Genomic DNA, 131,400 nt, shown 5'->3' on the forward strand with positions numbered 1-131,400 from the left:
CTGTCATTGCTTACTATTGTTTGTGAGTTGGAAAGTGTTTTTCCACATTGGAATACCCAAGTAACATTTATTTTCCCAGATTTCTGGGGAGGGTTGGGGTCTTAAGCCAACATGGGAAATCTGTGTAAATCACTAAATTTGAACTTGGTCCTTGAACTGTCACCTAGGGGCGGTCAGAAGGGTTGTGTACATAGGATACCTGTGCACTTGACAATAGTGATTAGCATGATTCAAATTATAGCATTCAATTTGTTGTAGTGACAGCTTGTTTCTTCTCAGTATGATATTTTTACTAAATTCAACAAAATGGCTACTGTCTGAAGAGGCCTAGTTTTTGTAAACATAATTCCTCATACTTCTGTCATACGGTCAGAGCAGAGAACTTGCTGGTCTGCCAGAACACAGTAGTTGCCTGTCAGATGGGTACCAACTTGTCATACACTAGATCCTGACGTAGTTATATCTCATGAGATTCTAGCCTACCACCAATAGGTTGAAAACCACTAATTAACTATTCCTTATTCCAGATCTACAGGTAATGGGGTAAAAAGTCTGGTCCACACCTCACCAAAATGGGCTCCAAATATCCTCAGTGAAATGGACACAGTGGGCTGTAAAACTGGAGGAGTGCTGAGCTCTATTGCTCATATTGGCTTACCCAGGAGCAAGGATGCTCTGAGATCAGGCACTATGGCCAACATTTTTAGAATCCAGGTACCCAGAACTTTATGGTCTGATACAGCTCTCATTGAAATCCATATAGAGACATCTATTGTGGCTGTTGTCTCAAGCTTTTTGGGGCTTCTCTGTACTGATGGTAGTAGGTCTCTGAAAGGACAAGACTGACCACTCTCCCCCCTCAAGAGGCTGCTGCTCCAGACCTTGACATTTACCAGTGTGGCTCCACTGCACTCAGCACCTTTGGCCACTCTCCAACCTGCAGGAGTCCAAGGGCTTGAGAGCAGGTGCTGGGGGCAAATCCCAGTGGAGTATCTAAGGGTAGGTGACTGGGATATCAGTTCCAGGTACAAACTTAGAAGGGGTACAAGAATCTTGCTGCCAGTATAACTGCTGCCCAGGGTGAAGACCCTTCTTTGTATGCCACTGACATGCCCAGAGCAGCCTCACTGATGGGGACTGGAGCAGCCAGAGCATGCTTGGACCCATCCTTGAAAGGACATGCTGCTGCTGCAGTGTGGACAAGCCCTAAAAGGCCTAATTTTCAGATTTTCCACAAAATTAAGGTGGCTTTGCTCAGCACTTCTGGAAGCAGGCCAGTTTTATGACTGCCCCTCACTGTTGTATCCATGTTTGAAAACATGAGCCTGCAAGTACAATGCACTGGTCAGAGTAAAGCAACCACATTGCCCCTTTTTTATTCATTCATTGATTAAAGCAGGGGTGGGCAAAATGCAGCCCACGGGCCAGATGTGACCCACCAGGTCATTCCATCTGGCCCACAGGACCTCTTAAAAATTTAGAAAATTAATATTTATTTGCCCCTGGTAGCCTATCATGCAGCCCTCAAAGGCTTGCCGAAACTCAGTAAGCAGCCCTCTGCCTGAAATAATTGCCTGCCCCTGGATTAAAGGATGCTGCTTTTCCATGAATGACAAACACTGCATTACCTCCAGGATGCCTTAAACGTATTATTCCTTGTCCTTTCTCTAGCCTTTGTGCTTATGCAGAAAGCCATATCCAAGTTTCTTTAACTTACAGGGCTTATGTAACAGAGTTATAAAGGCAGCACTGCTGATAAGCAGAAGATGAAAGGGAAACACAATTATTCTCCTGGTCTGAGGAAGAGCAGGGGCCAGAGAGGACAATACAAATAAACTGTGCAAAAATACAGCTCAAGGCTTCAACCTGAAGAGGCACCTGTGTTGTCCAGGTTTCAGCACTATAATAACACCTACATCATAACCAGATATGCCCATCTTGCCAAGGTGTCTCTGGGAGATTTAGGTTAAGCAAAATTGCAGTTACACATTTACTGGAACTGGGAGGCTGGATAACCAGTTCATTCCACGGTGCTGCCACAGACCTATGCTTACGATCCTGATTCTGCAAGCAACTGTGGCAGAAAGCTGCTACACTATGGACCATCATGGAAACAGGAGTTTCATATAGAATACCAGATGAGTTTGAAAGAGAATCAAAAGAACATATGATACTTTCCTTAGCACATAATTATTGAGCTCTAGCAGTTTATTATTTTTCAAGAAAATTAAAGGCTTTCCCCAGTATTTGTATGAATGCAAAACAGCAGGTTAGGAGGGTAACAGCACAAGCTTTTGGGTTTTATTCCTTACACAGAAATAGCAGATCTAAAACATTGTACCAGTGTTTGGAATTCAAGTGATGCAACTGTTGAAGAAGAAGAAAAGAAAAATTCAAAATACAGCAGAGGGGCAGTATTCATTATCCTGGTAGTCATTTTCCAGAGGAGTGTTCAAATCCTCTAGTATTTCCCCTTCTGCTGACCCGGGTGCTTCTTTCTGCTCTGTAAAATACAAAAAAAAAAAAAAAAAATTAATTCATGATCTGTGATCCTGTGGTGATGGAGCCTGATTCATAATCTTGTTCGAGTCGGACCCACTATTTTAAAAGGGGTGTGGTATGCCTCGCACAGGTAGGCCAGGAGCTGGTCTCTGGCAGCAAGGCCAGTCCCTTGGTTTGCAGGGTGCTCTCCACACACTATTCAGTGTGGTGAGTGCCACATGGCAGAGCCCAGAAGTCAAACACATCCCAAGAAAGTCAGCTGGGCCTGAGTGGGTACCAAGGTCCCTGATGCAGGATGGGGTTCACAGGGCCTGGGTTTTAAAACACTGCGTCCCTCACCTTTCTACTAAATTCAGTGCTAGCAAAAGGGGAGCGACACCTCTGAAACACAGGCCCCAAGTATTTGCCATGCCTCAAGGCCACGTGAATTCCCTGTTTGTATTCGTTCCATGGGCCAGTGAGTCTCCAAACCCTACAGAGCTTTAGGAGAGCTACCTGTAGGATCTTGGAAGAGACTAGCCTGGCCCTGAGAGTGCATAAGTCCCAGAGATCTTAGGTCAGATTCTGACTAGATATGGGGTCCAAGCCAGTGTAACTCCACTGATGGGGATGAGGATGGCATAAGAGCAGAATGTAACCACTTGCATCAGGCAGAGATGCACAGATCTCAGCCCTGCTCAGGATGTGAGCGGTCTCTGTGCTCTTCCAGGAGATGGTGAACGGATGGTCTGTAAGAGGAGCCAGTTGTTCAGAAGGAACAAGCTCCTCTCTGCAGCTTGGAGGGAAGCAACGGCCCAAAGCCTTAGGCCGATTCACCAAGACTGTCCACTGCCTGGGCAGTGCCTCTCCTCTTGAGCAACATAACTAGGGGAGGGTGCTCATGCTGAAGCCTGTTAGCCTACAGGCTCCCCAGAAACTTACCTGCTGCAAACAAATCACCCTCAGCTGAGATCCCCTCCACTGCCTCCTGCGGGGTGCCACTGGGCAGCTCTTGGACTGTGATCACAGGGTGCTCTTGTGGGGTCTGGGCTTGCTCTGACAGCTCATTTTCTGACTCTTTAGGCTGAGGCTCCGGCTGTGTAACCAGTGGTCGGCCCCTTCCTCTTCCAGCTCCTCGGCCCCTCTTTTGCCGTTTGTTCTTCTCCTCCCTGTCAGAACATGAGGGCATTTCACACACACGTGCTGTGATCTTACGGTGAGCTTATAAGCATGGAAGGAAATGAGGGTGTTGCCAGGCACCCTCAGTGTGAGGCAGGCATCAGACTCTCCTTACTCCAGCAGCACTATCCTGGGATGGCCCTACCAATATGGTGATACCAGCAAATCAGGCATAGTTCACTTCTACCCCCACAAGCTCTATCAACAACAGTAGCTTCTCATGGGGTTGTTGCTAACATGATTACAGCAACCAGAAATGATGCCCAACCCCAGTGGACAGACAGAGACCAGCCAGACATGTTATATAGGCCCAGGTCCAGGCCTGCATGTCTGAGCCATTGGTCATAGTCAGTGGTCTCTGTATGGTATGTGTGACAAAGCTGCTGTTGCTTGAGGGCAGGTACCACCTGGGAAAATAATGGCCTGTGGATGACACCTAGCCTATGGAAGCAGATAGCAGGTGGGTTATGGAGTTCCCTAGAGCCATGATGACTACAATTGAATAGCAAATATTATGCCAGGAATCCTTACACTCACCACTGCGTGCTGGATAATGGCTGTTCAGGGCTTGGAAGGATAGTGAGATCCCTTGAATGAGGATTAGATTAACCTGCTAGCAGAGATGTGGGGTGGAAAATTTTCCAAAACAGAAAAATATCCAGTGATTTATTTTTCCGTGGGAAATTTTCCATTTCTAAAAATTCATTGTTTCATAACATTCATTAGTAACAATGAATGGATGCCAAAACCATATTAGGCAAACTTGGCAGTTTCAAAGTTATAATGTTTTTCTGGTGATTATTCCTAGGAAATGTGTGAGAGGGTACATATATGTTTTATTGATTTGTAAACAGGAGGGTAAATGCACTCAGATAATCATCCAAACCAAAAATCAAGTTATGAATTCATCTAATTGGCTGTGCAGGTCAAATCAAAACCAAAGCACAGCACATCGTGCACAGTTCTTTGGATATGTTAAAATTAGTGTGTCAACAGTTTTCAGTGCCTTTATTTTTCTTCTTAAATTTAAACAAATAATGTAAAGGGAGTACATGCTATTGTGTATTGTCTTTACATTTTTACAAGTATTCCAATAAAAATAATTTTTTCCACATAAAGCTTTGAATTTGTTTGACTATAACATTTAAACCACATTAAGCGTGCTGTATTTAATTTTTGTCCTAATCAAATATTTCAGTTCAAATACTTGTAGCTATTCGGACATAAAATTAACATGGGGGTACTTGTTTAGTTTTATTTACTAAATATAAGTCAAATAAACATGCCAAATAAAATCACACTCTATTTAGGGCACTGAACAATTTTCTGGGAAATTTTCCAATTCAAAAATTTCCTGAAAACCCACATCTCTGCCTTCTAGGAAGAGCCATGGGGCAATTGGCATGGAAGCAGTCCTGGGACACAGTGTGAGCCCCCTCTATCTCCTGCTCCTCACTACTCTTTCTTCACTCCTTGTGGGCTTCCATAGCTGTCAAGCCCTATGCAACTCCATGCATGACACAATATGCAAAATATGTAATGAGTTTACATATGTATAAATATTTGCAAGTCACACAGCTATGGCTTATGGGCAATGCCCCATACCCTAGACGCTGGTGAAGGGAAAAAACAGGGCTACACTGAGTTTGAAGCCAGAGTCCAGTAGGGTATGTGGGCTGAATGAAGAGGGATATCAAGAGAGACACAGAGGTAGTACTGGAAGTTGTTTGTAATGATGACACAGTGAGTGCTGGCATGTAGGTGGGCCTGGATGCTAGTTAGACTTCTCTGGAGGTAACTGGGAGGAGGGTGCTAGATGTTGGCATATTTGGAAGATTCTGGCTTAGGGGATGGGTGCATTTTGGGAAGAGATCTAAGGTCTCTGCACAGAGCAGAGATCTGGCTGGGGGGCAGGAACTGTCCTTGTAGGTTGGTCTAGAATAGGGCGCTCTCTGTGGGCTGGCAGGGAGCAAGGTTATCTAGATAGCAGAGATCTAGAAAGAAGGGCTTCCTTGTGGCAGTTGTCTCTAACCCATGCCTCACAGGGTGCACATTGCCTGCATGACTCTCTAAAATTACAAAGACCAACGGGAAGTGAAAAAAATTAAAACTGAGAGTGAAGCATGTTGTTGCCTACAGTGTGGTACTTGCTCAGTGTGGTTGCCCAGGATCTGATGGATGTTAGGACATGCTTCTCTAGGGCCCACCTGGGCTGTAGGATCTCTCTCTGGAGGGCTGGGATCTCTCAGGAGCCAGATCTGGCAAGGTGCAGGGATTGGGCTGAGGCCTAGGGGCTTGTACAAGGGCTGAAGAGGTGCTGTCTTGTGGCGCAGAATCTGTCTAAGGACACCCAGGCCCATGTGGAGTCCCTTTGACTGCTGTCCTCTCCCACCAGGCTACCCAATGCAAAACAACCACCTTCCCAAGCCATACGAGCCTGCTGGCACAAATCTATGGGTGCCCGTAGACATGATGGACATCTGCTCTGATGCTGTAATTACAGTGTGTTGGACCAGACTTGATTAATCGAGTCTGCTGGAGTGTGCTAATTAGCATGCTCCAGCAACCTTGGCATTTCGTGTATTCAGTGTCCCCGCATGAGCAAGCTTTAGTTAAAGCACCCCCACTGTCATTTTGAAGCATGGGATGCTGAATACACTTGGCGCTGTGGGCGCTTTAATTAGAGCAACTTCCAAGAGCCACTTTAATTAAAGCACCCCTCCACATCCCCGGATCACGTGTAAAGATGCCTATGTGATGCCACAAAGCCTGATAAGACACAGTTCCCCAGGGCAGAAAGACAAGCACAAGGGGTAATGCGGGCTTGCACTGGCCCTGGACTATAGGATTAGGTTTAGCCTCTAGGGCCAGCAGTGTATCAACTACACAATCCCAAGAGCTGCCCTGAACAGGCTCAGCCATCCCTCTGAAGAATACATTGACTCTCTGGTGCACTGCTGGGATGGAGAGGATAGCTGCTGCCCAAACAAGCAGCACATTCTCTCTCTGCTGCCGTCTTGCCAAGCTCAGCTCTGCAGACAAGCACATTAAGAGCAAAAGCAGTAACCTTTCTTCCTGCCCTGCTTCCGGGGAAGCCTGGGTACATGACGCAACATGCATACATGGTTTATACCAACCCCTTATGCCCCTGCAGGGTATATATCATCCCAATCACCCTCTAACCCACAGCAATCCTCAGCATCCAGGGGTAATTTTCTGCTCATCCATGGCACCCGCATCTCTAAAATAAAATCTCTCTGCTGTGTAAGAACAATTTACCCCAGGACCCACTGAATAGTGTCTTTCTCCTGGGCTTCTGTTTTCCTTTTCCTGAGCAGCTCTCGGTCTCTCAAACGCCTTGTGATGATGACATCTGTGAGAACAAACCAATCATCAGTACAGCACCCCAGGTAATGAGCCACCGGCAGAAACCTTCCCACCCAGGGGTGAGAGGACCCTGCTGTGGGTGGCTCTAACAAGAAAACCAAGGCTCTCAAGGTGAGCCCAGGCCCCTCTTAGCCAGAGACTGAGTTAGCATGTCTGGAAGACCCTTGGGAAAGGGGTGCTTCAGGCTGAAGACAAGTTACCAGGCTTTCATATTTAAATGAATGTTAATATGCTTTGTATGAGCATTTTGGGCATTGCTTTGGACAGGAACTTGGAGAGAGCCAGCTGGAGATACCAAGCTTGAATGAAGAACTCATTCAAGCCCTTCTCAATCATGGCATAGCAGAACCTAGAGAGATAGTAGCCATGTCAGTCTGAAGTCAGTCAGGAGGCAGGGTAGATATGTTCCTTTATCAGCAAACTAAGATATAGAGAGAGAGAGAGCACAAGCTTTCATGTTTGTGAAAACTTGTGCTTTCTCTATATATTAATCTCATTTGGTTGGTCTGTAGAGGTGAAGAGTTGGTCTACCCTGCCCTATAGCAGAACCTGTTAAACTGGTCCAGGTCTAAAGCATTCTGGATAGCCAGAGTTTTGAGTATCAGCCTCTTCCCATTCATTAGCCGCCCATTCATATCCAGCCCTTGGCTGCACCTCCCAGCACTACTGCCCCTCTTTGTCTCTCTCACTTTTACAAAGTCTAATGTGCCCTTTACCACAGAGACCTGCAGACTGCTTCAAGGCCTAGGAAAGCCAATAGAAGGCCCTGCTTTATTTCCTCTGGGCCTTATATCAAGCCTTGGTTTCCATATCCACACGCAGATTCACCCCCATATGCCACTGTAGCGAGATCTAAACTCATAGTGTTCCTTTATCTGAAAGTGTCTATGCATCTTTGGCTGGGTATTTTTAATACATCAAAGGCACACTGCCTGTGGGCAAAATCTAGCTAGGCAGAAGGTCAGTGCAAGGCACAGACCCCACTACAGTCCTGCTTAGGACATGTCTATACAAGCACCATTGGTAAAAAAAATACACAGCCCACTTATCCCCACTGGGGCCCACCAGCAACCAGCAGAGAGGCAGAGTACATGACTCAAGACTGGTACTGAGTTGCTGGGAGCAGACCTGAGTTATCCCTCCCATTTCTCCACACACAAGTGGATACACTGCTTCTGGTTCAGGAGATAACATGTAGAGAGTAGTATATCATGTTTGAGCTCACTGCTACCTGGCATGGTGATTTTGCCAGGTCAGCAATCCCACAGTGGCTCCTAAGCAGCTCTGGGTCTGAAGGGTGTTCGCTTCAGTAAGGGGGCAAGACCAACCAGGCAGAGCTAGACAGGATGCCATTTCAGTCCTACTTAAATCCTTGTCTGAGAACACAGCTGAGCAGAGGCATCAAGGAGTCCCCTTTCACAGAGGCAGAGGGAGAGGTAGGATATCACCCACTCATTATTCATGCCTTGCAACCCCTGTGTTTTATTATTACCCTGGACTTTGAAAGGGAAGGTCCATGGCAGAGGCAGACACATAACATCCTGAATCCAGTGACAGACAATACTCCCATTGACTGTACTGGGGAAAGAATTTCTTCAGACCCTATCCCAAGAGACATGGTCCCTGACGTAGCGCTGTGAGTCTCCAGTTTATCAATCCTAGCCTGTCTAGCCCAGCCCAGCCCAACCTGCCAACTGTGACAGTGCTGCCTTGTGACATGGTTGCCTGCCAATAAAGGCCTCAGCAAAGTATCTCCAAACAAATTCCATCCAAAATCATGGCACCAAGGACTGGATGATTTCTAGGCCTGTGTGAATAGGCAGCTATTCAATTCAGCTTCAGATCCAGCCATTTCAGGTGCCAGGATTGGTTTCCCACTTCGATTCGGCCAAAGCGGCTCCAAAGCTTCGGAGCCACTTTGGAGATCTGACCATAGGGTATAATGGGAATCAATGAAATACCTATAACATTAGTGTTTTTTTGTCTGATTTGGATGAAACTTGCAGGAGGGGTAGCCTCTGGTGAGAGCATGAGGCCTGCCAGGTTTCAAGAAGATCGGTGCAGGGGCTCGGGGGGAACTGCACCCCAAATTCTTTAAAGCAGAACTCATGTCACGTGTATGTGTTACACCACGGGGGGGGGGGGGGGGAACTGCAGGGATGGTGGCCCCTGCTGAGGCCACAAAGCCTGCCAAGTTTCAAGGAGATAGGTGCAGGGGTTTCAGGGGAACTGCACCTCAAGCTGCTGACAGGGAAAACTTGTGACAGATGACCCTGTGTGTGTTAAGGAGCAACGGGCTGAAAACTGCAGGGGTGGTGGCCTCTGCTGAGGCCATGAAGCCTGCCAAATTGCACCCTATGGCCGGATCTCTGAAGCAGCTCCGAAGCTTTTCCGAAGCAGTTTGGAAGTTCTGAACTGCTTCAGCAAGCCTAAAGAAGCCAGCGCTTCAATCCAGACATGCTGCTTTGACGTCCAAAGCATCCGAATCTTCTCCGGATCTGAAGCATGGTCCAAAGCCTCGCACAGCCCTAATGATTTCCCTCCCTGAGCCTGTGCCCCACCTTCTCCAACCATAGCATTATGTGAACAAGACTTGGAGCCCTGAGCACAAGCTCCCGGGTTGCAATGAGCTGAAATACAGGTTAAGCCATGACATGTTTGGGAGAGCAGGCAAGGTGTGAGGAATGGGGACCTCTTTGAGGGCATGTAAGAGGTCACAGAAAGAATTACAAGATGATGGGCTTTCATCATTTCACGTGGATCAATACTCCTCAGTGCACAGTATACACAACATAAACTAGGCCTCATATCTTCCAAACAAGAGCCTCTGTGCACATAATGAAGGTGAGCAAACCCTGTGAGACCAAGGTAGGACTGGGATCCCCTCTGTGCAGATGGGGAACAGTCACATAGCAGTAACAAGCCTCCCCGCATTCACATGGGAATCCTGGCTGAGCTAAGAGTACAATGTCTTATTCCTCATCATATGTATTAGCTACAGGAATCTCCATTCCTGGGTGTGTAACTCAGAACAAGAGGAAAAAATGTGTTATGAACTCTGGAAATGTTTCTTTAAAGAGTGTGACCCCATGCAATGCAAGCACAGGCTTCTTGCTTCTGTGCCAGAGGCATAAGTTCATCTCTTGTTGTGGACTCATGCCTAAGGCTGTGCTAGCTGTACTTGGGTGCCTGGTCTTTCAAGCTGAGGAGTTGAAGGCAGACAGACATGGTGCTGACCTCATCACTCTCTGGTGTACAGAAACTGGCTTGCCTTAACCCCTTAATTCTCAGTGAATAAAAATTGTGGTGTATTCAGAGAGAAATGCCATGTTCTAGTTTTACAGAAAACAGCATCTTAACAACAGTCCCCTTGAGCATAATGATACCAGTGATATGCAAGGCACTGTGTTTAGTAGATAACCTTAGGTCTGCCAACAGAATACTTCTAAGGAGGACTGGAACTAGGGTGCCATGGGACTGTCAGGCTTAATTCAGTAACAATTACTAAAACCCTGAGCCACTGTAGTACATAACATCATCCCCCTGTCAAACATCAACTCATTTCTTTTCAGGAGCTGAGGCAAACAAATAAATATATACATAAATAAAATCATTTGAGCTAAAGAAAATAATCTGAGGAAAGCACTCTGAATTAAAGGTGAAAAAAGCCTGTGTTTCCCTGACCTATCATCCTTAGCAAATTCTTTTTGACTGATCAGTGAAACCTCTAACCTGCTTACCTTTATTAGTATAGCATGCAACAGTTGTGAAGTCTGAAGTGTGGGATTAATCCCTTGCTCATGTAAAATCAGGTTAAACCGGTATGCAAACTTGCTGTTGTTTAAAATATTTTGGAAGCTCTGTCTCCAGCTTTGTGTCTGTTAAAGCAGTCATCAACACAGGATTCACCTTACTGGACAGTGCTCTGAATTGAGTATTGCATTAAAATGACAGAAACGTTATGAAAAATGTCGTATTATTTAACTCAGAGCATTGATGCAAATTGGTATTGATGCAAAAAGATGCACAGTTAATACTTTGACACAATAAAACTGAGAACACAGAACTATTACATTATACACCTAAAGTATAAACCTACCATATATTTATAATGAACAGTTATAATATTTAGGATGGGTTCTATCTGAGCTGTGAATTATTTTCAAGTGCTTTTATCTTTCATGGCTTCAATGTAAAATGTGAGAAAAATAATACAACTCTTAATTTTTCAGAGTAAAAACCAGTTTCCTCCAAACCAGACATTCCTATAAATGACATAGATTTGATCACTTAAGCTCTTTTTATGTATTAAGGAATTATAATTGTCTCTTTCTTCTGCTAAGAATTCTAGTTAACCACGAGACTACAATAAGTTCCCTTTCCCTCAGGCTACATCATTACTAGTACCTGGTACAGCATACTCCTCTTGGTGCAGCAAAGCATTACCTGGTACAACATACTCCTCACTGGCTGGCGGAGGCTGGTGGTCAGGTTCTGAATAAGCATGGTCCTTTCCTATTCCCTCCATTTTATTTTGCAATGAGGGCATCAGGAGTTATGAGTGCTACATACTGCAAAAGAAGTGTTAAAAAAAAACCCCTACAGGCTGCCCGCCCAAAATAGCTTATCTGGTCAGACCATGGGTAGAGTAATAATATTCTTCTTATCATGTTGCAAAGGTGTGTAAGTCTGGGCCCATGTCTTGGCATGTGGCTGTACAACATAATGTGCTTCGTCACCACAATGCTCTTAAAATAGAAAACTAAAAGTTGTTGAGGCTGATGTATGCTGGGTCTATTGTGTTTAATAAAGTTGTTGTAGGGGAAGAGCAGAATGCCCCAGACTCTTTGCTGGTGCTTGACGGGAGAGGCAGGTAGGGAAAATCCAACCCAAAAGGTGCATTCTACTCTGTGCAGGGGGCTCTCATTTTGGGTCTTAAGTGTGACATAAATGGTTTATTGGCATTCAGCGAAGGAGAAACAACTTTTCAGGGCCCTTGTGGTACTCATGGAGTGAAGAGGTTGTGGGGAGTAATGGAACATGCACTGGACTGGGGCTCAGGAGAGCTAGGTTTTGTTCTTAGCTCTAAACTGGGACGCTGGATGTCTCTAGGTGAGTCGAATCACCTCTCTGGATCTGTTTCCCCATTGACAAAATAGAGTCAACAATACTGACTTCTTTGTGAAGTGCTTGAGGCTCTACTCATACGACATGCTATGTGACAGCTGGGTATTATCATCCTGTGCTTATGGTTACACACAGGCTTGAGTGCTTTGCTGGACCACAGACCAATTTATAATGCTCCTGGACTCGTACCTAGGGCATAAGAGAGTAAAGGCAAGGATACCGTACTTGACAGACACTTCTATTGTACAACAGTGGGTTGCAGAAGCTGTTCAGGGAGTCATATCGGGGCTGGTGAGTGCTCATCCCCCATACATACAGATCCCTGCACAACATATGCAGTCATCCTATGCTACAGCATCAGGACCACGTAGGCCTGAGGCTTGCATCAGGAGACACAGGAGCATTATCTCAGTGTGGGGGGGAAGAAACAGGAAAGTAAAGCAACTCCCTGCAGTCAGTTGTGGGGCCAGTGATGAGATACAGGTACTTAGCTACAGTGTACCAAGTGAAAACTTGCAGCCCCCTGCTGCTATATGTTCTTGAAGGAAGCCCCCTGGTGTGCCCTAAACATCAGGGCTAGGGACAGAAATGACACATAAACCAGTATAAGTCATTGGAAACTGGTTCAAATCTGTAACACAACAGATGTTCAGTGCACATAAAGCACTTCCAAAATGGCCAAAACTAGTTTAAGATAAACCTGGAAGATAAACCTAGTATCAGACTCAATAGATTTAGGTTAAATCAGTTTATTGAACTTCTGTCCCCATGTTAACAGTGACTCCTGGCCTTGTCCACCCATGCGTAGGATGGTTAGAGGTTAGAAGTCTCTGGAGTCTTTAAATTTCCCTTTATGATGCTATGACCTACTGACCAGCAAGGGGCACAAGCAGTTACTACTACTTATACAACCAGGTTCTGGCACGAAATGTTACCACTGAAGAAGAGCTCACCTGAGGTAACTGGACACCTGAATGGTCAAAGGAATGATTGAAAACTGATGGACATATGGTTCTGTTTGGTGATTGGTCAACTGGGTGACTGACAGGTGGTGTGAAGTGGTTTGAATAAAACCAGCGTGAGTGGGTGCTTTGGTGTGCATGTGGTGCATTTGGTGTGTAAGTGTGTGTAATTGAGTGGTGAGTGTGAGTGTGTGCATAACTGTGGTCGTGTCTATTGGAGTTATGGTGCATGAGTAAGTTGTGACTAGTAGTGTAAAGCGTGAGTGTAGAGGAAGAGAGAGAGAGAGAGAGTCAGGGCCATGGGAGATCATTCTTGGAAAGACGAGTTGTGACTCCTGGTTTATTCGATTTCGGCTTAAAGACTTCTCCAATCTTCTCCCCACTACAATCAGCTGGTAGTGTGTAGTCAGTCCCTCCCTGGGGTTGTGTAGGCCTGAGTACCTCCACAGGGGAAGGAACATAAGCCTTCGCTGGTGGGACAGCTGTAAGGTGCTTGTGACAGGTTGCCACCTTGGGGCGAGAGTGTGAGAGAAGCTTACTGCTCTCTATTTTTTGTAAATCCTACTCTGTACATATTCATATACCAATACTGTATCCAATACCAATTCGTATACCAATACTGTTATTTCCCGTTATCTGTTTTTCTTAAATATAGTCTTGCTGTTTGTTTCTTAATCTTGTTTAGTGTGTTCTTAACTAATGTACCATAGGTGGGACTGGGCTGCAGGCCTATACCTACTGGTGTTCACCCTTTAACATCCACAATCTGACCTTGGGAGCAGCAGCCGAGGCCTAACACCCCTCCATTCTTAATTAATTATTATTAGGAGTCCCTCCTGCAGGTCAGCACCAGATCCCCTCCAGATTCAAGCTAACTCATAGTCCCCTGGCATCCCAGGATGCCTTACACCTTCCCTGCACTCCCCACTCACAGGGTGCGTGGGCTAGCCTTGGCTCAAGCTGTCTGCTCCAGCCTAGCAGGGAGGCACACCCTAGCACCCCCTGTCTTCTGGCCTGGGTCACTGCAGGCAAGTGGCTGCATCTCCAGAATAAAAAATGAATGTCTAGTCACTTGTTTATCAGTTCAATTTACGCAGCTTAAACTAACCTGCAAAGATTGAATCAATTCAGCCTCGAGCTTTTTGACTGTCTGCACTTAGCCCAGGAGACCAGGCAACCTAAGACACGGAGAAGCACAAATTGTTCTTTCCCTTTGCTCTCCTCAGACCTAGCTAAGGACCTGGGCCACTGAGCCCAGAACCCTGAGCGCCAAATCTACAGTATAGAAATACATCTACAATATGAGCTTGAGATGCTGCATATCAGTGTGAGGCCATTCCCACTCTCCTCTTCTCCCAGATGCACAGTCAGGGCCCAGCAGCACTGTAGGGTATAACAGGCCTGTGCTTTTCCCTCTGCAGGGAGTTTGCTCCCTTTAACTTTCTGCTGCCTTCTCCTTTGTCTCAGCACTGCCCCAACCCCCCACAGATAGAAGTACCCCTGATTGCAGGAGGGATCTGTGTGCATGCTTCCAGCTCTGGCAGGTCTTGAGGCATATACACATGGCATGCCTAAAATAAAGTCATTTTCTTCCAAGGGTCAGAGACAGGCTACTGCACTCCTTTTCTCACTCACTTCTGCTTATCCCTGCAGCGGTGGCCCCATGGGACACCTCCCCTGTGTGTGAGGAAGATTATCCTTTCCCTCTGGAGAGGTGGGGCAGGCTCTAACAGTTGGGCAGTGACAGCAGGAGTGATACTGAAGCTCAGCACCTCTTCTGTCTGCTCTGATAGGGGGGAGAGTAGCCCAGCTAGGAGGAGCTTACCAAACTGCTAGCAGCCAACCTGCAACCCCTAGTCAGCCATTCCCATTAAGGATGCTTAAACTGAAGTTGTGGACCAGATCTTCAACTAGTCTAAATTGACTGACCTTCACAGCTCCTGAGATCAGCTAAAGACCTGGCCCATTTGCAGATACTTAGGGTGATCTACAAGAAAAAGAAAAAAAAATGAAGCAGCACACAGAATGGGGATCTGATATTGCCACTCCCTAGGCATACCTGAATGCTGACAGGTGTCACATGCAAGTCAAAAGACAGCCATTATCTGGGGTGAGGCTAGACTTCAAGGAAATGAGAGAAAAGTATCTTAACCATGTACTGGAGTTCCCAGCTCCCCAGTGTGGTTTCCCCAGAGGCTAGAGAACTAGCAGGACACCGGAAGTCCTGCCAGGGTGACAGCTTCATACTTCTTCTATTAGGAACAGAGTGCTGGAAGGGGCTCCTGGGCCATCAAGACCTGTCCCCTGTTTTCACAGCAATTGTTGACTCACAGAAACCCCAAAATCACCACTTCAAACCTGCATGCACAGCTACAAAGAACAATACCTGAAATGCCAAATACTCCCTATAACGTCATAGGTAAAAGCAGGGGAGACAAGGGCACAACCAATGCCCTGGCATGGCAATGGCAAAGAAGTACCTGGTTAATAGATGCCCAGATGATTCTAGGAAGAGAGACATACACCAAGCTGTGAAGGAAACAAAAATACCAGAGTCTGTGCCAATCTGACCCAGGGGGAAAAATATCCTTCCTGAGCCCATATGTGGTGATTGGCTTGAGTTTTCTAGTACCAGCAGGAGCATCAGTGCCCCGCAGTGAAATACCCCAGCCGTAGCTGTGGCCAGTGTCTCAAGGGCTCAAAGGGAAGTGTACCATCCCATTCACAGGACCACCTCCAGAAGCCAGTACCATTCATTATGTGGGGGGAAAAAATCCTTCCTGGCACCAATTTGTAACTAGCAAAGTCTCTGAAGCATACCACACTTCAATAGTTACTACTGTACTCTAACCTCAGAATGGCAAAGAGATGACTCCACCCACACGTAGTGATCATTGAGCCAAGAACTATCTGACCACCTACCATGCCTTGTAAGTGGGCTGTGCTTGGCTTTGGCTCTGAGGATGTTGTGGAGAAGGGCTTCTGTTTAATAGGGTTGTATATGTGATTTCAACCTATGAACAACCCGAAATATCAGGCAGGATTCCCTAAGGGGTTTTGCAAGTAACTTTGCACTCTGAGCGAGGTGGAAAGCCTGGAGGAGAAGGGCACCCTGTCATTGAAAGATGAGGACTAAACCTTAACAAACACCTCCAGTGAGAGCAAGCCAGGAGAAACTGGGAAGTAGCTGGCCCCGGCAAGCCACTAGAGAAAGCATGTGCATTATGTCTCAGTGAGCCCCACCCCAGATGACAATGGCAGGGGCAGAAATTGCAGAAGACCTACCAGGCTGGCTGGGACATTGGCCTTGGGTAACAGACATGGAGAGCACAAGGAAAGCATGATGGGCTTCTCTATTCTGCCTTAAACATGTCCTTGTGCCACTAATCTCAGCAAGAACATGGTTCTTCTGCCTCTGGAGGCCTGATTCAAAGCTTTTGAAAATCCAGTGACATCAAGGGATGTGGGATCAAGTCTTTCCCGATCAATAGAACCTTGGCACAGTGTGAGGGCTGAATACTGTTGTGATTAGCATTATGATATAATGCAGGCTCTCCTAACACTTGGATTAAAAAAGGAGATGTTAGTGTTCTCAGTGCAATACCCTACAATTTGAAAAGGGAATCATTATCTATGGTTTTCTGTCATTCTTAAATGTTTTATAGACTTTTGGGGGGCTCAGAGTATTGGTTAACATTTTGGTTGACAAACAGGGTCTGAAATAGCACATAAACTGCAAAACTTCGGCTGTCTAACTTCAAGGCTCAGATTAAGGCCAGACAGCACTTCCTCTCTGTGCTGTGAGAGGGAGAAAGACTTCATTCTCCTGTAGCCTGTTGAGACTTGATAAATGAACCATGACTCTTCAAAATATTACCAGATGACACTGCAAACCTGGCAGATAAAACCTCTTTTCCCTGTGCCCTGTGAATATCTGCAAGGTTCTACGCAGCCCCAGGAGCAACTACTACAAGGACAGAAAACAGCCACAGCATAAAATGTTCTAACACAGAGGAGTCACGATTTTTTCACCCTGAGGAGAGCTGTATTTCAGGGTCTGTCTGATGGTTCCCTATGATTTTAGCCTTGATCACGAAACATTTACTCATCTGTGATTGTATGACAACACTGCAAGAGAAGGATCAGACAGAAAGAGCTCTTTAGGTGCAGAATTCTTAAAGGTATTTAGGCTCCTAAAGAGGAACAGAGGCTGGAAAATCCCACTGGGTGCCTATCTGTATCTTTAAACACTTAGCACCATTAAAACTTTGTCCTTACTGCTTGAATTGTTCTGAGTTGTGAGTGCTGAATAGAGAAGGATTATGCCAGGATAAACTTGGGCACAAGTCTGGGAGTCAAGAGACCTGCAATGTAGCTTTGGGTTGGACTTTGTCTACAGTTAGACAATTAGTCCCCTTCACTCACTACTGTATCTCTACCAGGGGTAATGTGGTGGAAGTTGCAGCATAGGTGAGGCTGAATGTCATCTGATGCATACAACCCTTCTGCCAGGCTCTGAATGGCAGTTAACAAGGACCAGATTCAAATTTAATCGTTGAACACCACCTTTTCAAATCTGGCTTAAGCCCCCACTCAGAACCCTGGAAAAGTACATTTTAACAGTGGTTTCTTATGCGAACAAACTTCCCCACTCACAGGCAATGTTCAACAAAGAGGGAAAAAGGGCAAATACACAACCTGAAAGGTGACCTTAGCTATTAAACATTAACTGAAACCCAGAACAGTTAACAGTCTCAGTCACTGGCAAACCAACCCAAGGGGCCTACCACGTACCCAGCTGAAGTAGCAGGTGCTGGGTAGGGTGGCCCACACTGGAGGACCCTGCAGCATCTCACTGCCAGGGGCTGCCACCCTGCCCCAGCAGCTCTACCAGCCAATGTTGCAGGTGCTGGGCAGGCCTAGACTGCAGTTGCTGCCATTTGAATGCTGGGGAAGTACTGCTAAGGATCATTGCTCTGCCCACTACCTCCAGGGGTTGCCGCTGCTTCTCTTTGCTACCAGGGATCACCACTGGTGCTTAATTGGTACAGTGTCTACCTAAACCCAATGCAGAGACTTAAGGCTTGCAAGCAGTTTTTTTGAAGAGCTGATAAAGTATAATACCATCCACCAAAAAACTCCTGTCCACAGTAAACCCAGGTTTGTATATACTAAGCTTATCTATGCTAACCTAGATCTGAGGGCCACTCCATTGCAGATCTGTACACAACTCAGTGAGTGATGATCTTTTAGTGACCTTTGTGTAATTCTGTTAGCAGTATTTGGGTGCCTACAAACTTCATTCAGCCTTTTGGAAGGAGGCCCAGGGAACACAAAATCTGATCCAGCTGCCATTTACAATTGCACACTTTAACCCCAAACAGAAAACCCAAGCCCACAAACAGTGAAAGCAGAGGTGAGTAGTTTCACACCTCTGAACGGGCATACTGTGAGGGCATGCAGAGAAAGAACACACAAAGTTACCATTACAGAACATAACCATAGCAGAACTTGCAAAACATAAGTAGGGGTACATCTGTCTCTTCTGCCAGAACTAAACAGCAGGGTGCAAAAAAGCCAGAGCTGTCTCTGCTCCACTACCTGCACCATTTTTACCATCAATAGACAATGAGGGCACAGCTCCTACCTATAGCTTAACCTCTGGGGTAGACCATCCTCTTGCATAAATCATCTTAGTTTATGGCAGTTGATAGGACTAAAACTCTTGACACCATCTGAGAGCTGATCTTCAGTGCCTTTGCATCTCCTACCTTTAAATAAAGTTAATGAGACTGCCATGATGTTGATGGATGTGTATGTTGCCCTGAAATCCCTGGATAAAAGGCACTATACATTTAGCAGAGGAATGCAAAGTATTACTTGCCAAAGCTCCTAAAGGAAACCATGCAGCCACTGCCCTCTAGTGGTAGAAGAGGGTATCAGATCTGCCCAACTCAAGTTCACTGAAGTCTGCTGCAGATGGCAACTCTGAGCAAAATCTTCGCAGCCATTTATTCTGTTTAGCAGCTGGATGTCTCAGGACCTTTCCAACACTTCATCCCAGCAGTACTATGAGAAGTAGGAAAAGAGGAAACCAGACATGGACACAGGCTCCATTCCTTATCAAACAAAACTAATAGGGTTCATAGAATTATAGAAAACTAGAGCTAGAAGGGACCTTCAGGCCATGCCCAGATGAGTGCAGACGTGTGGTATGTGGCACTGCACATGTAGGCGTGCCCTGCACTGCTACCTTGCAGTGTTGGGGTGGGGGGTGTCAAAAAAACCCACACCAAAAAAAAGGGGAGCAGCACATGTGGCGGCAATGTATACTGCTCAAAATCAGAGCCTGGCCAGCCAGAACCCAGCTGCAGAAGAACTGTGGCTGCAGCTTCCCAAGACCCCCAGGACTCCAGGTAAGGCTGCTGGGTCCAGCACAGTTGCTTCCCTACCCTAGCTGGGGTAACTCACCACGTGCCAGAGTGCGCGTGGCACGGGCATTCCCTGGGGACAAGTATCAGCGGCACAAGGAGAAACAAATGGTTGCGCTCACCTGGACACAGCCTCGGAGTCCAGCCCCATGCCTGAGGCAGGATTATTCCTATCCAAATCATCCCAAGCAAATCTTTATCTAACCTATTACCAAAACTACACAGGTGGCATTGGTACACAACCACAAAGCACAGCACCCTAACCTGTTACAGGTAAAGCAGAGGGACAGCAGTGGCCAATGTCATGCTGCTGCAAGGGTTGTTAAAATAAGCTCAAGAGAGCCAAGAAAGAAGCTATGCTCCCTACTACTTTTCTGTAACTTCAAGCCATCACCTGCTCTCTACAGCTAGAGATAAAAGGTGCTTGACGTTGCAGTAAAGTAGGTTTAAACTGGATATCAGGAAAAAATTATTTGGAATCAGGAAAGAATTTTACCCCATGGTCACATTGGTATGAACTATAAGGATTTTTGCTGTCTGTAGCAGGGGGAGCATGGCCCTCCTCCTTGGATCTCAAGTTTATTTAGCAACTCTTGCAGCAGCATGACATTGGCCACACTGCCCCCCTGCTTTACCTGTGACAGGTGAGAGTGGTATGCCTTGTGGTTGTATAGCAGGAATTTCAAATATCCCTTTACATATTTGACAACTGCTATCATAACCCCTCTTAAGCACCTTTTCTGTAAGTTGAATGTGGCTATTTCCTCCAACCTCTCCTCGTATGACCTGCCTTCCAAGCCTTTTATCGTTTTTGTTGCCTGCCTCTGGACCCTCTCTAGCTTCTTTTTTTTTTGGTGGAGCCTGTCTGCTGGGGGGGCGGGGGGGGGGGAGGGGGAGAGGGAGGGAGGGAAGGTGAGCTGACTAATAGCTGCAATGCATCATTGCAAACTAAACTATATCAGGATGCCATTAAGCCACACAGTGACATTTTCATCACATTCATGGTAATAGTGTCACGTGTACAAGCATACTTGACATTTGTTTTTCCTTACCACAAATGATCTAGCTATTGATTTCACTGTGTTAGATGCCAGTAGTGGTTTTAACAAGTATGACATAAGTTATAGGCTTCATACATTCAATACACTATTTGACAGGCATGCATGTACCTGACTTCCTTTCGACATCTGCTCAGGTCCTGAAGTATATCAGAGTGATACAAGAGACATTTCAAAGTATGGAAGACGTTGACTGCAATACAGATGATACAATAGGAAGAAAAAACAGATAAGACTGTGATGAGAATTAAAGGGCGTGTCTACACATCACCCTATATTGCCATAGCAATGTGCTACATCAACATGGCACATCACTATGGCGACATAGGGTGACATGGGTCTACATGTGCTAGCACCTACTTTGACATAGTGGTGGTGATTAGTGGAGGCGATTAGAGTTAAATATCCTTTATTGCTGATATGAGTGATACATTTTAACATTAGATTTGATTTTAGTGTCTCAATTGTGGATCTATGTACAACAATATTATAGATTCATGTCTTGATTTACTATTATATTTATATTAATAATGTTTTATGTTGGTGGGCTCTATTTTTAGTATAATATTTGTAGTTCAGTTACTTTGTTCAAACTTCTTTATATTATGGTCGTATGTGTGTTATGTCGCTTTCAAGAGCATGGCATTTAGGCAAAATCCTTAATAAATTGAATTAAATTGAATTGCCATGGTGGTGCGCTCCCCTGTTTTAATGCACTGCTATGACGAAGTAGCAGCAAAAACTAACCATGTGCTGTGCACATAGTGCAGTATGGGCAGTTACTGTGCCATGCTTTAGTACTTCTTTTTGGAACAACTTTGCCATAGACGTGCCCTAAGGGGAGTTTTGGATAGGTGTTGTAAAAGGAAAATGTGACTGAATGAGAACCAATGCAAAGTGGCTCTGACAGTCAAAATATTTAGGATGTTACTTGACAAAAAGAAAGGCCAGAAAACTTTAAAATTACTGCAGTTACTAAAATAGCCACACCAACCTGACAGGCTGAACTGCAAAAGTCCCTGAGAACAGCTACTTACCTTGGTAAATTTATTCTGCATGTCAACAATTATGTCTCCTTTATAACACTTGTAGGGGATGAAGGAGAAGGAGTGAGTCTGTGTGAACACCAAAGCATAAAATGACATACAAACAACTTAAATAATTGCTTACAATTCTCTGCTGAGGGATGGGGAAGTATGCGACAGAGAAGGAAAAGGCTGTGTCCGGCTGATTCTAGCCATATAGGATGTTGTCTTGCCATGTCACGAGGCCAAAGAGGCCATGTCTTGTTTGACTGATGAGAAGGATTGATTTAGAGTTGTTTTTCAAGTAGTTTCTTCAGCTTTCTATCCTCCCTCAAGTCATATTTTTGTTTTTAAAGGGAACATTCCCAGTCTGGAAAAATTATTGTGGTCCACCCCAAAACAGAGCAAAAACCATAATACCAAGGAGGGGCTGTGATGGCTACGACTTCTACTTGAAGCCTAGGCAAGAAGGCCTTGCACAAAGGTGGGTCACAATGGCTCTGGTCAGGTGCCCTGGGACTGAGGTGAAGAGGAGAGCTGGCCATGTACCAGTGACAGGTCTTACTGGTCATGACTTAAGGTCCCCACTCATCCAGGAAGATGCATTCTGAATGGAAGGGTAAATTCAGGGGTGGGGGGTCTGCTACTGCACTTGAGAAGAGAAGGGGACCCTGGGGGCTCTGGCCTAGTGCTGTTGAGCCTCTGTCTCTTCCCATAACCAGCCAAGGGAGGGAAGATGATGCAAGAGTAGGGACATGGGGCTTTAGGACTGGAGCCACAGGGTTCCTTTGTTGTGGGTCCCAGCTTGCCTTAATGCATTCCTATTTTGCAAACTCAAGAAGGACCCACAGCACTGCTGGGCTGCTTCTGGGATGACCATCCTATAAGAGCAGGAGTCAACATCTCCCAGAAGTATGCTCAGCCCATGGGCAAGAAATAGACCAGCCTTTTTTGGGATTTTATTCCGCAACTCCTGGCCCTGGGAACCTCCCTGCCAAAAGGACTGTATTCTCCAGGTTTTGAGCAGAAAACTGGGTATCTGAATTCCAGGCCTTGGCCTCTCATTTGTAGTGCCACCTTGGACTTGCCAGCCCACCTATTCACTAGCTCTGCAATAATGACACATGCCTCGTTGTGGGATCTCTGGGGTGATTCACATGTGTAGAGCAACCCTTAGATGAAAAGGCATGCAATTCAGTGCACAGAAAATATTCCCATCCCACTTTATGAATTGCACCACTTCTGGAAAATACAATTCCTGTTGTGTATCCCCAGCTATAGGAAAGCCAACCTCCGGGGGAGGGGAGGGATCCACAGGATACAGTGGTGCAGTTGCACCCCCCTATTATTTCTGCTGTCAATGTAGGGGTCCCTTACTAGAGGAGGCTGGCTCCTCATCGTGTGCCAGGAGCGGGGCTGGCTGTGAGGGAGCTAGTTTGGCTTCCCCAAGCTCTCTCCAGTTCAGTGCTAGCCAGGCAGAGATGGAGAGAGCTATGTCTTTTCTCATGGGCAGAGTGGAGTGGGGCTGGCAATATTGTGCTGACAGCTGGACAGCCACAGCAGCAGTATCACCTGATACAGCTTGTGTTCCCTTCACTCCAGCTCCTGATGCTGTGGAGCAGGTGTGGGCAAGGGCTCCTACTAAGGGATGCTAATGTATGGGTTGGCAAGCAGAGTACAATACCTGGAAGCTGATTTAAATGGGCACCAAACTGGGGGCTCCCAGGAGCCTGGGGAACACCTAGAGCCCCAAATCACAGGAGCCAGGGCCTGTACCTGCACTTGTTCCACAACAGCAGCAGCAGGAGTCTGGAGAGCTCAAGCCATGTCAGATAACACTGGTACCACTGAAATCAGACCTTTGAGGTGCTGCTGAAGCCCCCAGGCTGGTGGGGGACACCTGGGAGGGACAGGCAGGGAGCAGGTACAGGAAGGGAGAACCTCCCTTTCACTCCCACTGTCCTTGCCTGACTTGGGGGCAGGGGCAGGGGGAAGTCCTAGGACTCACTTCTGCACAGTCTGCATGAGAAGAGCAGCAGTAGCAGTAGTGGGTCCCTCTTTCCTGTCCCCGCCCAGTCCACTGTTCCCCTTCCACCCTCCACTTTTGGGCTTTTCACTCGCCACTCTCTAATTGTACTTCGTGGCAAACAACTTGGTTCCACCATTGCACACAATTACACGGTTGCTCCTGTGAGTGTTTTAACTGCCATTTTATTATTCATCATCAGAGGGTGAAACAGTCATTGCTGGTATCTTGGAATCAATATAGAGAGAAAGGGTCAATTAAGGAGAGTTGTCCTTGGGTTTTCAAGGCTTTCAGGAGGGTGTTCACATGTTAACATGGTCCATCCTTCAAAATCTGGATATTTTGCTTGTTTTTCCTAGAATTATGCAAGATGAGAAAATAATTGGAATCTTAGAGAACAGTCTCTGAATGAATTTAGAGTTCCTGCTTTATCTACAATACATGTACTCAACTTTCCCCTAAAAAAAGGTTCATATTAGCCGACCTTAATTGCCCCATCGAATCATCATAACTGTGTTTAAGAATCCAGGTAGGTGCAAAATTCGTTTTTTGTAAGTCCCACCATTCTATGAGTAGACTTAATCAAAACTTAATCATGGGAAATAGATGTGCAAACTGTGCCCTCCGTTTTTCTAACTGCATGTGCACATTTCAGAAATACAGGCCCGCTTTTCCTGAATGGGGTATTCTGTAATGGGGTAATATGCATAATCCTATTCAAAACCGTTGACTCTAAATCTGTTCGCTGTTGGCTGCCATGCACCTGTGCAGGATATAAGGTGAGGCAGAATTTGGCATGGTGAGTCCTGATAAAAAAATACCAGTGTTGAAAGGAGGAAGCTGCCACTGTAGTGAGTCACTGGAATCTATGCAAATGTTCTGGCAAGCTGAGCATTGTAGGAAAAAACTTCCTCCTTAAAAGAAACAGCTCTTATTGATCGGTCAGGTATGGAGTGATATTTGCATAAGTTGTGCTTGCTTGATGAAACATTGCACACCTACTTTACAGGTTCTTAGAACAGAATCACAGAACTAGGAAGGGTCTCAAGGGTTATGCTCCTCCAATGAGTGGAGCTCCCACAATCTCCTTGAGTGCCCTGTTCCGTTGTCCTCCTAATCAGGCAGCTGGGAAGTTTGTCCTGAAGTTTAATCTAAATCTACCTACCTGCAATTTAAATCCAATCAATATATTTGCGTGCAAATACCCAAATGATGGGAAATGGATGGCATAGTTACCTGACCAGGGAAGCCAATTATGGAAAGCAGCAAGTATTCTGCACATCTATGGTGCAGAAGATTATGCTTATTTGTTCAAAAAATCAGGCCCTCAGTTCAATGAGCAAACTGCCAATGCCAGCTTGGGAAAAACAAGAGGTCTCACAGTCCCTGCTTATCTCACAGTCCCCACTCATTAAGCTGAGCAAGGAAGATACTTCCAGGATCCTGGATAAATTCAAGGCATCAAAAGATGATGTTGTGATGTTGGGAATCCCAGAAGGCCTTGTCAGATAGTGGCATGTTATTGCAATGGACTAGTGCAGTGGTTGTCAACCAGGGGTATGCATACCCTTAAGGGTACTTAAAAGGGTCATAGGGAGTACACATAACTAATGTGGCTGATAACTGCCGCATGCATGTGCGCAGCCACAGCATAGCATGCAGGTGGCCAGGAGCACAGCCCGGCCATATGGAGAGCAGCCAGGTCTGGCTGGTAAGTCTGTTGTAGGGGAAGGGACATGGGGGAGGGAGTGGGGCTGGGGCAGGGGCTGCCTAGTAGGGGCAGGACGTGGACCTGAGCTGTGCAGGGCATGGGGCAGCTCCTGCCACTATGCTCACCTCAGAAAAGCATGGGAGGCATGTGCCCCCAGATATGCATGAGAAGCAGGGTGGGTCAAGCTGTCGCTGTAGGCTGGGGCCAGGGGCTGCGCTGGGCTTTTCCTGGCAAGGATGTTGGGCCAGGCTGCGCTCTGGGCAGGCAGTGGTGGTACTGGGAAAGTTGGGGGGGGGGGGGCTACGGCGAATTCTGGAGTGACTGCATCCCCCTCCCCATAGCCCTGTTCCCATAGGCCCCCACATTGAGGGAGGGGCTGGGGCTGGGGCTGGAGCAGGGGCAGGCACTGCAGAGCTAGGGTCAAGCGCAGGATGGAGCTGCAAGTGGCTCATCCAGGGAGCATGGCAGGTGGCGGCTCCCACCACTGCACACACCCTGGGAGGGCATGGAGGGTGTGTCCCCGGCTGTCCACTCAGGGTGGGTGGGCTGCGGGCCACTGCATAATTGAGCCGGGGCAGCTCTGGGCTGTTCTCAATGTGGGTTTTGGGCTGGGCTGGGCTGGGCTGGGCTGTACTGGGAACTGGGGGTTGGGGGGGCTATGGCAAATTCTGGAATGGCTGCAGCCCCTCCCATAGCCCCCTCCCAGCACTGCTGCCACTGCTTGCCCCGAGCGTAGCCTGGCTCAGCCCCTTTTGGGAAAAGCTCAGCGCAGCCCTGGTCCCAGCCCGCCCTGCCCCATGTACAGATCTGAGGGCACGCACCCCCATGCCCTCCCAGGGTGAATGCAGTGGCAGAAGCCACACCCTCCCCCCCACCCCTGCACCCCCTGGAGAAGCCGCAGCTCTGTCCCACGCTCTGCCTCAGCTGGGCAGTATCTACCCCTGCTCCAGCCCCAATCCCTCCCTCATCATGGGGGCCTACAGGAGTGGGGCTATGGAGGTGGGGGCTGCAGCCATTGCAGAATTCACCATAGCCCCCAACCCCCCTCCCAGTGCTGCTGCCGCCTGCCCCAGGCACAGCCTGGCCCAGCCCTCTTCCAGGACCAGCCCAGCGCAGCCCCCAGCCCCAACCCACAGTGACAGCCCACCCCACGCCCTGCCCCAGCTGTGCAGCCTGTGCACCAGCCCCACTCCCTCCCTCACCATGGAGGCATTGATCTGCGCCCCTCCCCATTTAAAACAAGAAAAAAATATAAAGGGGTACATGAGCTGAAACTTTGAGACAGAAGGGGTACACTTGTTAAAAAAGGTTGAAAACCCCTGGACTAGTGGACAAGGGGCTGGATCATGACTGCCCTGAGAATGGAGCAGTATGTATGGAGTACCCTTTGCAATTGCTGGGACTCAGACTCCTCTCAGAAGTTTCCTTTCCTAATAGAAAGTTATAGCCCCTTCACTGCTGCTCTGGCTCAGCTCTTCTGTTCAGAGTATATGGATGTGGATGTGTGGTGGGAAGGAGAGTGGATCCAAGGAGCTGCCCTAGTCCCCATTCAGCTTAACCTCCTCATCACTATCAGAGCCTAGAACTCTCTCAGCCTCTGAAGGAAATTCACACCCTGCAGCAAAGGAAAAGCAGCCAGGATGTGAGCTTACGTTCGAGTAATGCAGAGCAAACATTCATTGTCGTAAGTGTTCCCATCGGTTCCACAGAGGGGCCTGTACACCAACGGGCAGGCAGGGAAGTCGATGGTGTGCTCACACACAGGCTGCAGAAACAGAAACCAGTGACTGCTTCAGCACATACAGCCAATGAACCTGGTGTTCAGAAGAGCTGGGCTGCGATTATATTTGGTAAGCATCAAGGCAGTGGATCAAAAGACTAACATTGGTAGGTCCATTTGGTAGCTGGTAAATGAAATGATGAGAGGGCAGACTGTTCCACCATTGTCTCTTAGGGGCTCTGTTAGAATTGCATTTCACTGAGCAAAGTGGGAGTGCAGCCCTCTACACAACAGTGATAGGCTAGGTAAAGGGACTGGGTGGAGGGAGGAGGTTAGCGCTGAAAAGATGTCCCATATACAAGGGATATGTGGACAAACCATAGTGTGGTGATCTGTGCACAGGGGCTGACAGGGGCAGGGGAAATTAAGGGGGAGAGCGGCAGTCTCTATGCAGACCTGTTCCCAGCACAGAGGCAGCACCAGGGGTAGCCTGCAGCACACAGTCCACCCTGGGGCTCTCCCCCAACCTGCCACTTTGAATTGCCCTTTGGTTGAGCAGCTCTGCAGCCCCGTAACAGAAGCAGGCCCATATTCCTGCCACCATAGCTCTGCAGTTTCTCTGCCAGAGGCTCTCGGCGTACAGGCGTACGTGAGTGCTGAGACTGCTCCAACGCACTGGAATACCAATGTGCTGGAGCACAGCAATTACCACGATCCAGTAGCCTCCTGCGTCTTGTGTATCAGTGTCCCCACACCTGAAAATGGCAATGGGAGTGCTTGAACTAACGCTCATCAAACAAGCTTTAGTTCAAGCGTTCCCACACCATTTTCAAGCAGGGGGACGTTGATACGGGAGAAACTGCAGTGCTTTAATTAGAGCAGCTCTAATTAAAGCACTGCCCTGCCACACCCAGAGAAAGTGTAGAAGTGCCCTAGGATCTCACTGGGCTCTGTTTCAGTTCAGGGACAAGGGCAATTGAAGGAGACTTTCTGAGAATGGTAAGATCCACCCACTGGGCCCTGGGGCCCCTGTGTGGGAGAACACTTATACCCCTGCCCAAGCCCTTATTCCAGGAGGCAGCCCAGTGCCCAGCAAGACTTCTTGCCTCTTCTGCACCTGGCATGGGGCTCCTGCATTAACTATGTACATGTTGGTGTAGTGGCACCCAAACTTCTGTCCTACAGGCTAGATGAGTGGTACAGGGTTGGTTTGCAGGCCAGATCCTGTGTGAGGTCAGTGTGTGAGGTCAGTCTGAAGGTGCAATCCAGCACCCCAAAGCAACCCCAAATGCCAGGCTGATTTAGCACACCAGGCCATGTTATCTGCAGCAGGGGAACAGCAATTAACACTGCTACTGCTCCCTCCGCAAATTTATGGACTCTTGGGGGGCCCCGTAGGCTGGGTGACATATCTCTGTGGACTGGATCTTGCCCGAAGGCCGGAGGTTGAACAAGTCTGTGTTGGAGGAAGGTCCCAGGAGGAAAACGCCAACCTCAGTCAGGACAGCTGGAAACAATAGCAAGGGTGGGATGGGCAGCATGACTTGTGGGAAAAGTGAGTTGTCAGGGGGAGTACTGTATGAACTGACTTTAGATGGAAGCCAAAATAGTATCCCTCTTCCTCCTAGGCCCTCAGCATGTGTTGCACAGTGATAGGAAAAAGTATGACCACCCTCCCACCCCCCCGAGTTGGCAGTGCGAACAGCCCTTCTTTTGCTCTTGGCAAAGCTGCCCAAGTTATCAGTGCCCCCTGGGCACACCCTTTTCCCTCAACCCTCCCCAGTCTGTGTCACTGGCACAGGAGTGGCCATTATGTCCACATGCAACAGAGAAAGCAATGCTGGGCGGATCTTACCGTTCTCAGAAAGTCTTCTTCAATTGTCTCTGCCCCTGAAACAGAACACAGGCCAGTCAGATCAAAGAATCATAAAATCATAGAAAATTAGGTTTGGAAGGGACCTCAGGAGGCCATTTAGTCCAACCCCCTGCTCAAAGCAGGATCATTCCAACTAGATCATTCCAACCAGGGCTTTGCCTAGCCCAGCCCTAAAAATCTCCAAAAATGGAGATTCTACCACTTATCTAGGTAACCTGTTCCAGTGCTTCACCACCCTCCTAGTGAGAAAGTTTTTCCTAATATCCAACCTAAACCTCCCTTGCTGCAACTTGAGACCATAGTTCCTTGCTCTATCATCTGTCACCACTAAGAACAGTCTAGCTTCATCCTCTTTGTAACCACCCTTCAGGTAGTTAAAGGCTGCTATCAAATCTCCTCTCAGCCTTCTCTTCTTCAGACTAAATAAATCCAATTCCCTCATCCTCTCCTCAGAAGTTATGTGTCTTGTCCAGCCCCCTAATCATTTTTGTTGCCTTCCATAAGACTCTCTCCAACTTGTCCACATCCTTTCTATAGTGGAGGACCCAAAACTGGATACAGTACTCCAGATGTAGCCTCACCAGTCCAGAATAGAGTGGAATAATCACTTCCCACGATCTGCTGGCAACGCTTCTACTAGTGCAGCCCAGTTAGCCTTCTTGGCAACAAGGGCATACTGTTGGCTCATATTCAGCTTACCATCTACTGTAACCTGCAGGTCCTTTTCTGCAAAGCTGCTGGTTAACCATGTGGTCCCAAGCCTGTAGCAGTACATAGGTTTATCCCATCCTATGTGCAGGAGTTTGCACTTGTCCTTGTTGAATCTCATCATGAGATTTCTTTTGCCCCAATACTCCAGTTTGTCTAGGTCACTCTGAATCCTAGCCCTACCCTCCAGCATATGTACTACACCTCCCAGCTTGGTGTCAGCTGCAAACTTGCTGAGGACCCACTCCATGCCATCTTCCAGATCATTAATGAAGATATTGAACAAAGGCTCCTAGAACCTCTGGCAGAGAAACTGCAGAGCTATGGTGGCAGGAATATGGGCCTGCTTCTGTTATGGGGCTGCAGAACTGCTCAACCAAAGGGCAATTCAAAGTGGCAGGTTGGGGGAGAGCCCCAGGGTGGACTGTGTGCTGCAGGCTACCCCTGGTGCTACCTCCAAACTGGGAGCAGGCCTGCATAGAGACCGCCACCCTCTCTCCCTTAAATTCCCTGCCCCTGTCAGCCCCTGTGCACAGATCACCACACCATGGCTTGTCCACATATCCCTTGTATATGAGACATCTTTTCAGTACTAACCCCCTCCCTCCACCCAGTCCCTTTACCTAGCCTATCACTATTGTGTAGAGGGCTGCACTCTCACTTTGCCCAGTGCAATGCAATTCTAACACAGCCTGTTATATAAATTGTAGAAGAGCCAGAAAAAAGATCTAGTATTGAATTTAGTCTAAACAAAAAAATGGCTGATACTACCCAAGGACAGAGCTGTGATTATGTCTGATACACATGAGGGCAATGGATCAAGGTGCTAACATTGGTAGGCCCACTTGGTGAATAAGGTAATGAGAGGGCAGGCTGTTCCACCATTGTCCCTTTTGGGGGCTTTATTAGACACTGGCAACAGGAAAACCAGGTAGATTAAAAGATATCCCTTACCATGGCTTCCCCCACATTCGGCCCTTAGATCCCAGAATCCATCATAACACCAGCTAGTTTCCATTGTCAGAGGCACATCTTGACCAGACAAGACTCAGATGACATCACTTCCTTAGCTAGCTCCAAGTCCTGCACACCACCTGGAACATGATACTTAGATTTCTGCTGCTCTTCCTTCCCTCATGTGTCCTTTTCCTTCCCTATTTTATTTCTTCTCTTTCCTCTTTTGCTTTGGACCTCTGCTTCAACCAAGTGTAGCTTAGCCAGCTCAGAGTGTAGTTGTTGCAGCCCTGCTGTGAGCTGAGGCCAATGTCTTAGTGGCTTTAACAATCTAGAGCTAGTGAAAGTTTGCCAGATCTCAATGTGGTTAAGGAGCGCTTGCACAAGCCCAGACTTTTTCCAGCAGTGAGGTCAGAAATAAATTCTGAGCCTTCTTTAAACTTCTGCTCAGCTTTGCACGGACCTTTTTTCATCAGACCTTCCTTTATCAAAATAAACACAGCATATTTGGCCGGTTCACAAGGAGTCTTAGATTTAATCTACATTGTCTGTACTAATGTTCCTGGCAGACCAACATTTGTTTTTAAATTGTTTGCGCCGCAATTGTTTGTTTTAAAAATCCATGTGTACAGTGGTGTTTGTGCAGTTAAGCCCGCAAAACAAATCATTAATGCTTTTGCTTTTCTTTTAAGTATTTTTAAAGGGAAAACGTGACAAATTTGTTTTAGTGTTTAGGATTTTTTTTCTTTAAGTTATTTGGAAATGTTTTGTTTCTGTTTTTTCCTTTGTGGACATCTGTTATTTCTATGATTAGCAATAATTCCCTAAGGCTTAATGAAAAAGCATTTAAAGAAAAAACAAAAGTGGGCACAATGGAATATCTTCAACCAACTGCTATAGCCAACTCTTACTAACATACCATCCTGGATTACCCCTCTGTTAACAGCTGGCTTCGGGACAGCTGCTACATTGCCTGGGAGTAAACTGTCAACTACCAGAGAAGGCAGGACAACAGCATGGTTTTTCTTTTTCTTTTTTTCCAGTGTGTTGTTTGTTGCTGCTGTTTTGTGCAGGTAGAATCAGGGTGTGGGCACATCTACACAAGATGACTAACTAGCTCCACAGTAGAAGTCTCACATCTATCTACACGTGCAGTGCTACTGAGCAGGAGTAAACTAATTAACTCTGCAGCAAGCTCATACTTGAAAATACAAGTACCAGCCTGCAGCAGAGTTTTTTACCATGCAGCAACACACTTGTAGATGCTAGAGGGGCTGGCTGGGGCACACGGTGCTTCAGTGCAGGAGCTGCCTGCCAGCTAGCCCCACACTGAAGCACCCTCATGCCCCAGTCAGCCCCTCTGCAGCACATTGAGCTGGATCAGAGCAACCCCAGGCTGACAGGCTGACCCCTGGGTTCCACTGCCAGCCAAGGCTGCTCTGACCTGGCTCAATGTGCTGTGCTTTCAGGTTCGTGTGTAATTGTGGCACCCAGGAAGCAGTGACTCGGGCTCAATAAGTGCTGCAGGTTATTGCTTCAACTTGCACATGTAGATTAACCCACTAAGGACATGGTTTAGGATCCTATAGCAGCAAAAGGGAGATTTGTTCATTTTTAGACATTCTGGGAATAGAGCCATAAAGCTGATAAGAGCTGGCATGTTTATAAACCTCTTAGAAACATATAGGAGTAGTTTGTCCTTTGTTTTACTTACAAATGAACTAAGTTGTAAATTCTCTGCTTTGTTAAATGTAAAGAAGTTATGACTGTACTTCTTATGCCATCTAACCCAGTAGAATCGTAGATTCATAGAAAAATAGTGTTGGAAGGGACCTCAGGAGGTCATTTAGACCAACCCCTGCTCAAAGCAGGACCATCTCCAACTATATTATCACAGACAGGGCTCTGTCTAGCAAGATCTTCAAAACCTCCAAGGATGAAGATTCTACAATGTCTCTGGGTACCTTGTTTCAGTGATTTGCTACCCTCCTAAAGAGAAAGTTTTTCCTAATATCTAATCTAGATTTCCCTTGCTGCAACTTGAGACCATTATTCTTCGTTCTGTCATCTGCCACCACTGAGAACAGTCTAGCTCCCTCCTCTTTTGAACCACCCTTCAGGTAGTTTGAAGGCTGCTGTTAAATCCCCCCTCAGTCTTCTCTTCTCCAGACTAAATAAGCCCAGTTCCCTCAGCCTCTCCTCACAAGTCATGTGTCCCAGCCCCCTCACCATTTTTGTTGCCTTCTGCTGGACTTTCTCCAATTTCTCCACATCCTTTCTGTGAGTTGGGGGGGGCACAAAACTGCACACAATACTCCAGATGTGGCCTGACCAGTGCTGAATAGAGGGGAACAATCACTTCCCTTAAATCTACTGGTAACACTGCTACAAATGCAGCCCAATATGCTGTTAGCCTTCTTACAACAAGGGCACACTGCTGACTCATATCCATTTTATTATCCACTGTAACCCCAAGGTCCTTTTCTGCAAAGCTGCTGCTTAACCAGTTAGTCCCCAGCCTGTACTTGTGCACAGGACTGTTCTATTGTAAGTGCAGGACTTTGCACTTGTCATTATTGAACCTCGTGCAATTTCTTTTGGTCCAATCCTCCAATTTGTCTAGGTCTTTCTGAATCCTAGCCCTACCCTCCAGCATATCTACTACTCCCCCCCTCCCCACACTCCAGCTTGGTGTCACCTGCCAACTTGGTGAGGGTGCACTCCATCCCATTCCATCCCATTGATGAAGAAGTTCAACAAATCTAGCCCCTGGACTAACTGCTGGGGCGCTCCACTTGATACCGGCTGCCAACTAGTCATCAAGTCATTGATTCCTATGCTTTGAGCCTGCTGATCCAGCTAGTTTTCTATCCACTGTATAGTCCATTCATCCAACCTGTACTTCCATAACTTGTTTGCAAGAATGTTGTAGGAGACCATATCAAAAGCCTTGCTAAATTCAATGGAATGGAATTGAAATGAAATGGAAACTTCACAACACGATGAAGAAAGAAGGTAAACTCAACAGCAACATATATTTTCTAAGCGTATGCAAGAAACACATTATTCCTAGAGGATGAACATCTACAATCCTCTGACTACTACACAAAACTACAAATATTCCTCACAACTCTCCAAGAGAACTTCAGAAAAACTTAGACATCATCTCCTTTACTTAACTTACTCCAGAAAGAATCAACTCAAGAAGGAAATGAATACATGCCATGACAACTTAAAAGAGATAAATCCAGATATCTTCCCAAACATTATACAACATATATAAAAAGACTACCAAAGATTTTTTACAACATCCATCCAACATAAACAGAAGATATTGAACCAATTACTACAGGATCAGCTTTCTCAGCCACAAAAGAACCATCAGAGAAACAACAACAGCACCGTACATCATTTCAACCTCAGACCTGATGAAACTGAAGGAACTAGTCAACCCTTAAATGTTATCGATATCTCCACACACACACTTACCAAAGTTGAAAAATCTGTCCTCGCTAAAGGCCTTAATTTCTGTCCAGAAAAATACCCTAATATGATATTACAATGGGAAGAACTAGAAGAATTTTTCCAATGCCTCTGTCTCCAGGAATATTTCCACAACCAAAACAAACCCACTTTCAACAACACTTCATCCTGTGACAACATCAAGAAAAGGTTTAACACCAAAAAAATACAAAAAACCAACAGATCGGACACCTCACAATGGACAAAATTCAAACCTCGACTGCTATATTGACTGCTTTAGGGAAAGAATGAGCAATAACATAATCAACAACAAACACCACCGTAACAACCTCTCCTTCTCAGGAAGAAGGGCCATAGACTCTCTAAGATCCAACCACCAAATAAGAATAAAACCAACAGATAAAGGAGGAGGTATAGTTATCCTTAACCTTGAAGACTAAATAAAAGAAGCCAACAGACAACTCTCTGACACCACCAGCTATGAAAAACCAGAGGAAGATCCAACTCCCCTTTTCACCTTAAAAATTCAAAATCGCCATCACATCATTTCCATCTGAACTACAGGAGAAACTAAAAAACTTGATCCCACCACTACCTAATCCAAGGACTTTTTACATGCTCCCTAAAATCCAACAAACAGGGGAACCCAGGAAGACCTATAATATCCAAACCTCACTAAGGAAATATCAGGTTTCCAGCATTGCCAACCCCACCATGTCAAAAATTATGAGATGAACGCTTAAAAAAAATCAAGAGATTTGGCATGCAAATCATGAGATGCTATTTTTTGAAGTGTGTATGTGGTGGGGGGAGGTTATTTGTGAAGGTGTGGGGGGCTGTGGGTGTTTGTGTGGGGTTTGAGCCTGGGAAGGGAGGGTTCCTGCACACCCAACAGGATGTGGGGTACTGTGGGTCAGGAGTGTGAGGCAGCAGCAGGGCTGGGGGGGCTGGGGCTTGGGAGTTAGGGACAGACACACAGAAACAGAGACACATAGACACACAGACAGCACCCAGCTGGTAAGTGGAGGGGAAGGGGCAGGGGCGAAGAGGGATGGGGTGGGGTGCAGATCGAGGCCTCCACAGTGAGGGGGCAGGATCAGGGGCTAGTATGAATGGGGCCCTGGGGCCTGGGTGTCATCTAGAGGTGGTGGGGAGGGGGGGCAGGGTGCAAGGGCTGCCCACTTCAGGTTCAGGGCTCTGTGCTTTGCTGCCTTTGCCGCGGGAGCTCAGCTGTGCAATGCTAGTGTTCTTCCCACATCCTGCCTCTACCCCATGGGGGGCACATGCCCCCCCAGGGGCGCGCATAGCAGTGGTGAGTCACACCCCACCCCCCACCCCATGCCTCTGGATGACCTGATTCAGCCCTGGGGCCCCATTCGCCCCAGTCCTAGTTACTTCCCCGCTCCCTTCCTTAATGTGGAGGGCCTCGATCTGCCCCCACCCTACCCTTCCCTCTTCCCCCTTCCCCCTGCCCCTTCCCCTCCACAGACTTACCAGCTAGGAAAATCTGGAGATCTAAGTGTTAGATCAGGAGATCATGAGTCAGAGTTATTCTGACTTAGAAATCACAAGTCTTGTGATGTTTTCATGACAGTTGGCATCACTGGGTTTCATCAAATCCATCCTAAAACCTCATGTCACCCAAAGACTGAGTTTTGTCCAAGACATAACAGACTTTCTAGGAAAACTTAAAAACATAGACCACCTTCCCAGCAATACTGTTCTAGCCACCATGGATGTTACCAGCTTATATACCAACATCCCCCACTAGGACAGCATCCAAGTCTGCCTTACATATCTACAAGAACAAGATTACAACTCAGAGTACAGACCTAAAGATATCACTGAACTTATATACTTAATCCTCACACCCAAGAACTTCTGTTTTAACAACCAACACTTCCTCCAGACCAGGGGCACAGCTATGGGCACCAAAATGGCCCCACAATATGCCAAACGTTTCATGGCCCACGTGGAAGAAGAATTCCTCAAGAGCTGCACCATAAAACCCACGCTATACCTAAAATATATGGATGACATCTTCATCATTTGGACTGAAAACCTGCAGTCTCTGATTGATTTCCATCACACATTCAATAACCATCACCCCTCCACCAGACTCTCTCTTGTATACTCCAGCACCAACATTTCCTTTTGAGGCACTATGATCAATATCCAGAATGGTAAAATATAAACCACCATACACAAGAAACCCACAGACCAACATAAATATCTGTGCAGAACCAGCAATCGCTCTAAACACACCAAGAAAGATGTAAAATACAGCCAAGCCCTCTGATACCACCGAATTTGCACTGAGGAGAATACTTGCATTCATCACCTCACAAATTGCAAACAGGCTTTCACTCAACAAGGACACTCCTCCAGAGAGATAGATTGTACTTTTGAAAGAGCTACCCAGATGCCATGTGAAAAATTGCCATACAAAAAGAAAATCCCCACAAATCGCACACCATTAATTGTAACATACCATCCTTCCCTGGAACCTATATGGAAAATCCTCAAACAGTTGCAACCCGTACTAGAAGAAGACCCAATTCCTAGAGATCTTTCCAGAACCACCCATCCTAGCCTTCAAACAAGCATCAAACCTCTCCAGCCTTATCACCAGAAGCAAACTTCCTATGGCCCAAAGCACACCGAATGCATCCAGACCAGGCTGGGACAAAAAATGTAAAACCTGCCAACGCATCTCTACTACCCCAACAATAACTGCACCCCACAACAGAACCATAATCATCCCTGGATCTTCCACCTGCACCTCCAGAAATGTAATATATCTCATCCAGTGCACTAAATGACCAGATGGAAAATATGTAGAAGAAACCAAACAACAGCTGCACACCAGAATGAACGTACAGGGAAAATCTATCAAAGACAAAATTACTCGACTACCTGTGTGCTATTACACATTCTACCCAGGAGAGAACACAAAGAAACAGCAATCTCTCCCTGTACCTGAAGAAGGGTGTTTGTACCCAAAAGTTTGCAAAGAACAATTTTTCCAACTCTGTAGTTGGTCTAATAAAAGATAGCACATCTACCCAAACACAGGCAACGCATGCCTCCTGAGGCTGAGGAGGGCATGAAGACCACCCACAGGTGGCCATGGCAGTGTTTGCAGCGGGGCGGTTCCCCCCGCAGCCAATCACCAACGGGGGGGGGGGTCCCCCATAGCCAGACACCGAGCCCCGAAGTGCCGGTGGTACACTCAGAAGTGCCAGCGGCACTTCTTGGGGGTTGAGGGCACCAGCACTCCACCTGCCCCCCCCCCTGCTCACTCTCAGGGGGTGCTCATGCACCCCCATGCACCCCGTATGCATTGCCTATGTACCCAAAGAACCATGTCTTACTAAAGTCAAGGTATATCTCATATATTTTTCTCCCCACATCCAGAGAGATAGTCATCATCATAGAAGACAACCAGGTTGGTCAGGCATGAAGTAGGATATGTATATCTCAACTTTAGGGGGAGAAATTTTTAAACCTTGAGAAAAATATTTACATATACTTTCCTAAGTGCAATAATGTTTTGTCATGTTTGAACTAGCATCTGATATGAAGCAGATTTAGTTTGGGCAGGGAAGGAATGGTGTGCAGAGGCCTAGGGTTTCTGCTATCCAATTAACAAAAGGCTAATTTATCATGGTACATTAGATTGTTTATAAAAGTCAGTAAAATTTAGATAAAGGACTGAAATAAGATAAAAGAGTACCGTAAGTCTGAGCAAGAGGCCTCCTGATTCTAGCCAAGAACCCAGGGCCCTCCCCCCCCAGCTTCAAAGCTTTTTTGCCCAAGGTGTGTTCCTTTCTCCGTACCTATTCTCACTGCCCTGAAACCAGCCTCCAGCCCCTGTGAATGATATCTCTCTTACTCTAGTACTAAGCCTGTTCTCACTGTACCCCCATAAAACAATGGCTCTCACCCTCTTTGGACTTGAAGCACCCTGTATAACTTTTGTGAAATTAGTGTCACCCAATTGCAAAAAGTAAGTTACACATTATAGTGCTTACGTCCTTGCAGAGGGGACAGGCAGTGGGGAAGGGAGATGAGCCAGGCAGGGACAAGCCTGAGTCTGTGTTTTTCTGCTTAGCTTATCTCCTCACACCTTGGGACACCCTTCATAGGATTTGGCTGCATGGAAGGATTCCACAGCACCCTGGTTGAGAATCGTAGCCATCTCCTGGCTCCTGTGCATGATATGTTCTCCATCCCTGAATCTGTTCACCCAACCCCTGGGCATGGAACATCTCCACAAACTCCAATTCATGATTATGCATCCCATGTGCATGTTATTTTGTCTTCTGGATGCCAACACTGGGCCCCAGGGCATGGTAAGTCCCCCAGAAACCCATCTTCCTGATATCTCTGTGTGGTAAATCCTCGTCTCCCCCAAGCCAATCTCCTCGCTCACACTGTGATACACTGTCCCCCAAACAAATGCACTTATCCCCTGTGCAATGCACATTCCTACTTGTGCCCTCAGCACCTATGTTCAGGGCCTGGGGCACAGGTTTGTTCAGTCCCATTGTCCCCTGAGCCCTATGCATGGACTGTCCTTCTCCACATCCATCCACCTGCCCTCCATTCATGATACACCCCCCACGCCTTTCTTCTTGGGAGCTGTGCATACCTGTCATCAGAACCCATGCAGAAGCCCTTCCACTGACCACATGCAAATCTTTCTGAAAGCTGCTCCCTGCCAATCCACTTTAATGAAGAGCACCAATATATATAAAAGTCCCTACTGGTGCCCCACCTCATACATGCTCTCTCCCTGTCTGCCTGCCCATTCTTTGCTCACCTGGGTGATACCATCCTTTCCTAAATATCTACATAGCTCCAGGCATATAAATGTCATGTTGACTGGTGCTTTGCTATACCTAATGTCTCAGGGCAGCTGCTTGTGGTAGATAGGGTGGTGGTGGATAGGGTGTGGGCCAGCATGCCCATCCATGCATGGGCAAGGATATCTCTTGAGAGAAGCAAGGTTAGGGAGGAGGTATAATCTCTTTTATTGACTTGCTTAGTCTGTTCCTTTGCCTCACAAATTTTGGTTCTCTTACAACCCTGAATCATAGCTGCAGTAACAACCCTGCTATAATATGGCTACGGTATCAAAATGCACTCTCTAGGCAAGGCTATGCCATCCCAGGCAGCCTGATGTGGGGAAGTCAGCCTCTCTCTGCTTTATCTCCCCCTTACAGCCTTCCACTTGACCTTTTATTATACAAACCCATTGGTTCTTAGACATACAGACATAATGTTAAACACAGGAGAATTGTACCCCAGCTCAAGAAACAGACTTACCCCCCTGAGCAATGAAGAAGAACAGAGCCATGACTGGTACCAGGGTTCTGACAGCCATGTTGACTTCAGCACAGGGACTGCGCTGGCAGACTGTGGGTTACATGTCCATGTACTTTGAACCATGGGCACCTCCTTTCATAAAGGAGGGCTTGAGCTTATCTCAAAGTCTTGGGAAATGCAACACATTGAGGATTTGTTTAATCTTAGGGCTCGTGCTTTACCTGTGACTCTTAACAGCTGGTCATGATGGGGCTTGGCAGATAAGATGTGCTATTCATGGCCCACTGATGCAGCTCCATCTACCATCTTGTACCTGTCTCTAGAGACTCGTGATTATTGGAGTACAATGTGTTTCAGCACAGCTCTGGCAGCCCACATGCTAGGGGCTGAGAGAGATGGCATGGCCTGGGTATAGCTGGCTCTAGCCCCGCTCTGCCCCAAAGATTCTGCCACACTATAGAAATCCCCAGATGTTCTTCTAGACTGGGAAAATGTGGTTTTGGACAGGCATTTGTGCATTACTGAGTGTTTTCCACTTTATTCACCCCACCAATTTACTTCCATCTCTCCTTTTCCTCTGTTTAGTTGTGAGTTGTGCATATTTGTTCTTTATGCACCAAATGCAAAAAGAGGACTGGGCCACTATATGGGAAATGGGCCACTATAGTGCCCCTCTTAAAGGAGGACCTAGGGAACTACAGACCAGTTAGCTTCATCTCAGTACCCAGGAAGTTACTGGAACATGCCCTAAGGAAATCCATTTGCAAGCATCTGGAGGAGGAAAGGCTGATCACAAGCAGCCAGCATAGATTTACTAAGAACAAATCATGTCAAACAAATCTGATTTATTTCTTTGCAAAGTAACTACTTGGATGGATGGAGAAAATGCTGTGGAAATAGTGTATCTGGATTTCAGCAAGGTTTTTGGTAAGGTTCCACATGACCCTCTCATAAACAAATTGGAGAAATGTGGGCTAGACAAAACTACTAAGTGAACAGACAACTGGTTCGATAGCCAGAAGCAAAGGGTAATTATAAATGGATCCATATCAGAATGGCAAGAGGTTTACGGGGATCTACCCAAGGCCCAGTGCTGTTCAACATGTTTGTTAATGATTTGGATTCTGGCATAGAAAGCTTCTTGAGCAAGTTTGAAGATGACATGAAAATGGGACAGATGGTGAACATGTTAGAGACAGCAACACAATTCAGAAGGATCTTAACAATTGGGATAGCTGGAGCTAACATCAATGCTGACAAATGCAAGGTGCTACACACTGGGAAGAATAATCAAAAATACAAATAAAAAATGGGTGACACCTAGCTGGATGGCTGCACCACAGAGAAGGATCTGGGAATCTTGGTAGATCACTGACTCAACATGAATCTGCAGTGTGACACAACCACACAAAAGGCAAACTGAGTTTTGGGATGCATCAATAGAAGCGTTAAGTGCAAGACAAGGAAGGTGATAATGTCTTTCTACTCAGCACTGGCTAGGCTTCTCCTACAGTACTGTACGCAGGTTTGGGATCCACATTTCTAAAAGGATGTGGAGAAGTGATATGGGGTCCAGGAAGGAAGACAAAACTGATAAAGGTCTTGGAAGGAAAGTTATACTGTACCAAGAAAGGTTGAAGTAAGTAGGCATGGTCAGCTTGCAGAAAAGGTGATTCAAAGGGGACATGATAGCAGTTTTCATATACCTGAAGGCTGGCATAAAGAAGAGGAAAAACACCTTTTCTCTCTCACTGCAGAGAGCAGGACATGGACTAATAACTTGAAGTTGCAACAAAGTAAATTTAGATATCAGGAAAAACGTCTTCGCTGTTAAAACAATGAAGCCATGTCTAGGGAAATTGTGGAATCCCCATCACTGGAGATGTTCAAGAAAAGGGTGGACAGGCAGTGGTCTGAGATGATTTAGAAGTATCTGTGCCTATACAGTGTTTTACTATGGATATTTCCCATGATTCTGGGCTTTTCTGGTTGCCATGGGTTGGTGGGAGGGAATTTTTTCCTTTCCTCCTGCTGCATGCATCACAGTTTTTGTTTTGTTTTATTTTGCTTGCTGAGCCTTTCTCAGAACCACTGGGTGTTAGATACAGCCAAGGCCAGGAATTGTGACTGGGATGTGCAAATGCTCCTGCTGGGACTTAAACCTGGAGGTTCTTGGCTCGAGGGTCTTGCCCCTCTGCTCCGGGTCAGACCGATCACCGTTTGGGGTCAGGAAGGACTTTTACCCCATGGTTAGATTGGTATGGGCTGTGGGGTGTTTTGCCTTTCTTTGTAGTGGATAGCATAACTCTTTTCTTTGGATGTCTTGAACATATTTTAACAACCTTGCAGCAGCAGGTCTTTGGCCACCATGGTCCCCCTCCTTTACCTGTGGCAGGTTAGCACTGGAGTTTTTCTGGTCAGGACAGCAATGGGTCTTTGTAGGGGTCCTTAGCCTCCCCTTGCTGGGGGGGAAGCAGAGGGGGCAAGGTCTGGTTTGCCTTGGCAGCCAGGTACTGACCTTCCAGCTTCAGGCCCTGCAGAGACTCATGTATGGTTCCAGGTAGCCATGTGACGTGGAACCAGTTGAGGTGTGCCTTCCACCACCGCCTCCGAGGGCTCTGATATGACCAGCAGCTCTTCTACCTGTGCAGGCTCAGTCTCGCGTAGGACTCAGGGGAGCTGCCGGTCTTTTACCAAGACCTCCTCAGGGCCTGGGGGCTGATCTCTGCCTCTAGGTCCCCATTGTGGGTGGCCTGGGGCACCAACCTACTTGCCGAGCCATGGATGTGGAACCCCCAGCTGGCAGTCTCAGCAACAGCGACACCCTAGGCATGCCAGAGGATGGCCCAGGTGGGTCTCACCAGGATCTGAGACCTCCTGGACTACACTAAGTGAGAGTCTGCCCACAGAGCGTGAGGCCTGCCTGTGCCTAGTCCAAGAGGTGAAAGTTGCCTTGGCCACTGATGCCCTTGCCTTTCTAGAGCAGGTCCTGTGTAAGGTCTCCCTCACCCCACTGGGTCCCCCAGCCTGGTGGAGTTGCTGGTGGGGCCCACACCTCGGCGGGCACTGCAGCACTCCCTGCCGCATCATCTTACCAGGCCGGAGGACATGCACCCAGTCTGCTTCTCCTCAGCCCACCATCACCAGCTCTATATGCTCATCCACCATATGCTCCACCATACTGCCCTCACATCCTGCCCAGACACCAAGTGGTGGGATATCCTAGGCGAGAGCAAGGCCAATGGACCCCAGTGGCCTAGCCTGTATTTGACCTTGATCCCACGCACCACCTAGGCTGGTGGCTCCTTCACAGGGCCATGCCTTGGACATGTATCTGCCACGGTTTATGCCCCTGACACATGTCTGTTCTGTGTGCAGAGGGAGACCCTGAAGCACAGGTTCCTTGAGCGTGCCAAGTTGCTGCCCCTGCACCTCTTCCTCCAGAACCTCTTATTGAGGTTCTAGCTGCACGTTTCCCTGCGCTTCTTTATTTTTTCACACCCTTCCCATGGCCAAAGCCAGGGACCTCCTGGTTAACCTCCTCCTGGCCCTGGCCAAACTGGCCATCTATGTTACCAGGAAGGAGGTTCTGGCTGGGAGGGTTCCCAGAGACTGTGGGACCATCTTCCTGGGTTTTCTCCAGTCCCACCTCTGGGCAAAGTACCACTGGATAGTAGCCACTGACTCTCTGGCTGCCTTTGAGAATCAGTGGGTGCTGTCTGGGGTGCTCTGCTCAGTGTCCCCCAAGGGTGCACTTGTTTTGGCTCTCTGACTCACCTGCACATTCCTTTTTGTCATTTTTTGTCCCCTGTAATCAGTTGTGGTCCTTTTTTTTTTTCCTCTTTTTTTTTACCCGTAAGTGGCAGATTTTAGTAAATTAGTGAGCTTACCCAAGTGAAAAAGGTCCCAAATAGGCTTGTGGCAGGTTAGAGTGTTATGTGTTGTGGTTTTGTCCAGATTGACTGTGTAGTTTTGCTAATAGGTTAGAAAATGTATTTATACAGGATAGTTTGAATAGGGATGATCCTGCCTCCATCAGGGGGTTGGACAGATAACCACTGGAGGTCTCTTCCAGTCATACTTCTCTATGATTCAAACAACTGCTCCCTTAATAATAAACAGAATTAGTTAGTATCTAATAGCTCCAAAGTGCCTTGTGTCCAGACCAGCGCTTCATGATCTGTTGTCCACATCACAGAAATAAATTACCACCTCAGCTGGCATTGGCTAGTGTCCTTTGTTGGGTTTCTCAGTGCAAGGCAGATAAAAAGAAACCCTCCAGCAGTTTCTGATCCTAGGCATCACAGTCTTTTCTCTCTCTCTTCCTTTAGGAAATGCCACCAAAGGGTATTTTCACAGCAGTATCCCTGCAGCCTGGATTCATTCCCTCCCCTAGCATGGCAGCCTTCCCGAGCTGGTTCTCAAAGGTAGCCAGGAAGACAGTTCTGCAGAGAATTTGTTGTAGAAGAAGCAGGAAGAAGAGATCAAGCAGACCACAGGAGTTTAATGAACATCTGCATAGCCATTTAGCCAAGTAACAAGATAACACATTGTTGTCAGCCATATATCAAATCCATGAAAGCTCTGCACAACCATGCACAAGCCTGACATGCTTCCTTCTGTGCATTCTCTCACCCATCTTCACCTCTGTGGGTTTTTATACAACTTGCTTTGAACCAACTTTAGGTGAGAAGGCTTATAATCTCCCTCCAATAAACCATGTAGTTTTTTGCAGAGCTTGAGTTTGGAAACCACTGCAAAGACTGCTTATTCCTTACCCCTGGCATTAAGTACATATTTGCCTTTGGCAATTATCTGTGCTGCACTTGGAAATTCCTCAACTAAATATTTCAGTACACAAACAGTTGTTTCCTGTCATAAACATATGCTGTATGGTGGCAGGGGTGAGGTGCTGACCTGAGCCAGACTCATTAAGCTGCTGCGGTGAGCCACAAAAAACTTCTGGAGAGCCCAAAGTGGCCACGTTTCCAGAGTTGTCCTTCTCTAGCCCATACATCCCCTCTCTACACTAAACCTGTAAATGCTCCCATTTGAGATCAAGCACGTAGGTATACAAGCTAGGCAATTCCTCACAGCCTAGCAACCTGTTGTCAGGAACTGGTCATGCTTATGAACACAAATGCCAGTTTAGGCTTATAAATAGGGCTCAGTTTTCAGCCTAGAGTGCAGTGGACACACTGAGTAACCCCATTTATGTGGCAATGCTGGCATCTGTGTACCTAAGCAGTGTTCAGCAAGGTATCACATTTGGAGAGCTGTGAGGAATGATAGGTACGTGGTTTAGGTGTTTCAGGTGGTTGATTCATTCTGGGCAAGTCACTTGGATCCAGTCCCTCAAGATATATGTTAGGAGTAGCCCCACTAAGGACTGCAGAAGCGAGGAGGGACACAAGGATACTTTCCGGGCTAAGTGTCAGTTCACTCTGTATGAAAAGCAAGTACAGACAGGTTTCCTCTTGGCACAACTTTTCTCATATTTCCCTCATGTGCTTTATCAGTAAAATACATTCCCTAAAATTGGAGCCAACTCCAAACATACAGTCACAGGCCACGTCCAGATGAGCATGGCTGTGCAATGTGCGGTGCCGCAGACGTGTGTGTGCAGCATCACATACAGCACATTCAGCTGTTCTCCACGCTGCAAGGGAGCTGCATTTGGGGGGGGGGGGGTGGAATTTGACCCCTGGATATCCGAGGATAAAAAAAACCCACACAAAAAAGGTGGAGCAGCACACACCACTCAAAACTGGAGCCTGGCTGGTCGGAGTCACACTCTGGCTACCAGCCAGGTTCTGAGTGGCAGGATTGCTGCTGCAGCAGCCGCAGGAGACCCGCAGGACAAGCAGGCCTCACAGAACAGTTTCCCCACAGGCCTTGCAGATGTTATACAGTACGCAGGTTGCAATGGTGACATGGGGGATATTGGCCTTGGCAATCTCAAGGTGGGCTGTGAGGGTGTGTCAATGTCCCTTGAGCTGGCCAAAAGCACCCCAGCTTTCTCTGGCCATCGTGATCATTGCAAGCATACAAAGAGGCTTTGCCCAGCAGCCAACAATTTCTTCTGGTCTTCAAATTAGGGGCTCCGCTGGCCACCCCAACATTCCCCGAAGTGATGGGAGGGGAAAAAGTGGATACCGTGTAGATTTGTCAGGGAGAGCACCAGGAGAGAGCACCCCAAAATGAATAGCTAGGTGAATGGAAGAAATTTTGGGGGGTGGGGAGGAGTGTAACTGAAAGCCACCCGAAAAAATAATCCAATCTCTAAATACATTCCTAAACTGCCCCTGCTGTAATTTAGTACTAGGAGGTCAAGAGGGTAAAATTGTTATGAGGTGCCCCCTCACTTTTTTTACTAGTAATAGCATATTAACCCATTTTGAGTCTTAAACACGTTATATAACATAAATGTAACATCATTTGTTGTGGTACATTGCAAGAGTGAAATAAACCTAGGGAATATCTTTAGCTAGAGAAACCTGATAACATGTACAAGCGCCCTAATTAGAATGCATCGGAGCAGGCATCCCCCACATGTACAAGCACCCATAATGCCCAGCAGAGGGTACTAGTTTACTAGCTGTGCCTGGCCTTGACAGATATGTCAATGCTGTAGCTCAGCAAGAAGATACCCAGACCAGCTTGGATAATCCCAGCAACAGCAGAGAAATCTATATTGCCTAAGGAATCAGAACTCTGGGTAGAGGTGATATGTTTTATTAAACCAACTAAATATTTGCAAAAAAAAAATTCTTTATTTGCAAGCTTTCAGGCGCACACACCCTTCTCCAGGCATAGGAGAATGCCAAGATGGTAAAATGTCTCCTGGGTGGAAATGAAAATTCACCCAGAGAGCTGAAGGTGTTGCAAAATCTCCTGGTTTCATAGTTTCATAGATGTAGGGTCGGAAGGGACCTGAGCAGATGATCAAGTCCAACCCCCTGCCATGGCAGGAAAGAGTACTGGGGTCAAACAACCCTGGCAAGGTGTTCATCCAGCCTCCTCTTAAAGACCCCCAGGGTAGGAGCCAGCACCACTTTTCTTGGAAGTTGGTTTCAAATCCTAGCCGCCCTGACAGTGAAGTAGCGCCTCCTGATGTCTAGTCTGAATCTACCCTCTGCCAGCTTGTGACCATTATTTCTAGTCACTCCTGGTAGCACTCAGGGGAACAGGGACTCCCCCAATGCCTGCTGGTCCCCTCTGACTAGTTTGTAAACGGCCACTAGATCCCCCCCCCCCCCCCCCCCAGGCTTCTCTTGTGGTTGGAGAAGTTCATTTTGTACAAATTAAGCTGAGATAAAAGTTAAAGCAGTCTATTGCCTAATGTACTCTTACAAGCAAGATAAGTTAGTATGCCCAGAGCTTTATTCTTCAAGGCCTGGACTGCTTCTGGTACCTGAGCTAGTTCATTTAGAGCAAGCATGAGGATCTCTCCGCTGCAAGGCAGGACATAAGCAGAAGACAGGTCACTGCCAGAGGAGCCTGTTGTACTAGGGATGGCCTGCGATGGACCTCCCCACTCTTGTTGTAATATGTCTTGGGTGGCAGAAGCCTGACTCCCATTCCCTGATAGCCTCAGCCACTCCCTCTGTGAGGGTATCACCTTCTGCAGTAGGCACCCAAATGCCTTTTCTGTGCTAAAACCTACTCAGACTTCCCTCTCTATGAGTGAAGCAATACCTAAGGAGTCATAATCTGTTGGCTCAGGGCAGGGGAGCCATGAGGCTGCTTCCTAATGTCATCCAGGGTGCCGTGCAGATACCCTTAAACCAAGTGACTTCATTTTCCTCCTCTCACCCCATCCCTGAAGCTATAAGCCTAATTAGGTGATCCTTTTGATGCAGTAAGCTTAGATGTCTGGCTGGAGACCCAAGTAATGTACTCCATGCTGCAGCACTGGTCCCACTCCACTCTCTACCCAGTGCATGGCAGAGGCAGTATAGGGATGTGTGTCTGACTGTGTGGTCTGTCCCTTTGAAGGCAGACATCCCTGGGTAGGAGCACAGGCTTGGGTGATTAGCAGACAGTTAAAGGCCTATGGGGAGGAGGAGGAAACAGCTTGAGCTGGGAAGGAGCAGTTAGCTGGCAAAAAGCAGACTAAAACCCAAATAAGCTTGCATCTAGGAAGGGACAGTGTTGAAGGGCCCTCTCCTGCCACCTGGGAAAAGGGTAAAGGTTTGCTTTATTCATTTGCTTGTTTGAACCAAGGATTGTTTTATGTCATGAGGACTGGCTGAGGGGCTTCCAAGGAAGCAAAGCACAGCAGGGCTGCAGGCACCCAAGTTGCACATGGACTGTTTGGACTTTCGAAAGGATTCTTAACAGGGCAAAGCCCACCTCCACAGCAGCATGTTCACTGATCCATTTGTACTGTGGCAACCAAGGTCTGATCAACCAGGAGATAAGCCCACAAAGATAAAGCAAGCCCTGGGCAGGTTGTCAACAGCTTTGTGCATAGGTAGTTGCATATACATTTATATATTTGTGTAGACTAGCTCCCCAGTGGCTGTAGCCATAACTGGACCAAAAGGGTGGAGGCAGCCCCAGGGAGGTTAAGAGAAGAATTAAGTTGACTGGAAAATTTAATTTGAGTGGCTGGAGCCCAGCGGGCTGAGAAAGTCTGATTTCCTTTCTCAAAATCCCTTGTACCTTGTAACAAGTGGGGAGAGCTTACAGGCTAGGGACAGACATTCAAAAAGCTGGAGCCTGAATTGGTTCAGCCTTTGCAGGTTAGTCTAACCTGCATAGGCTGAACCAGTTTGTAACAGCACAGATATGTGGGCACATGCCTGCAGTTGCTCAGGCCAGGAACTGGGGGGCACTGGAGTGCATCCTCAGCTGTAGAGAAGCTATGCTGGAGACAGATCTGGCCAGTCTGGACTGAACTGGCCAGAGAGGGGTTTCATTCCCCTGTCTGTGTCCCATCGGCAGTGACCTGAGCCGGGTCTGCTGGGCACTCCCCTCTTCCTGCTGCAGTGGTGGGCAACCATGACCCCTAAGGCAGAGGGGTGTTATTCTCCCTTCTACCCCCACTGTTCTCAAGGGATCACAGCCAGGTCTGCCCTCCTTGACCACTGCTGAACGGCAGAATAAGCCTCCTTCTGTCCCCTCTGCCAGATGCTGGAGGGAGGGGGAATAGCCCCGGTCCTTGCCCCTCCCAAGGGACCCTGCTGGCCAGCATCTGGCCCCCAGGTGGGGGCTGGCTGGGGAGCAGGCTTCCTGGGCCAGCTCGGAAGTGGCGGTGGGGCCCAAGCCCTGCCGCCACCACTGCCCTGTGCAGCATCCAAGCAGCTGCAGGCTGGCCAGGGTGGGGGGCTGTTCTGCCCCACTTGCCTGTAGCTGCCACTACCACCACTGTGCCACACTGCTGGGGTGGGAAACTTCTGCCCCATGCATAGAGCTCTGGCAGCAGCCCCTGGACAGCCTTGGAAGGCAGAAGGCATCTGAGCAAAAGGCTTCAGTCCAGGGGCTGCTGCTGGAGCTCCATGCACAGGGCACAAGCTGAGGGGCTGAAGCCCCCGCCTCCTGGAGTGGCTCAGGAGCAGCAGGAATGGGAGGGGGACTCCCCGCAGTAGGCAAGGGGAGGCCGGCTTGGCCCCGCAGGGCTTTCTCCCCTCACCTTCAGCTGTGGCTCCTGCCACACTGCACAGTACTGCTGGGGGAGCTCCCTTCACATGGAAGTGGTCAGAAAGACTCCTGATCACATCAGTAGGTCCTGAGCCAGGGGTGTGAGAAGGCACTGTCATACAATGCATAGAAGAGGGCACTAGGAAACACAAGATTTGGGGCACTTTGGCAGTTTTGTCAGGCACTCTACCTTTCAACATTCCTGCCTGAAATATACAGATAATAACACCTACCCTTATAGGTTGTTTCTATGTGTAACAGTAGAAAGTACCATGTAGGCACCCACAGACTGACATCTAGAAATTGTCTCTCCCTTCTCTTGGTCACAGCACCTAAATGGAGCTTCTTTTTCTCTCACTATCAAGTAGATATTTCCAGGCTTCAAATCCCTCTGGTAACTCTTTTGAACACTTCCCTGCACTCAATATCCTTTTCAACCTGCAGACAGCATAGAGAACCCAATATTCTAGCATTTCCCTAATGCTGCAGGTAAAGGACATGTTTTCTCCCTTGGCAGAGCATCACACCCTGAGCTCATGTTCAGCTGTTTTTTTATCACAACCCTTAAGTCCCTTTCTCAGAAGTTGTTTCTCAGCCTCCTCTCCTTTAAACATGACTTGCACTCTTATGCCCTAGATGTATGAGTTCTTCACACTTGGCAACATTAAAATAGATGATGTTTAGGTGAGAGCAGCTTGCTGTAGTGGTGTCTTCATACCACAGGTGGCAGCTGCTGCTTTACTCACAGAGGCTTCTAGGGTATCCACCATCCTAGTATCTAGATGTGAATTACAGAGAACAGTTGAGTTTCTCCATAAAGACAAGCTGAGGACTGAGAAAGAGAAGAGCTCTGCAAACTCTGCTGAGCCCTCTCCAAGCTCTAACCAGGCCCCAAGTGTTTGAAGGTGAGTATCACTTCCTACTTTGAGACAAAACAGAAAGGAGTGCCTGAACTAAATAGTGAGTAGGAGCAGATGGGCCTCATTACCCTTGCAGCCAATTAAGAGGTAATGACAAAAATCTCACCCTTCTCAGGAGGCTTTACCTGACTGGGAGCTGGGAAGGAGAAGCGTTACTAACTCTGAGTAGTAAAGGCATTTAAGCTGGAGGAAAGGAGCCAAGGTCAGCAAATCGGTCATCCTTTTCTCTTTTAGTTGCAACTATAAGTAGGGTTACCATACATCCAGGTTTTCCCAGACATGTCCTTTTTGAGCCCTCTGATCTCCGTCCAAGCGGGTTTTTTTTTAAATCTGACCAAATGTACAGGATTTTGCTTTGCTCCGCTGGTGGAAGCAGGGGGAGGGCGATCAGAGGCAGCAGGGAGCACAGACGTACCTGTCTGTAGCTGATGAGGTGGCACAGACCCCTGTGATGCTCTTTGCTGCTTCTGATTGTCCTCCCCCTGCTCCCACCAGCAAAGCAAAGCAAAATTACAGACACTTGGTTAGGACAGGGGGGGCAAGGGCTGGGGCTGCGACAGAGCAGGGGGAGTGGAGGTTGCCAGCCCCCCCAGAGCAGGAAAGGGGCACGGGGGGGGGAGCCTCTGAGGGCAGCAGGGAACTCTGTGGCTGGCCCATAGCACAGGGGTGTCCTACCCGTATGGGTATCACAAGGGGTCAGTGCCTGTTGCTTGCAGGGGCACACTGGCCAAGAAATGCTGCTGGGAGGGAAAGAGAGGAGCCATGGCCAGGCTACCTGGTGCGACGTGGCAGCCCCATCCCAGGGCCTGGGTGCCAAAAGCCTCCCCTCCTCTTCCCTCGAGCCCATGTGGGGCCAGACACAGTCTGGTGCCACTTGTGTGAATCAGAGCCACCATGCTTCGGCTCAGTCAGGACGGGGACAGCTGGGGTCCCTCTGGCAGGGCTGGGGGGAGCAGGGGGCTGAGGGTCAGGAGTGAGGGGAAAGGGGGGGATGGACTGTGGGTTGGGAATGTGGGGCACTGGCAGGGACAGGGGTGGGGGGAGTTGTGGATCAGGAGTGAAGGGCACCATCGTGGCCCAGGGCAGCAGGGTACTGCAGTTTGGGAATGATCGGCACTGGCAGAGTTGGGGTCAGGGGGTTGGGAGTGAAGGGCAGCAGCAGGGTTGAGTGGACTATGGCTTGGCAAGGAGGGGCAACAGCAGGGCCAGGGCACCACCAGCATGTCACTGATCCCCCACCATCATATACCTTCCTCCCCAATAATCCACCAGTTCCCCAGACAGTTTCATGGAGTGGCTTTATTTAGCTGTGACTGGCATGGATGGGTTGGGTTCCACTATAAGTTAGCACAACTCCACTCAAGACAGCGGGGTTAGGGCTACTTATACAAAGACTCAGTTTGTACTTGGCCTCCTCAAGGAATATTTATCTGAGGCCTCCCTGGCAAAGCACATATGTGGGTTGTTCATTGTGTAGTTCTCTGATATTACATGGCAACCATTTTACATGGTCACCTCTGGCAATCTCCCCTGCTCCCTCCAGCTTGCCTTTTTCCTGGAGATTCTTCCTTCTAGCTTATCCAGGAGTTACTATGTAGAAAGGTGTCCAGTCTCCACTTGAAGACTCACAATGACAGAGAACCTACCACATCCCTTGTTCCCCATGAAATTTGGACTTCATCTGTCTCACAACAAGGATCAGCATGGGCTCACTTATACATGCCTTAAGCTATTTCTTCAGGTTGGGGATTCTCCTTCACTGACAACCTCTAGTCAACACCAGAGCAGCGTGGGCTCAGGTTGAGCCCTAGACTGATGGGAGAGATGATAAGGAACATTTCCCATTTGTTCAGTTTTACCCAATAAAAACCACATTTCTTATCCCTTTTTAAATCTACATCTTGTTCCACTGTAATTAACTCTTTTCATTGATGAGCAGGGAGGTTCTGGTGAACCGATGTATAAAAAGCTGTTCCCTTTCACACTAGTTTACATGCTGGGCCCACTTCACATAAAAAACAAGGTTAGGTATGCCCAGCAGCAACAGGATAGCTCAGGGGTGACGTGTAGGGGGTGCATGCAGGTGCACATGCACCCCCTGAGCATGGCAGTGCACCCCCTACAAAAAGGTGCCACCGACACTACCGGCAGCACCTGCAGGTGGTCGCCACTCGCCATCCCGCCACAGATGCCGCTGGCAGTGCCTGCAAGAGGTCCGCGATCCCTGCTGGCCACTGCCGACACTGTTGGCGGTGTCTGTGGGTGGTCACCAACCCCTGGTTGGCACTCGCCACCCCACCTCCACTGCCAACAGCGCCGGCAGCATCTGCAGGAACTCCCCCACTTACCGTCGCCATGCTCCTGCCACCGCATTACCCCACTCCCCCCAGCTGCTGGGGGCATCCGTCATTCATGGGATAGCTTCATCTCTTAACTCCTTCTCTTCGCTTGCCATGTCAGAATCATGATAGAGCTTAACATCTCAAATGCCACATCACTGGCTTTGGACACCTTAGGCCAAGGCAGGCAAAATATGGCCCATGGGCTACATGCAGCTGACCAGGCAGTGTCATCTGGTCCGCAGGTACCCGCCAATTAATTGTACCCCACCCAGGCTGCATGCCTCATTCCCACCCTCCTGTATGGGAGGCCCTGGACTCAGCCCTAGCTAGCATGCACAGCTTTGGGGTGGGGCCGCTGCTGCCACTGCTGCAGCCACCAGGGGACTTGCTCGGCTCCCCTGGCCTTCAGCAGCTCCTCCTACATCCCTGCTGCAGTGATCGCTCTGGGCAGCAGGTAGGAAAGTTGCAGCTGGCTAGGAACGTGGTGCTGGGAGTAGGGAGTGTGGGGACTACCCACATGTCCCTCCCCCAGGACACACAGCCCCCTCCACACACACCCCCCCCATCATATACACACCCTCACCCCCCAACTACATCCCACAAAGTCCCCTATACACAATATACAGGAGAGAGACTATTTTGACCTATTATGCAATCACATCTATATAGACTATGCAAACAAACATAAATCAGGGGAAAAACAGTTTGAAATAAAATTCCAGTACATTATAACAAACGTTTGACTTTTAGTATATGACGTGGGGGTGTTCTGGTTCCAAGTTTCCACTCCCCCAAGGAATACTTCTGGGGGCAAGGGGAGGAACTTCCATTGATAAAAGTCAGGGGTTAGGGGGCAGGACTTCCAGTCCCAAGGTGGCAGCCAGGGGGCAGGTCACCTGTCAAGGGGCAGGGCCACCATTGCAGCCCTTAACAGCTCACCAAAACTCAGTCCTCCAGCCAACATAATTTCCCATCCCTGCCTTTAATAGTTGGCAATTCTCCTACAGAGTCCAAGAAGTTGGCAGCCTTCAGTTGCAAACACCTGTAACAAGTCCTTTTGGCATCTGACTACATGCACAATTCATAGCCAAACCACAAGGCTCTGCTAGATTTACTGTGTCTGAAGCCCCAAGTAAACTGTCTGGCTATTGTTTCTACAGAACATTCTTTAATCAGTTTCACCTCCTCTAAAAAGCATGGACAATGAGGCTCCAGGTACTGAATTCCACTCAGGGCACCCCCTTTTGGACTAGTTACTACTTCTCTGTAACAGCTGCAAAGCTCACCTGGCTGCAAGCTGAGTGGGTAAGCTGTGCTTAAGAGCTCTGCAAGAAAAGGATGGCAACTTTGCAGAGAATGCATAAACTTTACCAGACAGGAGATTATGCAGTGCACGGTGCATGGTTTTTATTGGAGTGTCTGAATTGTGACTAGAGCCCATATTGGAAACTGGGGGCTCCGACTGGCTGCTACTGAGCCATAAAAAAGCTGAGGGCAGGTAAAGAAGAGAAGGTGGGGAGAAGCCAACTCCTGCCTTGGAGAGAGGGGGTGCAGACCCAGCCCCCAGCCAGGGGAGGCTGAGCTGAGACCTGCCCAGGAAGCAGGCGTCAGGATAGGGGATAGTCTGTGTCATCCCATGAGATGTTGATTCCCCACCGGGTTTGGAGCGGTGCAACCAGGGACACAGGTGCTATGTAAAGAGTAGGGAGGGGTTGGTAAGCATGCTGGAAGAAGCAGCAGAGCACTTAAAGGGTTAATGGCCAGGCTATGAGTTATGCCTGAGAGCTGGGAAGGCTCTAGCTGCAGTCTGAGACCTAAAGAGGGAAACCCCGGTCTGCAGGTGGATGTGAGGGGAGAGGGACATGGTCCTGAGAGGGAGGGCTGAGAGAAAACAAACCAGCATGGATGTGTGAGGGAACACCTAATCGTCAGTTTTTGCAGTAAATGTATTTCCAGAAGGAAACTGCTTAAGACAGGGGTTTTTAACCTTTTTTAGTAAGTGTACCTCTGGTGGCCAGACGCAGAGTGGCGGCGGCACAGGGTGCTGTATGGTGGTGGCAGCTCAGAGGGGCGCCGCTGCCCTTGCCCTGCCCCTGGGAGGTGATGGTATGGGGTGGTAGGTGGCGATGCTCCATCCCCACCTGGCCACACATACCCACTAGGGCCTTCCCAAGTATCCCTGGGGGTATGCATCCCCCTGGTTGACAACCCCTTGCTTAAGAGATCAGTCTGCCAATAAAGGAAACAGGGGGCCTATTGCCTGCAGCTGCTTTTCAGAGTCTGTTTCTCTGTGTTACCAAAAAAGAATAAAGGATTTATTATTATGGGAAGGGGATTGTGACCAGAAGGAAACCAATTGGGTTATGGGGGAAACTATTTTAAAGGGTTATAAGGAAGTGAATTTAGTTATTTAGGTAGTTTAATACAAATGGGACAACCCAGTGTGCTGGAATTATTCACCTAATGTTGTATTTGTAAATTTATCCTGAAGTGTTAGTTTTGTTATTAACTATTCTTATTATATTTGTCTGTTTTTTCATGTATATACATTAGTTGTGTATAATAAAGAATAATGTGTTCATTGGATTCAGAGCTAATTCCTGGGCAGTGAGGGTGAGGGACACACCTTTCCATGGGACCCCTCAGTCAGTAGTCTGCCTGAGGGGCTACCGAAGCTACTGGTACCCTCAGGACCCAAAATCCGGTGCATCACCTGGCCTTAGCATGCTGGCATGGGTTACATCTCTATAAAGTCAGTGTTGGTTCTGAAAATCAAAACAGCCATGCCTCCAAAATAATCCATCATAACTGCAGCGCAAAAGTCAAGCTTGACCAAGGCCAGGACAACACTACAAAGTTTTGCTGATAAAACTATATTGAGTAGGAGGGTTAAAAAAAAAATTAAATCACAGCCCAGAGCTGAGGCAGCTCTGCTGGCAAAAAAACTTGGTGTAGATGCAGCAATGCTAACAGAAGAGGAATTTGTCAGCTAGGATTATATTATTTGGTGATTTGGTACAACTACATGGATACAAAAAACCTTCTGTCAATATATGCTGTGGACTTATCTATACTGGCAAAGCATTTCTGCTAGCAAAGCAACTTTGGCCAGGACTGTGGAGACTGCATTCCATAGCTGATGTAGCTCTGTCAGCTCGATTTCTGCCCTCCTGTGCCCCAGCCCTATGCAGCTGTGCCCACAGAAGCCCTGCCCTTACAGCTTCTGTTGTTTGCAGGAACTCTGGCGGTACAAGCAACTCCTTCTGCTGGCAGAGTATGATCTATACTAGGGCCCTGGTTGTACTGCTACAGTAGTGGTAGCAGATCCCATGATGTAGATGTAATTTGAGTCCCCCGAGGAGGTTTTGCTAGCACAGCTATCTCAAATCAAACTGCAGCAGCAGCTCTTCCAGTGTACATAAGCCCTCGGGAAACCAAGGCCTGATTTGTGGCATGCTGATTACCAGTACCTACAACTAGTTGTTTTTACAGCTAGCCTGTTGGAATGATTCCCCCTTAGCTGTGCAGCAAGTCCAACAACGCTGAAACAGCAACATAGCGGGACAATGAGCAAGTATTCACCACAAACCCTTTCAGGCCTCATTTTAATCTCACACCAGTCTTGAACAAGCTAAGTCCATTGGCTTCAGTGTAATTGTTCATGATTTGCATCAACATGAGATAAAATGGGGCCCATGGTCTCAAGCCTCTGTGTGTCACGGGTGTACATGCTGAGCAGACTCTCTGCTCTTAACCCCTTTCCCTCAGAGAGCATTCTTTGGAACTGTTTCATCATTTCCTATGATCCGATTATACCACTAACTTGGATATGCTACAGTGCATTATGTTGTGGTTGCGAAATCATATTCCTGGGAATGAGTAACAAAGTTCATTGCTCCACAGGACTAGCTAAATATTGCCACACACTAATTTCACAAAATCAGCTCTATTGCTTTCATGTCCAGACAGTGAAATGCATAAGCAGCCTCATATATTAGTGGAGTACTGACACTGAATGCGCACAGGGGTAAGCCATAAACATGCTGCTGTAACTTTCTTTTTGAGGGAGATTATGCCAGGAATCTTGACTTCCCAAAGCAGAGTTGGCAGGAGTAAGCATCCTCTTGACACACAAAATACAGCAGCTGTCAGACCCAACCGTACCATAGTTCCCTTGCCAAAGACTTTCCCCAATGCAAATATGGGATGTTTAGACAAGCCAGGAACCAAACCAAGAGGTTCTGAAAACTTGTAGAGAGGGACTCCATTAAATAGAGTATGCTACAAAATAACTTCATTTAAAAGTGTTGTATTTCAGTTATAGTGGGTCTCTTCCTCTTGAAATACTGAAAAGCATTAATTAGCCTGAGGATTCTGTGAAGGGAAAGCAACTCATTTGTGTAACTTGTAAAAAAAATCTACCAGATGCATTCCACAAAATACACTCACATTACTCAGATAAATATTGGAGTAACACCTGTCAATTGCATTCATGCTTTCTAATCCTGCTTAAAAAATGGGAAGGTATAATATGCAATGTTCCAAGTACTATCCTTTAAATCCTGAAACCTACGTCTCCTTTTTGCAGACATTTGCTGTCCCTTGTATACAGGCAGTCCTCAGACTTACAACACAACTGGTTCCTGAAAACCGTGTCTTAAGTCGAAATGTTGCAAGTCGAAACCAATTTTCCCATTGGAAACAACGTTATAAATAGATTTCATAGACATTAGGGCTGGAAGGGACCTCAGAAGATCATCAAGTCCAGCTCCCTGCCCCAGAGCAGGAAGTCAGCTGGGGGGCCCAAGGCAGGGCCTGCTGAGCAGAGCCAGCGGCAGCCCCACGGGGCTCTGAGCAAGCACCACTCCCCTCCCTCGGTTCCTGAACCTAAGCCCGATACCCTATTTTCACTAAAAATACCCCAGAATTTTGTGCTCGATCAATTATAGATGAGTAATATAGCTACATTAATGTATTTATATTGTAAATAGCAATCCTATTGATTTGGAAGGACTTCTTTAAGGAGACTTTGCTGGACGTTCTGAAGAGCTCTTGGTTGGAGTCTTCTCAGGAGTCTTGGCTGCTTTCTTAAAGAAAGTATCCCAGGAAGTTTGGACAGATGTTCTCCAGGGAGATGGGTGATGCAGTGAACTTGTTCGCTGGCGTGGCTTGGCATCCGACCAAGTGTTGTAAAGCTGAAAGTGTTGTGACATCAGAAAGTTGAAACAGGGTGTCAATTTATAAGTGTTGTAAGTCAAGGACTGCCTGTACTCAGATTGGTTTGCTACAGTGGGCTGGAAGGCTGCTGGCATTCATTTTCAGCATTAAAAAACAAAAACAAAACTGGATCAACCTGTGATCTAAAAGGTAGTGCAAAAAGAACTATGCCAGCTGAGTTCAGCTTGGCCTTTTGCTATTTGCTGGCAGAAACAATATGCTTAATATAGCAATTTGAAATTTTCCACACACTTTTTTTCATTTACCACCCCACCACCACTCACACACCTTTTCTTTTTCAAGAATAGAAATTTTCAGGCTAAAGAATTCATTTCCCCCCAAAGTTTCTATCCCCTTAACAAGCATTCACTTTTGCTGCTTTGCTTTTCTCTCCCCACCCCACATTTTCTCCCTTTTCTGTTGAAAATAATATATAAAAGGGAGTATGGAGAAGGAGGAGTGGCGGGGACACAAACCACTGAAGTTTACTTTCGTATTCTTCCAAGTGTTTACAAAAAGAAAAATAATGTGAAATGTGTTACTTGTAAAGTGAGATTTAGGTGAGTCTTCCAGACAGCTATGAAGCTGGGGCCCAGGCTAATGCCCTGGCTGCAGATGTATTTCTGAGTGAGGAGGAAGAATTTGGCTGGTCACAGAGGGGGAGGTATCTACTCTTCTCAGCTGCAAAGGAGTCCTTTGAACCCAAGGATGCTAAGAGCAATCCGGTCCTGTGGGGAAACCCCAGGAAAATTAAATATCCTGAAATGACTGCATGAGAAAAGTCATCTACTAACTGCAGAGCTAGAACAAATCTAAACTATTCCTAAAGAGATGTGATCCCCTACCCCAGCAGGCTGTTTCCAAAACTAGATACCTCCTCCCAGCTCCCTGACATCACTCCTGCTTTCAGGAAGCCAGCTCCTCCCTGTTGCTGCAGGCTGCAGCATACCACCCCCCCTAACCCCAGCTCCATTATTCTTTTGCATCTTCCCACATTTTGCATATACGGTTGTCACTACCCAATACAAATAAGCCCCACCAACAAAACAAAACAGGGCCAATGACGCTGTCCTCCCCTTCTTGGCTGAGATCTCATGCTAGATGAGAACCTGGAAACCTGCTGTTACTAGAGGCAGTCTTCAACTTACAAAGTTTCGAGTTACATTTCACACTTGCAAGGTTTATAAATCGACACCTTATTTCAACTTTCTGATGTCAGTTTCAACTTTACAACACTTGATCCAACGGGATGCCAAGCCAACAAACAAGTTCGCTGTATCAGCCATCTCCCTGAAGAACATCTGTCCAAGCTTACTTGGACACTTTCTTTAAGAAAGCAGACAAGACTCCAGAAAAACCTGCAGGCAGGACTCCTGAGAAGAATCCAGCCAAGACCCCTTCAAAATGTCCAACCAAGAGCCCTTCAAAAAGTCCAGCAAAGTCACCTCGAAGAAGTCCTTCCAAATCAATATGATTGCTATTTACAATACAAATACATTGATGTAGCTACATTACTCATCTGTAATTGATCGAGTACCAAGTTCTGGGTTATTTTGGGTGAAAATAGGGTATCAGGCCTTGGTTCAAGAACCAATCCCCCGTTTATAACATTGTTTCCTATGGGAAAATCAGGTCCGAGTTACAACGTTTGGACTTGAGATGCTGTTTTCAGGAACCAGTTGTGTCCCAAGTCCGAGGACTGCCTGTACTGCCCATGTCCAGCTTCCTCCTCTTCTGCAAGAGGCCTGGGGGAGCAGCTTCCTTGAACCGGACGTTCCCTGCGGGCCTCCCAAGCCCTCTCCTCCCTGTCCAGGAAAGGGCCCTTCTGCCTGCAGTTACGGGCCGGCTGCCCCCCACCCCCGGCATCCCAGGCTGGTGGCACTTTCTCTTGCCGCTACTTTAGGGAGGGCTCCTCAGCACCAGCCCCACTCAGCGGCAAGCCACCCTCGCCTGCCCAGGCGTCCCTTTTGCTGGCAATGCCACGGCTGCCTTCCCCAGGCAAGGGGCCCCCCACCCCGTCACTCGCGTAGCCCCACGTCTTCATAGACACCAGGGCTGGAAGGGACCTCGGAAGATCCTCGAGTCCAGCCCCCTGCCCCAGGGACAGGAAATCAGCTGCGGGGCCCGAGGCAGGGGCTGCCGAGCAAAACCCGAGGCAGCCCCGCGGGGACCCGCTCCCCTCAGGCCTAGGGGGCGCCTTGACGCCGGGCCCCGCTCCCGTCCGCAGCCTCTCGGGCCCGGGCCGCCCCGCACCGCCGCACATGGCGCGCCCCGCTGGAGCGGAGGGGCGGGGCGGAGCGGAGCGGCTGGGCCCTGACATCACCACAGCCCGCCGCGGCAGGCACCGCCAGCCCGCGGCAGCGACCTCGGGGCGGGCGGGCCGCCGCCGCGGGGCGAGCAGGCATGAGGGAGCCGCTGCTGGGCGGCGGGGCGCTGCCCGGCACGTCGCTGCAGAAGGCGTGCCGCCTGCTCGTCGCCTTCTGCGCCCTGCACCTCACCCTCACGCTGCTCTACTACCTGGCGGGCGGCGCCCTGCGCCCCGAGCCGCCGCCGCGCAGCCGCCCCCCGCGCCCCGGCGCGCCCGCCAACCTCTCGCAGCCCGAGCCCCCGCGCCCGGACTCGGCCCAGCCGCTGCGCGACTGCCCCGCCACCTCCCCGCTGCTGGGTAAGTGCCGGCTCGGCCTCCTCGGCCTCCCCTCCCCGCGGCCGAGGGGCTCCGCTACGAGAAATGTCGGGGTTCTTGCGCTTTCCGGCTTTGTTTCCACCTCGGCGAGCAGGCGGAGAAACCCGCTATGCAGTTCCCCTTCTCGCCTGGGCGGCTCGGTTTCCTGCTCCGAGCGGCCCGCCCGTCGCCTCCTCCTCCTCCTCCTCCACACGGCCACTTGTCTGGCCGCAGGAGGACCCGGGGAGGGTCAGCACGCGCCTGGCGGCCCCCCTCGTGCCCAGGTGCGAGCGGCGCCTCCTGTGCCGTGTCCGGCCCAGGAGTTTCACGCGCCCGGCTCTGACACGATGTGCGCCTCAGTTCCCCGAAAGGGCCTTGATCTCCCTCCTCCGAGGGCTTCTGCAAGAGGCCACTTCTGCTAACGCGGAGCAGAGCACTAAAGAAACCCAGAAGCAGAAGCCTGCCTGGCATGAGTCCAAAACAGAGCTTTTTATGACCGTTTCCTTATGACATACTCTAAGCAAGGAGCTAGTGGTAAAAACATACTGCTTTCAGCACAGCGAGCGGGGATTGCTATATGAATCTGCTTTTCTGGTTGAGCATGCACTGAGAGATTCTAGTACGGCTGTTCTCGAGGGCAGACCTGAAGGAGTGGATTTTGATCTAACTTAACCAAATTCACTAAGAGCTGTGTTGAGATCCTCCTGACTGAATTCGCATTCCCTCAGTGATCAGGACTGGGGTTGGAGGGTATATTTTCCTACTCTTGTCTTACTAGATTGAGCAGAAAATAGCCAGGCAGCCTGCACTGTAGGTAGGCTGCCTCCACTGTGTGTATTCAAGTGGCGTCAACTAAAATTTACATAAATAAACACTGAAGTATAGGGCATAGGATATCATAATGTAGATTACTAGGGCTGCACTAAGTGCATGATAAATAACACTGTCATTGTTTCAAATAACAAAACTGATGGTAGTATTCAATGGCAATATCTGATTATCTTATCTCATCTGATTACTTATCTTTTTTAGCTAAAGCCCTTCTGGCCTCCTCTTCCTTTACCTTAACGCTTAAGGGTTTTTTTTAGTAGGGGAGAGACTTCCGATTAATACTACGCTTTAAATTCACAACTTCCTTTACTTTGGCATAATTGCCATGTATAGAGAAGCTGACTGACTCCTGAGATGGCTGCGCCTGCTTACACCATTTCACTCTGTCACGTGGCCAGGATTTCCATCCCTCTTCTAGAAACCCAAACCCTTTTAATTGGAACTAAACCCCAAATATGGCTGTATTTGTACAATGCATAGATCCTCAGTAGCAACACTGTGTGCTTCAAGACAATATTTTGTTCAAAAGTAGAAAAACAATAATTCTGGCAAAACAAATTGAATTTTATTAGTAGATATTAAGAGATGTTAAGTAGATGTTTCTGTTACGCATAGGAAAAAGGTCTAGGCCAGTGATTCTCAACCAGGGGCATACTTTCAAAGGTGCTGCAGGGTTCTCTGCAATATTAGCAGAGGTAGGTATGCAAACATGATTTATAAGATAAACCCAGAGATTTCAAATAGGAACCTATAATGTTAAAAACATTCTGACCTGTTGTGGCATTTCTGAGTTCTTTGCAACAGAAGAATTTGCTGTATTATTTTTCTGTAGTGAAAAAACTGTGAAAGCTAAGAATTTACATTTGTTGAGGGGTGCCTAGAGCCTAAAAAGCTTGAAAACCATTGGTCTAGACCAGTAGATTTCAATCTTTTCATTTGTGGGCCCCTAAATTTTTTTTAATGTAGGTGCAGACCCCTTTGAATTGTAACTGTAGGTATTCACATACTTTTGATTGATCATAGTCATCTTTCATGGATGCCCAGGAGTCTGCAGGCTGAAAACCACTGTTCTAGACTCTAAATACTTCTTCAATGACAGTTGAGTGGTGTTGAGGAAAAAAAACAACACAAAATTTGGAATGAGTTGAATATATTTCACTTAAAAATTTCCAGGAAATCCTACCAAGATTCTGGTGAAAAAGATTGGGACAGAGAGAGAGTCAAAAGACTTTTTTAAACATAGAATGTTGTCTTCTCACCATTGTTTTCTGTTACAGATCGACAATTCTTCTAACAATTTGTTTGCAAAGGTTATATATAAGATACAGGCAGTCCTCAGACTCACGATGCAATTGGTTCCTGAAAACCGTGTCTTTAAGTCGAAACATTGTAAGTCGGAACCAATTTTCCCATAGGAACAATGTTATAAAAGGGGCATGGGTGACTGGTGCCTCCCGAGTCGGGGGGGGGGGGGGGGGGGTCGTCCCGTCCCGTCCCGTCCCTGTCCCCGTCCCCCCCCGGCCAGTTGCTGACGGGAGAGGGTCCCCCAGTGGCCAATTACCGAGCCAGTGGCAAAACCAGAAGTACACTTCCACTGGCACTTCCAGTTTCGCAGCTGGCGCTTCCAGGGGGTGCACATGCACCCCCTACACATCACCAGTGAAAAGGGGGATTGGTTCCTTTATGATGCTCAACACAGCTGCCTCCAGCTAGTAAGTCCCTTATGATGGGAGGCAAGTGGCATGAGGGAGCAGATCAGTGCCCCTACAGTGAGGGAGGGGCTGGGGCAAGTGCTGCTCAGCTGAGGTGGGAGGGCGCCGGGGGGGAGGGGTGGCTCCTGTTGCTGCGTGCTGCCGGCCCAGGAACTGCTCATTCGGCAGCTCTTGTCGTGGCTTCTGTCACTGGTCCGGGAGGGCATGCCAGACGAGCAGCTCTCGGACTGGCGGCACACAGCAGAGAGAGCTGCCTCACCCCCTCCCTGCCCCCGCCCCAGCTGTGCAGTGCTTGCCCTAGCCCCAATCCCTTCCTCGCTGTGGGGGTGTTGATCTGCCTCCCCCCTGCCTCTTCCCTCCCTGCCCCCCCACAAGGGACTTACCAGCTGGATGCAGCTGTGTCAAGTGTCTTAAAGTCGGAACCTCGAAACAGGGTGTAAATTTATAAATGTCGTAAGTGCTGTTCATCATAACTCAGTCATAAGTCAAGGACTGCCTGTAGTGAATTGCCTCTTTCCTGAGTCATTAAGAAACAATATTTTTTTTACCAGAAGTCTTGCCCAGCTTTATCTTAACTATTAAATAGCTTTTTCTATTATGGAGACTTTTGAAGATGGATATTGCTCTAGTATGTATTTGGATATACACATTTGGTGTGGATCTCATGGAAAATTACCAGTGCTAATAAAACTCATGAAGAATGATTGTGTATAAAAACATCCAACCACTTGTCAGAGTGAGTGAAGATTTATCATGCAGCCTTGCTGTGTCCTTTGGAATTCCAGTATTTGATAACTGGCAGTACAAGGTTTTGAATCCTAACTTCAAACACCCAGGAATTTGGTCCCAAGTAGGGGTGCACCGATAAAGACTTTTTGGGTTGATACCAGTGGCCAATTATTAACAAGCCATATCGGCCAGTACCAATCCAATTGCCAATATGCAGCCGGGCAGCTTGGAGAGCAGCATTGGGTTGGTAAGTCTGTTTGGGGGAAGGGGCAGAGGGGAGGGAAGGGGGGTGGGGGTGCAGATCAAGGCCCTCATAGTGAGGGAGGGAGTGGGGCAGGCACTGCACAGATGGGGCAGGGCATGGGATGGACCTGCAAGCAGCTTGTCCAGGAGGCACGAGGAGGGGCGGGAGGCGGCTTCCGCTGCTGCATGTGCCCCCCAGATATGCACACGGGGTGAGGGTGGGCTGTTGCTGTGGGCCTGGGCCAGGGGTGGCGCTGGGTTCTTCCCAGCGGGAGGGGCTGGGCCAGGGCTGTGGTCAGGCCGAGTGGTGGCCGTGCTGGAACGGGGTTCCAGGTGGGGTCCCAGAATTTGCCATAGCCAGCCTTCCCAGCACCACCGCCTATGCCCACCCTAAGCGGAACCCTGGCCCAGCCTCTCCATGGGGAAGAGCTCAGCACTGCCCCTGGCCCCATCCTGCAGCATGCGGCATTATTGGCCACATCTGCCAAAAAAAGCTGATTGCTGATAATATCGATTTTCCTTTTATCAGTGCCAATACGATATAGACCAATGTATCGGTGCACCTTTAGTCCTAAGAAACCCACCTGACTCGCAAGAGACTACTAGCACACCAGAGTGTTTTCAGGATTGTAGCTTAATGACTGTCTAATGTGTCCGTGAAGTCTGGGGGGGTTTGGTTTGGTTTGGTTTTGTATGGTGTGGGGTTTTTTGTTGTTGCTGTTGTGTGTGTGTGTGCGCTTGCTTGTTTTGCTAAATTCATTTTGCACAGTTAGTTAATTTGCACTTTAGAATGAGATAAAAGTTTTGATACTCCCTGCTGTCCTTGAGTTTTTCACAACTTACTGTTTTTTAGCTGCTGCTGCTTGAAGTGGATCCTTTTTTAACTCAATAAACGTTGAGACATTGACCTTCTAGTAAAGTAGATTAAATATAATGGCACACTGATGATATTCATAACAGAATGAAGATTAGAGAGTCTGATTCTTTATTAGTGTGTTTACTTTTAATAAGCACTTATTTAAACATTATGTTTAAAACCACACGAGGGTTCTCATGTATCCCTACTGTAGAAGTTCGTAGCTGGCCAGCTACTACTAAACAATAAGCTGTTTATAACACATCTGCTTAACAAATGATTGGTTTGCTATTATTAGTAAGTGGTTTTGAGGTCATTAAAGGGAACTGTTTATGTTTTATTTTCTTGCATCTTTCACTTTTTCTCTATCATTACATTACTTTTGGAGGCAGTTACATAGCCTGGTCTGTACCAGAGACCTGTGTACCCAGAGTACCTATCCAGACCCTTTCTGAACATGGCTTAACTTGGAACCATTTTAATTGCATAGCCACACTGAGTGCCTGTACGCAGGGGTGGAGGCTGCTTTGACACACTATAATTACAGTGCATCAAAGCAGACTCAATTATGCTGGAGTCTAGTAATTACAACGCACCACTGGCCTCCTGTGTCTTGCCTATCTGCACCCCTGCACTTAAAAATGGCAGCAGGGGGCACTTGAACTAAAGCTTGTTGAACACATTTTAGATCAAGTACCCCCTGCTGCCATTTATAAGCACGGGGATGTTGATGCACAAGACACTGTGGTGTTTTAATTAGAGCAGCTCTCAGAGCTGCTCTAATTAAAATGCCACCACCCCCAACCCTGGAACATATGTAAAAGTTCCCATTGGTTTCATGTGTTTAACCATTGAGGTTTTCCTTTGCCCTCCTCAGGAACAGATCTCATGCTGTGTAATGTGAGAAATCCTGAGAGACGCTAGATCAGGGGTGTCCAACCTGAACTTTTTATCACCCAGTGGGCTGGCGAGCCATATTCAAAGACGTCACAGGAAGTGGTATCATATCAGGAAGTGCTGTCGCGTGACCTTTGACACCAGTGAAGTTGCAGGGATTGACATGGTGCTGGTTGACATGGCATGCATGCCTGGGTTGACATGATGCTGCAGGAGTTGCTTGGCTACAACTGGGTTGACCTGGTGCTGGAGAAGCCACAGGACTAGGCTGGGGTTAACCTGGGGCCCGCCCAGCCTGCCAGTGCCATGCCCAGGTTGACATGGTGCTCCAGGATCCGCCTGGGCAGAACCGGGTCGGCACCGGCCAGGAAAAGCAGCATGCAGCTGAAGCTGGCTTCCCATGTGCTGCTGGGGATGGGAGGAGGCTGGCCAGGTCTGCACCGGCCAGCAGAAGCGGCGGCGGAGCCGTGTGCCGCTCGGGACTGACCGTGCAGGCTCGTCCCGTCCCGAGCGGCACATGGCTCCATCGCCGCTTTCGCTGGCCGGTGCAGACCCAGCCAGGCTCCTCCCAACCCCAGCAGCACGTGAGAAGCGGCCCCCTCGGGGCCTCGCACATGGGCGGCCAGGCCCAGAGAGAAAGCCACAGTGCCCGGGGAGAGACTGGCCGGGGGAGCAGGCACCGCCTTGCTCTGGGGCAGGGCAGGGCAGCAGGGCTGGCTTGAAGCTGGGGGGGGGCTGAGGAGGCATGCACGGGCTGGCACTGCCAGCAGCCACTGCTTGGCCTCCCGCGCGGGGGTAAGCAGTTCCCCTCCCCTCGCTGCCGGCTGGGGCCTGCAGGCCGGCCCTGCTTGCCTCACCGTGGCCCCCCCCGCCGCGGCTTCGTGCACCACAGCGCTCCCTGCCTGACTTGCCATGCTCCCTCCGCGCTCTCTGCCCACCATGCCGCCGCGGCTCCACACTCCACAGTGCTCCCTGCCCGCCTCGCTGCACTCCCTCCGTGCTCTCTGCCTGCCTCGCCGCTCCAGCTCAACGCCACTGCCACCCAACAACGCTCCCTGCCCGCCTCATTGCGTTCCCTGTCCACCTCGCCGCGCTCTCTCCACGCTCTCTGCCTGCCTTGCCGCTGTGGCTCCGCACTCCGCAGCGCTCCCTGCCCGCCTCGCTGCACTCCCTCTGCACTCTGCCTGCCTCGCTGCTGTGGCTCCGCACCACCGCCGCTGCTGCTCCACAGCACTCCCTGCCCGCCTCACCGCGCTCCCGCCGCGCTCCCTGCCCACCTCGCCGGTGCTGGCTCTGCACTCCATGGTGCCGCGGCCGTGGCTGCAGCTTTGTGCTCTGCGGCAGTGGCCAGATAAAATGGCTTGGCGGGCCGCATGGCAGCCCGCGGGCCGTATGTTGGACAAGCCTGCACTAGATAGTATCTCATGTGCCTGCTGTGCTGTCTTCCTTCCCTGGTGGAGTAGTTGTTAGGTCAGTCATTTGAGTTTACTTTTAATAATAGGTAATGCTTGTATTTGCTGTTTAGTCACTGATTGCTAAATCTCTTTACAGATTGGAAGTAGTCATGTAATGTGCAGTTATGTGACAAAGGTGGTGGTTGGGCTCCTAACTATGGGGTTATCCAGAAAGATTTACCTGGTTATGGTGCAAAGGCTGTCCAAACCATAAATAAACTATTGTGCAGTATTGTATTTCCCACCAGTGCCTGCCTGTTTTTAAACTACATTGCTTTTATTAGACAATCTAAGGCTAAATACAGACAGTCAAAAAGCCTGAGGTTGAATCAATTCAGTCTGCAGATTAGTCTAAACTGCGTAGATTGAACAGATAAGCAAGTGAACAGACATTTACTTTTGACTTTGGAAATGCAGTCACATGCTGCAGTGGCCCAGGCCAGAAGCTGGGAGGCACTAGAGCGCACCTCCCTGCTTGGCTAGAAGAGAGGGCTCAGGCCAAGGCTAGCCCACCCACCCTGCAAGGCGGGATTTGTGAGGGAGGTGCAAAGCATTGTGGGGTTCTGGGGGACTGAGTTAACTTGAATCTGGAGGGGGTCTGGAACAGAACTGTAATACACTGATTTAACCTGAATCAGTTAAGTCTGATATTGAATCCATCCAGGATTATCGTAAACGTCCACTAAACTTCTGTTGTGTTACAGATTTGAATCGGTCTGATGATTTATACCAGTTCATGTGTAATTTCTGTCCGTAACCTCAAAGTTTAAGTGTGGATACAAGCCAAAGGTTTTGTTGGTTCATGAGTTGTTAGAATTCCTCTGGTCTGTTTTCTTAGTAGCAAGTAGAATTTAGAGAATATTCTCTTCTGATTTATACAACAAGTAGATGTTTTTGGTGGGGGGCACCTGTGGTGTGTTTGGCCAGCTTTATTGTGTGTTGGCATAAGTACTGACTTGGATTTTAATCACTCGATGCTGATTCTGCATCCCCAATTTGTGGGTATGCATGTGCACATGCAGGTGTCACTGGTTATATTGCTATTTCCTGAAGTTTAGAGAAAACAGCCCCAGCATTCATGGCCAAAATCTCTTGCATGTTTTTCACAGATTGGGAGAAGCTTTCCCCTTGGCTCCCCTCCTACCTATGCCATGGAACAGTGTTTCATTGTGCATTTTATTCATCTGTTTCTCCTCCCTTCCCTTAGGGTAAACCTAAATTCAGCAAAGGATGTCATTCTGTTTCTATAATTGTAAAGCATGTGATGGATCATGTAGAACGCACGTGGTTTTCTGAACCCTCAGCTAGCCAGGTACCAAATCCAGAGGCTTCATTCTCAGAGGATTCTCCAGAGCCCTCCGTCTCTAGTGATATTCAGATGCATTGGCTAAAGCTCATGGTTTTTTGACTCTGGAACAAAGTGCATTCACTGAGCTAAGTTTACTTTCTCCCCCTCCCTCCAGGAAGCTGCCAAATCTAGAATGCCTTCATGGTTTAGTTACTTTTGTTTTAGAATACCTTGCCTACAATTTAAAGCATTAATCAAAGGGGTAAATAGTGGCATAAATGGGTCCTAGATCAGAAGATGTTTATAATAATGGATTTCTGTTCTAATAAGCAATTTGGCATTTTTTTATCTCTTGCATCTAGAGGTTAGCTACATGCATATCCTTAAAGCAGTTACTGTCCCAAACAAGACATCTGGGTGTATGTAGAAGCAAGGTCCTGTTACAACAGCAGATTCATATTCTAGGCATCACTAAATATCAGGGCAAATAAATGAAGTTACGATAGGCTGCAGCCCTTATTTCCCTGAGATGTAAAATTCTTATATGCAGCTGAGTGTTGACTTGAAAAAATAACAGTTCAGTCACTTATCCATGAGCCATAGACACGGTGGCACAAATGCTCTTGGAAAGAAGAACTTTGCCCAATATGGCTAGCTATAATAATTGGGAAAAATCAAATTCCTCTCTCCTCTTTGCATAAGATCCCAGTGTAAAAAATTTTGGTGATGTTACTTGCCAAAAAAAAAAAAAAACCAACCCAGAACAAAACTAAGGAGGGGGAGGAGCAGGGCCTTTTAGTTTGTACAGGGACAGCTTGTCATAAAATGATAACTTAACTTTTAGTGTCAGAGTTCTTTGCAAGGGTGACATTTGCAAGGGTGACATTTTGGGTCCTACCCCGGTAATGTCTACTGGTTGCTTTTTTGTTGTTGTTTTTTTAAGGCTATTTCAAACACAGCTGCCTTGGACACCATTTCTGAGCATGGTTTAGATACCAGAAGCAGCCACAAATGCAAGCAATTTAAAGCAAATGGCTGTGATGCCCATACCAAACCCTCAGGCAGATTATGACAAAGACAGTGAGAACTGCTCTGAACATTGAGACATTCTTTGATCAAAAGCTTTTTCACCTTCCTGTTCAAGTTGAAAAATACTTGCTGTTTTCTTGTTTAAATATTAACAGAGTATCACCTCCACTGTTAGTATAAGTCAGCAGGTTCCCCAAAGCAAAAGGCAACAAAGATTCTTCCTGTTAAAGGATTCTTCAGAATCTATTTTTAACATCAGCTGCATATCTGACAGGTCAGAGGGTATCATAGCCAGGAATCATAATTCTTAGTTCTGCCTGTTACCAATTTGCCCTTTTGTTTTTCACCATCAGAAGCATGTAGAAAAAGATGAGGATAAAAAAATATTATTTCAGCAATAATGCATTGTGTACAATTAATGTACCGGAAATATCCAGACTGATGGGGGAGGGGAAGAGAGAGGTTATGAAGTGGTTTGTTTTACATACCACTTCCAGGGGTTTCGTACGCAGCGCAGAAAATGCAATCAAGTAATGTTAAAAGTAAAATTAAAAAATAAAAGTAACATTAGCACCCTCATGCTTGTTTTCTTTTTTGTTTGTTTTTGCTGCAGCTGTGGTGCAAATGAAAGTATGCAGTAGGCCTGTGCGAATAGGGAAATATTTTATTCAGATTCAGCCAATTCAGAGGACAGTGATTCGATTCATAGATTGGGATCACTGTCCTGAAGCGATTCGGCTGAATTGGCTTCGGAAGACTTGGCGCTGATTCAGAGAGATTTGGAGATTTGGATCAGCCAGGGAGAGGCAGGCACAGCCAGGTGGCTGCAGGTTCTCCTGCGGCTCGTCCCACTGTGCCTGCCTCTCCCTGGGTGGGGGGACCTGCAGGAGAAACCCCCCTGGCTGCCCTGCTGGCCCCAGCCTAGTCCCAGAACTTAAAAAAAAAAAAAAGCCCCACACTCACTGGCTGCAGGAGCAGCAACTGGGGCCTCTGACGGCTCATGGCAGAGCCCCCGTACACTGCAGGGCAGTGGGGGTCCACGGAAATCACCCCCCATGCCCCTCCCAGCTGGCACCCACACGGCAGCTGCTCGATGGCACGGGTGCAGCATAGCTTGGCAAGGTGTTGTGCGCTGAGAGCTGGGGTCGAGCACTGCTGGACTCTGGCTGACTGCTGGAGCCAACCCAGCTCCCAGAGTGCTCAGCACCTTGCTGAGCTGTGCTGTACCCATGCCATGGGGCAGCTGCCACATGGGTGCCAGGCAGGGGGGGAACCTTGCTGCTCTGTGCTGCATGGGGGGGGTGCTCTGCCACAAGCACCCAGAGGCCCCAATCACTGTTCCTGCAGCTGGTGAGTGTGGGGCTTTTTTTTTTTAAGTGCTGGGAAGCTGGGCCGGGCCAGGCCATGGGGGCTTTTCATGCAGCTCCTCTCATGTGCCTGCCTCTGCCCCAACTGGGGGAGCTGCAGGGGCTCTCCCCTGTTGCCGCTTGCCCAGCTGGTGTGGGAGGGGCATGATGCAGCTGCGGCTTGCTCCATGCGGCAGCAGGGAATAGCCCTTGTTTGTAGTATTGCCACGCCCACATCAGCACTGGGAGTGGAGGTTCTGCTCTGTCGCCGCTTGCCAGCTGGCATGGGGAAATGCGGGCACAGCAGCACTGGGAGTGAACTATGCCCTATTGCCGCTTGCCCCCTTCCACCTGGAGCAAGCCGTGCCCATATCTTGCCCCTCCGCCCGCCCTGACTGGGCAAGTGGCAGCAGGGCAGAGCCTCTGTGCCCAATGCTGCTGCACCCGCATCCCGCACCCCCACCCCCCTCCCCAAGTAACGTGCCCCCCACCCCGGCAGCTTGTCCCAGCCCTAATCCCTCCTACCCTCATGCCCCTTCCCTTCCCCCCAACCCCAACTGACTTATCAGCTACAGGCAGCTGTCAGCTGCCTGTTTAGTCTATGGCAGAATCAGCCAAAGCTTTTCCAAATCGTTTCAGATGCTTTGAATCGATTTTAAGCTTTTATTTGCTCTCCCGATTCGATTTGGATTTGGAGATTCGGTCCCCAAATTGGGCCGAATCTCCTCTGAATTGAATCAGCTACCAAAGCTCGCACACCCTAGTATGCAGGTCTTAGAAGTCAGATATTTGCCCAAACTGATGAAGATGGCTGCTGACATTCATTTTGTGAAAGTGCCTAGCTGCCCTGATTGGGGGAAAGGTTCCCATTGTACTTGGTGCTGTGCACCCTCAGTAATATCTGATCGATTTGTTACTAGAAGGGGACTGGTAATGATAGCTAATTATCCACAGGCGACTAGTAACTAAGCATTTTCAGCTAGTGTATTTTGCATGCCATATCTAGGCCCAGTAAAGAATGATTTTTGACATTCATAATGAAGAAAAAATATTTCACACTTTGAGTACATTGTACGCAGTCTAGCTCACTATGTGAAAACTGCATGCTTATACAGATGCTTTCTTAATGTCCAAAGAAGTCCGTGTAAGACTTGTGTTATTACAATGGAGTAAAACAATCATGTTTTTGCTCTGCACTCTTACATATGCTCATAACCAAAATACAAGATAATTCTGCAGAATGGAGCAGTTGATCATCTGAGCCTTGGTTCAGCAAGAAAAAATAATGGGTATTCAATGCCTTAGCTGGCTTGACAAGGGATATGGAGGGCACAGGTAAGTACTTCTTTATGTCAACTAATTATCAGGAGCAAATTTCATTATGATTTAGTATGTGTCTGCATCAGAAAATGTCTAATTATAATTTAACAGATGACAAACTAGCCAGTGTTTTGTGTACTAATCAATAAGACTCTAACAGAAATGTGGAGATTATAGTGACAATTATCCCAATGACTAATTAACCGGATTGCACTGAAAAGTCAGGCAGTGCCCTAAAGAGCTCAATGTTTGAAGCCTGTATGTCTTAATGTATTATTATCTATGCACATGCAGCTGCAATATGTGCAGTCAGTTACAGAACTAGGATGTAAGAAATGTCTCATCATCACTCAGTCTTAAAGCGTAGCTCTGGCAGTATTCGCACAGAATCCTGTTCCACTTTGGGGTGGAGCTGGAAATTTACCAGCATTCTGTTGCCTAAGTATAGCTTGCAGGGCTCAGATCCGGCCCCAAGTTGCATTTGAAACATGTAGCTGCAGCCTTCATGGAACAGCAACTAAAGTCAGTTGGAAACAGCAATCCTGATTAGTATCTGTTACATTAAATGACCATTTCTTTTTGTTGGTATATGAAGGCCTGGCAAATATTTATAATCTTGTGAAAACAGAAATAATGATGTTGTTGTTTTTTTAATCAACCTCCCTCCCCACATAAAAAAAAAACCACACAAAAAACACCCCCAACATCCCTACCCTACTAAAAGCCCTGTCTGATTAGTTGGAGAGTATTGGCAGACTTCTTTCTCTTTCAAATATGACATTATCAGCATGGTAGCTGTCTCTGCCCCCATCTGCACAAAGAGCTAGCAACCAAAACTTACTTGTGAGTTCACTCTGTGGCCTATATAGGATACCGAAGCAGAACAGGATTTTTGGCTGACTGCGATGGTGGGTGAGGGAATGGAGACCACAAGGAAGAAGTCTGAATGGTGAGCACAGGATGCTTCTATGGCCTGCCATATACCTACACAAGTAAGTTTTTCCACAGCAGTAAAGAAGGAACTTACACTGAGGGATAGTACAAGAGGCCTGGAGGAGAAAGGGAATGGTCCCAGGTACTGCAGCATTTACTGTCACTTGTGCTTCAACATATCTCCTTGGTGGACTTGAAACAGCATTTAGTTTGTACTGCATATTTAATGCTATATTTCTGCCCACAACTCTAGAAAGCAAATTACTTATGAAGCAAAGAGAATGCATGTGAGCTCAGCAAGCTGCTGCTCCTGTTGCTACTGGATGTGCAGTTTTTGTTAAAGGAATAAGTTTTAGTTTTAAGATGCAGGCAGTAGCAGCAGACAGCCGGGAAGCCCTGTTGGTGATATGACCTGTAGGCCAGAATAATCCATTGCATCCTGTAATATGGTTAAAATAAATGTCTTAAACAGTACAAGTTATATTTAGCTTTGCCAGCTAACCTAAATGTTGCTACATGTTCCTAGAGTGCAGCTATTCCAAGGATGCAACATGACATGCCAGGACAGGTTGCAGAAAAGGAGAAAGTTTACCATCTTGTGTATCCAGAAATAAAAGAGAGACACTCATTCTAATTTGAAAGAATGGCTGGCTTCTCTGGGCACCAGGCCCAATTTATGTTTGGAGAGAGATTGAAGTTTGCAGTATCCCAAACAGGGTATCTAAAGATAGGAGACTTACAGTAGATTAAATCCTAAGCTTTCCTATGTATCTAGTTTTGGGGGTTTGTTTTTTTATTATCCTGGAACTTCTTACCTTGATCTTGTTTGGCAAATGACAAATTTTGCTGCTTTTATAATGATAGCAGACTGGTGATCTCTGTCTGCTGCCCCACAGGAGCCTGGGCCTCAGGGGTTAAGGCCTGAGCTCTTGCAACAGTAAGTTATGTGTGTGTCCTGTTAGGAATGTTCCTTTATGGCACAGTGATTGTGTTGGTCTTCATGACTCTGATTGGATCCAAGGCCATTGTACTGCAGTCCATACAGCTGCATTGCCCACCTTAGGTTTTCTCACCTCAGTTGAAGCCTGCTGATCTGGAGGCATCAATTATCTCAGTTCCTGGTGTTAGGTCCACTCCACCCCACCCCCCCAACTTCTGTGAAACTGAAGTTAGCATTGTTTGTGGATCTGTAACCTCTTTCCGAGCACAGGGCTCAGAGAGCAGAGATCCATTCTGTGAAGGGGAACCAATCATTGCCACAAGTAAGAAGGACTCGCAAGAGACAGAGGGAAACAGAGAGAGCTCTGCCCTCCCCACAAACCAGAAGAATCTGAGTCTCCTGAGAAGAATAAGATCAAGCATGTCCTAGGACCTAGGTCACTAGCTGTTCTCCAAGACCTGCAGCCATGTGACTAGAATTACTGATTCCTTGGCTCAGATTCTTTTCCTTGCTTTCCTGCTGTGCTATCCCTGAAGGGGTATGAGAAGCCTGGAGTGTTCCAGGGCAGATGGGCTGTGGAGGAGTCTCTGCAAAGAGTAGTAACACCCCACATCTCACAAAAAGGGCTAGTGGGTGTCTGGTAAGAGGTCTGAGCTCAGAAGGGACTGGGCTTTACCCAGACAGAATCAGCTGAGTGGCATCCTGGACTCAAGTGAGTGGGTTCATTGACAGCAAACAGAAAGCCATCCAAAGGAGTCCAGTTTGGACCATGATCTTGTCCCCTAAGGAGCAGTGTAGACTGCCATTTAATACTGATCCCCCTTTGCCTGGAATGCTTGCTGCATTGGACAGCTCAGAAGGAAGTCTTGTCCTGTGTTTCTGCTGAGAAAACATAAAAATGTTTGTAGGTCGAAAGGGAAGTCCAGGAAATGTGAAGTCAGGAGATGCCGCTGCCGAGTTGGGCCTCCAGCAAATGCTCTGGGAAGAGTATAACTAATTCTATATCGGGGTGGGCAATTATTTTGGGCAGAGGGCCACTTACTGAGTTTTGACAAGCCATCAAGGGCCGAATGACAGGCAGCCCAGGGCAGATAAATATTAATTTTCTAAATTTTTTAGGGGCCCCGCAGGCTGGATAGAATGGCCTGGCGGGCTGCATCTGGCCCATGGGCCACATTTTGCCCACCCCTGTTCTATATGTACCTTCTGGCTTCCCTTCTTAGGATCATGCCTAGCCAGCTGAAGGACCAGTCTCACACTGGCTTCTTGCAGCACAGGTTTTTTAATTCCTAGCTCTGTAGGGAGAATGGGAATGGTGGACGTGGTTGACATGTGAGCCCACTGCCTTTAAAGGGCCACTTCTGCCAGATCTATGGAATGGCTGAGGGAGAATGAGCTGGTTTGAGCTCGGGATGCAAGTGAGCCAATGAAGGGAAAACTTGAACTTGTAGTTGATTATGTCACAAGGGCTGTGGAAGAGCTGGCCAGAGCTGTTTGTCTGCAGCACAAAAGAGTGTAAGGGGTATATTTTAAAGGGTTTCTCTTTTTAACACCATACATAATATTATTCAAATAACTCTGCAGAAAACAGTGGCACTTGGGATTTTTGTGGGGGGAAGGGGTTGGGGGTTTTTTTGTTCGTCTCTGGTCCTGACTCACTGTCACTAGCAACTTTCATGCTCTTGTGAAAGAGTAGTCTGAGCAGGCCTCCATGTTCCAGAACTGTACCACTCCCTGTTGGGATGGCTACAGAATGCTGCTGTCTGAAATGTTACATGCTTGATTCTAGGCATCAGTAAGCCTAGGGAGGCTCAGCGGGTTTGGAGAGAGGACAGCAAAGCATGCGTCACCCAAGGCTCAGGTTTACACTGTTGCTTCATCCTCATGTTCCCACAGCTTCTACCCAGTACTTCCCTTGCTCACTCATTTATGCTCTGAGGTACTTGTTCCCACTGTCACATCTGGCCCTGCCAGACTCTACTAAGTTCTTGGTAGTTTTTCCATTGCACCCCACTCTGTACCCTGTCACAGTCCTGTGCTGCATAGGGCAGGGGTGGCCAGCCTGTGGTTTGAGTGCCACAGGCGGCATGGGCAGCCTCTTTGTGTGGCACATGGCAGATCCACAAGGCGACAGGCAGCACAGCAGAAGATAGGGCAGGGATCAAAAGGCAGAACAGCAGTTTGGATAAAGGGGATTAGAGTTGTACTAGGAGAAGGTGAGTGGCTAATTTGTGGGATGCCTGCTAAAAAAAGGTTGGTCCCATTGGTATAAGGCATGAATGCTGGATCTGGAGTACATGCTGAATATGCGGGTACAGTCCCACAGATGTTTGTGGGGGTGGCAGGGAGGAAGGAGGATGAGTGCTGGCCTTTATGTCCCATGGGATAGTGGTGCAGGCCCTTGGGCAGGTGGGACACTGCAAGCCCTGCTGGGAGCAGCCCGGGCTTCATAGCTATCAGCAGCTACCCAGAGCCAGGGCCGGCTGCAGCCGGGAAACTACAAACAGCTGCAGCCCTCCCGCCCCAGCTGTTTCCTGGTCCTGGGCTCCGGGAAGGTGGCAGGTGCCAGCACTGCGCCTGTTGGGGCTGGGGCTGGCTGTAGCTGGGAGGCTACAAACAGTTGCTGCCTCCCAGTCCCGACCCCAACGGGCACAGTGCCAGCACCTGCTGCCTTCCTGGGGGCCGGGGCCAGGGCGGGAGGGCAGCAACTATTTGTAGCCTCCTGGCTGCAGCCGGGCCCAGGTTTGGGTAGCTGCTGATCGCCACAGAGCCCAGGCTGCTTGCAGCAGGGCTTCCATGGGAGCAGCCCAGGCTCCGTGGCTATCAGCCTGGGCTAGCTGCAAATATCTGCTGCCTCTCCACCCTGGCCCTGGCCTCAGCTGCCTCCCAGTCCTGTCCTGGCCCTGGCCTCCGGGGAGGCAGCACATACCAGCAATGCTCCCCGCTATGCTGCCCTCGCTGCTTCTGCAGAGCAGCATTGGAACCCGGTGCGGCAGGGCACAGTGAGGGGCGCAGAAAGCTGCCTGCTCTGAGCTCCCTGCTGCCCTGCTACACTTCCCAGTGTGCACGGGAGCAGCACGGGCAGCAGCACGGGGTTGTGCCCCTCGCTGCTGCTCCCACCTGCAGGTTCTGGGTAGCTGCTGATAGGCACAGACCCTGGGCTGGGGGGCAGGGCCTTTGGGTAGGGGGCAAGGGGCTTTGGGTGGGGGGCAAGGGGCACAAGCAGAGTATCCTGCCATATACCCCCTGCCCTCATTTTGTTTTTCTGGCATGCCAGCGCTCCGGCACCTTCCAAGCTAGGCATTGTGGGGTTTTTTGGCACTTCAGCCAAAAAACGTTGCCTACCCCTGGCCTAGGGTTTGATGGCACAGTTTTGCACAGTGTCAACTCAGTTTCAGGAGCACGTAGAATTTGCATTGCAACTTGAATCCACCACCTCTAAAAGAAGGAAACTGTATATTTGAATGCCTGTAGCTCAGGCTCCCCCCTCCGCTTCAAAAATTGCCTTTACTAAGGAGGGAGGGGGGAAGAGCATTGGAGGAGATCAGTGTGGGGAGAGGGTCTCTCCCCTACCCAGGCAGTGAAGGATGGGTGGAATTTCACTTCAGGGTCTGATTTCAGGATGCCTAAGTTAGCACCGCACATGCTATTTCAGTGTGACTGTTGGTCAGCATTATGGCAATGAGTGCAATGGATTTGAGGTGACAGATAGGAGAGGAAGCCCTTTTCTTTCCCCAGAGACAATACTTCCTAACAGGAATGAGAAGGCGATCAGTATTTAGAGGCCAAGGTGACCTATGTGCCAGTTCAAAGCTTTGTGATTCAGTGGGTGGCTTGTTTTGGGTTGGTTTGTGAAACATGCCCAGTATTAACCATTTCCACAACTGATTCTGATGCTGTGGCCTGCTTTTTGTTCTGCTAATTCAGTGGTTGTTGACCAGGGGTACGCGTACCCTTAGGGGTATTTTAAAAGGTTCTAGGGGGTACGCAGACCTAATGTGGCCGATAATGCCATGTGTATGTGCACAGCTGCAGCACAGCATGCAGGCAGCCAGCAGAGCAGCCAGGTCCAGCTGGTGAGTATGTTGTGGGAGGGGAGGGGAGGGGACAGATGGAGGCCCCCGTGGTGGGGGAGGGAGTGGGGCTGGGGCAGGTTGCAGGAGTGAGCTGTGCGGGGGCAGCTCCTGCAACTACATACACCCCTTGGAGGGCACGGGGGTGTGTGCCCCCGGATCTGTGCAGAAGAAGGCGGGCTACCGCTGTGGGCTGGGACCGGCACTGGCCTGTTCCCAGTGGGGGCTGAGCCATGCTGCACTTTGGGCGAGTGGCGGCAGTGCTGGAAGGGGGCTACAGGAGGGGCCACCCTAAAATTCACCATAGGCCCCCCACCCCCCCAGATGACCCTCTCCCAACATGGCACAGCCTGGTGCCAGCCCCAGCCCACAACAGCAGCCTTCCCTACCCCACCCCACACAGATCTGAGGGCACGCACCCCTGTGCCCTCCTGGGAGTGCGTACAGCAGCAGGAGTTGGGGCAGAACACAGGACAGGTGGGGGATGGTGCCTCCCACCACTGTGTGCCCCCAACCCTCCCTCCCAGCACCACTGCCACCCACCCTGAGCACAGCACAGCCCAGCCCAGCCCCCACCAGGAATGGCAGCCCACCCTCCCCTGCACAGATCCAGGGGCACGCATCTCCATGCCCTCCCAGGGATGCACATAGCTGTGGGAGTTGCCCTCTGTGCAGCTTAGTCCTGCGCCCTGCCCTGGCTGAGCAGCCCAGCCCCACTCCGTCCCCCACAACTGGGCCAGTCCATGCTCATCCCATGCGCAGATCTGCAAATCTGGGGGCACACCCCCCATGCCCTCCTGGGGGGTGTACACCCACGGCAGCTGCCACCCCCTCCCTGTGCTCCCTGTATGAGACACTCACTGCTCCATCTTGTGCTCTGCCCCAGGTAGGCAGCCCCAGCCCTACTCCCTCCCTCACCGCAGGGACCTCAGTCTGCCACCCCCTCCCCCCCCCGGTAAAAACAGGGGGTTGGGAAATATAAAGGGTACATGAGCTAGAACTTTGAGAGAGAAGGGGTACGCCTTTTTAAAAAGTTGAAAACCCCTGTACTAATTAAATGATCTTGTCTGTGTGATCCTGCATTCGGTCTCTGTTCTCCGATTGTTCTCAAGAGTCCAAGTTCTTGCTTGCTTACATTCAGTGGTCTGGGTCCATACTCTGTTTCTTTCCTGACACCCTTACAGGGTGTTGGTGCCTTTCAAATTTCTCTGTGGTTCTGAGAAACTTCTGTGCAAACTGCCTAGCATGAAATAGTCCAAATAAGACATTCCAGTTCAGCTCCAGCCTCTTTCTCTATTTGTTTGGCAAATGTTTGACAAGCATGCCAAAACTGTAGTTTCACTGACTATTCTGTTAGTTAACAGTGGACTTCAGGGTGGGTAAGGAGTATGCAAAGATATTTTAGCCTAGAATTGATTTGTCTGTTGTAATTTTTTATGCATTGAGAATTTTCAAATCCTTTTATGCAAGCAGCACTTTTTTAATTGATTAGGTTGATTTTCTTTTTTTCTATGCCTGCCTTAACATTTAGCAAATGGCCTTTGTTCCCAGCTTCCCACATGAATTCTCAGTGGACCAAAATCTGCAGTGACTTTAGGTCAGGGGCAGGCAATTATTTTGGGTTGAGGGGCCACTTAATGAGTTTTGGGGAGGCATCGAGGGCTGCAAGGGTAGCCCTGCCCCTTGGCAGGTGCCCTGCCCCCTGTTTGCCATCTTGTGACCAGAAGTCCTGCCCCCTAACCCTTGACCTTTGCTTCTGGGAGTCTCGCCCCTTACCCAGGAAATACTCCTTTTGGGGCAGGGGGCAGTTTGCTTGTATATTGTGTCTGGAGGGGTGGGGAGATGTAGTTGGGGAGTATGTGCTTGTGGGGATGTGTGGGGTGTGGATATGGTGCACATGTGATGTGTAGGAGGTGTATGGGTGTAGTTGAGGGACAGGAGAAGTTGCTGGAACCTGGTGAAGGGGGAGCCCAGCACTTCCCTGGTCAGTGACAGCAGCAGCTGTCCTTGCTGCAGCTCGCTGGGCAACAGGGAGGGAGGTGAAGCTGCAGCCTGGAGAGCAGGGTAGGATCTGCCTGCAGCTTACTCTGGTCCTGCTCATGCAGGGCAGGGGAGCATATGTGGATGGGCGGGGGGTCAGGCAGGGACAGAGAAGAGGGGCAAGCCAGGTGCAGGAGCCAGCCTGCACTTGGTGCAGCAGCCCTGCCAGGCAAGCAGGTAAGAGAGAAGCAACAGGGGCTAGTGCAGGCTTGGCTGCAGCCCCACCAGGCAGGTGTGGGACAGAAACTAAGAGAGCTGGTGATGTCAGGCTTGGCTCCCTGTCTCCTCTCCCCTCTCGCAGAGGCTTCTGTTGCTGCTGGCACTGGCAGCTGCTTTCCTGCCCTTTCCTAAATTGCTGGAGTTTGGGGGAGCCCTGCAGTTCCCTGGGCAACAGCAGGAGCCCTGCTCAGAAGCTGTGCCTGCTGGCGGGAGAGGCTGGGAGTGCAGCACGCTCCACCTTGGGAGGGACTGAGCCACAGATAGAGCACAGTAGGGGCGGCCGCCGGTGGGGCCAGATACAGTTAATTGGTGGGTGCCTGCCTGCAGGCCGGATCCAATCAGTTGGTGGGCTGGATTTGGCCCGTGGGCCGTATTTTGCCCACCCCTGCTTTATGTTAAACTTCAGTAGTCTCACTGTATTCAGGAGTAGTCATTAAGCAGCGTGGTTCTGATTGTCTAGTAAAGTCCCAATCTCCCACCTGGTTCATGCATATAAATTTTTGTTCCCAGGCAGAGTCCCAATGAAATCAGTGCAGTTCTGTGTCAAGGTTAGGGTCTGCATAGGCAGATCTGGGTGCAGTCTTGGACTATGAGACTGGAATGATTTCTGGCCTGCATCTTTGAGCCAGGCAACAGGACACTCATGTCAATTCTTCCTTATCACCCATATGATGCATTTGCACCTGGCAAGCAGGATTACATGTCCCTTTATTTTGGAGAGTATCCCTTCTTTTTGCCGTTTCCTTTGGGATGACCAGTGAATTCAAGAGAAATGTGAGGACCTCAATAGACAGACCATGGGACAAGAGAATCTTCCTGTATCACCAAGTACAAGTCCAGGAATGGTGCAGCCTTTTCATGCACTGCTTTACAATGCTAAAGCTATTATACACCTTGTCACAGAGCACTGAGGTGCCCTGCTCCCAAAGAGGGGGAAAACTGCTAGGGAGGAAGCCCTAGCAGGAAATAAGGAGCCCAGCTGTGGGTTGCCAGGGCAACCAGGGAAGGTCAGCTGACCAGAAGGGGCAGGGCCTGGCTCCCTTATAAACCCTAGGGGCTGGGGCTAGAGGCAGTGCCCTGCCAGCTGCCAAAGAGGAAGGAGCTCTCTGCCCTGGGAGAGAGGGGAAACCTGATGCAGGGGCTGCATCTGAGAGTTAAGGGTCACTGGTAGGACCGAATGTTGTTTGGGCTGGTTGGCTTCTGTTTCTGTTATAGCCGAAGGGCTTGTGTTTATGTTGTTGTTTGTGACCGGTGGTTTGGGAGAGGCTATTAGGGGTTAGAGGAGGCCTCATAGGGAACTCACAGAGGAATGTGAGGACCCCAGTGCTAGTGAGGGTGCAGCGTTCGGGGTGCATAGACCCCAGCCCTAGCGGGCATGTTGAGCCGAGAGGGGGCGGCCTGACAGAGAAGGCCCCGAGAGGGGGCAAAAGCCCAGAGAAGGGGGCAGTTACTGAGAAGCCCCAGGACAGGCGTGGTGAGCCCTGGAGAGGGGGTGGCACTACTGGGGAGCCCCAGAGAGGGGGCAGTTGCCGAGAAGCCCCAGAGGAGGGGGCATTATTTGGGGGAGCCCCAGAGAGGGGGTGGCGTAACTGAAGAGGCTCAGAGAAGACAAAAAGGGCATAATTAGGAACATCTATTCCATTGGCGAGGTGTGGACTGCGGTGTAGGGGAGGAAACAGAGCTGCAGATAGCGCCCCCTGGCAGCGGGGCAGTACAAGGGCAGCCTCCCGCTAATTAACACCAATTAATTAATTAACAACAAGGCATGGCAGGTGAGTAGGCAGGCGGTTGCCCTCAGGAACAGGTGTGCGGGCCACGTTTAGGTTGGCCCAGATCGTGTACCTGTCACACACCTATAGAAGCCTGGCCGGGGGGCAACTATGGTGTGGTCTGAAAGAATTCATGGATAGATTCTCAGGCATGGGAGGTGTTGCAAGAGCTGAATGTATAGTTTCCTGTCTTGCTGGATTAGTCCTTTCTGCCCAAGGTATTTAAAGGTGTGTCTACACAAGTTGTGCTGCATTTAACTATTCCATTTTCATCTGAAGATCTACTGCCAATGTGGACATAGGGTATACAGTGATTCTGATGCCCCTAATTGACAGAGCTGTGCCTATGAAACATTTTATTTGAAAACCAGGCTTAAAAAGTGTCCTGCAAGCACCAGCAGCTCTAGCCAGCCTGTGAAGTGTTCCCCATAGAAAACACACCTGTAGACAGCTGCAGTTTGGTGGTTTGGCACAGTGCTACCAGTTGGAAGGACTGCTTGGCCAGATTCTACCCTGATGCTGTCTGATGCAATCCCTGCTGGCGACAGTCTGCATGTCAGGATCAGTCTGCCCTGCTCTCAACTTTTAGTAAGAGACTGCTTGAGGCCAGTGTTGGCTTTGCTTTTGCCCTGCTTCTCTCACAGTGAGCCTCTGCACAGCCAGTCAGTGTTTCAATCAAACATGCAACTTCCTTTAACTAATGCAGTCAAACCTGTGCAAACCCCTAATGGAATGTGCTTTTATCTTTTTCAGTCTGGCTTGTTTCTGTAAAGCCTGTGCCTTTTTTACCCCCATACAGGGGTTGGCACAAATTTCTAAACCAGTTTAGGTTAAACCGGTTCTGCTTGTATGTGACTGTAGGCAAAGCCTCAGTCATTTGACTTCAACACTGCCTGAGTCTTGGGCAAAGCCAAACAGTCCTTGCCAACCTATAGCACTGTGCCAAGCTACCAAACTGCAGCTGTCTACTGGGCTAGGGACAGAAATTACACACAAACTGGTATAAGTGATCAGAAACTGGTTCAAATGTTGCAGATGCTAGCTGTGGTCCTAAGCTGCTCTCTCTGTAGCTCAGGAAGAAGTGCTTTATGCCAACTTCACTCTCTCTGATTCTGAGGGCAATGAGGAATAAATTGGCCCCTAATGCAGTGATTCTCAAACAGGGTGCAATATATCTGGAGTCAGACACCTTCCTGTTCCTCAGGCCAGAATCAACCAACATCTAAATTGGCAGATGTCCTTCAGAGTGTCCAGAATTAAGTCCAGAGAGGCAGTTATTAAGCTTTCCAAAATATTTCTTTATAATAATTGTTTTGTGAGAGAAAACATTTAACAAACAGTGTGTGTAAAGAGAATTCTGTCTCATGCATTTGTGAAGCAAAAGTATATTGTACACGTTGGTAGGGGTGTGCCAATTTAAAATATTCTTGACCAATACTGAGAGCTAATTATTAACTAGCTGTATCGGCCGATACCAATCCAATAACTGATATTTAGTAATAAATCTCATCGAACTTGCTTTAGTTCAAGCACCCCCACCGCCATTTCTAAGCATGGGGGGATGCTGATACAGGAGACACAGTGGCACTTTAATTAGAGCACATGTAAAAGTGCTCCATGCCAGTTGCAGCCCCTGCCCTTCAACCCTAGGCGACTGTGGCATTGATGCCTACGCAGTCAGATGGGTTGCAAATTGGCTGAGGGGCTGCACCCAGAGAGTGGTGGTGGACGGGTCATATTTGACCTGGAATGATGTGAGCAGTGGAGTCCCCCAGGGCTTGGTCCTTGGGCCCATACTGTTCAATTTTTTTTTTTTAGTGATTTGGACGAGGGGGTGAAAAGCACCCTGTTCAAATTCGCTGACGACACCAAGATTTGGTGCGAGGTGAGCATGCTAGAAGGGAGGGACAGGATAAAACTGGACCTGGACAGGTTACAGGGGTGGGCGAATGTGAATAGGATGGGATTCAATACTAGCAAGTGCCAGGGTACTGCACTTAGGCAGTAAGAATCAGCAGCATACCTGTAGGCCGGGGAACTCCCTTCTCGTAAGCACAGTGACAGAAAGGGATCTTGGAGTCATTATTGATTCCAAAATGAACATGGGCTGCCAATGTGAGGACACGGTCAGTAAGGCTAACCACACCTTATCATGCATCCACAGATGCATCACAAGCAGGGCCAAGGAGGTGATCGTCCCCCTCTATGCGACACTGGTTAGGCCACAGTTGGAGTACTGTGTCCAGTTCTGGGCGCTGCCCTTTAGGAGGGATGTGGCCAGTGTTGAGAGGGTCCAGAGGAGGGCCACTCGCATGATCCAGGAACAGCAGGGCAGACCCTACGAGGAGAGGCTACAGGACCTGAACCTGTTCAGCCTCCACAAGAGAAGGCTGAGAGGGGACTTGATGGCCGTCTATAAACTTACCGGGGGGACCAGTGGGGAATGGGAGAGACCCTGTTCCCCCGAGCACCTCCTGGAGTAACAAGGAATAACGGCCATAAGTTGTTTGAGGGTAGGTTCAGGCTGGATGTTAGAAGGCACTACTTCACAGTCAGGGCGGCTAGGATCTGGAACCAACTTCCAAGGGAAGTGGTGCTCGCTCCTACCTTGGGGGTCTTTAAGAGGAGGCTTGATAATTACCTAGCTGGGGTCATATGAGCCCAGTATTCACTCCTGCCCAGGGCAGGGAGTCGGACTTGAAGATCTACTCGGGTCCCTTCTGACCCTACATCTATGAAACTAGCCTGGGGGCAGCTGCCTGAGGCTGCCCAGGGCTGGGTGGTCTCTGAGCACTTTAATTAAAGCAGCTCTCTGAGCCTCTCTAACAAAAGTGCCACCTCCCCAACTCCTGGAGGCTTCTTCCTGCTGGGGGAAAGACCCTGCTGCACACAGCAGGGGGAAGTAGCTGCCCTGGCCCCTGGGGTGCAGACGCCCAGGCCCTGAGGGCTGAGTCGCTCTAGGCTGGGCTGGGCAGCTCAGCTCTGCCTGTCCTTCCCTGCCCCAGTCATGTCTCCAGCATTCGTTGCCTCTTACACTGCCCACCCTGGCCCCAGCCTGCAGTCTGTGCCGTGCCAGCACCTAGGACACTGTGACAGCTGCTCCACTCCAGCCCAGCCCGGCTTGCTGGTGAGGAAATGGGGATGTACTTGGAGTTACCCTGGCTCGTGGGGGAGAGCCCAGGCATCCGGAGCGGGAGGGGAGGGAGCATAATTAAATTATCGGAAACCATTATCGGCCAAAAGAAGCTAATAGCTGCTACTGTTAATTTTCCTTTTACCCAATAATTATCCAGTCAGAAACGTGCACTGATATATCAGTTGTGTATACACATGAGCTCCTTTATCAGTGTCCTACCATTTCCCAGTCACCTTGACAGTCTTGTGGAAAGGAGATGGCGTAAATCAGTCTGGAAAGTTTACTGAGTAAACAATAGACTTTACATAAGGCCTGTGCTAACGTGAAAGTAAGAGAGTAAACGCAACAGACCTCTTCCTCGATGGCAAAACGTGCCAGGCTTCTGCTTCAGTTGGAAGTGACCATATTAGGCTATTGTCCAGCATGGTCTTCTGATTTCTAAATGAATCTTGCTGTTGTTTTAAAGTGGCAAGCAGGGAAATCAGATTTAGTTAATCAATTTTAGTCTGATTTTGTATTTTGTACTTGTCAGTTATTTTTCTAAAATGAAGATTAATTCTCTATGACTAGTATTATGCTAGCTGTAAAGATACATTTATAGCTGTTCTATGGCTTAATGTGCCTTTATTCATACTCTTAATTTTTACTTTTGTATTGTTTATTAGAAAAATGGTGACTTTTTAACCCATGATTAATATCAAACAGTGCTTGGAAGGAAATAAGTTAAAATAGAAATATACCAGAACACAATTTTTAAAATATTACTGGGACTTTATTTGCTTTCCCTGGAAACATGGATAGGGAGAGGAAAGTACATTGCTTTTAAGAACTGATGTATTAAACAAAGCAGTATAATTCGTCACAAGTGAAACTCAACTGCTAGATTTAGTTTGCCTCACCCTTCAAGACTTTAGAACTAGTAAATTTCACTTCCCTCCTATTTAACCTTATTTAAGAGATTGCAGAAGAAAATCAAGCTCTCTTGTTCTCCGAACCTGTAATGAGCTGGTTCTTGATCTTAACTAGTTGAATAAAGCAAACTGAAGAAAATACTGTCTTTTACCCCTGGAAAGTAGCTACTACAAAAATTATGGTTTCAGATGTCCAGCCAGTGTCTTCCATTGATTCAGTGACTTGACTTCCTTTAAAACTTCAGTGGCAAACATTGACTGCCTGAATATATATCTACTTGATTTCATTTTAGATACATTTTTACTAGCTTACTCAAATGTAGTTCTTAGTATATGTTATCATCACTTCAGATTTAACTTTACATTTAATAACAAAGTTTTAAAATTTATTTTTAATGATAAAATAATTTTTTTTAATCTTTGCTGCTATTATCAAATATTTCATTATTGCATTTTTATTTTATTTTATTTATTTATTTATTTTAAACACAACCCCCATCCTGTGTTATATCACTAGACCTCTTTGATGTTTGGATTCCTTTTTAGAAGAAGCCAGCTTTCCCCAAACTTCTGATATCTGGGCACAGGTTTTTTTCTGGATTAAAATTGGCTTCACTCTTACACCCAAAAAGGTATGCATGTGTGTGTTTTCAAAAAATATGACATGTTTGATTCTCCTGCCAACAGAAATCATAACAGAGCTGAGATGTACTGTTAAATAAAGGACATAAAATGCATCTTTAAGCCAAGGATTAGTCTTTACAATAAAGAAGTAAGTGATAGAATGTCCAGGGAAATTAAAATGTTTGGCTCATGCTTTTGTTTCCTTGTGGAATTTGTCTAATTGGTGTCCATTCATTCTTTTACATGGGGATCGCTCCTTTTGGCTGATGCGAACAGCAGGGGGATGCTTTTTAAGCAAGTTATGGTGTTCATGATGTTGGTGGAAGCTTAGATGAATGAATCCTGGATGTTATTTTTATTGTTTGGTTCAATGATGTGGTCAGTGTTGATGAGAGGATACAGCTGGCATCTGGTTCTGTAGCAAGGGCTAGTGACTTAGTGAGAATTGGAGTTGGATAGTCTACTGCTTAAGGGATAATGGTTGTGAGAAACACTTGTAGCACCTCCATTCCTTGCAGCAGCCAGATTGAGGGATATGTCCCTTCTTTGCTTTTGTTCCCTAGTAATCCTGCAGATGTGCCATGCCCATCTTGATATGACTACATCATGTCCCTGGCTCTCTCAATGAGGGACATACTCAATCACATCCCACCTATGCTCTCTCATACCTGTCATCGTTTTTTCAAAGCCTTGTTCTGGTCAGAAAGGTTTGGAGGAGTTTGAAATGACCCAGGAGTTCTGATTCTGATCCTCCTGGTATCAGGATGCATCAAATATCAGAGTAACACTTAAAATATGTACAAGTAGTCCTTGGATTTATGACACAATTGGTTCCTGAAAACCGCGTCTTGAGTCAAAACGTAACTCGGAACGAATTTTCCTATAAGAGCAATGTTATAAAATAGGGGATTGGTTCCTGAACCAAGGCCCAATACCCTGTTTTCACCAAAAATACCCCAGAATTTTGTACTCAAATCAGTTATAGATGAGTAATATAGCTACATTAATGTATTTATATTGTAAATAGCAATCATATTGAATTGGAAGGACTTATTTGAGGTGACTGCTGGACTTTTTGAAGGGTTCTTGGCTGGAGTCTCCTCAGGAGTCCCATCTACTTTCTTAAAGAAAGTGCCCAAGGAAATTTGAACAAATGTTCTCCAGAGAGATGAGCAATGCAGTGAACTTGTTCACTGGCGTGGTATGACGTGGTGTCGGATCAAGCATCCTAAAATCAAAACTGATGTCAGACAGTCAAAACGGTGTCAATTTATAAGTGTCGCAAGTGCCGTTTATTGTAACTTGAAACGATTTAAGTCAAGGACTACCTTTATTTCCAAATATACTTAGTTCATTTATATGTTGGACATGTTTTCATTTCCAAGATTTCTTTTACACTTAAGGCCCCAATACTGCCAACTTCTCTCCGTTTGCTGTATGAAGAAGCCCTTTGACTTTTAGCATCTGCAGGGTGAGTGGCCCTGGGGTCATATTTGATATAATTAAACTTGCAGGTAAAAGCCTTGTAGCACAAAAGAACAGTGGGAGTCTACAACAGACCTTGCACTTTAGAGCTTTGTTCCTTCATTATTGTATTTCCTAAAGTAACTTATCTGACCAGGCAAAAAAAATCCTGTTTGCTTGTATCCATTCCTTCCCCTTTCCCTCTCCCCTTCCTCTCCTCCCCCCTTTATTTTTGTCTACAAACCTGTGGACAAGCTTTTAAGTGACAAAAGTTAGTGGTTTCCTTAATATTGACCTTATGAGATTAAAGATCCATGAAGAAAATGCTCAGTGTTGCTCTGTTCCTCCCTTTATCCTAATGGATATTCAATTAGGGGTAACACAAGCAAGATGTGTCCAAGAACAGCAAGCTTGCAATACTCACTAGGGTAGTGTGTAACAAAGAATGAGTAACTGGGGTCAAGCAGTAGTGGATTTTATATTTTCACTAGTCAGATAAGGAGCTGCATGTGTATATAAGAGAAATTGTATATGAAATGGCACCCACTTTGACACTAACAGAGTTCACTGACACGTGGGAATAGGTTGAGGTCAGAAGCTAGTTTGAGAATGAAATCAATGTGAGAAACTGATCAGTATTTTTAGAAAACCCTTTTCCCACACTGTAGGCTTTGCTGCAAATATTTGCTAATTTCAAACAGCATGGCTGCCAATTAAGTAATGTAGGCACACTGAAGACGTATTATTTGGTTATTCTGTGTATGCCTGAAGTGCAGTCATATAGCACTGTTTGTTCCTCATTGATCCAGAGCTGCCACGTATTAACCTCCTTTAGTTTTTCCTGCTTGGGGTGGAGTAATTTCTTCTTCTTTTATTCCTTCTACTTCCTGTTGTGAGTTTTCAGACCACCTTTTTTTTTTCATTCTATAGGTTTACATGCAAACCAGCCCAACTGCAGGCCTAGAAAAAACATTTGAGTTTAGTTTCAACACTATATATTAGAGAAGCTGTTGACATAGCACCAGAAAAAATGGGAAAATATGACACTAAAATATATTTGTAAGCTTAATCTTTCCTAATTTAAACTTGGAAAACTAAATGTCCCTCTCCTTGAATTTAGGAAAGTAACAAGAAAACATTAAAGCATATTTTTTTGTAGCAAAGTTTGGGTGGAAGAGGTAATTTTCAAATATTAAAGAAGAAATGGTGAGGGAAATCCAAAGAATGGTTGTGTTTTGTAGAGGCGGGCAACATTACTGATGCAACCTCATTACCATTAACCTTCCTGATCACTGAGAAACCCATAGCAACCAACTGAGTTTTGCGTAATGGAGAGAGAACAAGCTGGAAAAGCAAAGATGATGCATTGCGGTTTGAATCTTACTAAGCCAAGTGCAGCCCCGGCCCAGCCCTCACCAGAAAGAGGCTGGCACAGCCCCTGACCCCAAGCCCACAGTGGGCAGCCAGCCCTTGCCCTGTGCACAAATCCAGGGGGCACATGCCCCCCATGCCTCCCCTCGTGTGTGCGCAGTGGCAGGAACACGCACTTTTCCCCCCCCCCCCATGAGCCATCCACAGCTCAGTCCCGCACCCTGCCCTGGCTGGGCAGTGCTTTCCCCAGCCCTACTCCATCCCTCACCATGGGGGCCTTCATCTTCTCACCCATGCCCCCCCCCCCCCCCCCCCGACTTACCAGCTGAAGCTGCTCTCCAAGCTGCAGGGCTGCATATCGGATCAGTGCCAGCCAATGTGGCTGGTTAATAATCGGCCATCGGTATCGCACAAAAAATTCTTTATTGGTGCACCCCTAGTTATAGAACTGTCCATCTTAAGCAGAAACAACTCATTATAGCCTAGTAAGCAAGAAGAAAGACCACAGACCAGGGCAAAAGTAATATTTTGACTATTTAATTACCTATGTACCTGTATATAAATATACTAGCAAATTGCCCGTCATGAGTTTGATGGGCCACCTACAGTCCAGTGTACCACCCAGCACCCTGCGATGCTGCCACTCTGCCTCCAGCCCCGTGTGCCCCCCCTGGCCGTTCCACCCTGCACCACCGCCGGTTCCCGGGAATGGCGGGGAAGAGGAGCTTTCATGTGGCAGCAACTGCTGACACCCAGCAGAAGACAACATCCCTCCCTCCCTGCTGCCTCTCCCTCTCTGCTGGCTGCTGTTGGGGCTCGGCCACAGTGGTGTCAGCGTGGGGGACGCTGCCACCAGAAACACCCCTCTTCCTCTCCTTTCCTCCCCTCTTCGCCCCTCTCTCCCTCCTTGCCGGCTGTTGTTGGGGGTGGCGCAGCAGCTTCCTTGCCCCCTCTGTTCATAAAGCTCCAGGCCCTTGCACCAAATCAGTTCACATCCTTTCAGCGGCACATGAGTGGTTGGCATTATATGGACAGATGGACTAATGCTTTTATTCTATTAGAATGTGCAAAACTCTGTGGAGTAGCTGTTTACATGTTTTTTCTTTAAAAGGTGTTTGTTTTCTCCTTGTCAGTCATGTTTTAAATCTAGTAAATAACGCTTCCCTAATTGTAGGTTCTGCAGTCCACTGTTTGGCCCAGTAATTTGTGTTCAGTCTTGAGCTAGTTAAGGTTCATGCCTCATCCAGACACCTCTTTCATGCCTTCATCTGGCCTGAAAAGTCACTGCATGGCCTGCCTCAGGTTGGATCCCTATGCTGAAGAGTCCTCGGAGCTGGGGATGACCTTGAGGTGTCACCTTCAACCCTACATTTCTGAATCAGTAATGACAAAGGCGTGACTAACTCAGTATGCTGTGTGTTTTCTGTTGCCTGGAGACTGAGTCCTTACCTAAGTGTTTTTTTTAATCTTCCTGTTTTATTGTCATTACCTTTTCCCATCTAATACTAAGTCCCTGCCACTACCTTTCTGTTGGGAGAGGTTTTGACCTTGGCCATGGCCCATGTCATTTGTGCTGTATGGGTTTGATTCCTTGTCACAAAGTTTTTGGCTAGCATTTTCTACCTGCCTGTGAGTGGAGTTCTGCTGCCATTCCAGGCTATGGCTACCTTTATTCTAACTCCTGCTAATATACTAGCCACATTTCTACACTGAACTGCCAACGGGCCTCTTGGTTTTAGAAGTCTTGCTTTTGGGTAGATTCCCTGAGGTGTTTCAAAACCTTTCTGACTGAAACTGGGCACGGGACTTGCCAGCCTAAATGCAAATATTTTTTTCTTAGCATGTTCTGGCATAGAAACTTTAAAAAGTACATATACTTTTAGCACTTCAAGAGTATCTGTTGTAAAAAGGGATTTTTGTTAGTTTTGCTTGTGGTCAACTCAGAGTAAGAAATCACATTTGTAGGAGATAAAGAGTATTTTTAAACTGCTTAAAATCCATATTGTTATGCTTGGATAAGAATTAGCAGGGGATATTTTTTGCTCCGTGGGTTGGATCCATGGTGCATGTGTCAACTGGAAAACACCGGTTGGGTTGTCTATCAGAACAGGAGCTGGTGACGTTTGGCAGATTTGGGCGCCTCCTGTTTTAGTAAGTTCTTGGATAAAGTGGGGACTGAATCAGAACCATGCCAAAGTCTACATATCTCTCTCTACATGACACCAGGTGGGGTGTCTTGCTCCACTCCTTTGTTGAGCAATGCAGATGTGCTTATTTAAACAGGTAATTTCTGAAGGATTGTGTTCTGACCCAAACCAATGTGGAAGGAATGAGACCTCTAAGTCAGTAGTGGCACTTTAAACCATTAAAAGAATGATGTGTGACTTACGAAACGGGTTAACCTGTTCTGTCTCTCTTTCCTCTTCCAGTTGGTGTGCTGAGGATAGAGTTTTCCCAGGCTGTGGATCTGAAGGAAGTTGAGAAAACAAACCCTGAAGTTAGAGAAGGAGGCCGCTATGCTCCAAAAGACTGTAAAGCGCTTCAGAGAGTAGCTATTATTATCCCATTCAGAAACCGGGAGGAGCACCTGAAGTACTGGCTCTATTTTCTCCACCCAATCCTTCAAAGGCAACAGCTTGACTATGGAGTGTATGTTATCCATCAGGTAAGACATTTAGGACTTTGGATATAAATACCTCTCCAAGTAGTATCTGTGCAACTCTGAAATGCTGGTGTAGTTGTCTACAATGAATAATCAGCTTGCTCATATAGACGACCTCGTGCACAAAGCAAAAGGTTTATAACAAAATTAAATAATGGAAGAGCTAGGAACCCTGCACTGTAAACTATGCAAACAGTCTAACGCTTTGCTTTTATAAGCCTAGAAAAATACTTCACAATGAACTGGAATCCACTTCTCAGGTTAGACACATTAAGTACGAGGAACTCCTGCGTAAGTAGCCACGTTGTGAGGGAGAGAAGGAAATCTTAGCAACACAGTTTAATCTTATATACAGAAAAGGTTGTGTTTTGTTTGCCAAGTGGTTTAGGACTTGCATTCAGAAACATTAAATACAGAAGGGACCATTTAGATCACTTATTCTAGTCTGATCTCCTGCATATCACAAACCAAAAATAAAGGCCCTGGCTGGTCCCGCATGTGGATAGAATGTAAATCTTTCAAATTGGTAGACAAGTAATTGTCTGTTTGAAATTAATGGGACAGAAGAAAATTAGTGGCATGCTTCTGATGTATCTGGCGAGTCTGCCTCCAGGCAATCTGACTGGCTTGATGTATGCCATAATTGCTACAAAATAATTGGATGTTCTGAACACATGGTGAAACTTTAAAAACTATAAGAGAGTTATATTAGTCATGATGTGAAAGTGCGCACTCCCGTAACTCCAAAGGGTGCCATGAAGTGTTTGGCTCATGGATACTAACATGCTGCTTGTCCTGAGTCTGACCCTTACATCCATTTTTGATACTGGTTCTTGCAGTGCTGATCAGCAGCAAGCTTTTTTGGAGCATGACTCTTCCTAATTTTGAGTTCTGCTGGCTTGTTCTGATACAGCAAAGAAGTATGAACTTTTCTTCTCACCACAGGAAGTAAATGTTTGAATATAATTTGAAAAAATAACAAATCTTTTGGGAAAAGAAGAATTAACACTCCATCTGCTGTGATTTTTGTTTTGGTATCGCTTTGTTCTTGTTTCTGTGGTTGGGAGGTAGCTCTCTCCACATGTAGCATCTAGTTGCAAATGGTGAAATACCTTAACTTGAATAAACTCCACCTAAAACATTTTTGGGCAGGTGCATAGCATGTTTCTATACCACCCAAACTAGTAACAGTGAATCGTGTTTCAACAACTTGTGACGATGAGGATGCAATCAGCTACTCTAAAATCTTTGTATTCTGTTCCAAAGACATCCTTTCTGGCACAGCCAACAGGGCAGGTTACAGTACAACTCTTCAGATTGAGCTGAGTGTAACTATGCTTCTCTTACAAGGGAGGGGGGAAAATAAATCCTCACACATTCCTAGTTGCTGAAGATAATATATTCTTACAGTTGGAAGCCACAGTACATTTCCATGTTTGGCCTGCCCATATATTTCTACTAATCTTCTGTTCAAAGCTTATTCAGGCTTCAGTCTCCACTGACCATACAGTTGCGTGTGGATGCCCATAAGCACATGCTGAGGGATATCTTTACCTTCACAGCCTTTCTCAGCCAGAGTGCTTCTCCTGCCAAAAAGGCTAGTGCCACAATTGGATATTTTTCAGTGCTATGGCAAGTCACAAGTTGGCAATGCATAAGCAATTCTTAACAAGCCAAGAATGGTTTCCCTTGGCTTTGAACATTAATTTATTTTTATGCTGGAGCAGGGGGTTCCTTCAACAAAGTACATCTTCCTGTGAGACCTGGACAGCTGGTGTAAATGCTTGTCATAACCATCAGATGATCTGAGAGAGTTTTTCTTGGGCCTTGGGGGAAAAAATGACTCATGATCTCAGTCTAGCTGCTAGGGAGCGCACATCCACATAGCAAAGAGGTGCTGGGGCTCATTTTGTTTGTATTTAGTGGTCTAGGGAAGAAAGCAAGTACTCAATAGGCATGGCTGTTAAGGGAAGCTGATCCTTGGGAATCTAGCTCAAGATGCTACTGTGACCTAGCAGTGTGGAGCAGCCTGCACTGCCTCTGTCCCTTCAGGGTGATAAATCAACAGGCTCCATTCTCCTGTGTTATCAGTCTAGTAGTGTTGGCATGTACTAAAAGGAACCTTTGCAAAAATTATCTAACTAGATTATTTTGACTAAAGTTGGAACAGATACAGCAATTAATATATAAAGTATATATAACCTAGAGGCATACTAAACATACCTGTACAATTGTTTCTTTCAAGGACAAAGAATAGATCCATGTTAGCAAATGACCTGATGGTAGTGTTAAATGACATGACACAGTTTGCTAGAAAAATGTTCTTCTTTGGTTAACAGTGCAACAGATGATGAAAGGTAAATATGTTCTGTACAGCTTGGACAAGTTGTATTCTGAATACACTGCTGTCAGTGGCATTAAACCAGCCACAAATGTTCTTTCTTTTTTTTCTTTTTTCCTTTTTTTTGTTTGTTTCATGTGAGGGGGGGTGTCTGGTTATGGGAGGTTTACAGAAAAAATGGTGGTTCTGCAAGACGTACAGTGAGAAACGTTCGTATTTCTCTGCTGTCTTGACAATTGCTTTTCTCTTTCTCTTGTCTGTCTTTCCCTTTGCATCCATCCTTCCTTTTTTTTTTCCTTCTAGTGGGGAAATTTTACCTTTATTTGTTAACCTGTCTATAGCAAAGCAATCATTGAAGCAAGGAGAATTACTGTGAGATCTGATTCTTTCCCTCTGCCTCCATGCTCTTCTGTATTCTGCATCTCGTAGAAAGAAAGAGGAGCGCTGACCCTTACTGCTGCTGCACTGGTAATGTCAAACTTCTTCCTTTCAGTGCAATGCAATTCAGTCATGAATCCATTGCATTTTCACCATTCTGTTCTTGGCTGCCTGAAATGCACCAGACTTAATTTTGGACTGAAGCCAGAACAACAAAACAGTATTTGTGCAGTGTCTGTGGCATAACCAGAGCCAGTGGAAAACGTAAGGTAGAAAATAACACAGAGCAGCAGATTTGGGCTAGGCATTATGAGGCAACCACTGCCAGCATTGTAGAATTCCCCATACGACTGTGGTTGCACAGCATGGCATGTATGAGCCAGAAAGACCAATTCTGCCATGAGTTAACTTTCTTCTTCAGAGTCTACATTCTTAAGAACTAGGCAGTTTTATAAACCCAGAGGTCCAGTTTTTCCCTTAGTCAAATTCCAATGACAAATTTGGCTCATTTTCTTTCACTTTCTTCTCTGAGAAAAGATACGGTTCTTATAAGCAGGGTTCTAAGTTCAGTAGGTATCCTTCCTGTGCAACTACTCTGGTAAAGAAGGCTGGGGCAGTTATTCGTACTGTGTAGAGTAAGAATTAAACAACTTGCTCAAGGTTGCACAGGAAGGCTGTGGCAGAGTAGTCTCTAGCTAGTGCGTCAATCACTGGGCAGCCTTCCCTTCACTTGACTTGCTGTCAGGCTTCAGTATAGACCTAGGTATCCCTGGAACACAGTTGACCCCCTCATTGCTGCTTTACTGAACTAATGCATGTGTCTGGAGATAGATGTTTACTGAGCTTTTGGAAAGACTGTTATCTTGCTGCAGTTTGACCTGTGTGCCAGTGACCTTGATTAAGTTGGAAAAGTATAGATTGGGGTGGGGGAAGGCACCCAGGGCAGAGGGAAGGAGAGATTACCCAATTTTGCAACTGTTTGTCTAGCTGTTTTCCACTGGCTAAGGGTATGACCTGCCATTTCATAGATATTACATGCTGTAGCATAACTGACTGTGCATGTAAGTGCTCTGCTCATATATGTTTCTCAGGGTACAGTAGAGATGCCAAGGTGTATTTAAAAAAGAAAAAGAGGGAAGGGGGTGAGGACTAGTCTTGTGTCTGTACCCGTTTTGACGTGGGTTAGTTGGTACAAGAAAAGTAGCAGCTGCTGAAAAGCAAAAAAAGACACCGGGCTACTTTCTACAATCTCCTCTGCTGCCTGAAAAAAAAGGTAACGTGAAAGGAACATCCCTGAGCACGGTCAGGCAACCAGGACCTGTTGCTGGAAGCATAGCATTCAGGGGCTTGATGGGAGGCAGAACTGTTGGCTGTTCATGTTTTACCGAGCTCTTATCTTCTAGTCCCTTCCCTTTTACAGGGCAGGTGGTGGCACAGCCTGCATGTTCCCACCATTCTCTGTTCCATGTGCTGTTGCAGTAGCTTCCTGGGATTAGAGTCCCATTGAGGGACTGTTCACAGAACAGGCATTTATGTTCCACCCTTTCTGTGCCTTGTTCATTTTGATGAAGGAATTATTTTTGCGGTGGCTGCTCTCTGTAACATTCTGTGGGGTAGGGTGGGAAGGGGGCAGGTGGTGCTGTTATCCCCAGGGGCAACTTGCAGTGTGGACTAGAAAATAAGTGGATGCTAGTCCATGCACTTAATAACATATGCTTGCAGACTGAAGCTAGGGCTTTCCAGAAGAGTTGGGCATTTGCGCTCTGATCTCTCAAACCTCTACCCGGATGCCTAACTCTCACTGCATCCGTGGCGTCATTGCAGTCTAGCTTGCCATGCCTTGGGAAGCAAATCAGTGCTGCTCCATTTCATGGCTATCCCCAGAAAGACGTGGCAAATAGGGAGCAGGGAAGGGCGATGACCAATTAACTTGTCAGCCCATGCTAATCTGAGAACATTCCTTCTTCTCACACTGACTCACAAGGTACTGAACTCTTCTGTCAGTGAAAGTGGCTTCTGGGTGGTGCACTGATACTTTCAGCCTTTCCCCTCCAGACCCAACTTCCAAATCTTGCATAGTTTAAAGGTTAAAATATTCCCTTTGTGTAAGGAGTAAGCTTCTGTATTGGGCACCTCAGGACCTTGTGGGTTGCTTTGCACCAAAGATAATAGGCTGCAATTTCCACAGATACCCAAAGGGGCCTAGATACCAAAATCCTTTTTGAAGTGTGAAGGAGCTGAGTATCTAACTCCCCTCTTCTCTTGAGATGTTAGTGACATTCAGCATGGGTGTGTGCCCCATGGTACTGCAGTAGACAGTGGGCACATCTACACAAGACATTTACTGAGGACCTGCCTAATTAGCTTCATACTAAAGTTTCAACATCTACATGTGCAGTCCTATTAGGCTTTAGGAAACTAGTTAACTCTGCCCTCAGGTTAGTACTTGTAAATACAAGTACCATGCTATGGCAGAATTCTTTTTAGTGCATAGCAGCACAAATGTAGACGTGGATGAGGCTGGCTGTGTCACAGGGTACTTCCGTGTTAGGGCCACGTGCTGGCTAGCCCTATACTGGAGCACCCTCGTGCCCCAATCAGCCCCTCTGCAGCACTTCGAGCCAGATGAGAGCAGCCCTGGGCTGGCACGCTGAACCATGGGGCCATCTGCCAGCCAGGGCTGCTCCGCCCTAGCTCAACATGCTGTGGTCTCCGGAGCACATTCAAACACAGCACCTGAGAGGCAATAAACTCCAGTGCAATGTGCTAATAGCACATGTAGATGCACCCAGTGTGTCTCAGCAGGGGAGGGGAAAGACATCACCAGGAGTTTTGTCCCAGATATCTGGGTATTCCTGGGGCCTGGACCAGCTTTTTTTTTCTTTTCTTTTCTTTTTTTTTTTTTTTTAAGTAATTATGTAATTAATTATTCACTAGCCACAAATGGAGGTGCATTGGATGTTTGAGGAGTGGTAGAACCTTTGTTTCTCAAACAGTGCCACCTTTGTTAAGGTGGTTTGGGATCATTGGTCTTCACTCACATCCAACTCTTACTAATGGCTCCACGTGCCATACCTGGGCAACCACTTTTGCCAGTGGGCTGAACTTAGTAAGGGGGAGACAATTCTCGTCATTAAGAGCTGTCCTCTGGTCATCACAACAGCAACTGCAGCAGAAGAGGATATTTCCCAGCAGCAAAGCTGGTGGAAAAAGATGACAATAACCACAAACACTGCCTTGTGGATTGCCTTAGAGGTGAAGCCTAAGGGAGTAAACCCTGAAAGAAAATCCAGAGTAGAGCCCCTAAGTAAATTCGTCAATTCTTTAACCTTCTTTCTGGCAGCTCCTACAGCTTTCTCAGCCCCACATCTTATTGGTTCTACCTTTCCAGTGGATAAGTCAGCGAAGTCGAAAGGGTGATTCTGACACTTGGGCAACTCATTTGCTAATTCGCTTAGCAAATGCCCAGGCTTTTGAGCCCTGGAGAGGTTACTCCAGCTTCACCAACATGTTGTAACAATGGGAGTCAGCAGTTACCAGTTATAAGCCATGGATTGATTGGCCTAGATCCAAGTGCCAGAGATTGTCACACACCTCCTAAAAAACTGCAAGCTGGGTAGCCCATTGCCAGTAAGGTGTTTTTCCCACCACAGTCTGCTGCTTCAGTGGGTGCTTGGAGCTTAGAGATTCAACTTGAAAGCAGACTACTATCATGCAGCACCAGCTACTACAAAAAATGTGAAGAAAAAAATTATATTCCAACCTCCAGTCTTTAGGATTGAATGTACAGTGATACCAGGTATGACGACCCCCAAACCATTGACAGCACATGCAAAACTGCAGTCATTGATGCAGAACTTCTGAGACTGAATGTCGATACTGTCACTCTACAAGAGACCAGACTACCAGGCAGTGGCTGCCTGAAAGAGAAGAACGATTCCTTTTTCTGGTGTGGTAAACAGCCTGAAGAAATCAGAATATGATGTTGGCTTTGCAGTCAAAAATAAACCGCTGTTTGCAATAGAATCCCTAAACAAAGTCTCGGAAAGATTAATAATGCTTTGACTCACTACTGCCTCTTGTCCTGTCAATCTCTTATGCGCGTATGCTCTAACTCTCACCACTTCATCCTAATCAAAGGACTGCTTCTATGGTGAGCTTAGTCCCTTAATCAGTAGAATTTCACCTAATGAAAAAATTTCCTGCTTGGAGACTTCAATTCAAGGGTTGGCATTAAGCACACTGCCTGGCCTCACTGTTTGGGCGCCAATGTTGTCAGCAAAATGAACGAAAACAGGCAACGTTTGCTCAAGTTATGTTCATGCAATGATCTATGTAAAACAAATTCTTTTTTTGATGTTAAACCTCAACACAGAGTATGTTGGCACTACCCACGATGCAGGGACTCCTTATGCCAAGGAAAAAAGAAAACTGAAGTTTCCTCCTTCGATGTCTCTGATAACATGGCATGACAAAATCTCCAACTTCTTACTGTTCTGGAATGGGCCAAGATAACCCAGTATGTTCATGCTTCTGAGACAGACGCCTCCACTGGTTAGGACATGTGAATCATATGAGCAATAGCCGAATCCCCAAGGACATAGTCTTGAGCTGGCCACTGGCAAACGTCAACCTGGATGGCTGAAACTGTTTTGTTGATGTCTGCAAGAAGAACCTTTGTGAGCTGCACATCAGTGGCCAACGCTGGGAATCAGTTGCTTTGTACCACTGTGAGTGGAGAGCCACCATGAAGCAGGGCCTACATTGATGAGATGGAGAAGAGGCATCAGAGGCAGGCAAGACAAGACGGTACTTGGCATGCTGGCGCAGAATCAACTGAGTTTGTATGTGCAACTTGCTGAAGGGTCTGCTTGTCATGCATCAGACTCAGCCACTCAAGAAGCTGTGTTTGGTACCCAATAACCTACCAAAAGTGCAATCTCCATGGTCTCCTGAGACTGATGGTTGCCAATGATGAATCACAAATGAGTTGTATGTAAAACTCGCTAATCTATATTTTTACCCCCCAACCCTGATAGAGCCATATTACTCTTGCTCAAAAGACACAAACCAAACTCTGAACAGCTGTGATCCTAAATTCAGTAGCTGCAATGAATTATCTGTCATCAAGTGGAAATTTTGGGACTTGTCTAGAGACCAAACATTTCTTTGGATAGCACTATAGGTCTTCTCCTATCCCCTGTTCTCTGCAGCTGCTAGTGCCATCCTTGAGGGGGATGCCATGCAGAAGCCTGAGTCAGTGGATATGCATTGTGCTTTTTGTAATCTTGGTAGACACAGCGTGTAACTCATCAGCAGCAATTCTGCTTTGCCTAAGCATTCCAGTGGGTTTGTGAATTCCTCCTCCACTGTCAAATACCTTTGGATGCTCTCAGTGACCCTTTTTTTTGCTACTGGCAAATAATCTGGGCAGGCAGCATTTTGCCCAGTTATACCCTAGGAGATTTTTCCAAACATAAAGGAACTTTCTGATGTTGTCTTTCCTTCTTAATTTGTTGGCTTCAGAGCCATACAGAAGACACTGGCCTCATAGCCTCCCATCTGTGTCCAAGTGCCTCAAAGCAGACCTATTGGACGTGGATACCCCAATTTCTTTGTCAGAGCTGGTTCCATAGAAAGTCCTGTCTGACTTTTGTTTTCCTGCTCATTTCTCTCACAAAGCAGAAGAGGCTTCTAGCCTGTGTTGAAAACCAGAAGAAATTTTCTGAGGCTCCCTTTCCTTTCTTCTCCTGTGGTGATTGCCCACCTTATAACATACATATTCCTTCCTGGAATGACAAAGGAAAAGCAGAAGAATTGTTTGGATATCCATGCAAACCTGTCTCCGTTCACCCCTTCCTTTGAGAGAGCCTTGTGCGTGGGGACTTGACTCTCTGAAGAGGTCTTTATCCTGTATTTCTTGCCCAGACAAATGAAGGATTAGCCTGCTGAGCTGGTTGTTCCAACCTGGAGAGTAAGAGGGATGTATTTGAGGAGCTTTGGAAGTTATCTTTTTGACAGTTCCCTCCTCCTCCATGCCTGACATACAAGGTGCTTGACTGCAGATCCTGAAGTTTGCAATCTGTTTGGATGATTTCTTTTGCTAGAGCTGTTGCAAGGACTCCCCAGGGGAGGACAAGGAGCAATGGCCATAAACGGTTAGAGGATGGTTTCAGGTTGGATAGAAGGAAAAACATCTTTATGGTAAGAGTGACCAGAATCTGGACTAGACTTCCTAGGAAGGTGGTGCAGTCCCCAACCTTCGAGAGGAGATTGTACAGCCACCTTGCTGGGATCATTTCAGAAGTATTCCTGCCCAGAGCAGGGGGGTTGGACTCGATCTTTTGAGGTCCCTTCCAGCCCTTAATTTCTCTGATTCTGTGATTCAGGTATGTCCATCTGCTTCTCTCTGCTATCTGGTTGTGACTACATGGAAGGGAAGAAGGGGACAGGCTCTCAGCTAGACAGGAGTGTTTGCCACTTGTCTGGTGGCAGCTGAGCTGTAAGATTCATTCCTTGTTCTTTCTTCCCTTTTAGTAATGTGAGCCCCTTAATATGAAAGGCCACACTGGGGGATTCTCAAGGACAAGACACCTTGGTCAGTTTGGCTGGTCAGTTGTCCAGGTTCATCTGACATGATGAAGAGGGGCTATTGGGAAGCCAGAGGGTACACATAGAGGAAGGGCAAGCCATCAGTCTGGTTTCCAGGAAGAGCTGCCAGGTAAATTCCTTTATATCAGCCTTCTGTATGCTTCCAGGATGTGCTAGGGTTATCAACTCCCTTAGGCTGGAAAAAGGTACTAGAAATTCCCCATAAGATGTGTGTGCTAGTACGCAACACAAAACATGTCATCCTTTGGACCTGACTTTGTTTCTGCAACTAGAGGCTAGAGAAGGAAACCAGCAAAAACACTGATTTTTAGCAAAAGTGCCACATGACTTGTAGTGTTTGCCTTCTCCTTAAGTACAGGCAGTAACCAAGCAATATTGCATCTGGAAACTGCCTATGTTGCCAGACCCAATCTAGTATGCAGTCACATTCCCCTCAGTCAAAGAGAACATTATTTAGGGCCGAACTCTAGTTTCTTTCCATACAACGAATTGTGTCACTGAAGCTAATGTGAAAACTTGGACAATGAAGGGATACTAAACCAGAGAAAAAGTTTTAGACTAAAGGTCAGCAGCATTTTCAGGCAGAGTGCCAAAAACACCTGCAATCTCAATAAGATGTTGGCATACCAGGGGCAGATGGTGGGGGAGTCACAAGGGGTCCACTCCTTGTTGTGGCAGCGCAACCTTGGCCCCTTCCCCGCCATCCTCCCCAAGGCACACATGCACCTGCTGCCAGCAGCTAGCCAGGCCTGGGCTCCATGGACCTGGGTACAACCGCCTGCAGCCTTCTGGCTGCCTGCCACAGCTGGCCCAGGCTCTGGGCAAGCCCCTGCTGCAAAGTGCCCAGGCTACTTGCAGCATGCAGCAGGGAGGCTGCAAGCAGCTGTACCAGGGTCTGTGGAGCAGTGAATACACTGTTGCCAGCAGTGGATACACACATGCTTTGAGGTGGACAGCAGGGAAAGGACCGGGGTTGCACTGCGACAACAAAGGTTGGACTCCTCATGGCCCCTCGCCATCTGCCCCATGGTGCACTTGCCAAGCAAAATGCCTTTTGTGCCACACTCAGGAATGCTTGCTGAGGCCTACCCATGTGTTAGATCCTGTCTCTAACTTTTTTATTTTCTTTACTTAATCTGTATCTCAACCTCCTACCCCAGAAATGGAGTATAAAGCCAAGTAGCTTGGAAAGTATTTTTTCCCACTTCTGCATTTTTTTTTTCTTTTTGAAAGTTTTGGGATGAATAGAAGGTTAAAACCCTCTGTAGCTCTTGGGTTACTGAGAAATGTATAAATCTTGGCATCTATAACCTTGCCAATGATTCCAAATTCTCACCGGTTGAGAAACATAGCCCTTAAGGAAGGAAAGGAAAAAGGAGCCCCAATGTATGACCTGTCCGCTATGGTCCAGGACTGTATGCTTGCTGAAATGTGTTCACAAACTTTTCCATAGCAAGGGCCACATCTCAACAGAGGGTCTTGTGAACTTCTTGTCTTTCCATTAGTAAGCAAGCCTGCCTCTCATCCCATTCAATTACATGGCATCCCTGAAAAAAGAACAGCAACTCTTCCCAGAAAATGGCTCCATCAGAAGAGGTGGCGGCACACCTTTTTTTACCAAGCTGCCTTCTAATGCATTTTAGATACTGGAGAGAAGGAGGGAGAGGAGCAAGCCCCATGTAACCGTAACTGACCATCTCTCCCCAGACCAGTTAAGGTCTTTGTGTCCACAGAGATGAACAGATCATGGTCTGATAACCAGCATAGTGAAATATGGGTCGCCCCAAACCTCTCTGACCTGAAGCAGAACCATAGATTTCTAATAGATATCTGAGTGGGTTTAAATCTCAAAAACAGCTTTTTCTCATTGGGGCTCCCAACCTGGTGTGTGTCTAGACTGCAAGATACTGTCACCTTAAACCAGGGGTAAAAGAGCAGGTTTGCTCTGTCATTGAATGGTAGCTGATTCACCTACGTGGGTGTGGCAGGCTTGTTCTAGGAAATCACCCACAATTTGCTTAAGGCAGGGAGCTGTGATGTCAAAGGGGAGAATTGTCAGCCAGTTGGCCCGCTCTAGATTCCATCCTGCCTTTTCTGCTTCTTTCTGACCCAGGGTTTGGCAACATTTTTAGGCAGAGTGCCAAAAACACCTGCAACCTTGACTTTTAAGATGTTGGCGTTCCAGGGGTGAGGGGCAGGGGAGCTGTGAGGGGCCCTCTTGTAGCAGCGCAGCCCCAGGCCCCTTTCCTGCCATTTGCCCAGAGGCACACTTGCACCTGCCACCAGCAGCAAGCTGGGCCACTGCTCTATGAACCCCAGTGCAGCCGCTTGCAGCCTCTTGGCCACCTGCCACAGCTGACTCAGGCTCTAGGCAGGCCACTGCTGCCAGCCTCAGAGTCTGGGTTGCTCATAGCTGGCAGCGGGAAGGCTGTAAGCAGCCACATCGGGGTCCGCATAGCCCCATCCTGGTTCACTGCTGGCAGTGGGCGCTCACGCACCTTGAGGTGGAAGGCGGGGAAGGAGCCGGGGCTCTACAAGTGTAGACTGGCAGACACATAATGTATTAGAAACATAAAGTAACATTATACCTGCATGCAGGGGTTTAGGTTGTAGCCGTGTTGGTCTAAGGATATAGGCAGACAAGGTTCCTTGGGTGAATTTGATATCTTTTACTAGACCAACCCAAATGGTTGGAGAATAGTTATTAAGCAAGCTTTCGGGTTCAAAAACCCTTCGTCAGGCTAAGGAAGCTGCAGCAGTTGGTGTGTGCTCTTCCTGGATGGAATGAAAAGTATTATACCTGCATGGCATTAACAGATTCAACAGAAAGTAACTTTAGATTCACATGTGCCAATTCAGCACATTAACATACCTCTCACAGCCTTACTGCAAATGCGTGATCCCTGCTACTGTATCCTTGGGAGCCCAGCTCTGACTGTGTGGCCAGGGGGCACAACTCTGCACTGCTGTCGCTGCCCCCACTGCTGCCTGGTGGGCAGGGGGTGCCTTAACATCTCACTCCCCAGCCAGCCCCACAGCCACACATTCCCACCCTAGGCAGTGCCCCCAGTCCCTGCCCCACTTCCTCCCTCACTTTGGGAGCCTTAGTCTGCCCCTCCTATCTCTAAGCCCCACCTCCCCTGACTTACCTGCATGGAGCTGCTCTCCATTGCTTCCTGTATCATATCCTCATTTTCTTATCCCACCTGGAATAATGAGTTTCCCAACTGGTTATTAATTTGGCTGGACAGTGCATCCAGCATGAGAGAAGTATGGCTACCATAAGCTTTGTGGCTTGTTCCAGGTGCATTCCAAGATATCCTCTACCTGCCTAATAGATTGACATCTGTGTTCTGATACCTACTGATATGCAGCTGGCAGAGCAGCAGGACAAGACTTACTTGCAGAGGCACAATTCTGTTGGGTTCTGCACTTTGCAGTCCAGACTTCTTGGAGCCCAACTTGCTGGCAGCAGGGTGCAGGGGGACTGGGAAGTGATTTTCTTTACCAGTAGTACATGTTACTTGCACATTGTTGGAAATGCTGCCTTGTGTGGGTGTAGTCAAATACTTGTCTCCTCAGACCTTTAGAAAGAATGGTGGGGGAGGGCCTTGGTAAGGCTACCAAGGTCACTAGCTGATCAGGATGGTGCGGTCCCTGATTAAATGCAGGTTGCAGGCATTTGTATTTTGTTCTGTCAAGTCTTTTTTCAGCAGCTTATCATGGTGCCAGAACATGTGACCCTCCCCAGACATGCCCCCAAACTTTTGAGGCAGTTTTCCTTATAGCACCCTCAGGAAGCACTTCTGGGAGATGTCATCCCCACCCTGAAAATGAGGAACTGAGGCATGGAGACAAAGACCCCTGTTCAAAAGCCCTTCTGAATATGCTTAAGCAAGTGGATAATCCTGTTGCCCACCTACAAAGAACATTAATTTTGTGCTTCCCTTTCATTAAGCATATGCTCAACTCCCTAGATCAAGTTAACAGGTGAGTAAGTACTTTGGTAAATCAGGGTTTTGACATGCCAGTTTCCATAGAAAGTCTGGCAGAGACTGGAATAGGACCCAGATACCCCACTCCCTTAACCACAAAGCCATCCTTTTGCCTTATCCTTTATCCCAATTTATTCCTAAACAATTTAGTATCTTTGAATCCCTGAGGGAGATGTTCTACCCTCTTTGGACAGAACTACCTCTGACTCTTACCACTGAGTGCTGAGCTGCAGTTAAATAACATGGCAACCTCTAGGGTGCCAATGGCCATGGGCAGAAGAGCACCTTAGAGGAGGGTACTAATCTTACCCCTGCCAGAGGAAACGTTGCCAAAAAGTTGTGGAACTGAAGTCCACTCCATGATAAGGTGGACTGGGCTGTAACCCTGGTCAGCAGCCAGTCTAGGAGTGGGGCCTTGATAGACAAACGGCTGATACCCTTTGCTCCAGCAGTTCCTGTGGCCAACCTGGTTCCGAAGGTACTGGAACCTGCCTTTCTTTTGGATTAAACTAGCAAGGTTGAGAGGGGGACACTAGTATGTGGGTAACTCATTGTCTCCATATACACTGCCCTGTCTTTTTCACCCTGGAGAGGTCACTCCAGCTTCACTTTATCTTTCAAGCAAGGATTACATTCAGTGAACTGATGTCTCACTCAGCTAAATTCTTTTGTCTCCCCAGTTGCTGACTGGTTGCGGAGGGGGCATGCACCCCCCCCCCCCCCCGACTAAGGCAGCACCAGTCACCCATGGACACCAAGGAAGCTTTCTTGCTTAATCTGACCATGAGCTATATGTGGTTCAGCTTCTGTACATGAAAGCACTCCACTGTGCAAAGAGAGCTGTTCTATATCACCTCACCTGTTTGCTTGTGCTTCATCTGTGTGTTGAGACGTTGCATGTAGTTAGCAGGGGAATGACCCCTCCTACAGATTTCTCATGCCAGTCACTGGTGGGAGCATAGTTATGTCCTACTTGCAGTTCATTTCCCCTACACTTCTCTGAGCTGCTTTTGATGCAATACTTCACTGAACTGAGCATTTTGGCAAAGCAATCTCTGTACCTTGGTGACCAGCTTCTTCACTGGGTTATAACAACAGCCAAGATATGAGGCCTGGGAGTGACTCTAGTGGTTATGCATATTGGCTGGGGTAGACTGGGCACTTGGTAACAGGTAAGGACTTGCTAATGCTAACCTGTCTCTTTAAGGTGCTTGACTGTTTTTATTTTTTTTTGAATTAGGATGGAGATGAAGAATTTAACCGTGCTAAACTGCTGAACATAGGCTTCAAAGAGGCTTTGAAAACATATGACTATGATTGCTTTGTATTTAGTGATGTGGACCTAATTCCAATGGATGACAGGAACATCTACAAATGTTATAGTCAACCAAGGCACCTCTCTGTGTCAATGGACAAGTTTGGATTTCGGTGAGAGCTTTTTGGTGTGGCCTGCTTTGTTACTCAGATGTAGCTTAGTGTTACATACCTCTGTCAGAGGGGTAGCCTTTCCATTATATGCCCAGTCCTGGAAGCTTAAAGTAAAAAAAACAAAAAACAGCCCAAAAACAAAACCTCCCATCTGAACCTCCCTGGGGAATAAATAAGAATGAGATGAGCTGTTTCCTATCCCCTGCAAGAATCATTTTAAAGTCTTCAATATTGGCTTGCTAAGGCGGGGGTGGGAGGGGATATGATCTTTTTCAGAGAGATCTTTTTAGTTCCATTATGTATTTCAAATGGAAAGTCTGGAGCCCATCAAGTTCTAATTCAGACAGATAGCAAAGCACCAAAGAAGTGAACTGTAAATGGTGAGCTGTAGTTCTGAACACATTTAAATAGGTTCATAAATACAAATTTGGACTACATCAATACACATGTGGACTACATCAATGCTTCCTTAGTTCTGCAAGAGAATGACTCCTCTCTTAAACCCCACAAGGAAAATTCCCTTACAATCATTTTATTATTTAAATGGCCCTCTGTAAAATGAACAACAAACATCATCCCCAGTGATGAGTAATAGTTTGGTCACGGGGGACATACCTATTTGCAGTGTTTGTCAGACTTTGCCAGATTCCTTTTTTTAATGCTGCACTTTAAATATTTATTTATTAATATATTTACCCTAAACTTTATGACAAGGTGTCGGTGGCCCTGTTTGCCCCCTTCACTATACCATTGGTTAATCTGCACAGGCTCCAACCCTATCCTTAACCCAGTGCCTGTACCACCTCCCTGGGAATGCAGAAGTGCGCCAGGCTGCTCACTGCTCCAGCCACAGAGTAGGAGAAATGGGTAGAGTCTTGGCTTCCTACCCCTCATTGTGCTTAATTTGGATGTTAGACAGTGACTTACTGCTGGTACAGACTTGGATCAAATTGCTGTCCTCAGTGTCTTGGAAGGCAGAGGGTCACAATGCCCTGGAGTCACTTGGGGGTAGGGGATGGCTTTTCTCAGTTCCAGGCTTGGTGCACTACTAACTCTTTCTTCCCCTTCTTTCAGGTTACCTTACAATCAGTATTTTGGAGGCGTGTCCGCTTTAAGCAAGGAACAATTCTTAAAAATCAATGGGTTTCCAAACAATTACTGGGGCTGGGGTGGTGAAGATGACGACATTTATAACAGGTAAAGAGTTCTACTGAACCATGTATGTTGGAAATGTGTCCAAGTGTTCATTTCCACGCCTGCATGAGATTTGGTTGTCCACAAAGCGGCAGACAATGGTGGTATGAAATACAGAGCTTACAAGCAGCCAGTGAGTAGTGGTATTGCAGGAGCAGGTATTGGGAGCCTGCTGGGTGCCTGCATAGCTTGGGGTCCACAAGGAGAAGAGAAATAGCTTTTACCAGTGAAGTGCATGTGTGTGATCAGGAGTGACAGTCTCCCTTTCCCATCTCCAAACTGGATACGTTCATAATACTGATCTCAACGCTGGAGCAGGGTCAGGGGTTTAGCTGCAGAAAGGTGACAGTCCTTTCTTCGTTCTTTGCTGTGTAGGAGACTCTTATCCAGTGCTGGAGACAGCAAACTGGGAAGGCCAAGCTGAGAGGAACCACAGTTCAGCCCTCGTGTCAGGAAACTCTTTCCTTACCTCCAGTACCATAGAGAGTTTGGGGTGAGCATTGGGGCAAATCCCTTTGTCAAGTTTCTGTGAGCAAGGGCCAGAACTCAAAGCTCTTTCATTCCAGCAGAGTGCTCTAACCACTAAGATGTCATCAGGGTCCCTTCTGTTTGCTCCTCCTGTGGCCCCATCTAGCACTGACCTGCAAAAGTGCCCACAAGTCCCATAGTCTGTCTAGAGAGCTAGGGTGCCCGATCCTGTCTGTTTGAGCCTCTTTTCAGAAATGCCTACTCCAGGTCAACTTTATGAAAACTTGGTATGTCCAAACCTAGGTCTAATTGAATTGTTAAAAGTGATGTGGCCACGTCTGTAAACAAAACGGGATTGCTCCTTATTCATGATCCACACAAGGTTTTTCTCCCAACCCCTTCCTCCCCCAGTAAAGATAGGTAGAAATGGAACCAGATTTCATCCCACACCCAATTTAAGGCCTGGATCCATGTTTACAGCAGCTTAAATCAAGTAGCGTTTTGCATACACACTGCCTTCCCAGTGAGATGGACAAAGAGGAGACCCATCCTCTAAACTCCCTTTGGAGCTTGGGTGATATGAAGGTGCTCAGCAGTGTACAGGATTGGGGCCTTCTTGCTGCCACTGACTTGGCTGAAATTACATGTAACCCCCCTGCACAGAAATGAGATTACATTTTCTCCTTGCAGTGTAGCAATGGCATCACCCACCCTGCTCTGCAAGTCCCTCCGTTTGTTGGTATCTACAGGGGTCTGTCATGTGCCAGACTGCAATTTGGTTCAGTCTGCTAACTTGCTCATAACCAGAGATCCTGGTTTTCCCTGTTAAAAAAAATCACAGATTCTCTGATTAAAAACCCCCAAATCCATGATTAAAATTAAAGTCCCTCATTCCTCCCCACAGCCCCCCTAGCCCTGCTGGTGCCACTCCCAGCCCTGCCAGAGGGGGCCTCCAGCTGCTACGGCTATGGAGCCAGGGACCTGGGTCCACAGCCCCCTGTCCCCGGCAGGAGGTGGCAGCTGCTGCAGCCAAGCAGAACCCAGTTCCCTCCACTGCTGCCTGCCTGCTGCAGGCTTCGGTGGGGGAGTGGCTCCTTGCTGCTGTGCACACTCCTGTGGGACAGGGGAGACCCATGCCCCCCAGATCCGTGCACAGAGTGGGGGCAGGCCTGGGCTGCCCACTTCGGGCTTGGGCTCCCACCCTGCTGCCCTTTTCCACAGCCTCTGCAGCCCAGCAGGTGCAACCAGGTGCTGTAGGGCAGGGCAGGACCATGCTGGGATCTTGCTGCTGCAAGCTCCACACTGCCCTGGTGAGACGTCCTCAGCAGCAAGGGGCACAACCCAGTGCCACCACCCCTGCAGAACTGGGTCACTCCTGCTGGGCTATGGAGGCTCTGGGGGAAGGCAGCAAGGTGGGGAGCCCACAGGCAGCCTGCCCCCATCCTGCGCACAGATATGGGGGACATGAGTCCTGCCCCCCTGGGAGTGTGTGCAGCAGTGGGGAGCTGCCTGTGGCCCAGTCCCACTCCATGCCAGGGCCCTGAGGCTGTATAATGCAGCCCTGGGCCCCAAGCCCCATGCACCACCTGGCTGGGCAACAGCCCCATCTGTACCCAACTCCCTCCCTTGCTCCCTATGGGGACCTCAATATCCGCCGGCCAGGCCCACCCCCCTCTCCCCAATTTACCTGCGGGAGCTGCTCTCCAGGCTGTCTGGTGGCCATGTTAATGTACCATCCCCTGCCTGACTGGCATCCCCCCACTCCCTCCCACCCAGCCCCTTACAGATCTGTGGGTTTCTCTGGTAAAATGAAAAATTCGTGGTTTCCTCCGATAAAGTGTAAAATCTGTGGTTTTTTTCCATTTTTCTGTGAGAAGTTAAAAACCCGGATCCCTGCTCATAACACTGTCTTGTGGGTGGCTGTAAAGGAGCATCTGTCTGGGCATGACCTTAGGCATGGCTTTATCTTGAGGAGCTTTATTGTTGAATGAGATGGCTTTTTCCAGTCTGCTCTTGTAACCAGTGCCCAGGTTTGTAGTAGAAGCAATTTTACCTGTACACTCATTCACTCGCTCTTCAGGAGTATTAATAAACTTTTCATATGTTTACTTTTGCAGACTCGTTTTTAAAGGTATGGGGATATCTCGCCCAGATGCTATAATTGGGAAATGCCGAATGATTCGCCATTCAAGAGACCAGAAAAATGAGCCCAACCCAGAGAGGTATTTTTCTACCCTTGCTGAACCTTTCTTAGCAAATAGAAAAGGCTGAGAACCCTAACCACTGTACTTTTTCCTGTTCAGTGTTCAAGGCCTGAACACACAGGTGCTTGCACACAATGTACTTTGCTCTCGTGCCTAAGTTTTTTCTTAAGGATTAACGTGGAGTGTTTAATCTGACTTCCTGCCCCTGGTGCGGGGGTCTGGACTCGATGATCCTCCGGGGTCCCTTCCAGCCCTAATGTCTATGAAATCTGTGAAATCCTTTGAACTGATTCTTGTGGTCACTCAGCTCTGAAGCTCTAATGCATGAGGATTTGATATGCAACTTGGAAGTGGAAGGCATTAAGATGTTAACGTTATGTTTTTTTATTTTCACAGATTTGATCGAATTGCTCACACAAGAGAGACAATGAATTCTGATGGTATAAACAGTCTATCCTATAAGGTTCTAAGAACTGACAAGTACCCTTTATACACAAAAATATTAGTGGATATTGGCTCACCAAAAAGTTAGTGTTGCAGAGGCATATCAAATGATTTCGTATGAGAAGATTTACCAGGAACGTCGGATCTATAGGACCTGTACTCTCATCAAAATGAACAAGATAGCCTCATTCGAATATACAGAGCTTTTTTTCCCAAAACGGCTGGGAAAAATTAGATTTTTTTTTTTAATCCAAACTTGACTTTATACAACTTTCTAGCTCTACATTATTTTTATAAATTTAAGATCTGTAAATATGAGTTGTGAATATTTACATTGCCAGAAAATGTTGGATATTATATATTTGCTGCAGTGCTCCCCTTGCTAATAGCTGTATGCAAATTTTACTGATCACAAGCTGTGGTGAATCAGCAGTTAGTACCCATATTCTCCCCTGACCCCACCCCTCCATCCTTTAAATTAGGTAGATTGAAAAACTGCTTTAAATTCATTACTGTTGTTATGCTATGAAGGACTGGAAAATGCTGCTGAAGTTGTACAAGTTTACACTTTGTATTAGATTTTTTTTAATGGAGGCAGTATCATATATTCTTGTTTAACATCTACCAAAACAAAATCTAGCTTAAATTTTACAGATAGTCCATTTTGTGTAATCTCAAAGGGGATTTTAAGTAATTTGGGAACCCATCTTCCATTAAGCACTACACAGGCAGGAAATGATGGAAATCTTAATGGAAGGATGCAATGGGTAGAATAAATATTGTGATCAGCACAGTTTCTGTCTCCAGATAAACCTTCTTCTGAATGTAAAGATGTTTCTTGCTGTAGAGCAGAAAGATTCATCCTTTCCCTTTTTTTTAAGGAAGGCAAATGGGTTGTGATTGGGGATGAAACAATAATCTCATTCTTAAATAACCTTTACCAAAATTTGTTTACTATTGTAAAAGTTTATCACCTCGTTGAAATATTGTAAAAGATTCATAAAAACGAAAATATTTTTCTTGCAGTGTTGTACATAAAACTTGAATTCACTGTTGTGTTGCTGGGACATTTTAATAAGATTTTGTGGGATAAATTGTTTTTTTTTAAGTAATTTTTGTATGCCATTCTACAGTATGTTAATACCCTGATTAAGCTAGGGTGCAGCATAATTGTTAAACTAAGCCTTAAAAACAATGTGTCTTTATAAATGATGATGTATCTTTATAATGATAGGCTGCTTCATTGTATATAAGCCAGGTATTAACTTTGCTCCTTATATTTGTCCATAAAATCTTGCACTCCTTTAATGCTTTGGTACTAACAGAATAGTAAACACAAGGTTTATTTTGTGTTATTCAAAGCCCCTTCTAAGTGTGTCAGTTATGCTGTGGGAAATTATTCCTAGTTAAAATTTTAGCCATTTTTTTAGCTGTTGGGGAGATCTTTAAAATACTTTATTTTTAAATACACAAAAGAACCAGTGCTAGCTGTATATATGCCTTGCTTTCTCATTTTATGACAAAATGAGAACCCCTCAAAAATCAATGCATTGAGTGCGGTTGGAAAGTGTTCAGTATTTCAACCAAAAGCAACAATGACTTCTCCGGCAATTTTTTGTGATTTTTCTTGTTAATACTTCGCTCCAGCAACTTGCAAAGCTGGAGCTTGGTTCAAAGAGGAGCAGTAGCCTGTAGATGAGGCCTGTGGTGCCTGTTGAGTTCACTCCTGCCAGCTGGTGGTTGAATTGAATCTCTACATAGTGGGAATGGTTCCTCTACTCTTCTTTGTTTCCTGAGAAGAGTGGGGCAGCTCAAATAGTTGTTTCTCACTGTAGAAGAGCCCCTATGTTGTTCAAACTGGTTGTGCCTTATTCAGATTTAGTTCCTGGGCCGCTGGCTGTCGTTTGAAGTCTGGATGAAGACCCCAATAATGGGTTGTAAAGTCCGCGTGGGATGCAGTTGTCCTTCAGTCTGTTATTTCCAAAGGCTGTATATGCACACAAGTTATATCTATGTGAAGTTAAACCAGGGCAGGTGCTCTCACTGGTTTGGTTATTATAACTGGCATCTGTAAATCTACCAGAGGCACTGAAACCTCTATAAGAGTGTCTGCATGCAGAACTGGACCTATTTAGCCACATCCGTATAAAATTACACCTGTAGTTAAATTGGTGAGAGCTCTGGCTCTGAGCAAAATGGGGAGCAGGAGCTTCTTGGTACCTTTTCTGGTCTAATCTTGGGCTTGGTACAGGCAGATTTGGGTGCTCCAACAGGTTTCCATGGGACTCTGGTGACTGCTTGCCTGCCTGCCCACCTGCATGTACCTTTTTGCAGGACCAGTGGCTAAGCAGCCCAGCTTACAAATACTTGAACTTGAAAATGATACAGAGAATTCTGGCAGAGACATGGTTGGTAGCACATGAATTGGGTTTGCTCCAGGAACTGGGTGAATTCTCTCCCTGCAAAACTCAGGCATGTGCAACAACACATATTAGCAGACTGAGCTTTTCAAAGGTGCTCAGAGTGAGGCTCCCACAACACCCTCGCTCATTCTCAGCGGCATGTAGACACCAAATTATTTGTAGGCTCTTAAACATCACAAGGACTCAACAGTGACCATGAAGTGACTTTGTTCACTTAATGTACTGCCTTTACCCTCAGCAGGTAGTAATGTGTGAACATCTGAGCCTGCCAATACTGTCAGTTCTTCCTCTGCACAAACTATGCAAAGATGCTGTGTATTGCACTTGACTTCTTTTTGCCTTTACAGCTCTGTGAAGATCAGGAAAACTTTATACAGAAAAAAAAGTTCTCTTTAAAAATAAAAAGCTCGAGTAACTGAATGCCATGTAAATGGTAACTTCTGGCTGTCAGCCTCAAAGATTTCTACAAATGTGCCTTAAAAGAAAGGGGGGAATGGCAACCTTGAACCAAAAGAAAACAGCTACACTTTAAAGTTGCTTCAGACTGACATTTTAAAAGCATACGAGAAAAGGGTCGGTGGGGAGCATTAGACAAAACCTTTTCTCCTTTCTAAGAGATTTACTTAAATCTTTTGATCATCAGCCAGGATTTCCCTTTTCTGAGTTCACCTCTCAAACTGTGAAATTTCTTCTTGATGTGAACAGTCCATGAAGTCCAGTCACTGTTCTCTCTCTGGGGTTTTCAGGGGCCTTAGGTGTAAACATGCGCATCACTCAGAAGTGAATAATGACTGAATTTTACCTTGTGGTGGTTCCCCATCCCAATGCCCTTAGCAATGCACAAAACAGTCTTATGTAAAAGGGTCAGAAGTTAGAGAATGCCATGAAACAAAACATGGTTGCCTAATTTCTTCAGGATAATTGTGTACTGTTTAGGATATCGCCGTGCTGTAGTTTGCAACCTTATATCGCATGTCCATGCATTTACTGAATGGCATAGATGTTTTCAGCATGTCTTACTTTGCACTTTTGTCACCTGTATTATTTACAAATGTAAAAGTTGAGATTCCTACTTTGATATTCATGTCAAATAAAATATTTTCAGTTATTACGCTTGGTGCTCTTACTCAAATTTCTTTTTTTCATTGCTGCATATACAGTTAACATGCTTTTCATATAGGTAACATCTGATTTCAAAGTCACAGGACCTGCATTTCATAATGCAGCCCAGTGCAAACCCCTCCACATGTATACAATTCCCTCTGCTCCCCCACAGTGAAGGCCTGTGGGACAGATGGGTCTTGTATCCTGCAGGACCCTCCATTGTCTCTGTATTGGACAGCAAGCAGCAAAAATTTGAACTGGGGAACTTCAGCTACAAATGCTTAGGAAGCAGGGCTTGATCTGCATGGACAACAGCTTTACCAGTTCAAGACAAAAATTTACAATTTTAAAAAATGTCCTATTCATTGAGATGAAAAAGATCTTTTGGAAATCGGGAGACGTTACACTGAGAATAGCCAGTGGCTTAGGTACTCAGCTGAGATATAGGGCACCCTGTTATAGTCCCTGCTCTGCTTGAACTCAGGCTGCATGTATGCCAAGTAAGAATCCTGGCTACAACGCTATTTCAAATGGTGCTCTTTGAATCTCTCATGTTGAGGGTTGCTCCATTTTGTACAAATAGTTGCATATTTAGTGGTACAGACACTTGAATCTGGATCTTAACATTGTAAAGCTCTGAGATACAGTACCAATTTTTCTTTCTGTTTTAATGGATATTTACCTATAAACTAGTGCAGCTCCAACAGGAGAAAGTGGAACACACTCACTCCACACTGCTGAATAGATAAGCCTGGGCTAGAAAAGAGGTGTAAATCTCTGCTCTGAGTTAATTGGAGTGCCAAATCAATGGTCCAACAATTGACAATCCCTGGCTTTCCCTGTGCCACTGCAGAGACAAGCTGAGAATTCCTGTCCCCTTGAATGGAGGAGAGGGGCCTGCAGGTTGGGCCTGGGCTCTATGGTGGCAAGACTTTTGGGGCCAGTTGGGCTGCGTGTGATCCTAACCTCCACGGGATGGGAGCTCCAACACAGATTTCCTTTCCAGCCTGAGTCTGGCTGGCTGCAGAATAGACAGGAAGTGAGGAACAGGGCTCTAGACTTGACAAAGTCACCTCTGTCCTAGTGCATGTCTCCCTTTCCCATACTGCTGAAAAAGGAAGTGCTTGTTTCAAGAAGGAAGTAACATACTAGTCTGGGTTGCCTGCTTGCTGCATCCTTCTTTCAGGGACCTTCAAGAAGGCTGTACAGCTTTGTGCTGCCGCTTATCCTTCCTTTTGATTCCAACTCTGAGATTTTTTTTAATCTGTGTAGTTGGGGGCTGGGGTGGCATGGGTGCTAAGTCACATGGTTGACAGTCCAGAGATCACAAGTTTGAGATCACAGCAGCTCACAGCCCTGTCAGATTCCAATGACTGTGTGAATTCTGCTAAATACCATGTCACAAGGACACAGGAAAGAAAAGGGTCTGTATAATTTACATAATGTGCCTTTTTACCATGCAGCATTCCCAGGCTGAGTTCCCTTCCTGCACTGAGACGGCCTGCTCAGCTATGTTCTGCTCTTTGGTGTTTCAGCAGTCTTCCTACTTCTGCCAGTTAAACATAAAATTATGCAAGAGTGACTTGTTTTCCATCCAGAGCCAGTTTCTTGCTGCTTAATCTGGGGTCAGCTCTTGCAGTGAAGGCTCTTGGCTCTGTTACTTCCTGCATGACCCTGGCTTGTCATTTCCCTCTTCTGTGTTTTGCCTCCACAGATGTTTTTAAAGCCATCCAGGGTTATTAGACTACAAACCTGTAAAACATCAGCAAAGCCTTCTACTGGCCAAACACTTTTCCTCTAAACAGGCATTTTCCCACATCACTACTAATAGCAATGTTTTCCTGCAGCAGTTAAACTATTGTCTATATTCCCAACCCTCAAAAATAAAGGGCCTGAAGTTAAGGCATGAAAGGAGTCAAAGTCATGGACAGAAGTACATAGGACACTGAATAGACACCTGGAAATAAAGGAGAGAAAACTGAAAGGGCATTATAGTTTTAAAAAGTCATGTGTATAGTCTCTGGGTATGTGTTTGTAGTGTTTGACACTGCAGACAGCTAGCTTTGGCTCTGCCTTTGGCTCCATGACATGTCTTTGTAAGCCTCTCTCAGCACCTGCCAAGAGCTATAACAAAGCCATGCCCTGAATGCGGTAGTTCAGGCCCTTCTGCCTTCTGGGTGGATGTGGCACTCAGGTTATCAAGGTAGTTATGGAGACTGGGTGAGCAGGGGCCTGAAGTCATGTGGATATTGGTAGGATGAAAGATTATGTTGTGTGGGGGAAGGAAGCCGCACTCTTAGACCCACACTAGGAATGTGGTTATATACGGGGGGCATCAGCATAGATTGAGGGAGTAGCCCTTGTGCCTTAGAGTGGTGAATGAAGCAAGAGAGGGCTATGGGTTAGGATGTAGTGGGACTGAAGTGGAATATCTGGTGGTTTCCAGGTGGATCATAAAGGTAGATGCAGATAGGAAATTCCCATGCCATGTCTGAAGTAAATGGCAGGGGGTGCAGCTTTTTCTGCTTCAGGTTGGCAAGGTCTGTATCAAGCTGGCTGTTTTGGAGCTGTTCCTATTTGACCCACACAGGGACCAACATGATCTCCTTTCACGTCCTATCTCAAGGGTTTATGAAGGACTTGGCTATTATGTTGACCAAATCTCTGTGGCACTGTAGGACCTACTGACTCTGGCCAAGATCCAGGCCTCAGTGTGCCTGATGCAGCACACAGAAAGCTAAACAGACCAGACAGATGCCTCTCCAAATACTTCCAGTGTTTCTTCAATTTAATCCCAGATTTAAGTTCCTTGTCTTTCTGCTGAGCCTTCAAGCACCCCAGGAGCCTCTGGGCACTGGCCCTTGCCTTCTACCCTGTGCTGTAAACATGCTTGCTGTGAACACAAGTGTGGTGTCTGCCCTGACATTTCAGTTCTGGCCCATTGGAGATCCAGGGTCAAATTCAGGCATATGAATGGAGAGCTGATCACAGCTCAGTTCCCTGGTTCTGCAAAGGTGGTACACAGACTGCCTAGCCTCACACAGCATTCCCATCTCCAGCAGCCCAGGGGGATCTTGCATACCCAACATGGAGCCAGAAAGGCTGCCCCGCTTCTGCTGACACTTGTGCCTGTGGCTTCTGGCCATATGAAGGCACTGGGTGCTGCCTGATCCGTCAGCCACTTGCCCTCGCTCTCAGCCTAGTGTGGGGTGTTGAACTGGGCCAGTCCCCTGCCTTCACCCCCTGACACTCCTCAGCAGCTGCACAAAGTTCCCATAGGGATGCAATCATCTCCCTTGTAGCCTCCTTGCTGATCCCCTTCCTCATGGTTCCCCAGAAGCTCCCTATCCCTGGCAAGTCCAATAAACCCCTCACCTAGCTACTCCTATCGGCTCCATTGAACACAATGTTTTATTGATAAATTTACCATTTTAAAGCAATGTGGAAGCCTACCAATGCCTCAATCATTACAATAAAATAAACACTAAATACTTATCCATTGGTCTCCCATTCCCACACCTTGCCAGGCTTACTCCCACCTCCCCCCCCCATCTAAGTTACCTCTCTTACCAGCTCCCAGCAATAGTTCCTGGACAGCAATCCCACATGCAGTGCAGCCTAATGACTTCACTGACTTACTAGACAACCCCAGACAGACTCATGGTCTCCCTCCTGCTCCCCTCCTTTGCACCATTCTGCACCCCATGCTGCTCCCATGGGTGTCCTTGACTCCTGTCTGTACTGGAGCTTGGTGTCACCAGGACCAGCCTGGAGGTTTCCCACTGAACCCACGTGCTATTTCCTCCATCAGCCTCTCACCACAGCCTCTGGAAGGAAGTTAATGTGGGGGAGGTGGAAGGAGTGGGAGTTATTAATGAGGCAGTGAGGCTCAGATATCCCTCCCTGCTACAGCCACTGCTCCTGGGGGAAATGCATGTCCATTTATCAGAAGCGAAAACATGAGCTTTGCAGAAGAAAACTTGTCTTGCTGAGGCCTCAGTCCTCGCCCTAAATCCCAGCAATGTCCAGAGCAACACCTGAAAACCAAAAAAAGGTCCCTGGAAGCCTTACCTGAGTGGATGTGAGGGAGGAGAGGGTGTGAGAAGGTATGGATGTGGGGCAGCAAGTCAAGAAGATAAGAGGTAATGCCTGCAGCATCAGGAGAGATCCCAAATTGCTCTGTGGGATCACTAAAGCATGGCCATCCTTCCCCAACCCTATACCTCTCCCAGGTACACTGCTCAGCACAGCCCAGGGTGAATTCCATGAGGGGTCTGAGGCAATCAGGACTCATAGTAGAGATGATCTCTTTTATTAGACAAACAAGATTTTTGCAAAAAGAAATCTTTAATTGCAAGCTTTCAGGCATAAACACCCTTCATCAGGCATCGGAGAAAAGATTGTAAAAGTTCTCCTGGGTAGAAATGAAAGTTCGTATTTCATAGGATTTCACAGAAGAGTCAATAGATTTGAAAACTCCTCTGGGCAGTCTGTTCATGAGGGGTCTGAGGCAGTTTAACCTGGACTCCCTTTCCTCAGTTCCCACCATGTGTGCCATGTTTCTGCTCCATCTATCCCCTCCTCTGAACAGCATTAAGTGTTCTGGTTCAGGGGAGTTTGGCCTTTGAGGTCAAAAATCTCAATGATCTTTAGGAACTTGCTTTATATCTAGTCAGAAACCCTCAGGCATTGGTCAGCGTGTCAAACTCAGGTCTGACCAGCCCATGGTAAGTGAGTGTTTCAAACTGAGGTCTCCAGATGAAAAAATGGAGGCACAAAGCTAAGTAATGTGTCCGGGCTCACCAAGGGAGCTGTGCAGGGACTGGTGAGGCAGTGGTGTTGGCAGTGCTTTTGGGACTGCTGCTGGGTGACAATGCCCTTCTTGTGCTGCTGTGTTTTTTTATCTGGCATGTTGGGCAGCTACAGGAATATACGTTACCCACTGGGGTATGTGTTCTTGGGGAGTCCTTGGATTCACTAACTACCAAGCTAATTGGGGGCAGAAATGGATTCCATGCTCCTGTTCAGATTTTTGCTCTGTTTTCCCTGGCTTTTCAAATGCTACTTGACATCACATATCATTAACACATTATTATGGGAGTAGGAGAAAGAGAGGGCAGAATGAAACACACACAAACATATACACTCCTGATAATCTCAGGGCAGAGTGCCTAGAGGAAGCTTCTCTTCTTGGCAACATGGCTCAGGTGAACAGCCCTGTATGACCCAACTACCCATAGGATTTCACTCATCATGAATGTGTATTTCAGTGACCTAATTCCAGCTCTAATCCTTACACTGGTGCAGGGTCCTGCTTACACTAAACTGATGGCAGAAGTGGCACCTTGCCAAGGATGGCAGGGGAGAGCATACCATGGCCAAGATTGTGCCAGAGCTACAGGTCATCCAAGGAAACTTTTTGGCTCAGGCCCATCTTGTAGCAAGAGGAATTTGCAATCTAAGTCATGCTATCAGTTTAATAGTACCAGTAGCACACTACAGATCAAAGAAATGGCATGATATCTGGACCTGGCTCTAAAAATGAAAAGTTACAAATAACCCTAAAAAAACCCTGTTTTATTCCCCAGAGTTTTGAAAAATTGCTACTGCTCTAAAGATGATGAGAAAACAGGGGGAAATGCTGACAATTTTGCCAAAGAGTCTCCAGATTTCTTTCTGGATTTCTAAAGGCTGTCAAGTCATTAACATTTGAGAGACTGCAACCAGCTCTGATTATAAACAGGTCTTGGCTGCATGTCTCAGCAGTCCCCAAATGTAGCATTAGGATGCTGCAGCTCCATCTGGGAGTGCAATGAGTAACAGAAATCATTATCAGGCAAAACTGCAGAGACAATTCCCAGTCTCACCAGGACCTTCCCCTGGTGCAGAAGACTCTCAGCAACTCAGCTGAAGTCAGGGGATTAACACTGGTGTGAAGCTGCAGTAAGGGAGGGATGCAGTGTGCCTGGAAGCACTGCATGGAGACCTCTGCTAGTCTCTCACAGCAGAGTCTGTCCTGTACCTCAGTAACAATGCTACTTGGCTTTTGGGTTGGAAGCTGGCATGCAAGGAGTGGCCACAGTGCAGACATTATGGTGGCAGCTCATGGCAGCATGCTATTGCCTTGTGTCACATAGACATACTGTTAGAGTCCAAAGGGGACATTATCTTCCAGGAGTTCCTGAAGGATACTACCTAACACCTTGGTGTGAGACAGCCAGCACCAGCCACTGTTGGAGACTGGATGCAGGGTTAGATCAGTGTTCTCAGTGAAGGTGCCACAGCACTCTGGGATGCCGTGAGACCCTTTTCAAGGGTGCCCCAGGGTTCCACACAATGTTAGCACTGTCAGGTTTGCAAACAAGATTCACAAGATAAACCCATAGATTTCAAATAAATGTTCCTAGTTTTGAATTTTCAAAATAGGAATCCATTCTGACCTGTTGTGGTCTGAGTTCTTTGCAACTGAAGAATTGCTTTATTATATTTCTGTAGTCAAAAACTGAGTGAAGACTAAGAGTTGGCATTTTCTGAGGGGTGCCTTGAGTCTAACAAGGGGTATAAAAAGTTTGAGACCCAACGGGTTAGATGGTCGGGTGTGGGGCGGTGCTGCTGTTCCTTGACAACACATTGGTCATGGTGCTAGATGTGTACATTTACAACAAACATGCCTCTCCTTCCAAAGCTGGGTTTCCCAAGAAAGCTGCTGCAATCTGTGCAAACAGTTGGGACCCCTTCTGCTGGGCAGTAACTTCTGTTTTGCAGCTTGCTAGATGTCAGCATCTAGGTCAGGTCATACTGGGCTATGACTGTCTAATCTTTACTGCCTAAATTCAGGGATGTGACCAATGATGCTTCCTTCCCCAGGATAAGAATAAAAGCTTATCCTTTGTCTAACCTAGATCTGAGCTCTTCCAAATGCAAAGCAGCTGTTGTGCAAGCCCAGCTTTGCTCTTGTGTAGTAAGAAGAGCAATTCCTGACATTTCATGTAGGCTGTTTTTCCTGGAAATCCATCCAGGTTTGCTGCTCTCACAGGAAGAGAGATTGCAGCTGGCCTACATCCATTCCATAGCAATGCCTCTTTCCCAACAAGCGCTGGTTCGTAGTGACCCAGCAGAAGGTGTCCTCTATTCAGGTCCTTCTGCTGTGCCCATCACTATGGATTCAGAGCATTTTCTATAGATGCAACTCAAGGATGGCAAGGGGACTACCCGCTTCCTCATCGTCACCAATCTCCCACTGCTTCCACGTACTTCCTGGATTTAGTTTTGGGGCTGTTGCTTTCAACTCCAACTGAGCTGACATTGAAATCTCATGCTGTATCTCACTGTTCCTGTTACAGCTGATCAGTTACCTCCCAGAAGGCCTGCTCTAAACTACACAGCCTACTGTGTTGGACACTCCTGAGGCTGGTAGCATTGGATGAGGCCAAAATTCTAGGTCTGACATGCATTGTACATGCAGCTTGGCTACACAATCTGCATAAAAATCTTTTGTGTTGCTTTTGAAAGTTGTGGCCATATACACGGTCATTTGAAAGGAGTTTTGTGCATATGTGTGTACGTGTCTGTCCATGTGCAGAGGAAAGGATTTGTCTTTGGACAGAGTGGATGATGCAATAACTACACCAGCTTGGTATGACACAGAGCTGCAGCCTAGTTACACATGATTCATGTTTGTAAAAGCTTGCTCAAGACTCCACACACAGGTACACAAGAGCAAGGCCTCACTAATCACATTTTCCACCTCACAAATTGGCAGGGAGTTGCTAGGTCTCTATGTTTCATAGTTTCATAGTTGGTAGGGTCGGAAGGGACCTGAGGAGATCATCTAGTTCGACCCCCTGCCGTGGCAGGAAAGAGTACTGGGATCAAAGGACCCCGGCCAGATGTTTGTCCAGCCTTTTGTCTTATCTAGTGAAAGCACAGTGTTTTTTAGCCATTTGGCAGGGCTATAGGGATCTCTATCCAAGAAGGGCAGGTTCTGAGTGGATCAAAGTTCATTTCTCGTTGCCCTTTCAGAAAGCAGGCACCCAGCAAGTATCCCAGTTCTGTTCTAGGGTCTGTCTCTGTGTGCCAGTCTGCCGTTCTCTCTCTGTCAGTCCCCACGTAGGCTTTTTAGACTTCCTGGCAAAATCAAAGACAAATACAATACAGGTACCAGCCAGTATGACCTAATCTGGGTTCAAAAGAGCTTTGGATTTCATAGGAAGCTGCATCAGATATGCCTGGTCCCACATGTCAAGCCTTAGCCCAGGGGCAGGCAATTATTTTGGGTAGAGGGCCGCTTACTGAGTTTTGGCAAGCTGTCAAGGGCTGTGGGAGTAGCCCCGCCCCTTGAAAGGTGCCCTGCCCCCTGGTCACCATCTTGTGCCTGGAAGTCCCACCCCCTAACCCCCAACTTTTGCCACCAGAAGCCCCTCCCCTTGCCCTCAGAAGTACACCTTCCAGCAAGGGGTTTTGCCATCTCAGAACCAGAAAAATACCAAATTATATTCTAAAAATCAAACATCTACAACATTCATGAATTTGATTTCAAAAAATATTTTTGTCCTGATCTACATGCGTTGGTGTGGTGTGGTGAGCTCCCTCTGCTCCCTTTGCTCGCCAGGATGCGTGTCCTGTGTTACCAGATTTGCCCGTCACTTTGGGGTGTGCTCATTTATTAGGGGTATGTTTCTGGGGTCTCTGTAATTCTATCAATGTGCTGCTTGTGTTCCTTGTGTTTCTATACGGAGCTGTATCTCTCCCTTCTGCAAGTCCTCACCTCCAATGGAGCTATCTTGCAGGACTCAGTTTCAATGGGGCTGGGTTCCTCCAACCACCAAATCAATCGAACACATATATGCACACATACACACAGATTAACAGGGCATGCCTGACCCAGGCCAGGTTATTCAGCATTGACAGGGTATGCCTTGAACTCAGTTCATCAGGGCAACAATAAAATGCAGCCAGACACAAGCACACAGGTTAACAGAGTGCATCTGAGTCAGGCTGAGTTATTCAGCATTGACAGGCTGACACCCTCATGTGCCTTGAACTCAGTTCATCCCTTATTTCAGCAGGACAATAATAAATGCAGTTAGACACACATACACACATGCTAACAGAGTACATCTGAGCAAGCTGGGTCTGATCAGCACTTTCAGCTGATACCTTCATGCACCTCAAAACTCAGCACGTCCCAATCTCTTGTCACAGTGGTCCTAGTAGTAATTCCCTTGATGAGCAGACCCCACTGTAGTATTGGGCATTACAGGGATCTTTGGCTTAGGTAAAAGAAGCATTGCTGCAGAGCAAATGAGGAGGTCAAGGGGAAGGGAGTGTAAATGAGGTTCAGAGAGAGAATATAGCAACCAGCTTGACCATTAAAGTTATTTATTGCCAGGTATATGAACTTATGATAATACCAGTAGCAATAGCCATACAAGAGAGACAAATGAAACAAGTACAATATTACACAGTTTCAGTTAGGTATTTGGGAAAGTCTAGCTCAAGTTTGATCAGCAAAAGTCAGGTTTACAATGTTGTGCCTGGAGTAAGAGAGTAAAAGTCAGGTTCCTGGAGTCAGAGAAAGAAAGAGAGAGAGAGAGAGAGAACTGGGATCTCACCACTCAGCGGAGCTTGAACCAGTCGAGGTTCCCAGGTGTTTGTTAGAGCTGGCAGACAGGCAGAGCCCTCAGCACGATCAGTGGAGGGATCCAGGCAGAAAAGGAGTGGAACTGGTGCAGCTTTTGGATCCAAGCACCAGGACAGACACTTGAGCTTGGGTAGCCACAGGCTCTGCTCCTTCATGGTCCCATTCCAAAGGAACCTATATGCCACAGGGAAGAGCAGGTGCTTCCAATGTCCGGCACTAGGGCATCTCTGCCTTACACCCTTGCCACAGGAAGAGGTGTCAATAGCACCAGCACCCCAGTCCTAACACCCCTGTGCAGCTCAAAGGACTCTGACTCAACAACCTGCAGGGTCCCAGAGTAAAGAAAGGGCAGGAGAGGGAAACAGTGGGGGTACTACTGCTCCACCACCACCACCACTATCCCTCCCCCACCCAACATTGCTCCTCTGCCACAGTCTGACGTATCTCCGGTCTCCAGAAATGCAGTGAGAGCTGGTTCCCAAGGGGCAGCAAGAAGCCACTCTTGCCAAGTACAAGTCCCAGGCACAGTTCAGTGCCTCTAACCTGGTGGAGGCACTGAGACACCTCTCTCATACCACCAAAGAACAATGTGGATCCCATCATCTCAGGAGCTGCACCTAAAACCCCACCCCCAGGAAAAAGCCAGCAGTTGGAGACAACCCCAGATGAAGATCCAGGACAGCAAGTCTGCCCTGGGATTGAGAAGCGCATGAAGGAGACCCCCAGCTCTGCCACCCACTATTTGGTCCTCCTTATTGTAGGTGCTGAGGTCAAAGTCCTGATTTCAGTTACCCTTGGAGTGTAACCAAGCCCCAGTGAAGAAATCCACCTTCCTCAAGGCTCTGGGGAAGTCATACCCATCATAGAGGTGCCCACAGCATTTCCTCCAAATCCTTTTGACAATCCCAGTCATGTGAACCCTGAGAAGGACCCCACACACAACCCCTGTCTCCAGGGGCTGCACTACTCCCTCAGCTAGTGTTTTAGGACAAAGCACAGGTGGTTCAGATGGTGCTCCATTGAGTTTCTGCCCACACTGATGCAGAGGCAGGAAACATACCTACACCCGCCAGGAGTCAGGAGGAGCTTCCCACAGGACCCAAGGGCCATAAAGAGGTCCCCACTAAGCCTTCCACTGAGGGAGTATTCTGTGCTGTTCCAGCAGGAGACCTGCATGATCCCAGCTGCTGAAACCAACTGGTTGCTGGTATGGGGGGGACAGGGTCTAATTCAGCCACTTCACATGGGTACCATGTGATGGTGACCCTGTTCTCCCTGGGCCTGAAGCCAGAGATCCTCTAAGTGACAGCCAGGCCACCTGCTACATCTCTGGGTCCAAACACATGGGGAAGGCAAGGTAGATTTGCACCTTTTGGATGAACTAAATCAGAGGTGCAGGTGCAGAAGGGCTTTCATGAGGAGAAGGATTACTTCATCAGCTGCTGTGAAGGGACTACAGGAAGCAGAGCTACTAAATAGAAAAATGTGATTAGAGCTCAACAGATTTATAAAAGGGCGTAATGATACTTTCCAATTTGGTTATAGTTCTGATTTTAATAATCCCTAACATTTTGTTTGCCTTCTTGACAGCTGCTGAGCACTCAGCTGATGTTTTTTAGAAAACTGCCCACAGTGACTCTGAGATCTCTTTCCTGTGTGATAACAGCTAATGTAGAGCCCATCACAGTGTAGGTGTAATCTGAGTTATTTTTGCCCATGTCCATCACTTCACACTTATCTACATGGAATTTAATCTACCATTTAGTTGCCCATTCACTCAATAGTGTCAGATTCTTCTGTAGTCCCTTGCAGTTTGCATTGGTCTTTACCACTTCGCATGATTGTGTGTCTACCACAAATGTGGTCACCCCCTTTTCCATATCATTTATGAATATGCTAACCAGCACTAGTCCCAGTGCAGACCCTTGTGGGACCCTGCTGTTTACTTCTTTCCATCTTGAAAGCTGACCATTTATACTTGTTCTTTGTTTTCTGTCTTTAAGGCAATTTCTATTCCACACAGAATCCCCTGGCTACCTAAATGTATTAAGAGCCTCAGAGGGGGAACCTGTCAAAGGCTTTTTGAAAGTCTATATATACTATGTCAACTGGATCACCCCTATCCACCTGCATACCGACACACTCCAAAGACTCTAATAGGTTTCCCTTTGACAAAGCCATATTGATTCCTTCCCACCAAATCATGGGTCATCCATGTGCTGAACAATTTTTTTTTATTGTTTTCTACCAGTTTTCCAGGAATAGAAGTTAGACCAGGGATGGGCTATTGTTTCTGCCCCACTGGGCACAGGCTGTACGCTCCAGCCAGCCCCACACTCCTGCTCAGCTGCCCCTTCGCCCCAGCCACTTCCCTACCTGGAGCGAGTGCTGCAGCAAGGACATGAGGAGGAGCCTCTAGAGGCTGACAAAGCTGATCAGGTCCCCTGGCAGCTGCAGCAGTGGCACTGCAGCAGTGGCAGAAAATGCCCCACCTGGCAGCTGTGCGTGCTGGCTGCGCTAGGCCCTTTCATGCACGAGGGCAGCAGCAAGGTGCATGGGCTGGGCAAGGTAGGGCATGATTAATTGGTGGATGCCCATAGGCCAGATGAAATTGCCTGGCAGGCCAGATTCAGCCTAAATTAGACTCACCAGCCTGTAGTTCCCTGTATCCCCTCTAGAACCATTTTTAAAATCTGGGAGTCACATTGGCAACCCTCCAGCCATCGGGTACCAAGGCTCTTTTTAGTGCTGGATTGCATACTACAGTTAGGAGTTCAGTAATTTTCTTTCTGAGCACCTTCTCCTGAATGGGGGAATGGTGAATGTTGTGTATTGAATATCTGTATATATGTTCTGTGCTCCATCAGCAGAGGGTGCTGCCTGAAATGCATTAGCTTGTATTGCTGCTTGCTGTTCCACTTCGTGTTAAGGGTAGTTAGTCGCTGTTAATAAAGGTGGTTTCCTCGTTCTTCCCTACATGATCTCTCCAGGAGAAGAACACCACGGGTACACAACAGTCAGTGAATAACCCTAACATTTATTACAGTGAAGAGAGATGCAAAGAATGCATTTAGTTTCTTGGCAATGACTCTGTCATCCTTCAGTGCCCCTTTTACATCCTGATCACCTAAAGGTTCAACTGACTCCCTTCGCATTGTCTAAGAACAGCCATTCTGAGGTCAGTGATGGAACGTCCAGAAAGGTTAAAGCAATGATTTGGTCGGGAGAACCACTTCAAGAATTTTTCTTAGCTGTCTGAGAAGGGGAGCTGATACGGCCTCAGTCCCTCCATCATCACTGTTTACACCTCCCACGGTGGGTCTACACACAGTAGCCTAAATTTAAGGAGCATTAGGGCCCACGACTACATGTGCGTGCCTATAATGTGCATTAAAAATGGCAATTTTGAGCTAATCACGCTCAAATTTGATACCTGCAAATGCATTAAAATGCATTAATGAACATGTAGAGGCATTAAAGAGCATTGACACTGTGCATTTGGACTGACCTGGGACTAACCTGAGTCCCAAGTCAGTCCACACACAGCGTTAATGTGCTTTAATACCTGCACACGTAGTTGCCTGCCTAAACCTGTTTAACGTGCGTTAAGCTAATGTGCATTAAATTTACGTGCCAGATGTTCAGAAATAGATATAAGATTTTACTAAGGCAGGTGCAGGAGCAGTGTCTGGTGTTGCTTGGGTGCTGCACCCCTGCTCCCAGACTCCTCTTTATCATTCCCCACACTGGGCGGAGCAGACCACACCATGGGAACAGAAGTCAGGGATTTTTAAGTCCCCAAAGCACGTAAGAATACCCTCCCTTGCCCTCCCTGCTCAGAGCACAACCTCTCCCCTCCCCCTCCCCCTCCCCCACTTGCTGCTGTTGCTGTCTCCAATTTCTTGGGGCAAGGGGAGCTCCAGAGCCACTGCACATGGGCTGTGCAGGATAGTGGCGGTGGCAGGTGAGTTCTCCCTCTGTGTCTGCTACCAGACTTGTGGTGAGGAATACGCAGGAAGACCAGGCAGAGAGGGGGAACCAGCCCACCTGCTGTTGTTACTGCTGCCACTATCGTAGGCTGAGCCCAGGCCCTTCATGGCCTGGCTGGAGTAAGACAAGAGCTACCATAGCTTGAGGACAGGTGGGAGAGAGCTGAATAGGAGAGAAGGGGAGGGGATGTGCCTCTGAGCGTACAGGGGAATGGAAGGGGGAAAATTCTTACCTTCTTTGGGGACTCAAAAATTCCTGGGCTGCTCCTTCCACTGCATAATCAGAGGAGGTGGGCTTGGCCATGGTACCACCCCGCCTCTGAATCTGCCTATGCCCCTGTTCACAACTTAGAGAGCTGATGCAATTTGATCAGTAGGCAGCCAACTACTTTGGCAGCCTGAGTCCATGTGAGTGCATGAGCCTCATCAAGGACTTCAGCATTATCCTTGAGGTGCAGGACTGGACTGACAAGCAGTGGAGTCAGGCCACTGCCGCCACCCAAAGGGAGGCGATCACTGACTAATCCCTGATGGATGCCAGATGTTCCCAACACGCTCACAACACCACCATGTTCACATTTGTTGAAATAGCAGATCATCAGTCACAATATGCCTTGCTAGACAGGATCTACATCTCTCTAATGCATATTATCAAAGTCCACTTTGCCAGCATTCAGCTCACCCCCTTTGGTCAAACCATCTGGCCTATGTTCAGGTCTTTCTCTCACCTGAGCACCTGGACCTGGCCTACTGGCATTTCAGTAACACCCTAGTGGAGGATGTGGCTTTTGTAGACTCCTCCTAGGCGCTCTGACTAGCTTAGCATTAGCATCAGTGGACCTCTCCCTTGGTGTGGAGATGGTGGGCCATGGGGAAGGTTCAAGTGGGGCTCTTGTGCCACAACTACACATAGGAGCACACCCAGCAGAGGGAGGTGGCCACAGAGCAGTTTGACAGGTCAGTGTTGGAGCTGGAGAACCTCTTCACCACGGACTCAGAGAACACATTCTTCTGTGAAGAGTGTCAGTAAAAGAGCTTCATGTGCCAACAGAAGAGTGTTGAGAAGAGTTCTAAGGTTTACATCATTCCCATGCCCGAGATGTAATCGTCCTGTCACAGATCCAGCTCCTTCAGCAGACAGACTGTGGTTCCCGCTTCTTCATGCCCTGGAGAAGAGGAAGGGTGCCAAGAAGTACATCACCTATCTTCTGGTAGAGGACCCCCTCACAGACCTCAGAGAGCTGTGAGAAAGGGCATGGACCTTCTAGGCAGGTCTTCTCCCTCTGGATGCGACCAATGCTGACAGTGGGGTTTTGTCGTGCATCCTGCAAGGTCCTTGGCCTGGACCTCACCATAGTCTGGGCTGGGCCTGAAAGGAACAGGGAGGTGCTGGTAGACCTAGCCTACCAGCAATTAATAACCAATAGGCCTGCCTCGACTAGTGGCCGTAGCTGATGCTGTGGAGCAGTGATTCTCAGCCAGGGTGCCCTCAGATCCTTTCATGAGTGCCACAGAGTGCTGCACAATCTTAGCACTGCTGGGTGTGCAAACATGTTTGCAAGTTAAACACAGAATTTTCTTTTAGAAATCCATAGCGTTAAAAACATTTTGACCTATGGCCGTCTTTCAGAGTTCTTTGCAAGAGAAGAATTTCTTGATTATTTTTCTGGAGTCAGAAATACAGTGAAGCTGACATTTTCAAAGGGGTGCCTCGAGTCTAAAAATTCGAGAACTACTGCTTTAGAGGAAGAGCACATGAACCAGGGCTGTGCAAAACAGCAGCGTTCCGGTTCGAGGGAGCACTGTTTCATTTCCAGTTTCATTTAATTTCGAAAGCACTGTTCCACTTCGTTTCGATCTCACTGTTTGACGCAGTTTCGACGTTTCACCCATAGGCTAAAATGGGGAAGCACAAAACATTCTATCACTTTGTCATTTCTTGCCTGATTCAGATGAATATGGGAGGGATGGTAGCCCCTTTTGAGGGCATGAAGCCTGCCAACTTCCAAGGAGATAGGTGCAGAGATTCCTAGGAAACTGCACCTCAAGCTGTTGACAAGCAGGAGCCAGGGAGCAGGAGCAGCGACCTGTGGTCTGGCAGGCAGATTGGGGGCTCGCATCCCTCAGAGGACTCCTGCAGAGCCCCCGCAGCCCTCCTGGGGGTGCAGGCCAGCCCCGAATTGCCTGCCGGATGACAGGAGGCTGGTGCTGCGGGCTGGGGCCAGCAACAGCTCTGATCTTGATGGCACAGGCTGCACTGCAAGCCGATGGGAGCTCAGCCTAGTGCCGGGAGGCGCTTCCCCCACCGGGCTCAGTTCCCCAGCGCTTCCCCACAAGGGTCCTAACAGGCAGCTGAACCAGGACTAATTGCCCATTTGGCCAAACCTACCAAAGGCTCTAAATGGCCGTCCCATCCCTGATGACAAACAATCTGGCCACTATTAGGGCCTCCTGATTGGCTGCTGCAGAGAGAAGCCTCCCCATTTTAAGTCCGCCCATGGCAGCAGACTGCAGGCCAGACAGCAGCTCTTCTGAAGATGTGCTGTGGGAAGCTTCCCTGGGTCACTGCTTGACCTCTTGCTGGTTGAGATTGGGAGCACACTTGATCTTTGTTGGAGAGGCTGAGGAGCGATTCCAAGCAGCTGCAGCAAGGGGCAATGGAGGAGGAGGAGCCAGCACCATGCTGGGCATCCGAATCTGTGTCTCCCTCGCTCTGGAGAGCAGATCCAGGGGTTTTGCAGATGGAAACAGACATGACCTTAGCAGGTGGAGGAGAAGACATGGTGGTGGATGACCTTGAACCAGATGATGAATGGCAGATCATGAATCGACACTGGAACAAGACAATAGCAGAAGGAGGACAAGGAGTGACAGCAGATCAATGGGTGGCAACAATTGAAGGATGAACCGCAGCAGGAGCAGCACAACCCATGGTGAACACAATGATTGGTCAGTGATTTTCTGCCTATGAGGGACAGCCCATGGCAGGACAGTGGGTGGTGGGGCACAGTGGACGGTGGTGGGGCACAGTGCACAGTGGCTTCTGGTATGAGTAATCCTGGGTGCAGCAGAGACCACAGATGAC

General features: G+C 47.5%; 2 protein-coding genes, 1 long non-coding RNA gene and 1 other non-coding gene across 6 annotated transcripts; 1 reads left to right on the top strand and 3 right to left on the bottom strand.

Moving 5' to 3' along the window:
- Nucleotides 1–2,190: 2,190 nt before the first annotated feature.
- HEMGN (hemogen) lies at nucleotides 2,191–11,645 on the bottom strand. Of its 3 annotated transcripts, none has more exons than XM_014596149.3 (4): nucleotides 11,455–11,645; nucleotides 6,940–7,033; nucleotides 3,424–3,650; nucleotides 2,191–2,503 (listed from the first exon to the last, which is right to left on the bottom strand). In XM_014596149.3, exons 1-4 carry the CDS (start codon nucleotides 11,594–11,596, stop codon nucleotides 2,394–2,396), a joined length of 573 nt encoding a protein of 190 aa, XP_014451635.1. In that variant the 5' UTR covers nucleotides 11,597–11,645; the 3' UTR covers nucleotides 2,191–2,393. The 3 variants fall into 3 exon arrangements, with proteins under 3 accessions (XP_014451635.1, XP_014451637.1, XP_014451636.1); XM_014596151.3 differs by having other exon boundaries at nucleotides 11,494–11,641; XM_014596150.3 differs by having other exon boundaries at nucleotides 6,952–7,033; nucleotides 11,455–11,641.
- Nucleotides 11,646–27,035: 15,390 nt separating this feature from the next.
- LOC109283948 (serine peptidase inhibitor Kazal type 4) lies at nucleotides 27,036–60,626 on the bottom strand. The gene is made up of 3 exons (XR_009460916.1): nucleotides 60,349–60,626; nucleotides 28,963–28,997; nucleotides 27,036–27,152 (listed from the first exon to the last, which is right to left on the bottom strand). It is a non-coding gene; the product is annotated as a serine peptidase inhibitor Kazal type 4 (transcript).
- Nucleotides 59,908–114,690, top strand: B4GALT1 (beta-1,4-galactosyltransferase 1). The gene is made up of 6 exons (XM_019490652.2): nucleotides 59,908–60,248; nucleotides 91,860–92,095; nucleotides 106,659–106,846; nucleotides 107,921–108,043; nucleotides 110,626–110,730; nucleotides 111,109–114,690. The coding sequence occupies exons 1-6, from the start codon at nucleotides 59,987–59,989 to the stop codon at nucleotides 111,242–111,244; spliced, it is 1,050 nt and encodes a 349-aa protein (XP_019346197.2). The 5' UTR covers nucleotides 59,908–59,986; the 3' UTR covers nucleotides 111,245–114,690.
- Nucleotides 88,283–91,903, bottom strand: LOC132249431 (uncharacterized). Its single transcript, XR_009460917.1, has 3 exons — nucleotides 91,820–91,903; nucleotides 89,753–89,912; nucleotides 88,283–89,019 (listed from the first exon to the last, which is right to left on the bottom strand). It is a non-coding gene; the product is annotated as an uncharacterized LOC132249431 (long non-coding RNA).
- Nucleotides 114,691–131,400: the final 16,710 nt, after the last annotated feature.

The sequence above is a fragment of the Alligator mississippiensis genome, chromosome 3, assembly GCF_030867095.1.
Source record: "Alligator mississippiensis isolate rAllMis1 chromosome 3, rAllMis1, whole genome shotgun sequence".
Classification (NCBI taxonomy): domain Eukaryota; kingdom Metazoa; phylum Chordata; order Crocodylia; family Alligatoridae; genus Alligator; species Alligator mississippiensis.

What these genes read in the sequence shown, in the direction of transcription:
- B4GALT1 (XM_019490652.2), top strand. Translation starts at nt 59,987, where the DNA reads ATGAGGGAGCCGCTGCTGGGCGGCGGGGCGCTGCCCGGCACGTCGCTG. An exon ending in GAGTGTATGTTATCCATCAG is followed by an intron (nt 92,096 to 106,658) that starts GTAAGACATTTA and finishes TTTTTGAATTAG; the next exon opens with GATGGAGATGAAGAATTTAA. An exon ending in AATGAGCCCAACCCAGAGAG is followed by an intron (nt 110,731 to 111,108) that starts GTATTTTTCTAC and finishes TTATTTTCACAG; the next exon opens with ATTTGATCGAATTGCTCACA.
- HEMGN (XM_014596149.3), bottom strand. Translation starts at nt 11,596, where the DNA reads ATGCCCTCATTGCAAAATAAAATGGAGGGAATAGGAAAGGACCATGCT. An exon ending in ACTATTCAGTGGGTCCTGGG is followed by an intron (nt 3,651 to 6,939) that starts GTAAATTGTTCT and finishes ATGTTCTGACAG; the next exon opens with GGAGGAGAAGAACAAACGGC. An exon ending in GGGTGATTTGTTTGCAGCAG is followed by an intron (nt 2,504 to 3,423) that starts GTAAGTTTCTGG and finishes TGTATTTTACAG; the next exon opens with AGCAGAAAGAAGCACCCGGG.